Source organism: Acinonyx jubatus, chromosome D3, assembly GCF_027475565.1.
Source record: "Acinonyx jubatus isolate Ajub_Pintada_27869175 chromosome D3, VMU_Ajub_asm_v1.0, whole genome shotgun sequence".
Lineage (NCBI taxonomy): Eukaryota > Metazoa > Chordata > Mammalia > Carnivora > Felidae > Acinonyx > Acinonyx jubatus.
The window spans coordinates 79518252-79662430 of NC_069392.1; the positions used below are offsets into that span (position 1 = coordinate 79518252).

Here is a 144179-nt window from a genome sequence, read left to right on the forward strand (position 1 = left end):
GTTGCAGGAGCCTTTGTTGTCTCCTTTCCACCCCTTCTGCTCTCGTCACCCATGCATCCCACTTACATTCCCGTATTCCTGTCCACGCGTTCCGTGAATTATGACTAATTAACAGAGGGAGAACTGAGCAATCATTTCCCCTCCTTCTCCTCACTTTGACACAAGTCTAAATAAGGCTGTCTTCATTTGAAGGCGACGTAGGTACTCTGACCCCACCCTGTGATAAGATGCATCACTGTGCCCCCGTATATCTACTTTTTTTTTTTTTTTGGCAGTTCCTTTCTAGAAATCAGGGATTCTCCCAGTCATTTTATATGGGACCAAATCTGAAATCTGTGTGTAAATCATTTATGTATTTTAGTAGTAAGTGTCAATTGATCTCTGGTCTTTTTATCTACTCTTAATGGGGGAAAAAAACAAGACACGCAAATTCATAAAGGGGGTAAAACAAAAGTAATCGACATCTGGATTTGGAATGCATTTTCTGATTATGTTCTTCTTCTTCTTATTTTTTTTTTTACCTTCTAAGTATGTTTTATGAAAATTACCTTAAAATGTCTTACTTTTCCAGGGCCCCTGGGTGGCTCAGTCGGTTGAGCGTCCAACTTCGGCTCAGGTCATGATCTCGTGGTCCGTGAGTTCGAGCCCCGCGTCGGGCTCTGTGATGACCACTCAGAGCCTGGAGCCTGTTTCAGATTCTGTGTCTCCCTCTCTCTGCCCCTCCCCCACTCATTCTCTCTCTCTCTCTCTCTCTCTCTCTCTCTCTTTCTCTCTCTCTCTGCCAAAAATAAATAAACTTTAAGGTATCTTTAAAAAACAATGTGTTACTTTTCCTAGGCATACAGTACTGGCCTAGATGTACTCAGCACACACTAGATAAAAGAGACTAAATTAAGACTTGTTAGGTAATATAAATAATCCACTTATCCAAAAATAATCCACAAGGGTAACAGAGAGCTGAACGATGCATGCAATTGCGGTTACACGGATCCAGTGTTGTATCGTTAGATCCTTGACGGAAATGCATCACCACAAGCACAGAGTTTCATCTGGTGTGTAGAATGAGTGAATTCATGACTCACAATGCATTCGGGGGCTGCTCTGGAAATTTGATCTCTCTCTGCATGCTTTTGGCATGACAGGTTGTAGGAAGGTTATTGCTTTTCTCAAGTAGCTGAATCACAGAACACTGGATATTTGTTCCCACAGCCTGCCAGCCGTGGCATCTATGTTGGGGTTATCACTTGGCAACAAGATAAATACCCTGACTGAAGTGTTACACTCCCTAACAGAACTTGTCTCGTGTGCAGACTTTCTCACACTCGTGGCTAGCCCAGGGCAATACCTTAAAATAGGCAAGGTTTGCTTTCTGTTGCCCTGGATGATGACACTGTCCCTTTCTGTGGCTTTGGCTCACTCATTCAAAGGCACCTCGGTCTTTTGCTTCTCTTCCTCACACGGCCTGAAACTCCTTTTCCTGGCCACCTCTCCCCACTCTGTCAAAACGCTTTCTGCAGGAATTTAGAAACATGTATTATTTCTCCTAGAGCCAAGACGAATTTTATTGCTAATTGTAGAAGGAGGTGTTCATTCTCTGACAAAGGTATTTCAAAAAGTATATACCGCACGATGTCTTAGTCAAGGTGGCCCCAAAGTAACACCAAAGAAGTGGCTACTTTCACGTTCATTTGCTCCTGCTTACAGTGACAGCCACTGAAGTTTCTAGGGTGGACCGTGCTATTGAAATACTAGGGCTGATTAATGTTAACGATCTTCGTTGTAAAAACAGTGTTTCAAGATATTTCATGGAAAGTCACTGGTAAGATAAGATTCTTAGATGGAATTTTATGTCAAAATGGGACTTCCCTTTTGGCCTGCGATTGTATCATGCTTTGGATCATTTCAGTGGTGACATTGCTGCTCATGGAGAGATAGTTCCCAGCAACCGGCAAATCACACGGGAAGGGTGACTGTGGAAGCACCAGTGGTTGTTCATTCAAAGTGGAAAAGAGAAAAGAAGTAACATTGCAAGGTGCTGGGCATGAAGAAGTCATTCAGCAAACACCTAGTGAGCACTCTAATTTGAGCCAAGTGCCTATCTCCGTCACTGGGGAAGACGGTCGTGGATATAGAGTCATGGTACTCACCACGTACGGGGAGACAGACACTGAGTGGTGGTTAAGGGCAGCTCCCTCAGTCACAGTTGGACAGGTGTTTCCGAGCAAAAAACACAGTGTCTGTAATCTCCAAAGTAGAACATTAGAACTTTATTAAACAGTTGTTTTCTTATTTTGGATCTTATTTGTCCTTTCTGCATGTTTCACTGTAGTGCTCCCGGGAAGAAAAGATACACCTTGATATAGACACTTTGATCACGTATTTCTGGTTATCAAAGTAATGCACGCCTATTGTGGAAAATGGGGGGAATTGTTTAAAGTAAAAAAAAAAATGACAAACATCTCTAAACTTACTAGAGTCACTTTATATCTTGGCACACTCCCTTCAGGTCCTCTTTCTGCACATATTTTATTTCTATAGTTGAGGTTGTACTGCATGTATAATGTTGTATCCTATTTTCCCCATATGATGATCTCACACATTTTCCTGGAGGATAAGATAAGGAGAAGGTGGGGCCCTTGCTGTTTCCTTATTCCCAACTTCCACAGAAGTGATCTGACATACAGCTGCTGCAAGTACTATTTCAGGTTCGAGAGACTTCACCTTGTTTATTTTATGATGGTAAGAGTCACTGTGTCGTAGCTCTGGTCTTCTAAACCACTTACTGATTGGACTATTTCAGTGGTCTCCTGGTAGGGGTCTCAGCCTTCTGGTTCTCCCTCTTCTAGACTTTTCAGATTCTTTTTCTCCTTCTCCTCCTCCTCCTTCTTCTTCTTCTTCTTCCACTTTTTACAAGCAACTTCCCTTCCCCAGAGTTTACGCGGGATGTCTTTAGATTATATCTCAGCTCAGTCTGATATCAGGTCCCCTCTCCTCTCTCTCCTTCCCCTACAACACCGGCTGCACCAAGCAGATCTCAGACAACTGCTCAACGGTCTTCGCTTCCCACTTCCCAATTCTAGTGCCTTCCCCTTTCAATCTTCATTTTTTTTTCTTTTCTCTTTATTGTTTCCTTGAGGCCCTCACACACATTTATCAATCCTTCAGCCACTCAGTTTGGCTTTTTATCACAAATTGCCTTTTATGCTTCCTCCAGCGGTTTGATGTGTGACCATAGTTTCTGTTTATACTGAGCTCATAAAATTTCTCTAATCTAGGCAGGAAGGCAACTTCCAAATCTGGCCACCAACAATCACTCCATTATACTAGCCAACCCTGTGGAACACTTACTGTGTGAACGATAATACGCTAAGCATCTGACAGACATGATCTCGTTGATTCTTCACAGAAGTCTATGCCATTTAGTAATGCTTAAATAATATAGACTTATTATTTATCATCTCATGTAACAATAACAACAAGAATGAGGACTAGAGGTAGGTCATTTCCAGAATTGACTTGGGAGTGCTCTGGTGTTAAGAGTCTGCTTTGGCATCTCTGCAAACCTCTTGGCCTTCCTGTGTAGCTGATGTATGGCGGGAGCATCTCCTGGCATCATATCCTCCTACAGTCAGGCTCAAAGTCAGGTAGAAGGGGATGGGATAGGATAGGGAAAATCTCTTTGCATGCCTCCCTCTTATCAGGAAGGAAAAATGTGCCTAGACATTCCCCAGCAGATTTCTCCCAAGCCTCACTGACCAGAATGTGGTTATATATCTACCCCCCTTGGCCAACAACTAGTCCCCGAGATAAAGGAATCTCTTGACACCTAAACAAAATCAGGGAGAAGAATAGCAAAAAGGATTGCTTCTGTGTAGGCAATGAACAGTACCAGCATTATTAGGAAATTGAAGCTCAGAGAGGTTGAGAAAGAAATTTGTGCAAGATTATACAACTCATAAGTGGCAGAAAGAAAATTCAAATTAGAGCTTTCTGAGTCTCTCAGGATCCCTATCATTGTTCACCACACTAAAGGGCTTTTCTCGTAAATTTTGACATTTCACTCAGTCAAAAGATATTTTGTAAGTACCGACTTGATGCTCAGCACTGTTCTCGCTGCTAAAGGTGAATCCAGTGTGGAATCTACTGAGGAATAGAAGTTCACTCAAATAAAATGCTTAGAACACATACGATTAGATGGTGAATCAATGAATAATACATTTTCATGTTGTAGCTCTGAGAGGTACAGTTCTGCATAGCATGAGTTCACTGAAGATTGTAGAAATCAAACTGGATTTCATGGAATCTCTGGGATGTGAGTAGAACCTCACAGATGTGGGTCAGTGGGGAGAAGGGAGGAGGCATTCCTGTTGAGAAGAATAACTTGGAAAAGTGTCAACGGCTCCCCCAAAATTTCATTTGATGTAACGGGAACACTTAGGAGTTGAAAGATCATTGTTGAGTGTGGGATTCCAGCTCTTTTTTCATGTGACCTGAGGTCTTCCAGCAATTAAAAAAAAAAAAATCACATAATTTGGCTTTTGGCTGCCAGACACAGATTCTGAAGAACACACCTATCCCATTGTCCCTCTGATAATAACGAGGGGTTTGGGTTAAGGCACCTCCACTCATTATGGCCAGAGACTCAAACGAGCAAGATGAGGTGAGGGTCGATCTGGTTCTGTGAACCACAGCCAAGATAAGCAGCTCACACGGGGCTCAAACCCATAGTCTTGGTTTCATCGACATGCAGGTTGTCAACCCAGCTCCCACGCATGGCCATGGAGCTCCCCATAGCAGCGGAGAAGAGATATGATTTTACTTCCACTCATCCCTTCTTGGGGATTTTCATACGTAACAGGAAAGCAAAGAGGAGAGAAGCCACCTTCACAGTGTGTTGCACTTTTCAAAAAGCTACAGCACTATGAACAGTTTTAGACCCAAATTATCTTTCACTATGTCTTTTATCTGTTTCTGTTCCTCAAATTCCTTTGGCTGTATTGAAACACCTAGTGATTTTCTTCAATCAAGTTTTCAACATCGTGATTCTACAGTTAAAAGTCAATTTCAAGGACACAGTGGATTTTATCTGTATAATAGAAGATAAGATCTGCGTTGGAAAGATGGGCAAATAGAAAGTTCTTTGGGTGTGGCTGGTGACAGGGGATTAGGGTGGAACCAGAATCATTTCGGAAATTACAGTTGGAGAAATTTAAGACAGTTTAAAATAAGCTCCAAGGAGGAAAAATAGTGGTTTTTCTTTTCCTTTCCATGCCCAAGAGTCGCTTGGGGGCTGCTTACACTCGAGAGAGAAAAACGATTGCATTGTCTTTAAATATTGCAAAGACCCACCAGCCTTTCCTGCACAAAGATAAGAGGGACGTTGTAGAATTCGGCACTGTCCTTGGGCGCGTGTGTAGAGGGGGACACTTGAACCTGAGGCTGACAGACTTCAGCTAATTTTAACAGGCATGTGTAGGTATTGCAAAATTCTTAAGTTTCTGAATGACGTCATCCTCTAGAACAAATTTCTTAAAGGGTGCCTTAGCAAACAAGCATTTTTATAATAGTGATGTCTTTCTGAGTAAAATGTTGAATCACTCAAAGGATACAGATTAGAAAGGGAGAGAGAGGGAAAAAAAAAAAGTTCCGTGGGAGGGGCAGAGCTTTATAAAACCAGCCTTCTCCATGTGTGTACTCAGACAGCTCGCTGAGGACTGTTTCCTGTCGGGAGTGCCTCCGGGAATAACCAGGTATCTCACTGATTTTCATGGCCATCTCCATGAAATATGGTTTCATTTCTTCTTCTTTCCTGCTGCTATTACTAATATAATGAAAATTAAAGTGTGGGATGTCTTTAGAAAAAGAGTAAAAATGTAGGGGCATGTCTCTTGGTTAGATTTTTTTAAGTGAAAATATTGTCACTTAAGATTTGAACTAAATTTACATTTAATATTGAACCAAATTGACATTTAATATGGCACTAAATTAAGACTTAGTCTTGAATCTCAGGAGCCAGCAAATGCCTGTGTAGCATTAACCGAACCAAAGTGCACATGCAGGTGATGATGCCAAATTCATCGAACAGGTTAGAATATGGATGTTCTTGACTAAGTAGGGTTTTGGCACTGAATTTGATGGAAAGAGTTAGGTTGATTGACATATGTTCATTTAGGCAAGGAAGGTAAACTATAAATTGTATATAAATATCATAAAAATTTTTTTTAAAAGATGACGGTCTTTATGACGATCAGAAACCAGAAATTAAGCAACCTGGGTTGGGTCAGTTTAACACCAGAGTGTTATCTATTGAAGTTTAGTTTATAATTGGTCAATTTAGTGAAAGAGAAGAATTAGCCAAACTAGTTGTTGGATTGGTGGAAGTAATAGTTTCATAAATAATTTAATACCCATAAGCAGACATTCATTATGAAAGTCACCAAACAACAGGAATTGCTTTTGATTTTGTTGGGAAGGGAATGTGTAAGTTTGGGTGGGAGGTTTCCTGAAAGTTACTGTTTTCTCTTTGTTTTCATTGATGTTTGTGGTCAATTTCTAAGTACTCCCACCCTGTAGTCGCAAAACAAATTGTTTCGCAAGCCACAGCAAACTCAGATCTCACATCCAGTGTCCATGGGAAGAGGGCTGTGATGGTGTGCCTGGGGGCCCCTCCCCACCTCTTGGTTCGTGTGCCGAGTCCCAGTGCACACTTGTCAACGTGTGTTGCAGGAAGTGACACAGATGTCACAGAGCCCAGCCCCACATATGCTCTCCATTTATTCTTCTCCATGATAATATTAAACCTTAATTAGCGGCATGATATTTGGAAGGTAATGAAACTGTAAATTGTGGGAGTTAAGAAATCCCAACAGGTGTTACCTGTTTGGGGCAATTATGCTATTTGATGTCATTCTGTGATGTCAGTTTGACATTGTCTTGGGCAGATTCCCTCCCAAATGTGAGCCGTGGACTTGTCTGAGAGGAAACGCACTCTCCATAAGCCTTGATAGATTCAGAAGGCTAAAAGCTTCTCAAACCCCATTTGAAAAGCACCAGGCTCGCAATCAGAAGACTGAGATTCGTGGCTTCAGAGCTCACTAGCTGGGCAAACTGCATGTTTATCCTTTGGTAACTAGATATTACTAGATTCTTCTGGGCAAGTGATTACATAAATTAAACAAAACAACGCTTCTGAAGGAATTTAGTAACGGCAGTATAGACGTGACATATTACTGTTTTATGTTACATGCGGTTAATTGAACTTTATCTAAAAAATAAAAGCTAGACTTTTTAAAAGAAGCAAATGCATATGGGACAATTTAATTTTGTCCTCATTTACTTTTTTTTTTCTTTATAAAGTCGCCAGAAATCTAACTTGGCATTAAAAGCCTCTCCAATAGTTTGTCTTGACATTTAAACTTACACTTAAGTTTTGTTAGTGTCAAAGTGACCTATTACACAGGAGACTATGAAGATTTCAGTCTAGGAGAAGCCTACAGTTCGTTTTTCTGGCTCTGGGGCCTTATTTACATTTTTCATACGAGGTTAGAGAAATATTTTATTTTTTATGCTAATTCTCAGTTTGTTTCCAAAATATTATTGATATAATTTACAAAAATCATCTGCCCAATAAGCCTAATAAACTTACAGATGGTTTTACATCAGTAGAAGGAAGAGGAAACAAATTTCTGAGTTACCCAAATTAATCTAATCTCAGTGATGAAGCAAGAAAAAACAAAAGTGAGGTTTTTTGTTTTGTTTTTCTCTTTCTTTCTTTCTTCTTTCTTTTTTTAACTTAATACTCCTTCTAGGAGCATAACAGACTCACTACTTTCCTATTTTCATTTCCTCTTTCTAGCATTTCTCAAGCTAGTAACTTGCCCAAACTCTTACACACAACAGTGCAATTCATCACCAGCAGGACAGGCAGTGGGGGGGGGGCATTGGCTCGAGTGGGTTTCTGAAGCAGACCTAGGCTTGAATCCCTGCACCATTGCAAGCACCTTGTGCAAGTTTCTTAACCTCTCTCCGCATCAGGAGGTAACCTATAAGGCAAAGTACCTTTTGCAGATCCTGTGAGGATTGAATGAGAAGAGGTGACAGTTTCAGGGACTACTTTTGCTTAATTTACAACTGTGTCCTGATATAATACAACCGGGTGGTATTCCAAATGAGAAACCTTGAAACAAAATGGCAATACTTTTCTTAAAAAGAAGGGTTCATGACCCAAGTGGTCGCCTAAGACAGCCACGGATGGGGAGGGAAGTGAGTGCTGGCCCTTGTTCGGAAGCCTGCTGAGTGAGCCAAGCCTACAGATGCAGGATGTCCTTCACCTTGGGGCCTACCCTCAGCCCCTCCTCAGCTCCGAGAAGCCATTGTCACAAGAAGATTTCCTGTGGGATCATGAGTGTCAGCGTCATGTGGTAGATTTATATATTTTGGTTAATTATAGGGTGTGTTTTAAGCCACCGTGAGAGCATAATACACAGTCGAGAAATGATCACTGGCCGGTACTAACAGATACCTACACACCTCGGGTGTGTCCATGCATTCCGCTGCACACGGAGACTTGGGTCACGGAAGGTGTGTCTGTCCTTTATCTTCAGGTGGTGATAGGGTGTGTGTGTGTGCGCGTGCGCGCGTGCACGTGCGTGTTTCATGCTCCCAGGATGATCTCTGTGGTTTTGTCTACAATGGTCTTTCCTGCTAGGGGGTGTCGGGAGAAGCAGGTGGCCGTTCCAGCACCCCCATACTGAACTCCCTAGCAGAGGGAGCTGTTTCATAGCTGGCTGCAGATGTAGGTGTGTGTGTGGTGGGGGTCGGGGGGACAGGAGGTAGGAGCTGGTTCATCAGCTGGTGAAAATCAGCAGGTGAAAATACCCACCCTCAAACAATGACTCTAAGCCGCTTCTAGAAGCAGAGAATCTGAAAGAAGATTGACAGTCTCAACCCGGGGCCAAGAATAAGTGTGCATGTGGCACACGTTTGAATGTGTGTGTGTTTGCTTCTGTGCATGCTGTATATTTGTGGACGCAGCTCAGAGCTTGAAAGCATGACCTGGAGGCCACCCCACCTGGCTTCAATGCTTAGTCCTGCCCTTCCCAGGTGAGGGACGCTGGTCACTTCTCTGATGCTCTGGGCAGCAGTTTCTTCCTTTGTAAAACATGAATAGCAATGCCTTCCTCAACGGGGTTCGGCAAGAATTAAATGGTTGGTAAAATGTTTAGGACAGCATCGGTTGTATAGTAAGAATCTAATGGACGCTATTTTTTGTTATTATTGTTATTATTACTGTGTGGAGTATCACTACTCATCATTTAACTGTTCACTACATCTCAGGATCGGCCACCTAATCCCCAGGATCCAATGCAAAAAGAAAATGCAGAACCCCCTGTTTAAAATGACTAAGTTTCATTATTTTATGAGTAAGTCACTCAAGCTGGTGAGAGCAGAGCATCTCACCAAGCACGGAGCCCTTTGTGGCTGCACAGGTCACACGAGCATGACGCCCTCTGGCCTCTACTTCATGTGGTTCCATAAAGGAAGAACAGAGAGGGAGCCCCTGTCCCGTGCAGGGTACACCCTGGACTTCTCTGCTGATATCACCCAAAATATTGAGTCACCTTTTAGAGCTGGTTTTTTTTTCTTCCTCACTTTCCTTCTAGGCTGAAACAATGGAAGACCTTTATGTGGCAAACACGATCTTCGCCCTCAATTTTTTCAAGCATCTGGCAAACACCAGCACCACCCCGAATCTCTTCTTCTCCCCCTGGAGTATCTCATCCACCATGGCCATGGTCTACCTGGGTGCCAGGGGCAACACTGCAGACCAGATGGCCAGGGTAAGTGTTTGTGAAAGCCCCAAACCAGGACTGGGTCATTCCTGAGTGGAATGATAGAATCACAATATCATGGTTCAGAGGTAGCTTGACTCCAACAATCGTCACGCGCCCTTACGACACAAGTGGCCTAGATTCAAATCTGCAGAACCGCTAAACCACAGAAACTCACAACCGTCGAGTTGAGTGCAGAGGGCGCACCAGAGTTTCTGCTCGTGCAAGGCCGGAAACAGTGACAACATCCAGTGTCTTATAACATAATGTTTATACTTTCCAAAGCATCTTGCGTGCTTTATCTCATTTGGCTTTAAGACAAGTGTCATTTTACAGATGGAAGACAAGGCAGTGTGAGCCCAGCAGCTCTCAGGGTCTCCTGCGGTTTCTTCACTCCTAGATCAGGCTCTGGTTTTTGTTTTGTTTTTAAGTTTGTTCATTTGTTTCGCGATGGACAGAGACAGTGCGAGCGGGGGAGGGGCAGGGAGCGAGAGGGAGAGAGAGAGAATCCCGAGCAGACTCCACGCTGTCAGCCCACAGCCCGATGCGGGGCTCGAACTGATGAAACCATGAGACGGTGACCAGAGCTGAAAACGAGATTCGGAGGCTTAACTGACTGAGCCGCCCAAGCGCCCCTAGATCAGGCTCTTTCAATGGCTCTACCACTGTGATGTGTTTGCTCCTCACACAATCAAAGAATCCCTCCAGTGGTTTTAAGAGAGTGTCATGAAGAGTTGGTCACCACACTGCTGGAGAGACAAGGGGAGCGTGTGACGTCACAGGGCCTCGGCCATGTTATCCACCCGGTGGGGTCATGTCAACAAAATGGGGTGTGGCATGATGGCCCCGTTTTCCAAATCGAGGTCCGCAGGGTGTCCAGCAGCATTGTGAGGTATTTACGTCAAGGCCGCTGGCTTTAGTGCTTGGTGAAGGGACATAAGCTCAGTCAGGGGACACTTTCGCTGAGTCAAGGGCCTTGGAAATACATTGAACCCCACACCACGACGCTCCCACGGGATGAATTCGGTACATTTAAAAAGGCACATGTTCCTGAGACGTCCTCGGTCCGTGAGCCAGATACAGTCATCACGCAATTAAGATTCTTTCAGATTCACAGACACACAAACCTTGACATTGTGTGCTTGAAATCCAGGCTCCACTTTCTCACAAGCACGGACTGTGTTTGAGTCACACCAAAGTGCCCCTGGCCACGTTCGCGTTTCCCATGAGAACCGTGGCTGAGTGCAGATGTGTCCTCTGGTGCACAGTGACCCATTTACCTTGGGCCTTGGTTGAGGTGGTTCACAGAAAGAGTGTTAGCCAATCTCACTGCAGGAGGAAAGGAAGAAAAAAAAAACATCACTCCCTGTGTGTTTGGTAGTTTAGCCATCAAGACTTTCAACAAAATTTGGTTGCTCAACTCTGATACCAGCAACATTTGGCAACACCTCTTCCTCTTAATTTTCTTTCCCTTGAAAAAAGAAAAACCGTGAGCTGCATTGCAAACTTTAGAAAACGGCGGGGTCTTAATTAAAAAAAAATTTTTTTTTAATGTCTATGTATTTTTGAGAGACAGAGCACGAGTTGGGGAGGACAGAGAGAGAGAGGGAGACACACACACAAGCTGAAGCAGGCTCCAGGCTCTGAGCTGCCAGCCCAGAGCCCGACGCGGGGCTCAAACTCATGGACCATGAGATCATTACCTGAGCTGGAGTCGGACGCTTAACCGACTGAGCCACCTAGGCGCCCTGGGTCTCAATTTTTTTTAATGAAGAAGGGATCAGAAGCAATATGTTTTGAGGGAAAATGATAAGTGAAGTACTCTACGTTGTTAAAATGGAAAAATAGATTTTGATCCCAAAGGAAAATGAACTTGCTGGTCACTCTGGGCACAGTACAGCTTTTCCCTATTGGGAAAGAGCTTTAAGCTCGTGGATCTATGCAAGGATTTTATGCTGTTTTCCTGTAACTCCGCTGCATGTACGGATTTTAAACTTTAAAGGCAAATTTGGTTAATTCTCTACTAAAAAGAAAAATAGGCTGGTTGGCTTGGAGGAGGAAGAAAGGACTTGGGGGACAGGCCAGGTTGGGTTTGAGCGGTGGCTTTGCCACTCTTTATGAGGTGTGTGAGGAAAGGCATTGAAAGTCCCTGCACCTCAGTTTTCTCATCTACGGTATGAGAATGGAAATACCCAGCCTGCAAGACAGTTGTGCAGATTAGAGATAACATGAAAAGCAGCTGCTGGCAGTCCTTGATCTAACAGCTAATGCTTTATTAGTGCCTTAGCGAGGCACCTTTCTAAGAGCGTTTTATGAATTTGCCCCCATGCTACACAATCCTATGAGGCAGAGGCTATGATCACCATACTCATTTTGCAGATAAGGAAGCAGGGGCAGGAAGAGGCTGCATTGTTGAGAATTGGTGCGGCTGGTAAAGACGATGGTGTTGTAGTGGGAAGAAAGGAAGACATCGAAAGGATCAACTCTGGTAGCACACATCTATGTGAGACCGGCATGCAAGCAAGGAGTGTTTCTTCTAGCTCTTTTTATTTTTTACTTTTTTTGTAATGTTTACTTATTTTTGAGAGAGAGAGCCATAGAGCATGAGTGGGGGAGGAGCAGAGAGAGAGGGAGACACAGAATCGGAAGCAGGCTCTGGGCTCTGAGCTGTCGGCACAGAGCCCGACACGGGGCTCAAACCCATGAACTGTGAGATCATGACCTGAGCTGAAGTTGGAACGCTCTACTGACTGAGCCACCCAGGTGCCTCTCTTCCAGCTCTTCTGTTCAGGATAAGGCCACAGACCCGCCCCGGCTCAGCTGCCTATCTGGGCAGTGTGCCTGCCTCCCTATTTACTCCATGACTCAGCACGGCCCAGGGTCCCCCCTCCCATTTCCCAGTTTCTTCAGGGGCTTTTGCAATGATTCAGGAAGGCTTTGCAGTGTCTCAGGAAGGCTATAGTGCTGCCCAGGAGACTCCTGATTTAAGCATCAACCTCCCTAGGAGGGATGAAAACCAGAAATGCTGTTTCAGGGACAGAGTAGGACCACTTCTCTTCAGAAGGTCAGCTAGGACTTATGGTGTAGAATCTGAGGAGCAGAGAAAGATCCCACAACCCCTGCCACCTTTCCTTCCAACCCAGACACTCACCCCCCGGCTGGATAAGCCTGCCTTTCCTTTGGTAGCCGGGTCCCCACCATCAGTCTGTTTACCAGATGAGTTCCTCCTCACCGTGGGCCCCACAAGGGATGTGCCTCAGGACCAGTGGGACCCAAGGGCTGTTGGAGGCTGGCGGGAGGCCTGGGTACAAGGCCAGCCTGGGGGTGCTGAGACTGGAGAGGCCAGGCTGGGAAGTCGTAATGCTGGGAAGGAGTCTGAGGCAGCTTCATAGAGGGCCAGGCTGCACCTGCCAGCTTCACTGTGATATCTGGATCTGCCACCTACAACATAAAGAGATTCATAGTGTCAACTGACCCCTGTCACCTGCCCCCCACCTGGATGTTCATTTCTATGTGTAATATGGTATGTGCAAGTATTTCAGGTGATACCTGTTAAGATTAGCTGTTTTTATGCTCAAACTGACTTTGTCTTGTAGTTTTTGACAGATTAAAAGTATGTAATACATAAGGCCGTTGAGAAGGGAGGTCACGAATTAACTTTATTACTTTCTTCAAAATACTGGCATTTTTTTTATCAAGGCAACTTATGGGCTGGACGATAATTTAGATGATTTTAGTGAAGAGGTTATAAATCATCTCCATAATAACAAATTGTTGTCAAAATGGCCAGCATATGGATTAATATAAAATAACTCAGGCTGTTTTCTATGAGGGAAATTTCTTGTATATTATGTAAAAATATATATTATTTTTATATTATAATACAATATATATTCTCGTATATTTTGTATAAAGAGTATCTGTGCTCGTTCCCCGACGCAAAGGCAGGGAAACAGACAGGACCACTAAGAGGTACTTGATTGCCCCTGGTTTACAGGTCAAGTAATCTAGCAGGAAAATATACTCATAAATCTATTCCCTCTAATTCCAATTGTAGGTGTTTCAGTTTAACAAAGTTGGAGTCTATGAAGTCCCCGCAGTGACCCCGGAGAAGTTCACGGGCTGTGAACTCAAGCAGCAGATCCAGAAGGTCCCTTATCCTGAGGCTATTTTGCAGGTATCTGACTCACTGGTTCCTAATTTCTTTTGTATTTTATTTCTGGAATCTTCTTGTCTTAAAGTCACAATGTTAGACAAGGAAAGAAACTAGTACAACTTCCCCTGTTCATCGAAAGAAAACTAAGACTCAGAACCCTTAAATAAATATCCTACGGGCACACCGCGAAGCACGGGCAGGGCCGGGGTAGAAGCTATACTTTATGACTTTCAGGCCAAGACTGAGTCTAAATTTGATCACACCCGGAGCTGGGCATGTGTAATTTATTCTGAAACTGTGGTAGCAACTCCTAGAATACACATGCACGGATGCAGAGTTCCAGGTAGGAGAAGGTAAGGAGTGACCAAAACTTGAGGAGTGGGGTAGGTCGTGCCCAGTGATTTTGTGAGAGACCACCGACACTTAGATCTCCCTCCAGACCCCTCTATCTATCATCTGTCCATGTGTGTAATGTGTGTGTGTGTGTGTGTGTGTGTGTGTATCTATTTATCATCTGTCTATCTCAGACTAGTGTCTTTTCTCAGTATTCTATTTCCTTAAACACAAGCTATCCAGCTAACTTATAAGAACTGGGCATAGCTGTGCTCCTATTGAATAAACAACTTCCATAATCACGTTTGTGAGTTAGGCGGGGGAGATACCTCCCATAGCTTCCTTCTTGGGAATGGTACTCCACCTGTCTACTGCCCAAGGAATTACGGGCTAGAGGCAGTGGAGAGACCCCCTTCAATATGGAGACTCAGCCAGGTCTCCCGTGACACCTGGGACAGTCCATCTGCAGGGTTCCGGGCTTGGCTGCTGCAGCGACTAAACCCCGTTGTCTATCATCATGCTTACAAACTCGGGGTTGAAGATCAGAATTCCTCTTTGTTTTCAAGGCTTCCTAAAACCCAGATTTTCCACTGCACAAACTGCCCTTTAATTGTAAAATGGGTACTTTCAGGCATTATATGAACTTTTTCTAGATCCCCTCTAGATTTTAAATTTTAATGTGATAAAATTCCTTAGAGACCTGGAAGTTTAGGAAATCATAAAAGAAGCCTCACTTTCTTTTAGGATGTCGGTCACTTCACGGTTAAGTACAACCTGTAGGCGCAGCAAACTTTGAAACAAGTGAAACATTACCTCATTAGTTTTAATGCACCACATCAAAAGTATTTCCTCAGAGATTCCTCTAAAGCATCAGAAAAAAGTATACCTTAATACAGCATTTTATTGTTGCATTGAAAAAAAAATGCTTAAGAAATAACTTGTTTAGTCATCCTGTGTTATATAAATAGAGTCCCTCTTTTCTGTTTAAGGCACAAGCTGGAGATAAAATCCATTCATCTTTCCATTCGCTCAGCTCTGCAATCAACGCATCCACAGGGGGGTGTTTATTGGAGACTGTCAATAAGCTGTTTGGAGAGAAGTCTGCGAGATTCAAGGAAGTAAGTGAAACCTGTAATTGAAATTGCAGGGCCCCCAACGTGCCATGAGGTCACTTTCAAAGCTGTAGTCTGAGAGAATCTGTAGTCGTGGAGAGAATCAGAGTTCCACGCAAGCTCCCTAAGACTCCTGAACACCCTTGGTCGTGGCAGGCTCCCCTTGTTGGATGACCCCTCCCATGGCTGCAAAAGCCTCGTGTGCAGAATGAGTCCTAAATATAGAGGGACAGTGATTTCCAGAGCTGCTACCACAAGCCCAGCCTTTCCCTCCTACCTAGTGTCTATAATGCACAGTGCAGGAGGGCAAATGAGTGTGGGGAAGAGGGTCAACAGAGCACTTATAATCCACACCATTTCCTCTTCCAGCCCCCAAACCCCCCATCCCCCTCCACCCCTACCCCTACCTACTCAGGCCCCTGAGTCTTGATAGGAGAGCTCGTGATTTACAATTATACTAAGACTTGTTCGGTATATATTCGATGTAACCTTTGGCCCATTTCTTGTTTTAAAGGAATATATACAACTCTCCAATAAATACTACTCTACGGAACCCCAGGCACTTGACTTCCTAGAATGTGCAGAAGAAGCCAGAAAAGAGATTAATTCCTGGGTCAAGACTCAAACCAAAGGTAAAACCAAAGCAATTATTTTCTGTTCTTCTCTTATAAAACTCTGATCTATTTACAAAAAAAAAAAAAAAATCATTCCTATACTTAACCCTAACTCCCTTAAAATTCACCCAATCTTAGTTATTTGGTTAATGTAATATTTTTCTTGTTTAGCTGAGTGGCCTTTTAAGTGAGAAAAATAGTTGAGGTCTAACTAATGGAAGACGTAAATTCGGTACTTAATCTGATTTTGGATGTGACCTTGGGATGGACTGTGACAGCAGACAGACATGTTTTCCAATGTAGGAAATAATCAGAACTGAAATCATTGTGCTCTGTGTCCACTGTGGACAAAAACAAAGAAAAGAGACATGACCCTCCAGTGAGTAACCGGTGTGAGACCATCGGCAGTAGAAAGAGAGGGGCCAGAAAACTATTTTAACTGTTTTTCACCATTCAGAGTGCATCTGCCGTGAAGTTCCTTTGGTCCCTGATAAACCACTTCTGCTGTTGCAGCTCAAGCCCCCAACTCTTTCATAGGCTCCTGCCTCACTTTGTATTCGTCACAAGGACTCAAACGTAATTAAACCTTCCGTCCGTTGTTCCTGAATTCAATCCTTCAGTCAACAATGGTATTTATCCATCACATATTATGTGCCAGGCACTGAACATGCGAAGGAGGATGAAAATGGCAAATGAAACAGAACCCAGACTCTAGTTTAATCCAACAGCCTGTGCTTCACCACTCTTGGCTGTCAAGCTCATTCCTAACCGCCATGCTTACTTTTTATGCATTCCTTAACTTCAGAGTTTAAGTGGCAAACCAAAGTCCTAGCCTTTCCTAGAGGCATCTCCCAGCCACATTCTCAACTCCCCCTCTTCTCCACTCCTTTGGTGCTTTGTCAGCTTCGTGATGCCTGTTAAGGTTTGCCTTGTACAGCCTTGAACTGTTACAGAATGGATTTGATTTTGTTAACTTTGTCATCCCACATAGACCACCATACTTGCGGGGAGGGCCAATATGTCCACCTCTCCTGTGTCCCCGCAAAAATTAGCACAGTCTTTGGCTGATAATGGAAAGCCTTCATTCTTCCAAATTTCCACGTAGAATTATAGGTCTTAAACAAATAATTACTGAATAGCAACATATAGATGGATTTCTAAGAAGAAAAACAGAGATTATTATGAAGGCAGAGCTGTTTTGGTATTTCATAGATTAATGAGCTTTTAGGACTGGAAAGGTCCTTGGAGATAACTTATCCAAATTTACCCCTTTAGGGTTGTAGACTCCAGGCCCCTGAGACATTAATCAACTCATTCAAGATTTCACTATCAGTGAGTGGTGAAGCTGGGGGTTCCTCTTCTTTGATCCCTAGTCTCATTCTGGAATTCTTCATTTGGATGTTTAAAGAGTTTGTTTGGTAACTTAGGCAAAAAATAACTTTTCACGTGACACTTGTGTGTAAAACATTGTTTCCGGCAATAGTTTGGTGTGGCTGGATTTCCCGGCTCCCGTACTGGGAAAAAGCATATGAATTAAGCCCTGTAGAATTTCAAAAATATTTTTGTTTCTCTGAAAATAGTCCATCTACTTCTGTTATTCATTTCTATTGTGGATTTTGAAATCACTCTTCTAAAATAGTGATGAACTGAGGACACACAGGAAGCAGAGAACATGAAGATTAACAGAAATGAAAGTAAAAACTGCAGAATTCAGGAGACATGTGGAAGTTTTGCTTTTTTGGAAGAGCACGAACCGTTTCTCTTCAAGTATTGCCTTCAGTGGCTGTGAATCTAGGAATTACATTGTCACAATGCCAAGCCATCCTTGTATGTTCCAATTACTGAGAACCTTCCTTCCCTGGCACACTCTTGTATTCCCTTCTCTGCATTGCCATGGGACTTTGTAATCTCATAGTTTCTTACACATTGTTTGACAGCTGGTTTTGAATGCCTCTTCCAATATTGTCAGCCCCACCAGGGCAGTATTTCCTTTTCCTCCTCTTGTTTCTGTATGACTCCTAGTGAAGGTCTAGCAGGACTTTAGAAAAAAAAGTTTTTGAATGGATCCATGTATCAGACCCATCAATTGTCTGGACCAGATATAGAAGGAGCACCAAACTTTGAGAGACTTTGAGAAAACAAAGGAGGTGAAAGTCTTTCCAAGTTTGATGGTCATTCTAAATTTCGATGCATTACTCCTCCATTTTCTCTTGGAATTTGCAAACCTTCTGAGAAATGTGGTCTGCTTTATTTATGCTTTGAATAAATTGGGAGAAAAACTTGAGCTTGAAGCCATCACCTCTGCAGAGTTTGACAATTGTAGATGACGAGTTTGATGGTGACTCCGAGGATTTCAAATCATAGTAAGGTCATGCTTCTTGGTCATGAAACCTAACATGTGTCATGTTTTCCATAGGCAAAATCCCAGACTTGTTACCTGAAGGTTCTGTAGACAGGGACACCAAGATGGTCCTGGTGAATGCTGTCTACTTCAAAGGAAAGTGGAAAACTCCGTTTGAGAAGAAATTAAACGGGCTTTATCCTTTCCGTGTGAATGCGGTATGAGACAACAAGATGAATTATGAATTTTCCTGAAATATGTTTTAGGATCTTAGCCAAGACAGAGAAAGAAAAGTTAAAGACCATGCATGAACTGAATGGTCTGCATGAACTGTTTCTCTTCAAGTATTGCCTTCAGTGGCTGTGAATCTAGGACTTATGTTGTCACAATGCCAAGCCATCCTTCGGGCTGATTTTTTTTTTTTTACCCAATTTTATAATAATTTGAGGGAATTCTCTGTTTATTTGTTAATGACCACATTCATTCTGTCATTTATGTCACAAAGTTAAGTGAAGCCTTGGCAGTTTTCAGTAGTAGCCAAGAACGGTGATGCCTGGGGGATATATTGAGTGGACATTTGGAAGCTGGTCACATGACACTGACTTGCTCATCATACATTATGCACATTGGACAGTGGGTTGACTCTTTCAAACTACTGAGTATCACTCAGTAATTTTCTGAGAGGCCATATGAATAGTGGTGGAGACCATGGGCTTTATAATATACAATCGTGGATGTAGATGTAGGCTCCACCGCTAGGGTTCTACTAGTAACCAGCCAAGACCTTATTTATCTTCCATGTGTTCCATTTTTGTGATCAATAACACTTGGCGGTCGTAAGGTTTCAATGAGATTTCAAGGAATTCTTGGCCCACGGCAGGTACTAAAGAAATATTTTAGTGTTATTATAATTATTATTATTGTCCATCTTAAAAATAACTATAAGGGCATACAAATAATTTGTTTTGTTGACTTTTAAGAATATATCTCCTCAACACCTAAGCCGAATCTATTCTCTTTTATGTCTAATTGTAAAACTCTTGACATCTTAATACCAACTTCCTTATTTTACTTTTTAATAATTTTAGACTCAGCGCACACCTGTTCAGATGATGTACCTGCGTGAAGACCTGAACATTGGATACATAGGGGACCTAAAGACTCAGATTCTAGAACTCCCATACACTGGAGATGTTAGCATGTTCCTGTTGCTTCCAGATGAAATTGGGAATATGTCTACTGGCTTGGAGTTGGTAAGCTGTTCCAGCTTGTATCGGTTTAAACCTCTGGAGCTAAACTTACTTTCCCTGATAAACACGTCTGCACCTTAGAAAGTGGTATACAGTTTCTCACAGACACATAAATTGGTTAGTAATAAATGTGCACGTCACAAACTTTCATTCAGAGCATTAAAATACGTCACACAGGCTAACTTCCTGCAAAAATGTTACCAGTGTATTGAATTTTTATATCACCCACAATGTGGTAAAGTTAGTCATTGATTTTTTTTTTAAATGTTTGTTTATTTTTGAGAGAGAGAGAGACAGACAGACAGACAGAGACAGAGCATGAGCCGGAGGTGGGGGGCGGGGGTGGCAGAGAGAGAGGGAGACACAGAATCCCAAGCAGGCTCCAGGCTCTGAGCTGAGCCCAAAGTGTGGCTTGAACTCATGAACCACGAGATCATGACCTGAGCCAAAGTCAGACTCTTAACCAATGAGCCACCCAGGTGCCCTAAAGTCATTGATTTTTAACATTAGACTTTTAAGTTGTTTTCCTTCTTTTGCGAGCACTTACTGACTTTTTTTTTTTAATATGTGGATTTGTAGCTCGAAAGGGAAATAACCTATGATAAATTCATTAAGTGGACCAGCAAAGACACGATGGCCGAAGATGATGTGGAAGTGTACCTACCCCAGTTCAAATTAGAAGAGCGTTATGAGCTCCAGTCCATTCTCAGGAGCATGGGCCTAGAGGATGCCTTCAGCAAGAGCCAGGCCAATTTCTCCGGAATGTCCGAAAGGAATGACCTGTTTCTGTCCAAAGTGTTCCATCAGGCCACTGTGGATGTGAACGAGGAGGGCACTGAGGCAGCCGCTGGCACCGGGGCCACGATGTCAGGGAGAACTGGCCACGGGGGCCCACAGTTTGTGGCGGATCATCCTTTTCTCTTCTTTATCCTGCACAAAATCACTAAGAACATTCTCTTTTTTGGCAGGTTTGTCTCACCCTAAAGTGGAAAAGTTCCGTTTCTGCACAGGATTTTGTAGTATGAACTGTAAGCCTCAGAATTGCTGTTAGTTGCCAAACATTTAGAGACTTTTTCTATCTATTTCTGGTTTTTTTTCCCCCTCTGAACAACTTCTACTACATGCTAATGATAAGTACAGAAATAACTAGACCACTGTCAACCATAACTCTGAAACCCTGTTAACCATTTGGTCTCTAAGTGGAAGGATGTTCCATTTAGTTCTTCCTTACTAGTTTATTTTGTAGCGTTGACTTTTACTGTATTATTTATTATTTTATATAATGGTTTTTGTTATTGTTCACCGCCAGTTGCTGAAGCTGATATAGTTAGAGAAGCAGGTGATCAGTTACTTTTCTACCTAAAAAAATGCATTTGCTCATTTGTATAATGAAGAATGAGTAGTAGTCCTTCCATGCCCTTTATAACAAATACCCAGAAGAAAGCAGTGAACGACAAGAAAATGTATGTTATGTGCATTTCCAGCCTTAATGTATCACATGGTTGTGTCTATAACTTATGTGAAATTGCGAATATATAAAAAATAAACATGTCTCCACACAACCATTTGTTTGTTGTCCTTCCACTAGGTTTTTAGACCATAAGACCATTATACCTCAATTCCCAGGAATCAAGCATCATGTCTCATTTTGGGGGACCAAAAAAACCCACACAATAAAGGAGACAAGGGGAGAATTGATCCTGCAAGGAGCCCCACTGTTGGGAATGGGGTGGGATTGTGTGAAAAATGGTTTTGAGATGCCTTCTCATAGCAGTCAAAGGCACAGTGATTCAGAAGAGTTTGAGGCTTGGTGCTTAGGGGACACTCACATTTAAACTCAAGGATATCAGGAATAAACACCAAGTCCAGTGGTTCAGACATAGAACCAAGGTCAAGGTCATTGAGCTGAGCGTTCAGAGGAGGGGAAATGGGCTGGAGGAGAAATACAAATGGCTTCTTTTAGGGGTGTTTGTTTCAAAATAGCCCTGAAAGCTTTTGAGTCGGTCTTACTCAGAACAGAATGTATTCTAAGTCCTGAGAACTAAGGCAGGTCTAGTTTGGGGAGTCCGAGCTGGTGGCAGAGTCTGGCTGCAGGAGCGTGGCTGGATCCTGGGAATGTTTCCCAGGCAGCCCCCTGCCTGTGTTGGAAGACAGGGACCGATGACCCACTGGAACATGGTGGCTAAACAGGTTACCTCAGGCCCTTGACTGTCCACACCTAAAATCTCAGTGTTGGCACTTACGACTCATCTAACCATGGGCCTGGAATAGTGCTTCTATATACTTTGGTTTTCTTTCCTTGTCAACTAGAAAAAGTAAGGCTTTCCCATAAGGTTGCCATGATGGTTAAATGAATTCATACATCATAAGCAATTAAAAGAATGTAGATGGCATACAGTGTTTAATAAATACTAGTGTTGGTGATCATTACCTTTGTCAGAAATAAAACTGTTACACTGTCAGCTTGTCAGAAGTAGAATCCCAGGGGCGCTTGGCTGGCTCAGTCAGTAGAACGTGTAACTCTTGATTTTGGGGTCGTGAGTTTGAGCCCCATGTTGGGTGTGGAGATTACTTAAATACAGTAAAATAATTTTAGAAATGTAGAATCCCAAAAAATTATAAAAAATTAAGTTTTAAAGGCTTGAACAGTGGTTTACTTCCTCTAAATCAGACATTATTGAAAATTAAGCGTTCTTGGGGCGCCTGAGTGGCTCAGTCGGTTGAGCGTCCGACTTCAGCTCAGGTCACGATCTCGCGGTCCATGAGTTTGAGCCCCGCGTCGGGCTCTGTGCTGATGGCTCAGAGCCTGGAGCCTGCTTCGGATTCTGTGTCTCCCTCTCTCTCTGACCCTCCCCCATTCATGCTCTGTCTCTCTCTGTCTCAAAAAAATAAATAAACGTTTAAAAAAAAAAAGAAAATTAAGGGTTCTTGCCTCTTGCATTCTCTTACACCGAAGTTCATTCTTTTGTGTGCTTCTGATAATTCAGCAAGAAAGCAGTAGTTTTCTGAATCACTGTGTCTTCAGGTTTCACTCTCATTATTAAGTCAGAATATGGACATAAAATTCTAGGTTCAAAGCCCTCTTCAGCACTTTAAGGGTGTGATTTTTATTGTCTTCTAGAACCAGATTTGCTGATGGGAGAGTCGATGTCAAGGTTATTCTTGTTCCTTGTAGTTTTCATCACTTTCTTTCTGTTTCCAACGATGTTCTTGATATTTCATTGCATTGTGAATATTTTAAAAAATTGTTCTCAAAATTTTGTCTTGTTCATCGGCACATTTTTTTTTCCATCTGGAAACCCATGTCTTGTATCAGTTCTGGAAAACTCTTGGCCATTGCTATGGACCGAATGTTTGTGTGCCACCACACCCCCACTTACATATATTAAAACCCTAATTCCTAATGTAATGGTATTTGGAGATGGGGCCTTTGGGAAGTGGTTATGGTTAGATTAGGTCATGAGGGTGGAGTCCCATGATGTAATTGGTGTCCTTATGAGGAGATGAAGGGATCAGAGCTTCCTTTCTCCACCATACGAGGACACAGAGAGTAGACAGCCATCAAGAAGAGAGCCCTTACCAAGAACCCAACCATGTTGTCATCCTGATCTCAGACTTCCAGCCTCCAGAAAGTGGGAAAAGTGAAAAAATATGTTTGTTGTTTAAGCCACCCGGTCTTTATACTATTCTCTTAGAGCAAAGCAAAGGGAATAGTACAGCCATTATCCACTCATTGTTTCTGCCCACTCTATCTGTGCTCTTCCTGGATTCCTATATGAGTAATATTTAGGCTTCTGGGGTGGCTCAGGTGGTTGAGTGTCTGACTTTGGCTCACGTCATGCTCTGACAGGTAGAGAGTTCAAGTCCCACATCAGGCTTGCTGCTGTCAGCACAGAGCCCCTTCAGATCCTCTGTCTCCCTCTCTCTCTGCCCTTCCCCCACTCATGCTGTCTCTCAAAAATAAATAAACATTTAAAAAAAGAAGAATATTGATGCATCTGGAGTTCTTTCTGTTTCAAAATTATTTGGAATATCTAATACATTCATATGGTCTAAATGCCAAATAGCATAAAAATCCCAGAGCAAAAACTATCCCTCTCACTCTTGTTCCCCATTCATATGGTTCCTATTCTCCATCCCTACTAGAAATGTCTGTACATGTCGTCACATATACATAGGGCAGGCCATAAATAACAACAAACAAAATTGGGTTAATAATAGTGTATGGTTAACTAAGGAGACTATTACCTCTTTTTCTCTCCCTTCCCACCCCCAAACAGGCATCAGAATAACGCACAACCATTGTTTTAATGACGGGGAGAGTATACCTATATGAACTTTGAGAGGTAAGTGGGAAAGGGATCTGGAGAGGGGTTAGGGGAAACAAATGAGCAAAACTTAGTCTGTGACTTTTACTGAAGATGAAACAATTTCTTGGCCAGTTTGGCAAAATCCGCATTGATGCATTTAGTGCAACATGAACTACAGCCAGTCTCCACGCTGTGCATTAACGCAGCCCAAGTCACTCCCTGGTGAACCGCTGTCAGTCAAGATAAAGAAGCCCCCTTAATCTCCAGCCTCCATGTGATACTTTCAGCTGAAAATAGTCTGGAGGCACCAGTGGATACTACTATCTGCTCAGCACATGTCAGGCAGGCACCACGGAATTTCCCACTGCAAGTCACATTCTCTAGTGAAGTCCAGAGAAAAACTCAGCGCTGGGTTCCCCACTAACATTCAAATGTTACACGCTGAGCCAGGTTCCCACAAGACATGTGTTCCATGGAGATACAAATGCAAAGTGCATGAAGGATGTTCCAAATCTGTCATAAGTAGAGAGGCTCCTTCTCTCCTTCGATCCCTTTGGAATGTTCCCCCTGTCCTTCCTGCTCTCCATTCCTCTCACCACCTTGCCAAGCACAGGCATACAGCGGTAGAAAATGAAACAACAACTATTGTTTTCCCTGTGGAATAAATACGGAGGAGTGAGGAGACATTCATAGGAAGAAGTAAAAGATAATCAAAAAATGATGAACCAGCATCCAACTCAGTGACTGTGTCTAAAACATGATCCAGTCCCCTTGTCCCTGGGGTGGGAGAATGGACATCCAACGTGTTGGAGTTATGCCCGGGTTCCACACCAACACGCCAAGGGAGAAGAGGACCAATGTTCCTTGGATGCCTCTCACACACGGCACCTTAAAAAAAAAGCAGCTTTGATGATTTAACAGCAAATATTTCGCCCATAATATTTTCTGTTTTACTGCCCATTACCATTCCACTAATTTGGAGTTTTCTATTTAAAAAACTTTTAATTCTTGCAATTTTTTAAATGTTTATTTATTTTTGAGAGAGAGAGAGAGTGAGCGGGGAGGGGCAGGGAGAGAGAGAGGGAGACAGAGCATCTGAAGTGGACTCCATGCTGACAGCAGAGAACCTGATGTGGGGCTCAAACTCATAAACTGTGAGATCATGACCTGAGCTGAAGTCGGATTTTTAATGGACTGAGCCACCCAGGTGCCCCTCTATTTTTTTTTTTTTTTAGTTAAGAAGACTACTGGGGAAAACCACTATAATTGCTGCCAATTGGCAGCCTAGAGAAGAGATTAAGCAAGGAAAGTGTGGGTTACAATTTGTCAGCGTTCAGGTCTCTACATGCGGACAGACGTGGAAAATGTGGCTAATTAAGTAATTCAGGCAAAACCATAATCATCTAGCTCTGTCTTTTTATTTGAGCTCTAGGCCAAGATAAACTTGAAAGGAAGAGTGTCTGGGCTTCTGAGAGTGAATCAGAGGGTGGGGTTAAGAAAAGGGAGGTGCTAGAATTTTTAAAGAAGATTTCTACAGTTATAAGTTACTTAACTCAGCCACAATCGCTTACAGAAGGAGCCACTTGCCAGTTCTGCTCGTGTGGAAGAAAACAAGGTATGGTAAAACTTTCTTTGTTTTAAAGTGTTTATTTATTTTCCCCTTCTTTGCTGAAGTGCCTAGGTAAGTAACAAATGATCAAGAGCTCCCTCAGACAGAAATAATAAGTAAAGAAAGCTTCATCCCCTCAAGAATTCTGTGCGAGTCAGACAGATTTAACCCCAATATGCTTCAAAGTTTGTAGGGGAAAGAGGGCAAAGGGGGAGAGAGAGCATTCATTTAAAAGGAGTTACTGTTTTACCAGGAACGGTGAAACTAAACGGAATCTCCTTTAGTCACATTTCTAGATGGACGACCTCCGTATCCGTCAACCTAGGCAAAGAGAAATAGAGTACTGTTAGAATAATTGCGCCCCAACCCTTCTAACCCTTCTAACCCTTCTAGAAGAGAGGCCTGGCAACATGTATTTGAGGCCACTCATTAATGTATGGAACTAACGGTCTGGCTTTCGTCCCTGATCTCCCAGCCGACATCCCGTCCTGATCACCACATGCTAGGGACTGTTAGCTTCCTTCTCTTCCATGGAGAGTCTAAGCCCCAATCTTCCACTATGCGCTCATCATGAAACACCCCAAACTATTGCTTCCCCTAGAAAATGGCTTTGGGTGAACATAGAAGTGGTGGAGGGACATGTTATCTTCTGGTAGACACAGCCCCACAAAGTAGGCAGTATCATCAGTATCACCGGGAAGGCAAGGAGTGTTGAGTATCCTTTTATGGAAAACAGGGCGAGGATCCTTCCCACACCGTCCTCCTTCACACCATCTTCTCTCCTTTATTCCTCCTCCTGTTCACCTTCTTTCATCACACAATCTCTCCCTTTTACCATTAAAATATTTTTTAATGTTTATTTATTTATTTTGAGAGAGAGAGAGAGAGGCACAGCAGGGGAGGAACAGAGAGAGAGAGAGAGAGAGAGAGAGAGAGACAGAGGGAGAGAGAGAACCCCAAGAAGGCTCAACGCCATCAGCGCAGAGCCTGACGAAGGGCTTGATCCCATGAACTATGAGATCGTGACCTGAGCAGAAATCAAGAGTCAGACGCTGAACCTTCCAGGTGCCCCTTACCATTAAAATCTTAAAGACAATGAGATGACAAAAGCAATGGCATTCAGAGTCCAGAGAATGGGGTTGCAGTGATAGCTTTGCTCTTAGCTGGCTGTGCATACGGGGCAGCACATTGAACCTCTCTGGGCCTTAGTTGCCTAGCAGATAAAACAAGGCAATTGGATTAGAGGGGACTGGGAGGTTCTTTGGGACTGTGGGTATCTATGATGTGATATTTTGATGAATGACACTGTCCTTTTATTATTTTCATAGTTCTCTAGCTTCTTCTCTAAGCCCTTGACAGGTTGAAATTTACATATTTAACATATATAATGTATGTGTTACATTTTTATATATTTATATACATGTAAGCTGATACAGCTATAACTCTTGAAAACTGCAGAAGAATAATTTATTCTGAAAATAGCATAGTAGGATTCCGACCTACACATTTATACTCTTCCCTGAAAAAAATCATTGTCTAACCCTTGTATGGATCAATTATTTCCTGTAAAATATCATCCTAAAATTCTGCCTCCTTCAGAAGGTACTTTCTACTCTTGGGTCAAATTTCATTAATGGATTACCACTTCTACAAGGTTTTTTGTTAAAAAAAAATGGCAGGAATTGTTCTTTTATGTTCTGGCTATACCTCATATATTAATGATGATATTAAGAAGAGAATTAATGAAGCTGAAGATAACTGGATATTAACTTTGCACGAGAAATTAGCTCTTTCCTTAGAGAAAATTATTGTTTTCAGGAATTCGTTGCAAAGAATTAAACTCTAGAATAACTGTAAACCATAGGTAGAAAGACAAAGATCTCAGGCCCAAAGATATTACTCTCTCCTCCCTTCATGGTCAGTACGTTTTGGAAGACTCAAGCATTTTTCATATGAACGTAATTCATGAGATTTGAAGAGATAAAGCTTGATATAGAGGCAGTAAACAGAGCATCATTTGAATGAACACAGCTGTAAAGAGACCAAGGAGGTTATTTCCAAGATGGCAATGGATCTATCAAGAAAAAAATAGACATTGGCAACTTTCGAATTACTGCACCCCCCGGGTGGTGGTTTTTTTCTTTAGTCAAGTAATATTAGCCTAGGATTATCATCTTCAGTAGTAAGCGGAAGCTACAACTGAGGCAGGAGTTAGAGTCTGGAATTAGATGTAAGCCTACGGTTAGGAGGGATTTCAATGGGATCACCATTAATCCAATTCATGATGAAACCAAAACTTTGCCTACACATGCCTCTCCCTTGATTCAGCTGTTTGACCAGAGAGAACTCCTGGCCTTTCTAAAGTTCTGAGGGCTAGGTGATATTAGTGTAAGATGAAGTTCTATACAGTCATTGGCACTACTGGGAATTTCTAGGTCTAGGAATTTGATTTATGTTTCATCACTTAACCAGTTTGAGAAATTATTTGGCTATAAAATGACAACAGATTGAAGTAGTTATTTTTTGATAGAACCCAAGTCTTAAAAGACTTACAATGTCAGTGTAATTCGAGGTGAAATTTAGAGGTTGAATGTAATGTTTAAAAAAATGAGAAAACCTGAGCTCTTTTGTTCAAAAAGACCAGTTTCAGAGACTCTCAAGTGAGTGGGAGTAAAGGCAAAGAGCCTGGAGTTCCTTACTTCTCTAAGAGCATTTCCCACTAAATTGTGCGTGGTTTCAAGTTTAAACGAAGAAAGTATGGTGGCTGGAGGCCAAACAACAAACATTGTAAAGAAGTAATAAACAGGTATTTGTCAGCATCCATTTTGTGTGAAGTCCGGAGCAAGGTGTCATTGGACATACAGAATATTTCACTCTCAAGGAACTTCCTCTGGAGTTGGAAAGTTCTGAACATACGAAGACAGAGCTAGTGGTGTGAGAAATGTCAAGCAAGGGGCAAAAAATGAGGTTGTGGGACATACACTTAGAGCTTCTGAAGAAAAAGAGAAACTTCGAACAGAATTGGATTTTAATAGAGTCAAGGAGGGTCAAGGCATTCCAGGAACTGGGAATGTCACACATAACGGCGTGAATGAGTAAATAGGGTTAAAACGTGTACAAATATGGGCGATAGGTAAGTGATAAAAAGCATAAAGTTTCTTGGAACGATGTAGAGTGATTTCTCATCTACTGCAGAAAGTCAGCAGTCACGTGGTGCATTGAAAAGAAGGACGGGGCTAACAGCGCCAGAGACCTGGTTCCACTACCTCTTTCGTTGTGGTTTTCTTAACACGGAGCCGCCAACTGACAGCATCCTATTGTTCTCTGTTATGCCTTCATGCTAAAATTTGAGCAATTCCCTTAAACTCTCTGGACTTCAGGTTTCTTTTTTTTTTTAAGTTTATTTATTTATTTATTTATTTGTTTGTTTAGAGCATGAGTGGGGAAAGGGGAGAGAGAGAGGGAGAGAGAGAGAATCCCAAGGCTTCCTGCTGTCAGCGTAGAGCCCAACGCGGGGCTTGAACTCACGAACCACAAGATCGTGACCTGACCTTAACCCACTGAGCCACCCAGGTGCCCCTGGACTTCAGTTTTCTAGTATGTAAACGGATAGTGTTGGTGTGGAATTTTCCTACAGTTCATTCAGCTGTCATGAATAGGTACACATACAAGGATGAATGGAAACATATATGTACATAATGGATACAAGTATATGCATTCTATATACTACATAAAATCGAATTCGATAATATTTATTTTTGTCATTGCAAGAAGGGGTGATTAAAGGGAGATATTTTGTCTGCCAACAAATCCTTTTTTCAGAAGTAAAATAAGTGGAGAGGATTAACAAGTTTTCCATCCCTACTTTATTTTTCTTAGGTTTTCCCAATGGACTCTCTAGTGAAATCAATCAACCGATTTGCCCTGGATTTTAGCAAAAAGATAGCTGAATCTGCTGAGGGCAAAAATATTTTCTTTTCTCCTTGGGGCATCTCAACCTCCTTGGCCATGGTGTATTTCGGCACCCAGGGTACCACTGCAGCCCAGATAGCCCAGGTGAGTAGGGGAGACCATCCTCTGTGGCCCTCAAACCAAATGCTTTCTTTGACTCTTACCATCATTTGCCTCCTGAAATCCAAATAGCTTCCAATGTATGGCCATATCCTTCAAAACAAAGGAGACACTTAAACGTTTCCTTAGGCCGTAAAAAGAAGTTTTGGAAAGAGAATCACTTAGGAAACTGCTGCTTGAGAAACCATGTAAGAGCCTGTGTTTTTTAGCAAGATCAGACAGAAACAATAACATTATCAAGTTTGGTTCAACATCAAAACCAATTTAATTTTGATTATTAGTATATTTCAAGAAGTTATGGCTCATACTTCATTTTATTTTATTTTAAAATTTTAGTTCCAGCGAAGTTAACATATGGTATTATATTAGTTTCAGATTCAACAATTCTACACATTACTCACTGCTCATCAAGATGAGCTCTTAATCTCTTTTATTTCACCCATCCCTCCACTCACCTCCCCTCTGGCAGCCACGAGTTTGTTCTCTATAGTTAAGAGAACTGGTTTTTTGTTTTCTTGTTTTGTTTTGTCTTCTTTTTTCTTTGTTCCTTTTTTTGCTGCTTAAATTCTACAGATGAGCAAAATCATATGGTATTTGAATGGCTCATATTTTAAATATTGTCCTCATCTTTCCGATCTCAGAAGGATTTTCTTGAAGACACAAATAGAAAAATCAAGTGAATTCTATTCTTTGTGATTTGTTTGGTTGTGTCTTCATTCAATCCCTCATTGTCTGAATGATCCTAAACAGCTCATTGAGAGCATTAAAATAATGAAACAATATTACCATATAAACTATTGATTTGCTGTAAGCATCTTCAGGCATAGTGTGTGTGTGTGTGTGTGTGTGTGTGTGTGTGTGTGTGTATACCCGTGAGTATAGCCATAGATCGCAAAAATATAATTAAAAATCCATATATGTGTTTATGTGTACAAATGTGTAAACATACAAATATATGTGTGTGTTTTAAAACAAAAAAATATAAAATAGTAAATCCAGCCCTAAATCATGCAATAATCAAAAGGACAAGTGACAGAATTTCCACTCTGTGCCAAATATGGAAAAGGGCACAGCCAATAATCCTGAGTAAAATAGGCAGAATATATATTCTGTCAGTTTCAGCCAAGGATATCATTCTTATTCTTTTGGTTCACGTGATATTGCATAGTTTAAACACAACAACAAAATCCTCGTTCACGACTTGTTGATCATTAGTAATTGTTAAAAGGTTTAACCATTAATGTGATAGGCAATCTTTGGTGGACTCCAATTTGGGTCCATTTCACATAAATATATTATTGTGTGTTTCTCACCCTTGCTTTACTTAAATGTTAGTTAAATATCAACAGCTTCAGTTTGCAATGGAGATGGAATTGTTCATGTACCCCTGTCTGTTACTTTGTGTCAGCATAACCTTTGGTAAACTAGACTTTATTTCTTAGTGTAAGCTGGGTCCAGGATGTGAGAGATGGAATTATCACCTTGTTTTCTACTGTTGCACACTTCAGAAGAAACAACCATGTGCACCTCCTCCTTGTTAACTTCCAAAGGAAATGCTGTGGTGAACACAAAGAGTGTGTCTATAAATGTCAAAGTGGGGGGGTACACAATGAGAACCGAAACACTGAACTAGAATAAACAACTAAAATCCCTCAGTTTTCTAGATAACTAGAGCAATGGTTGCTTTTGCTGAAATTGTCTAAATGATGCTCTCAACAGAACACCTAGTTTTCAAAACAGCCATAGATAAAAAAAAAAATAAAACATGGAATACGAGGGAATGTTACTTCTAAGGGTATTCCCAACATCATCACCAATGTCCTATAAAGAGTATTGGAAGAAAGAGACTAGCTACTTAAACTGGAGTTTCAAATATCTATTTAAAAGTCGCTGATGACTTCATCCATTCGCATTATTTAACTGAAATCAGAGCCCTCCCCTCCCCGGGTTAATTAATTACATGTTCTGTATGGATGGGAATGACTGACTTGTATTTACTGATAAGTATTTCATATGATTACATCTTTGCAAAGTGTGTTCACGTATTGCCTTTTTGTTCAAATGACAGGTGCTTCAATTCAGAGACCAGGACAACAAATCTTGTCCTGAAAGTGAAAAGAAAAGAAAGATGGTATGTCTTATTTTTCATATCTATTTTATGATCAAGGAGAAAACACTTGAAGCATGTGTCTTTTTGTGGCAAATTTCAGCACCCTTTAATAGGTAACTTTTCTTAGGAAAGTAGCTTAGGGGCGCCTGCCTGCGTGGCTCAGTTAGTTAAGCATCTGACTCTTGGTTTTGGCTCAGATCATGATCTCACTCACCGTTCATGGGTTTGAGCCCCACATCAGGCTTCGCGCTGACAGTGCAAAGCCTGCTTTGGATTCTCCGTCTCCCTCTCTTTCTGCCCCTGCCCCACTCATGTTTCTCTCACTCTCTCTCTCTTTCTCAAAAATAAATAAATATTAAAAATTTTTAGATATCAGAAAATTATAGAAAAATTTCCAAAATACAAAAATGTGTACACTTTTTGGAAGGGTCATATCCTTTCCCTTTTTCACCCTCCACCTTTTTCTTCCCTTTCAAAACTGCCCCATATTCAAACTTGTTCTTGCCTTTCCAAACTAAATGTGAAGAAAACAAAGCCCCAAAAACTTTTAAATTCTTGCACTGATAACGTTAAAGAAGACATTTTTTGTCCATCATGCAATCAATTTCAACTTTTGTATGCAGTGCACCAAATCATTTCAGTTCAATACAGGTTGTTCATATGTAGACAGTTTTTGTTGGACATTTTTATTTGACTAATCCCTTTTCTTTTAAAGGAGTTTGGTTTGGGCAAGGTTGAAGAAATACACTCTCACTTCCAGGCACTCATCTCGGAAATCAACAATCCCAGCAATGCTTACACTCTTAAAACAGCCAATGCGATATATGGAGAGCAAACTTACCCATTTCACACCGTAAGTGCAAACATGTTTTAAGCTGATGGGAAAGAAAGAGCCATGCGAGACCAATCAGTAAACTCTTTGTACGTTTCTCTAGAGATCCCAGGGACAAAGTTAACAAATGTGGTCAGTATTTCTGGTAAACAACCATTTGGAGCACCCATAAGTGTCTAATTGTAACAGAAACCAATAATCAGTCTCAAACCAGATCTAGCGATCAGATCTTTACGTCTAGAATAAAGGGGTACACTCGAGGAACAGCCTGTGAACATGAAACGTGGTTTGTCTCATCTCTGGGTTAGCATTTGTTTCACAGGAAGTGGAACAAGTGGAGTAACTCAGGAGGTTTAATCTGCTGAAACAAAAGGAGGTACTCGTCCTGGACGTATGACTGCCGACTGCGGCCTCAAGAGCATAGCTGACTTCGGGATCAGACAAGTCATTTCACAATATGACTTTTGAGACTTTAGGAAACACTCTTAATATAGAATAATACCAACTTCTCTCCTTCTCTGATGGTCAAGACCCCTCAATGCAGACCATGATTTCATCCTTACTTCAGATTCAAAGGCTCCTCAGAGCCCATCTCATAAGAGAGCGGGTGCCCAGTGGGCAAACGGGAAGGAGATCAGATAGGGTAGAGGGATAACAATGTAAGAGATGAAGTACCTTGTGGTACCCAGTAGTTCTATCCCTGACCATAGTCAGTGAATTCTGGGAAGTCCAGGACTTGGGCTTTGTTATTCTTACAAAAGGCATGAAAGCATCCAAACAAGGTCTTAAAGACATTTCTGTTACTGGTAGTCGTGTGCATTCGGGTTTGATCCAGAAGCAGGAGGTATTTGAGTCCGGTGGGCACTGAGAGATGAGAAGGACACAGAGATACAAAATGATACATCTTTTAAAGTGTCCACCAGCCCTGGATGTGCTCACACAGGTTGATCAGAAGCCATGAGTCAAGACAAAGAATGGTGCCTTGTGACTCTTCAATTTTTTTTTTTTTTTACCAGATTATAAATTCTATAGAATTTAGATTTCTGGAAGCTGAGTTAACTCATTTTTTTTTTTTTTTTTTACTGCACATGATTCCTACATAAAGTAATAAAAATAAGAAGTATGACAGCTGTCCTGAGGAATAAATTGGGTTCCCGAGGCAGGTGCTCCCACAAGCAGCAACCCTACATCCCACTTATATGACTGCCATCAGGGTGGACATCAAAGGCTGAAAGGCCAGCTTTCTTCTCTCAGAAAGCCCGCTGAACCTCCGGCCATGCCTACCGATCAATTTCCACGGCAGTGTAGAGTTTTCCTCAGGGGCCCATCACAGGCTCATGGGCACTCAGAGTCCCAGGGGCCAGCTGCCAGACCTTTCAGGCTTCACTTAGGCTCCATCTCTGCTACAGAAAGTCAAGTGCAACCGCGAAAAACTCTTGCTCACTGGGGTCAGTCCTGGGATTCCTAGAATCCTGTCTCTTTTCATTCCAGCCCCATTTCATAGGCATGAATAAATACAGGGCATGGACGCTCCGCAACTGTGGGAGGCAGGCCTCCCTCCCCACCTGGGCTTCTGCTTAGCGAGTCAGTGCCCATCCAGTTTTAGAGAGGAAGTATTTAGTTTTCGACCAAAATGGGAGTATGGAAAGACAGAAAGGGGCAACGAGGTGGGGGTTTGCACCTGTCCATCAGTAGACTTGATTTCTCAGTTTCGGATAAACTCTATAGACGGAGATATTACCTATATCTTCCAGAAATATTTAGAAGACATGAAAACATACTTTGGTGCGGAGCCACAGTCTGTTAACTTTGTGGGAGCTTCTGGACAAATCCGAAAGGAGATCAACTCTTGGGTTGAAAGCCAGACTGAGGGTAAGCTTTCACCAGGGTGCTTGACAGAGCACTTTCTCCAAGCATTGTTGTATTTTTTTTTGAGTTTGCATTGAGTGTAAGTATGTGTATTTCGTAAGTAGAACTGTGGTCACGTTCTAGGTATTCAGAACATGTCTTTCTATTCATGCCCATGATTTTGAGATCCAAGCTTTCTCAATTAGTCTTTTCCAAAACTTAAAAGTCAAGATACCCCCTTTACTAAGTGGACAAGGAATACTTATATCCCAGTAAATCTAAAGAGAAGTCCAGGGGTAAAAAGTAGAAAAATGCAAAAAGGATATTTAGGACACTGCTACATTTGTGATTTCTGAAGAAAAATAGCTAGTAGTTAATAACAAAATTGTGGCCGTAAAAATGTCATGTGATTTTAAGTAATTTTCAAAATAAGGCCATGTGTTAGAGTGAGGGCTAAGCTGCTGTGACAAAGAGACCTGAAATACAGTAGCTTAATGATAGGATAGAAGCTCATTTTTCTTTCACATAATAGTCAAAATGGAAAGAAGCAGTCTGTTCCACGAGGCCATCCGGAGACCCAGACTAGTGGGTCACCTCTGCCATGCTGAAAACATGGCTTTCATATTTACGTCTAAGATGATTCTTATGTTTGTCATTTTATAGTCAGTAGGAAATGGGGAGAAGAAAGCCTCTTTGCTCTTAAGGACATGACCTGAGAGTTTCACACAACAGTTTCACTCATATCCCAAAGTCAGTCACATGGCGTACTTTATGCTTCGGTAACCAACCTGTGCTGATTTGCCTGAGATTTTCCTGGATTTAGCACCTAAAGGTCTCTCAGTCCCAGTCGAACTGGGATAGTTGGCCCCCTAGACTTGCTGTAATAAAGATCTATAAGATGTCATTTTAAAAAATGTCAGCAGAGAGCCTGATGTGGTGCTTGAACTCACAAACTGCATAATCATGATGTGAGCCAGTAGGACGCTTAACCAACTGAGCCACCCAGGTGCCCCTATAAGATGTCGTTTTTATAAACTTTACAAAAAAATTTTTTTAATGTTTATTTATTTTTGAGAGAGAGACAGCATGAGCAGGGGAGGGGCAGAGACAGAGGGAGACACAGAATCCAAAGCAGGCTCCAGGCTCTGAGCCATCAGCACAGAGCCTGACATGGGGCTTGAACTCACAAACCGTGAGATCATGACCTGAGCCAAAGCCAGACACTTAACCGACTGAGCCACCCAGGTGCCCTTAAGTCATTTTTAGATGCGTAGCCGCATGCTCACCTAAAATTTGAGTGTTCTATTTCTTTTTTAATTTTAATTTTAAATACTTTAAGTTTTTATTTAAATCCCAGTTGCCTAACATATAGTGTAATATTAGTTTCAGGTGTAAAATTTAGTGATTCGTCACTTCCATACAACACACGGTGCTCACCACAACAAGTGCTCTCCTTAATCCCCATCACCCATTTAACTCACCCCCCCATCCAACTCCCCTCTGTCACCATCGGTTTGTTCTCTATCGTTAAGAGTCTGTTTCTTGGTTTTCCTCTCTCATCTTTTCCCCTATTATCATTTGTTTCTTAAATTCCACATCTGAGTGAAATCATATGGTATTTGTCTTTCTCTGATCCTTAGTTCACTTAGCATACTCTCTAGCTCTATCCAACCCGTTGCAGACAGCAAGATTTCATTCTTTTTGATGGCTGAGTAATATTCCATTGTGTATATATACCATCACTTCCTTATCCATTCATCAGTTGATGGATATTTGGGCTCTTTCCATAATTTGGCCATTGTTGAGAATGCTGCTATAAACATTGGGGTGTATGTATCCCTTCAAATTATATTTTTCTATTCAAAAATTTACTAGGGTAAATACCCAGTAATGCAACTGCTGGACTGTAGGGAAGTTCTGTTTTTTAACTTTTTGAGGAATCTTCATACTGTTGTCCAGAGTGGCTGCACCAGTTTGCATTCCCACCAGCAGTGCAAGAGGTTCCCCATTCTCCACCTCCTCCCCCAAATCTGTTGTTTCCCGTGTTGTTAATTTTTTAGTCATTCTGACTGGTGTGAAGCGAGACAGGAAACTATTAAAATCCTACAAGCAGTAACCTGTTTGACATTGGATGTGGCAACTTCTTACTAGGTATGTCTCCTGAGGCAAGGGAAACAAATACAAAAATAAACCATTGGGACTTCATCAAAACAAAATACTTCTGCACAGAGAAGGAAACAATCAACAAAACTAAAAGGCAGCCTACGGAATGGGAGAAGATATTTGCAAATGACCTATCTGAGAAAGGGTTAGTATCCAAAATATATAAAGAACTTATCAAACTTACCCAAACAATGAATAATCCAGTTAAATACGGGCAGAAGACGAGAGCAGACATTCTTCCAAAGAAGACCTCCAGATGGCTAACAGACACATGAAAAGATGCTCAACATCACTCATCATCAAGGAAATACAAATGAAAACTACAATGAGATATCACCTCACACCTGTCAGCATGGCTAAAATTAACAACGCAAGCGTTCTATTTCTAAAAGGAAATAGTAGAAAGACTCTCGTAGACAACCTAGCAGTCTTTTACTGTAATCCTTATCTTAGAAATTAGCAAGCTGAGGCTTTAGAGAAATTCATTTGTCCAAGATCACAGAGTTTAAATCTTCAGAGATAAGAGCAAGATAAGATTCCAATCTAAGTCAGTTTCGCTCCAAAGTCTGAACTCATTTCAACAGACCAAGCTGCCTTTTAAATCGATATAACTGTTGACGGTCCATTATATCTCACAAAGAAATGCAAAAGATGTGATTATTAATGAATACGAATAATTAAGCCTTAGCATGGCATCCAAGTGTGTGGAATGTTTAGGCGTACCCCTGGAACTTCGGTGCTCATTATATATACCTGCCAGACATGCCTGCTGAGGGCCCCACATATTTCAAACTCAACAGACCTGAAGTCACACCTCAGAATGGTTTTGCCACACCTCATCTTCCTCATGTGTTCGTTCTCCATCTCAGTGATTGTGTGCGCTGGCATGCACACTCTTGCTCACACCAGAAATCTGACAGATGCTCTCAGCTCTCCCCTTTCCTTTGCCTTCTCTACGTGTTTCTCAGTTCACCTTTCCTTCCAGTTTCTTCCTCCCCTGCTTTTGGCTTTGGTTATCCTTTATCTGTGCTAATACAATAATCTGCCTCTATTCTTGCTTCCCTCAAATCTCATCTCCTGTCAGCCACCCAGATGATGTACCTATAATGTGAATTAGACCAGGGAGATAATGTCACTCTTGACAATACCATCATGGTGCCCCATGACCCACAGGATGAGTTCAAGCTCCCTAAACTGACATAAAAGGCCCAGCAGGCCCCTAGAGCCCTGCTTGTCTCCCCACTTCAACCCTTGTCATTCTCTGACTCAGAATTTGTAGTTCAGGAATTCCAAGTGCCACAGAGTCTCCAGAACTCCCTGTGCTACCTCATGACCCCGTGCATTTGCGTAAGCTCTTCCCTCTATCTGAAACATCCTGCCCTGCCCTGCCACTCCCAGCCCCTCTGTTGGCATGGGATAACCCCTCAGGCTTCCCTCAGGTGTAATATCCTCCAAGAAGCTGCTGGCTCCCAGGCTTGGCTAAGCGTCTTCCTCTTTGTTCGCATCTACTCGGTGCGAAAGTTTACCTTGACAGGCGCCATATTGTTATTGAAGTTAACTGCTGAGGCCTTCCCTTCTAGACTGAAGGACCCAAGTGCAATGATGCTGCCTGATTCGAGGTGAATCACTAACACACGGCAGGCCCACCCATAGCAGTCGTTCAGAACGTTACTGTTTGTTGAACTAAACTGAGGAAGTTGGCAGCCCTGAATTCTCAGTTCCTTTTTCATTGTATTAGTGACTCAAAAGCCATGGTGAGGCAAGAGTGAGCATTTTACTTAACTTACATCTGATTTGGATTCATTCAGAAGTAAGCCTGTTTTTCGAATTCTAGGTCAGCTAGTCTTTACTGAGTACTTGCAGTGTTTCAGTTAGCAGGAGGACCACATGGGATTATATAGGCAAAAGCACTCAATATGACAGAAGTGGGCCTAAGGATAGTCTGGGGCTGAACTAAATCTGAGGTCTCAAATTCCTAACCCAGTGCCTATTATGTGGTCCGGTAGGGAGAGGGGAAGCGGACTCTTCTAAAGAGGAAGAAAGCTGTAATCTTTCTATATTTTCTCTTTACATATTGAACACAAACATCTGCTATTTGAGGGCTATTCAACATCAAATAAGGTAAGGAATTAACCAGCTAGGCAGGAACTTTGTTGAGGCAGAGCTCTGCACATCCGTAAAGAAAAGTTGCTAGAAACTCTGGCATGACTGTGTTCCCTCTGAGCCACCTGAAGGAAGCTTCTTTCCTTCTGCTTTCAAATAGGTCATCTGGGGGCGCCTGGGTGGTGCAGTCGGTTAAGCGTCCGACTTCGGCCAGGTCACGATCTCGCGGTCTGTGAGTTCAAGCCCCGTGTCAGGCTCTGGGCCGATGGCTCAGAGCCTGGAGCCTGTTTCCGATTCTGTGTTTCCCTCTCTCTCTGCCCCTCCCCCGTTCATGCTCTGTCTCTCTCTGTCCCAAAAAAATAAATAAACGTTTTAAAAAAAAAAATCAAATAGGTCATCTTTCAAGTAGTCATATGGACTGCTGGGCCATACACGGCACACACATATCACTGGGACATACGCTGGACACACACATATCACTCAATGATAGTGTTGTTAAATGTTGCAATTGTTTTCTGATTTGTCTTCCCTATAGTCTATAAACTCCTTAAAAGTGGGGGTTGGTAGTCCATGTTTGTCTCCGTGTTTGTAATCTCAAAATCTATCATCTGCTTGGCACATGGGGCACTCTAGTGTCACATTAATAACTCGGTGCCCAGCAGGACTTAACCCTGAAAATCTTCGAAGATTATCCTTCCCAATACCTAAAACTACCAAGGACACGTGCAATGAGCGAGCCAGTAGGTGGACGTTAGTTCTCAAGAGTGTAGGAAAATCCTGGTCAAATTAGGCTCTGTGTGTTACTTTAAAGTTGCATTTAACTACATTTTTTTACATCCTTTGTAAAATAATTATATTGTACATGTTCTAACATGTGGTTAGAGGTTTCAAGAGGCTAGTTTCCTTGAAAGCGTATGAACCCAGGGAACAATGCAATAAAGCTTACATCATCTGGATCTTGGTCAACTTGAGATAAGTCTGTGCAAACCCAATCCTCGATACGTTCCCTATTTGTACCCGCGGCTCTATCACATGATAGAGTAATTGGTTAAAAATGACCCAGAACTTTTAAAATGTAAAGCTTCTGTGCAAAAATGAAGATTTAAAAAAAAAAAAAAGGATGTAGATGGCCTCCCATGCTGAACCATCAAAGACATTTTAAATTAAGTTTAATATGCTGTGTTTCATAAGATAGAAAAACAGATGCTAACGTGTTTCAGAAAGTTTTGACGTTATCATTTAAAATCGAATTCAAATTTAATTGTTAAAACCGAAATGTCTGTTTCATAGGTGAGGGAGATGTTGTTTTGTCTTGTTTTGAAAAGACATGTCCAAGTCATACCCCAGATCTACTGGAATCTCTACAAGTTTTTTAAAAAGCCACACAGGTGCTTCTGATGTGCCCCCTGTGAGGACTGTAGCAGGTGGTGCATGTGGCATAGTTCAGGCTCACGGAGCCCGTTGGCGGTCTGTACCCATCTCTTCCCAATCCCTCTTTCAGTGACTTCACGTTGGTAGCTTGAAATCAATATGGTGAGAATATTGACACTACAGACACGGGCTACAAATTGGGTGTCTCCTTCTCTCCCACCCCTACCTGGAGTCAGTTGACCAGCAAGCCACTCGAAATGGAAGACCAGAGCTCTGGATTTCGTTTCACTGTTGCTTTATTAAATTTCACTCACCTACTATCGTTTTCCAGAACTACTTTTCATTTGTAAAAGTAAAGGGAAACTGAGAAGTTTAGTGGACCTAATTTTAGTTGTTCTTTCATAAACATTTTTAGAAGTTTATTTATTTATTTTGAGGGAGGGGAGCAGGGAGAGAGAGGGAGAGGGAGAGAATCCCAAGCAGGCTCTGCATTGTACAGCACAGAGCCCAGCGCAGGGCTCGAACTCGAGAACTGTTAGATCATGACCTGAGCTCAGATCAAGAGTCAGATGCCTAACTGACTGAGCCACCCAGACGCCCCTAATTTTAGTTATTCTTTACTTTTAAAAGTTTTATTGCAAGTATTACATATAATCCTTATTTTTAAAAAATGCAATTCAGCAATCCCTCTATGTTCTAACCCTACTGTGATGGAAGTGTCCTTACTCATTGCACTAACCTGCAAGCTAACATATTTGCTACCCATTGCTGGCACGCAGGGAGGTATAAAAGGCCAATAGACCAAAAGTCTTCAAACCGGTGGCTCTCAGTCCTCACTATAGGTGAAACTAAATTTACTGAAACTACATCTAATAATGCCTAAGCCCAACTCCAGGTGAATTAATTCAGGTCTCTGGAAGTGAGGCTCAAGCATCAGTATTTCTAAATCCTCAGGTGATTCTAATTCACAGTCAAGGCTAAGAAAAATTGCTGTAAATGAAATAATTCCCTCAATCTTATTGACATTCCCCTTTTCCCAACAAGCCCCATTGCTCATGGCCTTTGAGATTCCAACTCCCTGGATAACACTTGGACTTCCTCAGTAGTCCTCGTGTGTATGTGTGTGTGTGTGTGTGTGTGTGTGTGTGTGTGTGCACATACACACTGTGGCTTCACCTATCAGTCTAATCCATCTGTATTTTCTCTTCAAAACTTCCGGTCCTTCAATAGCATCTTTTCTTAGCTTACAATCCCATTTCAGAATTATTCTTTTGAACAAATCTTTGTTCTAGTAAAACAATATTTTCATTACGTAATCAATCTAAGGCTTAAAAAAGGGAACTGTATACAAATCTTGTACCCTAGTTATCAAATTTGTTTTCCATAGGAGAAAGGATTAGCCATTCTGAACCTATTTTACGTACATTCTAGGATTGAGCAAATAAGTAAATATATTGGGAATAATAAGGTCCAGGTTTCTAGTTGACAGAGAAAGGAATTACAAATAAGGAAAAGCAAAGATGAGCATAAACCCCACAGTGTTGGATTGAAACAGGTGATATCCTGTTTCATATCATATCATATCAATATGACTTCCTCATCTTTAACAGGTAAGAAGAAAGAGAATTATATAGATATGAAAATATTTACAGATGTGTGTATAATATATGTATTTCCTAGCTTTCCCTGCTGAGCAATGACACCCCAGTAGTAATCTGCATAGCTAACATTCACATCTTGATTTCTAAAAGCCATCCTTTCAAAAAAGTAACCAGGGTTCCTAAAAAGCACCAGACAAACCGTAGGATATACTGTGGTACCAGAATGTAGGGAAGTGCTCAAAATATTTGGGAACATGTCAAATGGACATAGGAGCCAAGCTGAGGAAGTTCCCAATAGCCAAATCTGGGAGAGTTTGAGAAACAAAAAAAATAATGATAGTAATAAATTTTAAGACACAGAGTAAAACAAATATGCATGCATCTATAGGGATATAAATTATTGAATACCTAAGTAAAAGAAGGAGATGGGAAAGTTCTTCCTCGTAGTAGAATTCCAATTAATAAATGTAGAAGGAATAGTGGAAATTGAAAATCACCATTTGGCAAAAACTGCAGTAATAATTGTTTCAGTCAAGATCATCAATAAATGCTAAAATCAGTGAGCAAAAGTTTGGTGAATACAGGAAATTTGTATGGTCTCAAAGTATCTCCCCACATGATATTTATTAATCACAAAGGGAAGACGTCATAATTTTACACTGAGAAACCTGTGGAAATCAAATCATCAAGGTTAATATCACTACTAATGGGACATATGAACATCATATATTTCCTGGTATGATTCATTGAGAAAGACACATCACTTCCGTGGTTGTGATGGTTTCCCAGGGCTGCCATAACAAATTACCACACACTGGTTCATTTCAAACAATAGAAGGGTGTTCTCCCGTAACTCTGGAGGCTGCAAGTCCGAAATCAAGGTGTTAGCGGGGTCATGCTTCCTCTAAATGCGTAGGGAAGGCATTGTTCCATGCCTCTCTCTTAGCTTCTGGTGGTTGCTGGCAATCTTTGAAAGTTCCTTGGTTTATGGACACTTCACTCCAATCTCTGCCTCTGTTGGCACATAATTTTTTCTTTATGTCTGTCCCGTGTCTGTGTTTTCACAAAGCCTTGTCCTTTCTTTGTGTCTATGTCCAAATTTTCCTTCTTGTGTGAGAATGTCCGTCATTGGATTGGAGCTATCCTAATCCAGTATGACCTCATTTTAACTTGATTTGATCTGTCAAGACCCTGTTTCCAAATAAGATTGCATTTACAGGCATTGGCTGTTAGGAACTAACGTATCTTTCTCGGTGGAAACAATTGACGAAACATCAGACAAATCTGAACTAGAATTGAGGGACATGCTACCAAACTTTTTTCAAAATGTTAAAGTCATGAAAGACAAAGAATGAATGAGAACTGTCCCAGATTCAAAGGGATTAAGATGAAATGACACTTAAACACAACTTGAGATCTTGGATTGCTTTTTGGTCCAGAAGAAGGACTTTCTTGGAAAAATAGACGAAATTTAAATAGGCTCTGTTAGTAATATTATATCAGTGCTAACATCCCAGTTTCGATCATTGGTGGATATGAGATATTATCACTTAACAGTATCCCATAATTATTATTTTTATAAGTGTGGCATATTGCCAGGATGCAATGATACCATTTGTAATCTGTCCTCTTGCTCTTTTAGGAAAAATTGTGAATCTCCTACCTGATGATGCTGTGAATTCTGCAACCAGAATGGTTCTGGTGAACGCCCTTTACTTTAAAGGAATCTGGGAACATCAATTCTTAGTCCAAAATACCACAGAAAAGCCTTTCAGAATAAACAAGGTAGAAATCTCTTAATAATCAGTATGAGCTTTTACACGGCATTGTGAAGGAGATTCTAGTGTAAATTCACTCTTCTTTCTGACTATGTGTTCCTATAACTCTGCTTCTTACCATGACAGGGATGGCTGAACTAAAAGCTCCCAAATCCATCACACTTGGGATTTCCCCTTTCATTGTTTTTTTTTTCTCTTAAAATAGACTATTCACAGATTTATCACTCAGTCCTTGCTATGGCTATGATAGAGTACATAAGGTAGTTATTATATTTATTTCCCAGGTGGCTAAGTGGCTGGATTCACATGACTGGAGTCATGTCTAAGTCAGAAACCTACCAGAACTGTAACCCCAACTCTTCACTATAAGTTCTGTTCTTGTTCTACCAGAGAAATACTCTCTTCTACCAAACTCTTACACTTCCAAAAGTAAAAGAAATACAAATTTAAAATCGCATCTCTTTCATTGAGTTTTCTCCTAGTGTTAGGATGCATCATGCTTATTTTTGTGATAGGAACCGATGGCAACAAAAAGGGAGACTAATATAAGGTGACAGATCTCATAGAATCCAAGGGCTGGGATGTGGCTGGGCCTTGGAACTTGAGTGGAAACAAGACTCAGTCTCTACCTTTTCAACTCTGTCTCCCATCATTCTTACACCATGCTAAAGTCTAACTTTCTCTTCTTCCCCATCCACAATGGCACAATCTACTCACAACACTGTTTCTGTTTTAGAGACCGTTCTGATAGATCTCATTTTAAATTCCCAGGAAAGGAATTGATTATCCAACATTTGTTTGGAGCTGTTTGGTCCTGGAGTGGCTCATCTCACATAAACAGTGTTGCCAGGGACCTATTGCAGCAATCACGTGGATGTGTACAATAGATGGTTCTTACATAATCAGTGGGATAAAGATGGCGAAGGGACTGAACATGTAATCAAATAGACTAGCCAGAAATGAGCTGGATAGTTACCTGGCTTAGTATATCCACAAGAAATTTTCAGTTGCAAGTGATAAAAATAGCATTCCAAACTAGCTCCGGTGAAATGGGAATTGTATTAGCATTAGTTCGTGTAACTGAGAGGAATTGAGAGGTCCAGGGAGTCTAATACTGAAGATACAATTTATCCACATGACCTGGGAATATAGTTGCCCCTTTGTCAGTCTTCTAGCTTCGAAACCCTGGTAGATAAAGTCTACTGCTAGCTCTAACAGAAGGCTCCCAGGCAAGACTCTATTTTGTGCCATTCATGTGCTCATCCCCGAAACAATCACCGTATCATGAAGTATCCTGAACCAACAGCTCTAGTCATATGGCCACTACATTAGCAGAAGGGTGGGGCTTTGTGATTGCCATTTAGCTCCATATAGAATGGATAAATGACATATTTCCCAATATCTGAATTGCAGGGTTTTGTTTTTGTTTTACCATTGTCTTTACTAAAAATGGACACTTTAAAGAGCATTTTTAGGTTTATAGCAAAATTGAGAGCAAAGTAGTGTTCCCTTACACACACCCCCCCCACTCACATAATTTCTCTTATTATTAGCATTTTGCCTTAGTGTGGTGCATTTGTCACAATTAATGAGCCAATATTGATATCTTTTCATTAACTGAAGTCCATAGTTTACATTTAGGGTTCACTTGGTCTTGTACAGTTCCATGGGTTTTGACTAATGCTTTTTGTCATGGATCTGTCATTACGGAATAGTTTAACTGCCCTAAAAATGCCCTGTACTCCACCTACTCATCCCTCCTCCTAAATATCTGGCAACCACTGATCTTCTTACTGTCTCTACAGGTTTACTTTTTCTGGAGTGTCATATCGTTGGAATTGTATAGTATGTAGCCTTTTCAGACTGGCTTCTTCCACTAAGCGATATGTATTTAAGTTTTCTCCCTGTCTTTCCACGGCTTGATAGATCATTTCACTTTATTGTCGAATGGTATTCCACTGACTGGAGGTATTGCAGTTTGCTTAGCCATTCGCCCTCTGAGGGACATCTTGGTTGCTTTAAGTTTTTGGCAATTATAAATAAAGCTGCTATAAATATTTGTGCACAAGACTTTGTGGACATAAGTTTTTCACTCATACCAGCACACCTGGATCATACGGTAATACTACATTTAGCTTTGTAAGAACCTATCAAAAGAACTGTCTTCTGAAGGGGTTTGCTCTTTGCATTCCCACTGATAGAGAAAGACATTTCATGTTGCTCCACATTCTTGCCAGCAGTTGATATTGTCCGTGTTTTGGACTTTTAGCCATCCTAAAGGGTCTGTAGTGGTGTCTCATTGTTCTAATTTGCAATTACTTAATGACATATGGTTGAGCATCTTTTCAAATACTACGTGTCTTCCTTTGGTGAGGTATCTGTTCATGTCTTTTGCCTATATTGTAAAATTGGGTTGTTTTATCATCGACTTTATAAAAGTTCTTTGTATGTTTTGATACCAGCTCTTTATCAGATATGTGTTTTGCAAATATTTCCTCCTAGTGTATTATCTTTTTATTCTCTTAGTAAATTGCAGTGTTTATGACACTAAACTACTTTCTCAAATGGCTTGCATGTGAACTACACCTTATTCAGTTTCTGAATCATTGATATTTACATAGTTTACATAAGATTATATAGTTTTTTAGGTGTTCAGTAGGATCCATCTTGCTATGATTTACAGAGGTTGCCACAATAGTGTTATAAAAGAAACTTCCACACCACTTATGGATAATGGTTTCCACTGGGACACATATTTCCAGAAAGCAAGGTCTGAATAACTTTATTCAGCATTTTGCAGAGAATCACGTTTTACCAGTATCTCAGACTACTGGGCACGAATTATGATAAAAATAATTTAAAGATTTGGTGGAACACCAATCTTTGCTACTTACTTCCCACAGAGTATAAGCAAACCAGTGCAAATGATGTCCATGAAAACAAAACTCCAAGCTTTTCACATTGAAGAGCCACAAGCCATGGGCCTCCAACTCTACTATAACAGCCGTGACCTTAGCCTGCTCATCCTGCTGCCAGAAGATGTCGAAGGACTGGATCAGGTACAGTTTGTCTGATGTGAAGGTGGTTTCAGTGTTCACTGCTCTGGGGGTAAATATAAGACATAATCTCCTTGTTCTTTGATTCCTGTAGAGGAAGGCAACCAACACATTGGAGCCCTAAGGACTTTACCTTCACAGTGTCATTTAAGCTTTCTAAAAGTCTGTCAGTTTGGTATTACTATCCTCAGAAAGGCTAGGAATCTACAGGCTCTAGCATTGGGTAGCTAAACAAACAGCCACACGAGCAACAGAGTGCCTGTCACAAAGCTGTGTGCATTGATCTATCTTTCAATCAGTCTGGGTCTTTCTTCTCCCTCTGGTAAAGCCCACCTAATAGGAGGCTAATTTTTTTTTAAATTCCTTGCATTGATCTAGCTTTAGATATACATTTTTAAACAAGATACTGACTGCCAAAACTTAAAAAAAATTTTTTTAATCATGTAAATAGTCTTCAGGAGAAATAGTCTGTATCAGGACCACCTTCAAGCATTATTTAAGTTGTTTATCAGCCAAATTTCTATTATGGTGGACAGAACTTTGGTCAGACCATGTTTCTGAGCCATTTGTAAATTTAAATTGAACGTTAGTCTCTTTTGCAATGAGTGGCCGGCCTGGCTTTCTTTGCACAGTGCGTAACTTCTCATGTGTGCCAGATTCTTTATACTTAAAAGTTTCCACAGTCCTGCAAGAAGGTAGAAAAGATTTCCAAATTGTATCATAAAATTTGTGAAGCCAGAGAGGATGGTAAAAATAAGACCAAGTGTGGACACTAAGCCATTAGGCTCACACCCTTGTAAAATAAGCCTTTCCTCCTAAGAGTGCAGGTTCCTGAGCTGAATATGCTGTCAGATTAACAATGTACACCATCTACAAGTATGTAATTGACAGCGATGCTTGGGTGTAGAAAACTCTCAGAGCAGCAAAAGCAAGTGTTCTGAAACAAACATGCTATTTTTTAAAAATGTGGTGCAGTCGGTTAAACATCCAACTCCTGATCTCGGCTCAGGTCACGTTCTCACAGTTTGTGAACTCAAGCCCTGAACTGGGCTCTGTGCTGGCAGGGTAGAGCCTGCTTGGGATTCTCTCTGTCCCTCTCTCTGCTCCTCCTCTGCTTGTATTCTGTCTCTCTAAATAAATAAATAAATAAATAAATAAATAAATAAATAAACACACTTAAAAATTTTTTAAAAAGCACATTTTTTAGATATATTTTATCTTATCTTTATCTTTATCTTATCTCAGATTTTGTTTTCAAAGAACTGTCTCCCATGTTAATGTAACAAATATGTTTTTTTTTGTACCCTGGCACACAATTTCTTCCAAAGTTTATGCTTTTGCGTAGACAGAATCTAAATGAATATTACTACTGCATTTCCATGTGTAGTTGATGTCTTGCATTACTGTTATAGAAGTGCTGCCATTGTTTTAAATGTTTATTTATTTATTTTGAGAGAGAGGGAGAGAGAGGGAGAGAGAGAGAGGGAGAGAGAGGGAGAGAGAGAGAGAGAGAGAGGGAGAGAGAGAGACAGAGAATCCCAAGCAGGATCCATGCTGTCAGTACTGAACCTGATGTGGGGCTCAAGCTCACGAACTGTGAGATCATGACCTGAGCCTAAATCAAGAGACTGATGCTTAACCTACTAAGCCACCCAGGTGACGCAAAAGTACTGCCATTTTGAATCAAAGTCTAGTTCCCCTGTATCCTGAGAACTATTAAGTTGCAAAAGAAAGATTCTGTAGGTCAACAGTGTGAAGCATTTCATTACAGAAATAATTTTCAAAAGTGTGTGCTCTGCTACCCGGGGTAACAGGAGTGATGGTAATTCATCTCTGTTCTATCCCGAGGCCTCGCCCACCCAATATTCCTCCCTCTACTTTGACTCTCTCCTTCTTGTTCCACACCCGCAGCTGGAAAAGGCCATCACCTATGAGAAGCTGAGCGGGTGGACCAGCGCAGACATGATGGAGCTGTGTGATGTGCAGCTGTATCTCCCCAAGTTCACGCTCCAAGAGACCTATGACCTCAAGTTGACCCTGAGCAGTATGGGCATGAGCGACGCCTTTAACCAGGGCAAAGCTGATTTCTCAGGAATGTCTATGGACAGAAACTTATTTCTGTCCAATGTTTTCCACAAATCTTTTGTAGAAATAAATGAACAAGGTACAGAGGCTTCAGCCGGCACTGGGAGTGAGGTGAGTTTTCGAAGCAGACTCCCCTCCATTGAATTTAATGCGAATCACCCATTCGTCTTCTTCATCAGGCACAACAGAACCAATAGCATCCTCTTTTACGGGAGATTCTGCTCCCCCTAAACCATGTATCTCTCTCACCAAATGAGACCATTTTACAGTGTGGAAAGTGCACCAAAAGAGGAAAAAGCACAATTATAATAAAAATCAGCTTATAGCTCGTATCTTTTTCACAGTCAAATGTTAGCCGATAAGCCTTGAAATAATGCATTCTAGTGATTTTTTCATACCTATACAGCCATTTTTACCACTTAACATTTTGTCTTGATGTGACTTTTATTTACATTTCAGAAGTGCTATGTTATTCAATTGAGCGTCTTACCATTTCGGAACTCCTTGGTCACTGTATTATCAGTGTCACTTATGGTTCACATGCCTCATTGAGTGAAGAAAAATCTTCACAAAGGTGATATATGGATAAGCCAGAATTTTCTCAGGAGTGTAATTTTGATAGTTCAGAAACTACCGCTGTAAAATGAAGCTCCCACCCTTTGCAGAGTGTTTAAGAAAAAAATACTTAGGTTGACATTAATGGAAAAGCCAGTGAAATCCAAACGAAATATGGAGATTAGTTCTTAACAATTAATTGCCGTCTTAGTTTGAACAAATGCATAATGATAATGTTAGGTGTTAGTACCGGGGAAAAGGTGTTAGTAGTACACAGAATTCCCTGTATTATCTTTGCAACTTTTCTGTGAATGGAAAAGTGTTCAAAAATAAACATTTCATGAAGAATAATTACCACGTGTAAAAGTGTCGTCATGCTAACATCCCTGCTTTTAACATTTTTACGAAGCAGAACAAATTTCTAATTGATATAATATGTATTGTAAGTTATAAGATGTTCTTTTTTTAAAAAAAATTTTTTTTAACGTTTTATTTATTTTTGAGACAGAGAGAGACAGAGCATGAACAGGGGAGGGTCAGCGAGAGGGAGGCACAGAATCTGAAACAGGCTCCAGGCTCTGAGCTGTCAGCACAGAGCCCGACGCGGGGCTCGAACTCACAGACCGCGGGATCGTGACCTGAGCCGAAGTCAGCCGCTCAACCGACTGAGCCACCCAGGTGCCCCATAAGATGTTCTTAGTCACACTAAATCTTCATAAAATTGGCCATGTTTTTCCAATGTCGTCAAAAGCCGTTCACACAACTGCTTATGGGCAGCCTATTAGCTGTTATTCTTGTTTTAGAGAGTGATTATATACTCCAGGTTTCTTTCTTATATTCATCTAATAAAATGAAAGACTAGAGCTGTCATGAACAGCTCTGTACATTAGTATAAGAAAATGTGTTTTCTGATATAAAATCCTGGTTTAGTATTATAGGATTAAAAAAAAAAAGCCATAGCTCCAAAGACAGGAATTTGTAATATATATGGCATTTTATCATATGTCTATGAAACATTTTGCCTCTATCCATCTCACACTAAGTAGCAGCAAAACAAAGCCTTTGTGTCTGTGTTCTAGTAAATCAAAAGTCCTTAAACATCATAAAGGGAGACCATCATAACACTCCCAGAGACTGACAATCAGAGAATATTGAACACAATGTTTTTCAAACAAACAACAAGGAAAAAAGGATGATACTAGAAACTTCAGATGAGTGACCATGAGATTAGTAGGATAAGTTTTGCAATCACTGTACTATGTTGTGTATTTTTAAAAATTTACTTAATTTTTTAAATGTTTATTTTTGAGAGAGAGATAGAGCAGGTGAAAGTTGGAGGGGGGGGCTGTAGAGAGAGGGGTGGTCAGAGAATGCGAAGCAGGCTCTGTGTTAACAGCAGTGAGCCTGACGCAGGGCTTGAACTCACAAACCATGAGATCATGACCTGAGCCAGAGTCGGTCGCGTAACCGACTGAGCCACGCAGGTGCCCCCATTTTGTGTGTTTTTTAAACATGTTTGAATCTTGGAAAAGTCTAGTTCACTAGATTTGTAAGTCCTGATTGATTAGATTTACAGAAGTTCAAATGTTTGTAAAAGTGTGTTTGTGGGGTGCCTGGGTGGCTCAGTAGGTTAAGTGTCCAACTCTTGATATTGGCTCAGGTCCTGATCTCAAAGTCATATGACTGACTCCTCATGGGGCTCCATGCTGAGTATGGAGGCTGCTTGGGATTCTCTCTTTCCCTCTCTCTCTGCCCCTCCCTGCTCTCTGTCTCTTTCTCAAAATAAATAAATATTCTTAAAAAGTGTGTTTGTGAAACTTTGTAAGTTTATTTTTAAAGGTGTTTTAAAAAAATCTGACAGATTATGTAATCAATCCTTAAACATTAAGAAAAAAAGATTTATTTCCTGTGTAGGTAGTGTGCCTTAATGTTTGAGAAAAAAAATTTTTTTTACTTGATCGACAAAAAATATGTTGCCTGTAAACTTAGGTATAAAGGTAGGGAAAGTTGTTCCCTGCTTCTGAAATTACACCTTGCCAATGAAAATCCCACAAACTTTAAGGAACGACTTCCTCACCAGCAGGGCAGCAGACTAGGAGAGGAAAACTGGAGTTCATGAGTTTCTCAAATGGGAGTGAGCACGTGAGAAAACATCCACAAGGTTTGACTGATCTGTAGAACATTTAGGAGGGGCACATTTGCCATAGAAAACTAGAAAACTAGAAAACCTAGAAAACTAAAGAAATGGGGAAGAAGGCAATATGAAAATAAGGAAAAATGGTGTTATACGAAAAAGGAATGCATTCATAGGACACTGTTTAACTTAGCGATGAATACTATTTAGTTGTGATAAAGTAAACAGGGAAAGTGAGATAGTGTGAGTGGTGTAAGAGGACTGAATCCTCACCCCCTAAATTAGGAAGGCAACAGATATCTAAAATTGTTAGATAAAAATGGTCATATATCCATATTATTTGGAATTATGGAGGCAGATACCAGGAGAAAGAACAAATGACTTGAGAGTGCCTGCTTCTGGGCAGTTGGGAGGGGTGGCTAGGAACTTATTGTCTTTACAAATATCTCCTCCAGTACTGTGCTTTTTCAGCTAAGTGTATGCACATTAATCCGTCAAAAAATTAAGAAACCTTAAGATAAACATAAATAACATAAAATTTCCCCATTGCCCAGAAACAGGTGATGTACAGAATTTCTTTCTTTCTAGTCTGTCTATAGAATTATGCTCACATGTAACGGTATTCCTAATTTACACTTAATATCCCTCCCATGGCAATACTGTTTTTTTCTACAAGATACGTTAGTATCCTACCATGGATGTGATGGAATCTAATCTGTTCTCTGTTGGGCATTTGGAGGTTTTTTCTGTGCGTGAGAAGTCAAAGATGAAGTGGTCATCATTCTGCACAATATTCTACTCCATATCTGTGAGTTTTACTTTCAGTGAAATTCCTTGAAATGCCAGTTTTGATTCAGAAGGTATAAATGTTTTCATGGCAATTTCTTCTTTCTTATTTCACCCATCCTTCTTTTCTTTTCTTTCTTTCTTTTTTAAAAATTCAATTCTAAATTCTAAATCAGTAACTGGTATCCAATTGACAGCATTGCTGATGGAGAGTAAGAAGTCATGCACATATGGGATGCCTGGGTGGCTCAGTTGGTTACGCATCTGACTCTTGATTTTGGCTCAGGTCATGATCTCACGGTTCGTGAGATCGAGCCCTGCTTCGGGCTCTGTGCTGACAATGGGGAGCCTGCTTGGGATTCTCTCTCTCCGTCTCTCTTGGCCTCTCCCTCACACGTGCTCCTTCTCTCTCTCTCTCCCTCTCATAATAAATAAACTTTTTTTTAAAATAAAAAGTCACGCCCATCTTATCTTACCAGCATTGGAAATATATGGTTATTATACTTGCAAATTTTTATGTTTTAAAAAGGCAACCTTCATCTGCTCTCCCCTACTTTTTTCTTTTTGGAAGGCCATCATGTAGCAGTTGATTGAAACAGTGAATTCCAGAGTCACACAGACCTGGAAACCAGGTGGAAACCTTTGTTGCTTGGAGCCGTGTGACTTCAGGGACCAGCACTGAGTTAAGGCTCAATGCTTTGCTCAGACGTTCATCGCACTGACCTCCCAGAGTTGTCCAGATTAAATGAAGTCTTGCGAGAAAAGCTCTAGTTTAGGGTCTAGCACATAGTATGTACTCAAAAATTATTTATTATTTTCTTCGAGGTTAGCCCTTTTTTGTATGATTAGCCATTGCTTTCTTTTTATTTCCTTTTTAATTTAATTTGAGTGTAGTTGGCAAACCGTTACATTAGTTCCAGGTGTACAAGAGCCACTGTTTTTCTTTGCCACAAATTTGTTAATGTCCTTGGCACAGGATTTCTACTAGGGTGTGTTGTCTTTTTTTTTAAATCAGCTTTTCTCTTGAGCTATTTAAGTGACATTTAAAGAGTTTTTAAAATATTTTCTTATTCTCTTATTCACCTTTTAGTTTTATGGCATCCTTTTGACGTGGAAATCAAATACTTTTTGTCACATGTATTGACCTTTTGTGATGACTCATTGTGAATGTGTTACAATCCTCACTGACAATGTAGCAGGATTCTGCAAGGAGGGTGAGGGTCGGAGAGTCGTGACCCCGAGGCTTTTCTTTCCAGGAAGCAACTTTATTCCTGTGGGCATATTCCTGCTGGCATCTTCCTGCGGGCACCCAGGCTCAGTTGGTTTCATACCCAAAGAACTGAGTCCCCCACGGGAGTCCCCCACCGGAGTCCCCCACGGGAGGGGGGGGGCGGTCTGATTAAGTGGTCTCATGTTACAAGGTCGTGAGGGGTGTTTTCAAGCGGCCTTGAGATTTCTTTCCTTAGGGAGGGGACCCTACCACACTAAAATCTCAATTTTGTAAATATTTATAAAAGATATCAGAGCAGACAGGTACTGCTCCCCACGGAGCTCACCTAGTTACCTACCTGGATTTTTCTCTGCATTTACAGACTTTCTGACCAATTGGGCCTTTCGATTCACCTCTTCTCATTTAAACTTAAGGGCTCTCCACAACACAGGGCATTGGTGTGAGGTTAATTAATTATTTGCATTTTTTTAAAAAAAGTCTAGTGTTCCAAATGTGATGACTTTTTCTGTGATAAGTGGCTGTTACTAGTAAAACATCTAGGAAGTATTTTTAAAAAAAAAACACTGCTGATTGACAGCTGCCTTTAGGTAAAGGCATGTTTTATCTATGAATGTGAAATCAACTGCTTTTGAGTGATCATTTTGAGAACATCTATTGGGATGTTTTTCCATTGATATCTGATTTTATTACTAAAATAATGTTAAAACTGTCAAATATGGGCACTTAAAAAAAACTTGCAAATATAATTTGTAAACTTCGTAAAAATCTTCCCAAAAGAAAAGATTTGATGGGCTTCTACCTGTTCACATATTGAAAGTATAATGTTGCAAAATTTTGGTTTGCAAAAGCAAACGCTTTTCAAGAGGATAAACAGATTTTTAACATTTAGACTTCAACCAGGAATCTGCACAGTTAGTATGTGAATGAAAACCAAGTGTCAAGGTTTAGTTAATACAAACAATGATGCCTTTATCTATTTTAATCAACCCATTTCCTGAGAAGCATTTCCTTGTGACAGCTATCAACCCCAATTTAGAAATAAACTGAACTTGGGGTGCCTGGGTGGCTTAGTAGGTTAAGCACTGGATTTCAGCTCAGGTCATGATCTCAATTCCTGGGACTCTGTGCTGACAGCTCAGAGCCTGGAGCCTGCTTCAGATTCTAAATTTTTTTTTTTTTTTTTTTTTTTTTTAGTTTTGGAAATTTTTATGTTGTATAGCGTTTATAATATGTTACTATTTAGCACATTAGCACATATAACTTCATATGGATACCAGAGACGCACGCTCAAAAACTCTCTTGATGGATGTCCTACCGAAAAGGTTTGGAAACCACTGGCTTTAAGAACCTTTAACCTCTGGTCTTGCTTTTAGTCAATTTCCAAGGCGACGTCCCAAATTTGAAACTGCTCTTGAGCGCGCGCGAACACACACACACACCCACCCACCCACCCACCCACCACGAATACTGCGCCAACCAACCCAGGAGAACTAACTGAGCCTCAATCGAGAACGCGTTCTGCAAACACCTTCACCAGCCCCGGCGCCAGCCTCCCCCGCGAGGCCAAGTGCGCTCCGGCCCGGGCACGAGGACCGCGGGGGAGGCTGGGGCTCCTCCCGCGGACAACACGCGGAGCCCTGCAATCCGGGTCGGCTCTGAGTCACCCGCCGGAAGCCTCGCCCGAGATCTCAGCGGCCGGGAAGCGCGCAGCCGGCCAGAGGAGCAGCCGCAGCAGGAGCAGGAACGGCCCAGGTACCGGGGCTGGGAGGCGCGCGGGGCCGCGGTCCCCCCCCCAACCCCGGCGGGGGTCCCCCGACTGGAGCGCGGTGGCGCGGGACCCGGGCGGGGAGGGAGGGAGGCGGGCGGGCAGGAGAAGGGGGAGGAGAGGACGGGGGGGGGGGGCTGCCGGCGCGGCCCGATCGCACCGGACGGCCGCGGGGTCGCCGCGTGGGGTGCTAAGGTGAGCGTCGGCGAGGCGGGCCGTGGCACCAGCGCGGGAGCGCGGCGCGCAGACGCGCCCGGGGTAGGGGGGGGTCCCCGGGGTGGGAGTGACTCCCGTCCGGCTGACGCCACCGCGCCGCGATTTGCCAGCAGGAGCGGGAGGCCGGTGCCCCAAGCCTGGGGTGCTGTTGCGGGAGAAGGCGGGGCGGGAGCCCCTGCGAGGGTGCGTGGGAACCGCCGCAGGGGTGCAGCAGGGACACCCGGGCGCCCGGGGCAGACGGGCCTGGAGTTTCATGGAGCCTGGGGCCAGCTCCGGGGAGGTGCTGGGTCAGCGCCACCTCCCGGGGGAATGCCTGCGGGCTCCGCGGTCCCTCCCGCCTCCTCTCTGCCTCCTCGCTCCTGCCGGGCTTCCCTCCTTCCTTCTTGTTTTCTGGTTTTCTGCCGTAGCCTTTGTCTTTCTTGTTATCTGTTTTTCTTCCATATTCTTTGTCTTTCTTTCTTCCACATCTTTCTTTTTCTATTAAAATTATTTTAAATGTTTATTTAGTTTTGAGAGAGAGAGAGAGAGAGAGAGGCAGAGGAGACAGGGGGAGACACAGTTCGAGTAGGCTCCAGGGCCCCAGCTGTCAGCACAGAGCCCAACTGCGGGCCTGGAACCCAGGGACCTGTGAGATCATGACCTGAGCTGAAGTCTGACGCTCAGCCAACTGAACCACCCAGGCGCCCCCTTTCACCTCTTTCATCTGTTCTTTGGCTGCTTTTCCTCAACTTGAGAAAATGCTTCCTTGCCTGTTTCCACCTCATCTGCAGCCACAGTACTTAATTTAATGGACTCCCCACTTCCCAGGTGCTCCCCAGCTGCCTTCCCACTCCTTGCCTCCCTCCCCCTGTGCTGCCTTCCTGTCCTGTTTCCCCGGCCCCCCCAGTCACACCCTCCCAGGTCTCCCAGGGCATCCCTGACTGTCGTCGTCCTGTCTGACTCCTTTCTCTACCTGCAAACGCTGGCAATTCTTAAAAACTGGGTGAGTTTCTCCTCCTATGCCTTCTCTGTATGTTCTAAGTAATTTCTTCCCATTCGCCTAGAATCTTGGGCAGTCTGAGCGCTGATGGCTCCAATCTCTCGCTCTGGGACGTGTGGCCGTCTTCAGTATGGTGCGTTCCACACATCCGACTCGGGATGGATCACCTTTTTCATTCCATCTGGCTCCTCATACAAATTTCCGATGGTTCATGGTTCACCCTAAGCATAAATTAGCTGCAAGTTTGTTAAAAGATAAACTGAGATGTATTAAAAAGTTACGTTTAGGGGTGCCAGGGTGGCTCAGACGGTTGAAGGTCCCACTCTTGATTTCGGTTCAAGTCGTGATCTCGTGTCCTGTGTTCAAGCCCCATGTCCGGCTCTACGCTGACATTGTGGAACATGCTTGGGATTCTCTCTCCCTCTCTCTCTGCCCCTCCCCTGCTCCAGTATGTGCTTGCACCCACTCTGTCTCTCTCTCTCTCTCTCTCTCTCTCAAAATAAGTAAATAAGCATTTTCTTAAAAAAAAAGTGTATTTGAGCAAGATTAATTTGGATAGGGCAGCATCCAATCTAGCAGGTGGAAAGGAGCTCTGAGGAGCTGTGCAAAAGCAAAGATTTATAAGCAGAAGGGATTGGGAACGAGGAAGTTACACGGGGAAGACATATTGCAAAAGCCCCTTTCCCCTAGGGGATGGCAGGGGTCTGTCAGGTCGATGACCTCGCTGGAGCTGGTCAGGCAGCTCCCGACTGACTGGTTTAAGATTCCGATTCTGGGAGAGCCAGAATGTAATTAGGTTAAGTCTCCGGATCTGGGGCTGAGCATAAGCAACTCCATGTGGGGCCTGTGCTCTTGTTTCTAACCAGCCTGGGCGTAGGCCCTGACCCTTCCTGCTCCCTGTCCCTCTTATGATCAGTCACCCAGCCTGGCAATGCCACCTTCCGCTCTCTGGGGCTCGTGTTTCCTCGTGGTTGGCAGCGGCTGGTCTGCGGCCGGGGTAGGTGGGCAGCTTCCCCAGGCTCAGTGGCAGGCCACTGCAGTTTCCTAAAACCCAGGGCACGCCTGTACGACATTCGTTTAAATACCATACCTGGCTTTTCCAGTGCAAACTTCTTGTCTCAGCACACCCTGCCTGTCACCCAAGACCCCCTCCCTGGGCCCCACGTGCACGAACCATGCACCTGCTGCTGTCTTTCCCCCAGCCAGCCCCACCCCCGGCTGCGGCCTCAGTAGTCACCTCCCGTGTCACGGCCTCACAGAGACCCCTGCCCAGCCCCTTAGAGCCAGCTATGCCGCACCTTCTCCTGAGCTTCTAGAGAGAATTCATTCCACTTCTCCGTGGGCTTCCTTAGCACTTTGTAAAATATCCGGTTTCAGAGCACACAGCTGGCTTGAGACCACACGTTTCTGTGTGTGTGTGTGTGTGTGTGTGTGTGTGTGTGTGTGTCCCTAGGGTGGGAGGTCCCGGTCAGGAATTATGGCATCTACTGCTCGTTCTCCTCTCTAAACCACATAAGGAAAGTTCTGCATAAATGCTGTTTGCCTCAATCCACTTTTGGACGTGTCTGTGGGGAGGTGGAGGGAGCGAGGGGATCACAGGCATTCTGGGTCCCCCGGCGGCGGGGGGGGGGGGGGGGGGGGAGAGCGACGCCTCGTACTTGCTGCCCAATCTGCTACTCTTACTGTGAGCCTTGAGGACAGCCTTTAATTGCCCTGACCCTGGTCATCAAAAACTAGCTTAATGCCGACTTACGTTACAGCCTGGAAATCTTTCCACATTGTTGTGTTTTTATGACACGACACTGAACTCCACGGTGGCACTGGTACCCAGAGGTGTCGTTGCATGTTGCATTGAAATTCAGTCCTTTTCATGTTAATTGGGCAGGTTCCACTTTGGTTGAAGTCCAGCCCTCTCAAAGGCTTAATAGACACCTGAGGTTGGGGCACCGAGAGCCAGCGGGGGAAAGAGTCACTCGGTTCTCCTGTTCCAGCTCCTGCCTCTTCACGCTGTGACCTGGGACCCGCCCCGGAGGTGCTCTTGCGGTGAGTGTGCACCCAGTGAGTCATTGCCGTGGGGCAGACACTGATGGTGAATACTTGCTAGTGACCAGCACCTGCTGGCGTGCAAGTGAAGGAAGAGGAAGCAGGCATTTGCCATTACGTGCAGTTAAAACATAAAGTTGGGATTGCTGTGATATCCCAGTTCACTCCTTTGCCTGTTCAGGCCGGACCACATGCGCACACACACACACACACACACACACACACACCCCCGCACTCACACTCACCAGCCTACACTTATGCTCAGGTAGGATCACATCCACATTCCTGTTTACCAAAGGCTCTCCTCCTTTGGGTCTCTTCGGCGCCACCTTCTTTGGCGGCCCAGTGCTGTGAAGGTCGCCTATCCCTTTGGCTTCTAGCTGTTTATTTTCTGAAAAGTCCTCAAATTTGAGGTGAGGGAATGTGGGGCCGGGAGTGACCTGCAGGGAGGCTGGGCCCTGATCTGTTGTGGGACTCGCCTGCTGCAGACACGTCGGTTTCCCCAAGTCTGCAGCCCTGGGGTTCAAGCTGTGCAGCTGAAGGTTCTGGAGAGGCTTCCAGAGGAAGGAAGCTTTCACTTCTGTCCTCTAATGACCTGTTAAGTATAGCATACTGCCGTGCAAGCTGTGTTATTATTGTATTCACTTGGTTGATGTTTTAAAAATGTCTTTTTTTTTTTTAGTTTGTTTAATTATTTTGAGAGAGAGAGAGAGAGAGAGAGAGAGAGAGAGAGAGAGAATCCCAAGCAGGCTCTGCCTTGTCAGCACAGAGCCTCATGCAGGGTTGGAACTCACAAAATTACGAGATCATGACCTGAGCTGAAATCAAGAGTTGGATGCTTTGGGGCGCCTGGGTGGCACAGTCTGTTAAGCGTCCGACTTCAGCCAGGTCACGATCTCGCGGTCCGTGAGTTCGAGCCCGGCGTCCGGCTCTGGGCTGATGGCTCGGAGCCTGGAGCCTGTTTCCGATTCTGTGTCTCCCTCTCTCTCTGCCCCTCCCCCATTCATGCTCTGTCTCTCTCTGTCCCAAAAATAAATAAAAAACGTTGAAAAAAAAAAAAGAGTTGGATGCCTAACCAACTGAGCTACCCAGGCACCCTGCTAATTCCATTTTTTAAATATTTATTTATTTTTGAGAGAGAGAAAGAGAGAATGAACAGGGGAAGGGCAGACAAAGAGGGAGACACAGAATCCAAAGCAGGCTCCAGGTTCTGAGCAGTCAGCACAGTGCCTGACATGGGGCTCGAACTCATGAACTGTGAGATTATGATCTGAACTGAAGTCGGACACTTAACCGACTGAGCCACCCAGGAGCCCCTTGATAATTCCATTTTTAAAGGAATGCCTTCTAGGGATTGAGAAAGACTGACTGTCTTGGGTTTAAAACAGGAAAGAGGCTTTTAAAAAATACAATAAAACCTTGGTTTGTGAGCATAATTCATTCTGGAAACATGCATGTAATCCAAAGCATTTGTATATCAAAGTGAATTTCCTCAGGAGAAATAACGGAAACTCAGATGATTCATTGCATAACCCAAAAATATTCATATAAAAATTATTATAATGCTGTAATATAATATAAAACCATAAAGAGAATAGAAAATAGAAAGAAAAATGAACAAATTAACCTGCACTTACCTTTGAAAACCTACATGGCTGGTGTGAGGAAAGCAAGAGGAAGGAGGGTTATTGCGTAGGACGACTCTCAATAAACTCTTGCCATTTACTGTATTTAACGTAACTGGCAATAAGGCAGCAGAGGAACGGGTCTGTATCTGCAGGCAGCCTGACCTAGAATGAAGCAAAGCATTCCTAAAGCTTGTATGGAAAAGCAAAGGACTGTCCATAGGTGCTTTGAAGTGACAAAAAATATACTAGTGCCAGTTGTGGGCACCTCCCAACGTTCTGAAAAATCACTGATTTCTGCCAGATGCCATTGCCTGAGCATGGGAGACGATCACCCACAATCCTGCAGAGAGAGAGAGAGAGAGAGAGGAACCATTGGGTCAGTGTGATCATGTGACATTCAGCATCACGTACTACTCGAATTGCAAGACATCACTCATTTATCAAGTTGAAATGTACTGGAAATGTTTGCTCATCTTGCAGAACACTCGCAGAACAAGTTCCTCGCAATCCAAGGTTTTACTGTATTTTTATCTCAACAGCAGGGAAACAATTTACAGTGACCCATTGTTTAAAGTAAATGCTCCAAGGAAAGGGAGAGAGGTCAGGAAGGCAGGAAGGAGTAAGCTGGGATGAAGGTCAAGGCTGGCTTGGTCAGGCTGGACTCCGATTTGGTGCCTCTGACTCAGAGTGTTCACCTAATGACTTGAGATTTAGATTCATATTTTGTTTCCCTGCTTATGGGCTCTGTTGCTGGGTGCTTGCCACGCCCCCCAATTTCAAACCAGATATGGTCCATGGAAAATAGTGTGTCTTTTGGAGTCTTCCTGATTCAAAGTGAATTTTCTGTCTTCCCAGTAGCTCCTGTTTTAGGTCAGATCATCCTAAACCCACCCTTAAAATGTTGTGAAATCCATCCAGTTGATCTGTGTCTTTTTCTCTCTCTCTGCGCCTCCCCCACCACACTCTGTCTCTCTCTGTCTCTCAAAAATAAATAAACATTAAAAAAAAATTTAAAAAAAGGGGGGGCGCCTGGGTGGCTCAGTCGGTTAAGCATCCGACTTCGGCTCAGGTCATGATCTCACAGTTTGTGGGTTTGAGCCCCACATCCGGCTCTGTGCTGACAGCTCAGAACCTGGAGCCTGCTTCGGATTCTGTGTCTCCCTCTCTCTCTGCCCCTCCCTGCTCATGCTCTGTCTCTCTGTCTCTAAAAAATAAATAAATGTAAAAAACTTTTTTTTAAAAATTAAAAAAAAAAGGGGAGCACCTGGGTGGCTCAGTCGGTTGTGTCCGACACGTGAGGTCATGATCTCACGGTCCTTGAGTTCAAGCCCCGCATCGGGCTCTGTGCTGACAGCTCAGAGCCTGGAGCCTCTTCAGATTCTGTGTCTTTCTCTCTGCCCCTCCCCTGCTCACACTCTGTCTCTCTCTGTCTCTCAAAAATAAATAAACGTTAAAAAAAAATAAAAAGAAATCCGTCCAGTTGATTTCACACAACATGGTGACAGAAATGTATTTATTTACAAAGATTTATTTATCTTTATTTTTTAAAATGTATTCTGATGGAGAGAGAGAGAGAGGGAGAGGCAGCGAGAGAGGGAGAGAATCCCAGTAGTGCTCCATGCTGTCAGCGCAAAGCCCTGCACGGGGCTTGAACTCACAAACTGTGAGATCGTGACCTGAGCCGAAATCCAGAGTCAAAGGCTTCACTGACGGAGCCCCCCAGGCTCCTACCAAGACTTATTTATAACAGAACACTGTTTATAGATTATATAGAGAGACCAAACTGAGAGAGAACTTGCAAGCAGTGAGGGGTTTGTGTAATGATGAATTCAGGCTCTGGGTTGAGATCGCAGGTTCCAACCCAGATTCCTTGATGACCGTCTGTGGGATCTGGAAGAGGCTTATGGTCGTCGCCCAGGCTCCCTGTCTCTAGGGTTGGTCAACTGTAGTGACCTCAGGTATTGTTGTGGGGATTAAGAGATTCCCATAAAACGTGAGAACCTGGCACTGAGACGCATTGGCCTTTGTGACACGAAGGGAGGGAGTCGTCAGGTCCCAAAGGGACTCTGAACCCCTGCAGTGGTCCTGTTGCTGAGGGTGGCATTCATCCTTCAGCCCTGCGATTGGCTGCTTTGTGAATAAACCAGGGTATTAGTTTCTTATTAATACTTTAACGCCTTACTCTAAATTTACTGCCTGAACACAGTAAAATTTATTATTTTACAGCTGTAGAGGTCACAAGTCCATAATAGGCCTACAGAAGGGCGCCTGGGTGACTCAGTCGGTTAAGTGTCTGAGTCCTGACTTCGGCTCAGGTCATGATCTCACGGGTTGGTGAGATGGGGCCCGCGTTGGGCTCTTTGCTGACAGCGTGGAGCTTGCTTAGGAGTCTCTCTCCCCTCTGTGCCCCTCCTGGCTTGTGCTTTCACGCTCTAAACAGACAGACAGACAGACGTAAGAAATTACATCAACATAGGTCCACAGAGCTTCATGTTTTCCTGGAGGCTCTAGGGCAGAATTGTTTCCTGGCCTCTTGCAGCTCCTACAGGCTGCCTGCATTCCATGCTCCGTGACCTTGCGTCCTTTCTGGCCTTTGCTTCTCTTGTGACATCTCCTTCTCTGCCTCTCACCTCCTGCCTTCCTCTTGTAAGGGCCCTGTAGTTACACCGAGCCCCCCTGGATAATGCAGGAAATCTCCCCATCTCACGATCCTTGGTTCAGTCCATCACATCTGCAAGGTCCCTAATGCCATGGAAGATGACGAAGGGCTGGGAGATTCCATGTGGATGGCTGTGGGGGTGCGGATATTCTGCTGACCACACCCAGTGGCCTCTGACGGGCGCTCGTGACTAGATGACCTAACAGTGGGCTGGGCTGATGTGTCTCCGTGTTGTGCTTTTTTTGGTACAGACCTTTCCTGATGGATGATCTCTGTGAAGCCAATGGCAGTTTTGCCATCAACTTATTAAAAATGCTGGGTCAAGAGGACAGCTCGCGAAACGTGTTCTGCTCCCCTCTGAGCATCTCGTCTGCCCTGGCCATGGTCTTCATGGGGGCCAAAGGAAACACTGCCACCCAGATGTCCCAGGTATGCCTGCCTGTTGCAAAGGAAGAGCGGCGGGCTGCTTCTTTGCTTCCTGATGCTTTCTTCATACCTCACCGCAGCGGATGACCGCCAGTGTGGCTGGTCGGTGGCGAGGGGCACCGTGGTGAGGGAAAGAGAGCAGACATGGGCAGAAATGGGAATTATTTAAGACCCACCGTCTACCCTTAGCGTTTACATGAGAAATCAAGTCATTATGTCATTTGCACTGGATAGGGGCATCAATATGTTACAGCAAACTTTGATAAGTAGGATAAGCTATAATTCTGTCCCCCAAGAAGTCCGAGGATTTCAACTTTGTTATATTTTAAATTTTTTCTAATGTTTTGTATCAGATTGAATTGTAGCCGTGTGAATCAACTTTCTGTTACATGGGTTCTTTCTAAAAGTGTATGATTGTGCGTGCACAAGTGCAAGATGAAAGTAACACAAACATGGACGTCTACCTCCGGAATTACTTAGAGGGAATATAGAATCTGATTGGTCTGAACTGGGTTCTGTGGGATCTGAGCTGCAAACCAAGTAGTGGCAAACACTTGAGGGGAATAGTCTTTAACCTCTTTGTACCTTAAGTTTCTTCGACAACCTTGTGAGTGTCCCAGAACATTGCCAATGCACACCGCTTTCCCATTAATAGCAGGGTGCGCGGGCGCCCTCTGGAAGTGCTCACTGGAGGAGGGGGGCTTTGGACCCAGGCCCTTGGGAGACAGAGGAACGACTTGACTTGGAAATCACAGTCTGGTCTGGAGAACTTCTGTGAAGTTGCTGATGAAGTATTTTCTGTTGATTTCTGCTCATTCTTGTATTCCCTGGGTTGTGCTGGATTCATTCCAGCTATCTATTTGTTCTGTTCTGATTCCCTCCTGAGTTATCATACCTGCCTTTCTTATTTATTTTTTTTATTAAAAAAAATCTTCTTTAATGTTTGTTTATTTTTGAGAGAGAGAGACAGAGCGTGAGCAGGGGAGGTGCAGAGAGAGAGGGAGACACAGAATCCGAAGCAGGCTCCAGGCTCTGGGCTGTCAGCATAGAATCCAACATGGGGCTCGAATTCACGAACCTTGAGATCATGACCGGAGCCAAAGTCGGAGGGTTAACCAGCTGAGCCCCCCAGGCCCCCATCACACCCACGTTTCTAAGTGGAGAAGTCTACCAGGGCAGTGGTTCACACCTAGGGGTGATTTTGCCTTCCAGGGGATGTTCACCACTGTCTGGGCAGCTTGGTTGTCCTAAATGAGAGGTGCTACTGACATCTAGTGGGTAGAGGCCAGAAATGCTGCAAAATACCTGACACAGAGCAGCAACCAAGTATCTGGCCCCAATAGTCAGTAGTGACCAGGTGAAAAAGGACTGTGTGAGGATTAAATCAAACTCCTTTCAAGATAGGATCCTTTGTGATTTTCAGTGCAGGCATTTATGTGGAGATTGCTCTTTGGGGGACCAAGATGGCGGCAGTGCTACAAGTTTGTGCCCTTGTTTTCTCTTACCAGGCTCTTTGTTTGAACGGAAGTGGAGATATTCACCAAGGTTTCCAGGCACTTCTCACGGAGGTGAACAAATCTGGCACTCAGTACGTGCTCAGAACTGCCAACAGACTGTTTGGAGAGAAGACGTGTGACTTCTTTCCAGTAAGTTGTACTTGCACATCGAAGTTAAAGAAATTGAAAATAAAATAGAAACTACGAAAGAACAGAGATAAAGTATAATTCTCTTGTCTTGTAAATGTGCTCAGAATTGTACTTCTGTAATTGTAATTTTGAATTTTATGTTTGCCTCTGAACTATGTCCTTTTTAAAGTTATTTTTGATAGATTCCTTCCGGATGTCAAACTCAGTATGTCCGTCCTCCTGCATCCAGACCTGCTTCTCCCCATTGACTCCTCTCGTCAGTGACCACACTGTCTTGTGTGCCTACACACCTATCCCCAGTCTCACCCCTGGTTGTTAGGCTGTCCCCTGGTCTCTCAAGGCCTCTTACATTTGTCCCCTCTTCTGAATCGCCACCACCACTGCCTGGGTGCGGACTCTCACTGTATCTTCTGCACCATTATTTTAATTCTTCCCTATGGAACTCTCCAAGTCCTGCCGGGTTCTTCCACATTCCTGACAGAGTAGTCTTTCTAAAATGAAAATTGGCTCATAAAACAGGTTTTTAAATCCGTGTGGTGCCTATTTTCTGAAGCATATAATTCCCAAGTTCCTTAGTCCAGTAAAAGCCTGCCATAATGCGGTAAGTGAGGTCCAAAAAATTATTCCACACACCATGCAGATTGACGCTACCTCAGATTAATGAAGTGATCTAGGCAAACCTGGCCATCTTACTGGCTGGCAGTTCTACAGATTCTTCTGTGAGACTCAGATACCTCCCTGCCCTGGCTGCTGTTGGGTGCTACCCCATGGAAGTTGCCTGCTCTGGACTTGAGTATCATTGGAGAGAATTCTGGGTCTTCTAGGACAAGCACCGATGATCCCAGGAATCCCCTAGTTGGTGTTCATTGTTGAATGTTGGCCTGATCTTTGCGTATTGTCGTTGGGGAATACTGGGGACACAGGGAGCCGCCTTCCCCTTTCCTCAGTTGCTTGGCTTCTCTTTCTCTCTACGTTTTCTTTCTTCTGTAGAAGCTAAAATATTTGAGAACAGGAGATGGGCGGAGGATGGGAGCCAATTGCAGGCACATTATATCTGAAACCAAGTTTTTGTGAGGTGAGTTATCTTTGGGTTTTCATGTACTGGGTACAGGCTCTTCCTGACCTTACCTTACATTTCAAGGCTCAGCCCTTGGCACTGTTGTCCCTAATCCCCACCTCCCTACCCCCACAGCCCCACGGTGATCTAGACCTGACATCTAGACCATTCCAGTCCGGGAGGACCCAAAGATTTCAGGATGATATGGTTCCACCATGGAGCCTCCCAGTCATTCACAAATTTCAGACATTGTGGTTGGTGCTGGTGATACGAAAACGAGCAAAAGAAAGTTAGAGTGCCTGGCAGACAGACAGATGATCAAACAGGAAGTCAGTGTGGAGCTGGAGTGTCCGACTGGGATTCTCATGGCTGTTCTGTGCATGCCTGCCGCCATCCATGTTCTCGAAGCGTTTGTAACCGTCTGTGTGTGGATGTGGTTTCTCCCAAGTGACTGTGAGCCGCCTCAGGTCCGATGTCTTGTCTTTCCCCTGATGTCCGTCAGCTGGCACAGGGTGAGGCACGGAGCCGGTGGTCCACACATTTTTGTCAGCTGCGTGAACGAGTCTTAAGATGCAGGACGGCCCGTGCAGGAATTTATGCTGGAAATATGCTAAGAGGAAAAAATGCGTTCACACTCGTGGGCACTTTGCTGAACAGGGTGAACGTGGTGTCCTGTGTTTGCAGGCCTTTAGGGAGTCCTGCGCGAAGTTCTACCAGGCACAACTGGAGGAGTTGTCCTTCGCAGAGGACACCGAAGAATGCAGGAGACACATAAACGACTGGGTGACAGAAAAGACCGAAGGTGAGAGATTTTCACCGCAGTGCACCTGGCATTTTGCAGGAAAGAGAGCGAGATTGGCGGGGTTGTGGCCTCCATCGTGTTGCCCCGCCTCTCCCTCCCCCTGGGGGCCCTGCAACCAGTGACCTTCTTGTGTGTGTTTGCCAGATTTCCAGGCCAGCAATGCAATTCTGATAGTTTTCTTGGGTTTATGAGATCACGAAGTGGTGGTTGCTAAAAAATACGTGAACCTAGTGTAAGGATCTCAGACCTTCTCCCCGCTGGACTGTGCTGGAAAATTTCCGAAAATTGCTTCCTCCTTGGGGCCCCGTTAATCTTCCTTCTGGGGAGGGGGAGACCCTTGCCTTGCCCTGAGGGTAGAGTGACATTCAGTGTAGGTGGCAGCTGAGATAGGGCAACGTTTCACGTGATCTCCCTGTGGTAGTGAGCATAGCTCGTTTTTCTGCATTCCTCCCCTCCCTGGCTGATGTGGCTGTGGCTGAGTTTGCTTTCAGAGCGCGACCTTTTCTCACTTTACTGCAGACTCTGGAGGTGCAGTCCCCACGGAGCCCACAGAGCTCTGAGTACAGAGCTCAGTCTTTCTGGTGTGTGTCCAGTGCATGTGAGGCGGCAGCCATGATTACACTGAAAGCCAATGAAATAATGACCGTCGGAAGGGCAGAGCGTTTCACATTTTCCTACGTTGTATGTGCAGTGGTCTCTTGCTCTCCAGTTGATCCAGCAGTAATGGGTCACGAGGGGAAGCTGGAAGGTTCTCCATACACTACTCTCCCTACACCACTCACTTCCTCTTCGTCACATTGACCATCAATATGTTTCCCCCAAATACCAGAGCCAGAGGGGGCATTGGGGTTCACTTTGTCCCCGGTCTCATTGGATAACTCAGTTTGGGCCCCTGTATTGCACCCCTTAATTCCTTTACCCCATGCATGCCTTCAGGAAGACTGCTTTCACCCATTTTCAGGGGTCTGTATTCCTTCATCCTTTGGAAGCTTCTCCCCACCTAAATGAGATTTGAAGGTTGGCATAGAGCAGTGATTCTCAGAATCAGCCCCTGGGTACCATCTGCCAAGGGCTGAAGATACTTGGGTTGTTACAGTTGGATTAATGCTATCTGGCTTAACATCCTACAATGCACAGGACACTCCCCACCACAAAGAATTATCTGGCTTTACATGCTAGTAGCGGCATGGTTGAAAAATTATGGCGCCATGGCTGGGAAGCTTACCGTTAGACTCAGGGCTCTTGGGTTATTTTCTCAGCTCAGCCACTTGCCACCTATGGGTCTTTGGCACAAATGTCAGGCAAATGCTCTGGCCTGAATTTCTCTATCTAATAATGTGAGGGTAAAACGATAGTCGACCTGCCTGTTTCAAGATTGTTGTTTAAGGACGAGCAATACCCTGTGTATGTGCACAGCACTGCAGTGCATCGCCCTGTTCCTCAGGTGGCCAGGAAGACAGGATTCCAGCCTGACTGTCAACCAAGCCAGGCTTCGTATGTCAAGAGGATTGTGGGAAACAATGTTTATTCCCCTCCCCTCTCCCCGAAATAGCAATCAAGTTCTCTTGTATTCTTTGCAGGTAAGATTTCAGAGATACTGGGTCCTGGGACAGTTGACCCACTGACGAAGCTGGTTCTCGTGAATGCCATCTATTTCAAAGGAAAGTGGAATGAGCAATTTGACAGAAAGCACACAAGGGGAATGCCCTTTAAAACCAACCAGGTAGGGAAATATATTTTCAGGTGTACTACGACTTAAAATAATACGCTGGGAAAGATTGTGATTGAATGGAAAAAAATAATGTATTTCATACTATATTTCTGAATGAATTTCATGCCCCCTTGTATCTTTTATTGGACAGGGAAAGAGAAAAGCTGAAATCATTTTTATATTGACAGTTTTGTGTTTGCCTCCTTTGTCAGACTGATTCTTCTGTCTTGGGTCATATTAATTTGGATTGAAAGAAAATTTCTTCTGACCCTTGGAGTTATGTTTGTATTGGACCGTCACCGTCTCTATTTACATAGACACCTTCTTGCAATATCAGTGAGAACTATGCCTGTGTGTTGCCTTATAATCAGAGCCATACAATTCTGAACACAAGAAAAAAAAAATGTTAGCAGATGTTCAGGCTGATTTTGTCTTTATTATTTTTTGGACCTTCTTAAAAAGAAAAATTGTATATGTTTACGGTGTGTGAGATGATTTTGATACATGCATTATAGTGAAAAAAGTGCCACAGTCAAGCTAAGTAACATACACTTTCCTCACATGGTTACCGTATTATTTTTGTGATGAGAGCACCTGAAATCTACTCTCTTAGCAAATTTCCAGCATTCCCTACAGTATTATTAACTGCAGCCATCATGCTGCATATCAGATCTTCAGACTGAAAGCCTAACTTAAAAAATTTTTTTGGCCGTATTCCCTTTTGAGCCTGATAATGTCTGGCTGTCAGGAGCAATTAGCTGAAAATTTGACGTGCATCAACTTGGTGATAGCACATTGCACACAGATTTGAAAGTCTGGAATACATTTGATGCGAGCTTTAGAAGAGGTGGACACTGAAAATCTTGTCAAGGTCCCTCTCCAAGAAAACCAAAGCCATAAAGCCAATTATATAAGTGAGCAACTTTCCAGAATAAAAATATAACTCTCTGTGGCCTCTACATCTTTTCCAACCACATCCTTCAACCCCCAAACCTGAATATTAGTTAATCCTCCCCTTAACTTGGATAAATAATTCTTAATTATAAGGTCACTGGGAGTGCTCCTCTAATGCATCTTCCCAGAAGAGAAAAACACGGCTTCTTCCAAAAATAACGTAGGGTTTTATGTTTCTCTCTCTCTATTTGCCAATTTTATCCTCTCTCGCCTGGTAATATTTGACCTGCTGGGACAATAGCGTGTTGTATTCAATACTAATATGTAATAAAGAAGATCTTCCATCTATCAGCATAATGCACAGAAATCATAATCCTGTTATACGTACCTAGGGGTTCTGCAAATTAGATTTCCCTTATTTTGGTAAGCTGTGCTCCTTTTTTTCAGTAGTCTGATTTAAATTTCCTATTTTCATTAGGAGAAAAAGACCGTGCAGATGATGTTTAAGCAAGCTAAATTTAGAATGGGCTATGTGGACGAGGTGCCCATGCAGGTCCTGGAGCTGCCCTACGCGGGGAAGGAGATGTGCCTGGTCGTTCTGCTGCCAGATGACAACACCGATCTCGCCGTGGTAAGGAAGCCCTTGCCAGTGGGCCTGAGGGTCCATGCAGGCAGCCGGTGCTCATGTCTTTATGTCCGTCGACCAGATAGCATTTGAGGAATTTCCAGTGTAGGGTTATGAGGAGTGGCCGAACATCATCTCAGGTCTTGGGTTGACATGTGTTGGCATTTCTGTTGAGTATCTACCTAGGAATGGAATGGTTGGTGAGGACACATTCTGATGAAGAGAGAGTTCCAGAAGAGCCCTGTTCTGTATTCTGAAGGGAGGGGCTGGTTGAGGTCTCAATAATGTTTTTTTAATTTTTTAAATTAATGTTTTTTATTAGAGGGAGAGAGAGTGCAAGCAGGGGAGAGGGGCAGAGGGAGAGAGAGAGAATCTCGAGCAGACTCTGGGCTTAGCGCAGAGCCCAGAGTGGAGCTCGATACCACAGCCCTGGGATCACGACCTGAGCCGAAACCACGAGTCGGATGCTCAACTGACTGAGCCACCCAGGTGCCCCAGAGGTCCCAATAATTACTGAACAAAAGGACTAGAAAAGGAGGAGGATTGATCTGGGCAGTGTTTCTCAAACATTAATGTGCATAGGAATCTCCTGGGGATCTTGCTAAAATGCAGATTTTGACTCGGGGGGGTATGGCCTGAGATCTTGCATTTCTAACAAGATTCCTGATGTCCCCAGTGCTGCTGGTCAAGGACTGCACTTTGAGTAGCAAGCGTCTCAAGGACAGGCGAAGAATTTCCCTTGGCCGGGAGGAGAGGGACGTCTTCCCATGAGAGCAAAGGAACACAGTTCATGATGGGAGAAAGTCAATTTGTAAGGAGGTGCGGGACCAGTCGTGAGCGTGTTATCTAGCTCTCCGGGGTTGGGGAAAGGCTTCCTTTCTAACACTTGCTGATTCCCGTGGCGTCCGTCACGGATGAGATCTGTCGTGGCCGCGTAAGAAGAAAATTAGGAGAGTCTGGGAAACAGAGCTGATGTCCAAACAGCCATCACTGGAGAGGGGCACTCACCTTCACCAGGTGGTGAAGAGAAGGGGGACAAGCTCTGCCCACCTCCACTGCCAGGCCCACGTGGAGATGCCAGGGCCCAGCCCCGCTGCACACACAGCCAGGGACCAACACCACAGAGGAAACCCTGCAGCCAGCCAGTCTCGTTCTCTTCTCCTCTGTTTCTTTTTTCATCGTGGACAAACAGAATGAGTGGTGAGGCTGGAGGTTTGGAAACGAACGCCAGGGCAGGCAAGAAGACAAACACGAATGCCAGAAGCAACGGTCTTGTTGAATTCTCTGTTTCTGCACTCCCCTTCCCCAGAAGCCACGTCTCCCTTCCTGTTCAGATCGTCCCCGGTTTCCCCCTCTTTGACCCGTCAGAGTTCCGACCCAAGCTCTGTCTCTTTTTTGTCCGACCGTCTCTCTCGTTCACAGTAGTGTGCATCGCACGAGTACAATCGATTGGTCATGAGAGCTTTCTAAACGAAAAAATATTTGAAGTGAGTTTAGTACGGATGGTTAAAAAAACCCCACACACCTCCCCTGTTTCAAGTGTTTCTTTTTTTGTTTTAGCTGTTTTCCTCTTATATCCATAGAACAGGGAAAAAGATGAGCATTTGAGGGGAAATCTTGGTGTGTTTACAAGAGGAAGATGTCTGTCGATTGTCTTGGGCCAGAACTCATGGCATCGGGGAGGGGAACTGAGTGGGGACATGGGCACCAGGCTGTTGTGTTTACATTTGAAGATTTGACTCCTCATTATTTCAGGTGGAAGAAACACTTACATACGAGAAGTTCAGAGCCTGGACAAATCCAGAAAAGATGACTGAGGAAAAAGTTCAGGTTTTCCTTCCCCGATTGAAGCTGGCGGAGAGTTACGACTTGGAGTCTTTTCTTCGAGGTTTAGGTATGACCGATGCGTTTGAGGAAGCCAAGGCAGACTTTTCGGGAATGTCAGCAAAGAAGAATGTGCCTGTGTCCAAGGTCGCGCACAAGTGCTTCGTAGAGGTCAATGAGGAGGGCACAGAGGCGGCCGCGGCCACGGCCGTGGTCAGGAATGCCCGGTGCTGCAGAATCGAACCAAGATTTTGTGCAGACCACCCTTTCCTTTTCTTCATCATGCACCACGGCACCAACAGCATCTTGTTCTGTGGCCGCTTCTCTTCTCCGTAAGGAGGGGCGGTTCCCGTGTGCACACTTCTTCCCTTCTCCCCACCTGGCTTTAACACAGATTCCTTGTGACCCAATTGGTACGGTGCTTTGAATGCCAAAATAAAGTGCGTGCACCCGGGAAGTGTGTGAAGGTTCTTACCGAATATTCCCCAGTCACTGGGAAAACTGAGGCGTCAGGTGTGTGACATTTGGGGCTGAGAAGGCCATGCTTATTCTGGAGGGTTCGGGGAGCTCCTCTTCCTCAGTGACTCTGCCCACATCTGCTTATCGGAGGATGGCCCGCTCCTCTCAGTCTGCTCTCGCTGTTTGTGGGTGTTAAGGGTTCCCAAACCAGCCCTCCGTACGCTTTCCTGTCCTTCATGAAGTGACCTCGAAGCTCTGCCCACCTTCGCTGCCGGGCCCACGTGGAGATGCCAGGGTCCAGCCCCGCTGCACACACAGCCAGGGACCAACACCACAGAGGAAACCCTGCAGCCAGCCAGTCTCAGATAAGCAGCCGAGATGAAGTGTCTCTCCCCCAACGTCGCACGGACCTCCCTGTGTATCTCACGTCTCACACAGTCCCTCACGAAGGCAACACCTTCAGATCTTCTTGCCATAACCCTTCAGGCCTGAGCTCGGAGGCAGAGCTCTGACTGTGCCGTGTGGTCCTCTCCGTTCTGAAGCACCGTCCCCGCTTCTCCCTGCCCCACAGGGACCTTCGCAGGAAGCACCTGCCAGGAGCAGAGTCCCTCTAGTTCATCACATCTGCTCACATGTGTCTCCAGCCCATCTAGCTTACAAACGGGCCTCCCTACAGTATTCTTTTGACTCAAAAAATTAATTTGTATTATGGTAGCAATTTGGAAGCTGTTGAAAAGTCCCAAAGAAAACTGGAGTCACCCATAATCACCACTGTTAAATCAGCACTGTAAAATCACGATGAGTGACATATATCCTTCCCTATTCTGTGTATGCAAATGCAAATTTAGAAACGTCTTAGCACAAGTTAATCATCTACTTTGGTAGCTGTTCCTACCCTTACTTGGTGTAAACTTTCCTCAAGATAATTATGTCATCAATTTCATGGGTCCTATTCTAAGACTCAATTTTCTTCTATTGGATCTGCTTTTAGACAATTTAGATAACTGAAATGATTTATGTTGTATACCGTACTCTTATGTGAACATACTAAATATTTGCTCACATCCTTCATATTTTAGAAGAAATGTTCCTAAAAAGTACTGTCAAGATAAAAGTTGGGCACATTTTGAGACTTCTTCCAACTTAGTCTCCAGAATGCCGTAAGGATTTATAACCCTCCGTTCATTACCATTTACACTACCACTAGCTGTGGATGGCCATTTTCGCTTCCTTTTTTTTTAATGATTGGTTATTCCTGACTTCTGTTTTGGATTCACAGTTCACAGTTACTGTAATATGAACCATCCATATTATAGTTCTTACTTGATGATTTATCAAGCTAGAATACGTTCTCTGTTAGGTCACATTCATTTTAGGGGCCATACTTTCCAAAGAAGACTCGGTCGAAAGTTAATCCACGGGACTAGAAGGCCTGCATCTTTTAGTTTTAATCTAATTTCCACCTCTAATTTAAAAGAATCTGCAACCTTTATTGAGGTACAATTTACACAGAATAAACTTTAAATATTTACAATGTACAGGTTGATAAGTTTTGACACATGTAGGTGCCCATGAAACCAAACCAATGAACAAATGGCCAGGTACCAGGCCAGGGGAGGCCTGTCGGGCAGTCCTCTAAGGTCTCTACACTGACAGTCCCTATGACTGGGCCAGGAGGTGACTTAGAGACACTCGCCAACTTTTACCCAGACCTCCTTGCTTTCCAAATAAAGCGGAGTAGGGGTCAGGTTGATATCCTTCTTCTGTCCCCTCTGGGGACAGAAGCAGGATGTCAAGGTCAGTGGCCTCAAATCTCTGGGCAGGGGTTAGCTTGGGAGTTCTCTCTAGTAAAGTGGAAATGTTCTATACAGCTGATGTTCCATATGGCTGAAACCCGGTCCAGATGGGGTCTCAAAACTGCAAAGGTCCTTGGAGGGCCCCTCTGTGTCCCAAGCATAACACCCAGGAACTAACATGAAAAGTGATGATGAGAACAGGATCCACTCCATAGAGTTGTTGAGAGAACTTACTGGGCATGTAAAGAGGTCGGAACCATGCCTGGCATAGTATTCTGGACACAGCATATAATTGGTGACTCATTATTAGACAAGTCTCACTTGCATTTTTATGCATCTAAAAAGCAATAATTAGAAATGTAGTTAATTTTGCACTAAAAAATATAGTGTTCTCAGTAATAATAATTAATTCGAGATAAGTAAGGCTGTTACAATGAAAATTAAGAAATGCTAGAGAGGGGCGCCTGGGTGGCTCAGTCAGTTGAGCATCTGACTTTGGCTCGGGTCATGATATTGCCGTCGGTGAGCTAGAGCCCCGTGTTGGGTTCTGTGCTGACAGCTTAGAGCCTGGAGCCTGCTTCCCTCTCTCTCTGTCCCTCCCATGCTCATGCTCGCTCTTCTCTCTCTCTCTCTCTCTTTCTCTCTCTCTCAAAAATAAATCAATATTTTAAAAAATGCTATAGAAAGTCATTAGAGATGACCAAAAGAAATGGAGAGATTTCATACCATGAATAGAAAGACCTTGGGTTGAAAAGTCATCAGTTTTCCCTCACTTGTCCTGTAGATGTAATGTGATTCTAATCCAAATTCCAGCAATGTTTCCTTGGAACTTGACGAGTACATTGAAAGATTTATATGAATAAGCAAAGGGCCAAAAATACCCAGCACCCTCCTGCAGAAAAAGATCAAGTGGCAGAGCACCGCTGTACCACATATTGTAGCTTATGATAAAGTTTTAGTAATTCGGTGTGGTGTTTACACAGGGATAGACAAACAGATTAATGGTACAGAATAGAGCTCGAAAGCATAGTCATATATGAAAATGGAAATGGGATAGAACTGGCATTAGAGGGCAATAGGGAAATGCCAACCCAAGATAATGTGCTGGGACAACTTCCTTATATAAAAGAAAACAAAATTAATTACTGAGTGATTAAATACCAAAATATGAAAACCAAATTTTGTAAGCTTTTCAAGAAAATATAGCAGAGTATTTTATGACTCTCAGGAAGGGATAGATTTCTTAAACAATATACAAAAGCAATAATTAAGACAAACAACTGACAAAATCAGCTACCTTAAAACATGTACTTTAGGGGCACCGGGGTGGTTCAATCGGTTAAGCATCTGACTCTTGATCTAAATTGAGGTCTTGATCTCACGGTCGTGGGTTCAAGCCCCTCACTGGGTTCCACCAGGTGTGAAGCCTACTTAAAAAAATGTACTTTAAAATACATCGTAAAAATTATAAAAACATAGGCTCAAACCAGGAGATGATAGTGTAACACATTTAAAAGATATGAAAAGCGAAATATCCAAAAACAAAATACTTTCATGAAAGAATCTAAGAAAATGGTAAGCCAAAGGAAAAATGGGTAAAGACTTGAAGAGCTACGGTCACAAAGGAGAAAACAGAAAAGGTCAATAAACATATGAAAAGATGCTCAATGTCATTAATGAAAGAAAGCAAATTAAAATAGGAATTAGAGGTCAGAGGGAGGTGGGGCCATGGAGGAAAGGCAGAGAGATGTAATGTTTTTGGCTTTTGAAGATGGAGGAAAGGGGACGGAGCCAAAGTATGTAGATGGAGAAGCTGAAGAAGACAGGGAAATGGATTCTGTCCTAGAGCCTCCAGAGAGGAGCATAGCCCCACGGGTACCCTGGTTCTAGCCCACTGAGACCTACCTGCCTTGGACTTCCGACCAGCGGAACTGTGACATAGTGAATTCGTGTTTCAGATTTTGCAGTTTGTAATAATTTATCACAGTATCAGCAAGAAATCAATGAAGTATTCAATACTGTTGCTTTTCTTTTGCAAATGACAGAAACACATTTCTGTCTAACTTAAGAAAAAAGTAATTTATTATCCCGTATCAAGCTTAGAAAAGTACTTGAGGAATAACTAGGACCGTGGACTCAATTGGCTTAGGCTCACTCCCCATCTTTGGCTTTGTTGTTTCTCTTAAGTGTCAGCTTCCTTTTCTTTCCCCACGGAACTCGAGGTGGATATCCACCCCTCTAACCATCGATCATCGTCTTGGATTGGCCATTTTGTAACTTACTTACCCTAGAACGAACAACAAGGCCAAAGGGGCTAGGATGTACTGACATCCTGCCTCCCTGGGAAACCATAGGGATGAACCAGAGAAAAGTTTTTATAATATGAAGCTTGGAATATCATCAAGTGTACCACTTGATCTGTATCCTACTCAACCTGTTTTGCCCTTAATTGAGCTTCCATCCATCAGTCAAAGATAAACACAACCAGAAAAGATTAACTAAAAAGAACATTGATCCAGTTATTTAAAAGCATTTGGACCAGGATGCCTGGGTGGCTCAGTCAGTTAAGGATCCAACTTCCACTCTGGTCATGATCTTACAGTTCGTGGATTTGAGCCCCGCGTCGGGCTCTGTGCTGACAGCTCAGAGCCTGGAACCTGCTTCTGATTCCGTGTCTCCTTCTCTCTCTGACCCTCCCCTGCTTACTCTCTGTATCTGTCTCTCTCAAAAATAAATAAACATTAAAAAATTAGAAAAAAAATTAAAGCATTTGGACCAACAACATTATCACGAGCAAAGTTCACCTACCGTATTGGTTTTCTGTTGCTGCCTTGACAGATGACCACAGATTCAGAGGCTCACGCAACGTGGATTTGTTATTTCGCAGTTTGGTAGATCAGTAGACTTGACTTGTCTGCCCCAGTCTTACCAGGTTAAAGTCAGAGTGCCGGCAGGACTACCCATCTCCTTTCTGGGGCTCCAAAGTAGAATACACTTCAGGGACATTCAGGTTACTGAGCACAACACTGAGCTCTTTGTGGAACCAAGTTCGTGTTTCCTTGTTAGCGGTCAGTGGGACATTTCCCAGCTTCTTGGCCTCCTCCTTCTTCCATTTTCCAAGCCAGCAATGGCAGTCTAGTCCATCTTATGCTTTTGTAGGGGAGGAAATCTTTACCTCTACCCGTCTTGGGTTTTCACCGAGACCCTTTAACACGAAGACAAATTAGCAAGAGGAAAACAGTTTACTACTGCATGCATTTGTATAGACTATGATCAGATATCCCACTCCTAGTTCACCACTAGAGCAGCTATATGTTTGAGAGACATGTGAAATAATGCTCATAGCAATATTGTTCCTCATGGCAAGAAAAAATGTTGAAAAAAAAAAACCTGTAGGAAAAATGCTGACTGATTAAAATGAATAAATTCTGTTGTAGGCATTTAGCAGAATCAGGGTCATAACCTTGCTGAGCTCTGGGGCGCTATTCACATTGTTAGCACCTTTCATATAGATCATCATGGAGTGGTATCTTCTGGAAGTTGTACAAATTTGTATGGAATACCACATATTGGGGAAAGTGAATTAATCCTAGCTATCAGCATAAAACATAATGTAGAACAAAAATAGCAAGAGTCAATTACATTTGCACCAAGTTAAACAGTAAGCAGACTGATCATTATGCTGTGAAGGATGTATACATGTAGTAAAGCTATAAGAAAAATACAGGAATTATTAATGCAAAATACAAGCTACTATTAAATCCAGGCCAACAGGAAGCTTCAGAGTTATTCATGATAGTTTCTTAAGCTGGGTAGTGGATATTTGATGTTTATTAAATTTACTATTAATTTTTAAAAATATACATTTAAATATACCCATTGGTATATCCATTGTGTTATATGCCTGATACATTTCACAATAAAAAGAAATTTGACACAAGAATGGAGAAATCATGGTATAGTATGGTGTGATAAGAACTACAATAAGCTGAGAAAAATAAGACCAAATACTGTTAAATTTAATAATCGCACTAAATGTAACTTCCCTATTAAAAGACAAAAATATTTTCAATGTGCCTCTTTCACTACTGGACAAATGAACATGGAAAAAACAGTAAAAACTCAGTGAAAAAGCTCAATATTACACCATACTTCACACTAAGACCCATTTTTGTACATCTTTATGTTGACTATAGTTGCCATTAATTTTTGAAGATCATATTATCATTTGGCGCTAAAAATTGTGAATGCCAAAAATTATTAAGCCAGAATAGTGATGTGAAATTTGATCTTAGAGAAGCAAATCCTTAGGTTTAGAGGAAAGGGTAAAATTCCCTATTCTGTTGCAAAGCACCAGCCATGATTTATAGAACCTGAGAAGAAGCTATGCTATAGGATTACCCATCACTCACCAGCATCAAAGCTTGCAGAAAGGGTGCCAGCAGTTTGCAAAAAAATTCCTAGAGACACTAGTGCTCTGTCTGCTCACATGTCTGGTAATGCCCACATACCACATTTCCTGATGGCACAATAAATAATACTTGGACAAAAAAAACCCACAAAAAACATGAACATCTATGATTTTCAGCCCCATAACTATTGAGACAGTTTCTGAACTGGTTTCAAGGTTATTTTGAAATTTATTTTGCAAATATTTAATTTTACATATGAAAAAGAATAAAATATAATAAAACATACATCTAAGTACAGCTAAAAGAACTCTTTACATATTTATAAAATAAAAATTCAAGTGAAATAAAGTATTGTCTCATAATGCGATTGGCACAGCCTTTATTTCCTTGGCGATACGTGAAATAATAATGTTTTAGAGCCGAGATCATTTTAGAATTGACAAAATGTGGTACAATTGATTTGATTATTTCTTCCTTTCCTATCTTACTGGCTAGAGTGTATGAGCATCTACAGCCGAGCCCTCTGAATTGATCACGGACAGCTCAACTTTTCCATTCTTAAATCCAGAGAGATTTCCTGAGTATTTTCTCTTAGTCATTCTCTTAATTTTTTTTTTGGGGGGGGGAATTATGTTTTAAATTTCATAAGCATACTTTCTTGCCTTTTGATAATTTCTTTTTTGTATCAGTCTGTGTGTGGGTGTGTGTGTTTGTGAGCGTGTGAGTTAGCTAAGAATACTAATTGGAATTTTTAATGTTCTTGCTTAAATTGTTTCCTCCAGGTCAACTCTTCTGAGTATCAGTATCGTTCTTTGGAGAGTAAACCAATGATATTCTTCAAAGCTCCTTGTAAGGCTTGCCCATTCCTGTCTAGTAATGAAGAGTTTCGATTATTGGTGTAGGCAACTCACTTACATCATCTCTACTATTGTGTATGGGTATAGGTAACTCTATCTCAATAGGCCTCCCTTCCAAAAGCATGCTTAATTGAGATGCCTCATGTTTTCTGGAAAAGCAAGTCAACCTGCGTCTGTGCTAGAGGGCGTACAGGCAGAGAAGCTTGGCATGGTTGCCCCGTTAACCCCCAACTCTACCCTCCTGCCTCCTACCTTAATTCTCTCTCAAATCTCAGACGAAGATGAATTCTGCTCTTGGACTCTAGTATCCATACTAAAATCCTCTTCTCTCTCAGGCCGGATTTTAAACATTTCTTTACAAAAAAGTTCACACTATTAGTGATTCTCCAGAGGACAGTTCTAGATTGCCGATCACCCTGTAGCAGGAAGGTGGGAGAGAGGGAGCCAGCGGGAACCACCTCTCTCCTTCAGTATCTGCTGCCTCAGAATACTGGGTCTGTCTGGGCAAGTCTGTGCTCAAGGAGCACGGTACAGAGTGGATCAAAGACAGTGAGACCAATACTAAGCCCTGGCGTCTGGTGACCTTGACCTTCAGCCCAGATCAGGGACGCCTCAATAACTGGGCAACGATGGATTGGATTTGCAGCCAGAAGACTTCAGAGATTGGCTGTGTGCTTGGCGAGGAAGCAGTTGCTAGCAATTCGGACGCCACTAACTAGTTGCACGACCTTGAGCAAGTTATTTAGAGGCCTTTGGGTTCAGAGTCTCCTCCTTGGTAACGAGAAAGGGTTTGCCCAGAAGATCCCTAAGTATCTCCCAGCTCTCGCGCTGTCTAATAAACGCGCAGCACGAGACTATTTGGGGCCGTAAGCTTTAGTTTCTTCGTTGAGATTTTTCATTACTTTGTAAGCTTTTGTTATTTCAAAGATGACTTTTCGTGGTTAGAAATCTAAGTTGGCTCTGGTGTGCTTGTTATTTCGACACCTTTTTCATTTCAGCTAAAGACTTTGATGACAGTTTCCAGTGAGAGCATGGCAAAATAAAATCATGTTTTCTGTTCTAACATTTGTTTCATCTTTATCTTTTGTCAGCGGAAATATTGCTATTTGTCATTTCGACATTTTCCAGTGACACGTCTCTCCTCATTTGGGGCCTTTGAAGTTTCTCTCGACAGAATGAAGGCCTTTGCTAACAGTCCTCCGGGGCTGCTGCTCCTGACAGAGAAGGAGGTTCTGGCAAGCCTGCTCACGTGCTAATCAAGGTCTCTGGGCAGTCTCCTCTTCCCCATAAATAGAGCAGCGTTCAATTAGAGGACCAGGATTTGGAGGAGAAAAACCGCCTGGGGCTCGGGGGCTGCTGTTGCTTTAGTGCTGCTGTTCGGAAGTAAGCTTTATTTATATTCAACAGATCCGACGTGTATCTTCCCCGATAGAGGCCTGGGGGTCCCGGGCCTGGAGGCAGAAGGGACAGCTGACCCGGTTACCCCTTCCCGAGCGGCACAGTTGGCCAGTGGAGCGTGGTGGGGGGGAGAGGCCTTGCCGACTCCGTGGGTCACAGAGCCTTCCGGGAGGTGCATAAGGAAAGCATTCTAACTGCCTCCACTTAGGTCATTGCCCCCAGATCCTGAATCGGGGCAAGCGTGTTGTCTGAGAAATAGGTTTGAAATCAGGATTGTTCTAGAAAACCCAGAACCTCTGATACTTCTGCTCTGAAGGGGAGATTGAAGGAAGGATCATGTTCTTACCTGTAGGTAGATAGCGGAGAGAAATACTATGGGTGATGAGCGCAAGAAATAAACAAATTTTGTTATTGGTAAGGGTGACAAGTGTTTAAGAAGGGATTTATTGGGCAATCACAGAGATTCAGTATTTGAATGGGGAGCGATTTTAGGAATACTCAAAACCCAACCCCCCCCCCCCCCCCTATGGAATCTGAGACCGGAGAGTTTGGATGCCTTGCCCAGCACCCAGCATATTGCCTTACACATTAGAGCAGTTTATTAAACAGTTTTGGGTTAAGTGGGGACAGCCCCTCAATTCTGGGTGCGGAAGAATGGGAAGGCAGAGAGCTACAGGAGAGTCTCTGGCGCTTGCAGCCCCCCCTTTCCCATGGCCCGTTCTGAGTCTTGCTCTAGGACTTGAGACTTTCGCCTTTAGAAAAAGCAAGAGAGAGCTATTTCGGCGCCTCCTTCCCCACGTATAGAACATCATCCGCCAACGCACAACAGGAGAAAGCTGGGCACCGTCCCTGGTTTCCACCTCTCTGGTTACCCACCCTGGTTACCCCCATAGTCAATCAATTAAACGCCCCGCCCATGCACGGCTGCCACGCCCCCAACCCTTCCCTGGTTCCTCTGCTCCAGGCTTATTATCCACTGCCTCCTGAGTCTAGTCCTTACACTGTTATTAGGGTCATGATTTATGCAAGCAAATACATTCATACCGTTCCCCACTTTTCAGTGCCTTCGTGATAAAATCCGACCTTGTTCAAGTGATGTGGCCTTTTATGGTCTGTCCCCTCACTACCTCTTGATGCTCTTTGCTTCCCATTCCCTTTCACTTGCACATCACAGTTCGACTATAGTGGAGCCCGTCGTTTGATTTATATTCCTTGCTGCTTCACGTGTTCGCATTGTGGCTATTGGTCAAACCCGCCCAGGTGTTTCTGCTCGGCTTCTTGCCATCACCTACCCTCCCAGGGAGCACTTTGCAACCTGGAGGAGTTTGCAGGGGGTCCCCTGGTAAAGGTACTGAGAGGAGCTCGTCTATCTAACAGTGATAACGGATCCTTCTGTAACCAGTCTCCCCTCATACCAATAAGTTTAGTTATCCCCATTTTAGAGATGAGAAAAAACCTCGCTGAGAGATTTTAAATAATGGGCTGCAAATCATATGCCTAATAGGCAGCAAAGAAGGATTTGACATTACTCAATTAACCTTCCCATCAGTATCTCTCATCATTAGGGGCAGCAGCTACCTCTGCAGAATGCACAACACCTGTCTCGTCCTTGTTTCCAAAACGACAAACAGAACTAATTATTATGCTCATTTAATCATGGTTGTCCATATGGAATTTTTTTATTTGACTCTGAGTCTGGGCTGGAGACAAATTTTCAATATAGAAGCAATGGTTGTAATTATAGTTGAAAAACTCCAACCATTTCAGAGCCAAATTACAGACGAAGTTGGTCACTGACAACCATTTTCTCAGGTAATTTCAGATGTTTAAAAAACAGTCTAAAAACATTTCCCAAATGGCACCACTTGGTGTCGCTATTTGTATGTAGTTGACTGAACTGCCGTTTCTTTCTGAATTGTAGACAAATGACAGCTTGTTTACTTTAAAGAAGTACTTTGGGGCTAAACTGGAAGAGATCTATCAGAATTCAGCTTAAATTCTTCATTTTTAATTTTACTTTTCAAAACTTAATATCAAGCGACTTTGGGTGCATTTCAGTAGACAAATTCCAACGAACGAGTCTCGTATTAAAAATAAAAAGCCTCATCTTGGTGCACTAAACAGAAATAACGGCACCAGAAGGAAACCCTTAAAATACTGTCAAGGGGAAATCAATGCAAGGTGAATGGAATTTTTAGAATTGATTTCTTACAACTAGTAATTTGATTATTAGTGCCAGTTTAGTTTTGTTGTGCTGGAGATGCCGTAAGTACTTGGGTCCATTGAAATGGGTTAAGACAAATAATATCGATTGGATATTTGTGGCGTGAAGACATTGTGTTAAATGATTTATGAAGTCTATAAAGTATAGAAAGTCTCATCATCTTCATCATTACAACCATTCAAATTTTTTACTTTCGTGTAACGCTCTGCAGCTTACAAGTCACTTTATCTTAACGATGCCCATGAGGCAGAGGGCAAATGTCAGGGAAACCATTAGAAATAGAGGAAAGACGGGGAAGCATCTACAAGTTACACATAAAAAATATATCAGAGTTTATTAGGCACATCTTGATATTTGACTATGTATTTTCCACAGTACTTGCTAAGATCATTCGATTTCTTCATGGCTTAAAAAAAAAATTAAAAACAAAGTCAAAGAGCGAATGAATGACCATGTTCAGTTTTTCAGTTCTAAAGATGATAACCTTCACTGAGGATCATATCCTGGCTGGGTGAAGAATCAAGGTCAGCCACGGTGCGTGAGTGCCCACTCCCACATGACTATCAAATCTTTATGTTACACAGATTGAGCCTTGGGGTTTAGACCCATATATCAAACTGCCTATTGGAAATTATTTCTTAGACATCCACAGTTATCCAAACTGCACATATTTCAATGTAAAGCCGTTTCCATCCCTGTATCTACTGCACCCCACCCAGCACTCACCTGATTTCCCTTGTGTGATTCCAATCTCACCAAATGGCACCAACCTTCCAACCATGTTCTCCAAGCTGGAAAACCCAGAAGTCACCCTAGACCTCCTCTTTCTTTTGCCTCCCACATCCTGTCACTCAGGCCTCCCTGCCTCCTAGTCCTGTGAACACTGATGTCTCTCATAATCTGTCTTCATCTCTCCACGTTCAAGTTCTCACCATCTCTCTCTCTCTCTCTCAGAAGAGGGCTACTCACCCAGCTTCTCCCCTCCTCTCCGCTTCAGATTGTTGCCAGAACCAGTCAAGAAAATCTAATCAAGTGAAACCCCTGTTCCGATTTTCTAGTAGCTAACCCTTAACTAGAGAATGAAATCCTTTTTTCCATGTCATGTGAGCACAGGACTCCCTTAAGGTTTACGCTATAGCAACACTGAGCTACCCAGCAGGTGTTCGATCAATTTTGGTCGAATTAATAAAGAATAACTGACAGCGCGATTTGATGGCCAATGGACTCGCACCCCAACCTGCCAGTTGGCACATCACTATTAAAACTTTCTTCTTTGGGTCGTGGAGTTTTTCTTGGGTTCAAAAATCCTCAAAAATGATTGATTAAATCAATGTGTGAGTGCATGTGAAAAGATTTGGGAGTGTCAAGATGTGATTTCTTTCTTTTTTTTTTTTTTTTAGTTTATACGTACATTTTTTGGTGAGCCAGTGGTGTTTTGCGGTGCAGAGATGAGTCCTGTGGCTCGAGTATGGGGCGTTGCCGGAGGATGCTGCGGGTCTCCTTGACTTTCTTCACTGGCCATTGCTGGGAAGAAACCTGCTCAAGGAATTCTGACTGCCACAGCCGGCTAACGTTGGGCAAGTTATTCTACTTCGGTTTCTCCTAAGCCAAGTTAAAAGAGCAACATTAACCTACCCCCCACAGGCATGTTAATAAGTACATTTCCCCCCAAAGTGCAATGTACGAGTTTTCATTAGTCATAGGGCTACAATAATAGTTAATTGTCCCTAGTTCTCCTTGTTATTTACTGCTCGTTCAAGCAAAAGACGTTCCTGAAGGGATCAAGGGGGGAGAAGTTGTAAAATATGCTGATGTACCAAATAAGTTGCCAAGATCATAAAAAAATGTAATCAAGACTACAGAAGACCTTCTGATTTCCATCCCAGCGAACGATTAGAGATTCTATTGCAAACTCATTTTCTTATCTCTTATCTCCAAGTCAGCTCCTCTGCCAAGGACTTAAGGACTCAATTTATCATCTCCTTTAACAGGTACCTTGGCTGCCAGTGTCTTGGCTCTGGATCTACCCAACTGATTCATGGAAAAATTGATCCTGACTCAGAATATTTGTGCTCTTGGTTTTAAATGCAAATGCCTAAGTGCTGAAGTAATAGACACTATAACCCTTATACTACGTATATGCAACTTTCACTTCAATCTCCTCTTCTGAAAGACAAATACTGCCTTTGGAATCAACCATGTGTATCATACCACAACATATCCTTCCCTTCTCTCTCCGCCCATCAGGACTTGCAAAGGAAAGAGTAAGACAGAGAAAACTTTCAGAAGTGTCTCTAGAACATCAAAAAGCAAAGTGGCTTACCAAGGTTTATATCGTAGTGGACTGACTCAATCTTTCCAATATACCCCTTAGTCAGTTGACAAAACAACTACAATGACTGATTCTACACCATAAAGAGAAGCAAATCAGTAATTATACTGAGTTTCTCAATAGAGATGAATCATCATGGCATTAGAAATACTAGAAAGTCCAGAAATAGGCCACTAAAAAGGCTTCCATATTCTTCCTTTTAAAAGTATAAACCAGCTAACCATTGCCTGTATCCAGTCCAGGGGAAGACTAGACTGGACACATGCCTCCCAAGCATCTAGTCTGGAACTTTCCCTTTGTAGCTCAGTAATCTCTCCCTTAAAATATGGCTCCCTCTCTCAATGTTTTATTTCTCAGATTTACGGCCACCTCAACCATCTTTCGGCTCTTTTCCTCTGTTGCAAATTAATTGAAAATCATCGTGATGCAGAATCATTAATGTGTGAACCTTTAGATGTTAGGGTAATAGAAGTAGTGATTTTCCAAATGAGAACACTGAGACTTGAAAGGGTTTGCCCAAGATGCCTAGTTAATGCCACAAATAGCTATGAGACTCAATCAAGAAAAACAAAATCAGGTTTGAAAGCACAAGTTCATCTATATTTGGAAAATAATATTCATTCCAACTTTGATTCAAAATAAAATACTGGTCTATTACATTTATGTGTTGAACCATATGAATGGACATTTTTGTAGGTTGAAGATTCTATAGTATGTGTATTCTACCCTGATGTGTGATTATCAGAGAGCATGATTCCTTCCTCACAGTTGAACATTTATAAATATGTTATTATATATAGCTTATGTAATTTATTTATTTATTTTACATTGATTTATTTTTGAGAGACAGAGAGAGACAGAGCACGAGTGGGGGAGGGGCAGAGAGAAGGAGACACAGAATCCAAAGCAGGCTTCAGGCTCCAAGCTGTCAGCACGGAGCCTGATGCAGGGCTCGAACCCACAAACCGTGAGATCATGATCTAAGCCGAAGTCGGACGCCCAACCAACTGAGCCACCCAGGCGCCCCTATAGCTTATTTATTTATCACCTATTCACTCAACCCACATTAGACATCTTTGACTTTTCTTCCTGCTCCATGTTTAATCAGTCACAACCTATCAATTTTAGCTCTTTGTTATTTCTGCAATGCCTTCTCCTTCTCTCCATTCCTAACATTTTTTTCCTTAGATCAAAGGGTGGCAAAGATGTTTGGTCAGTACCTGATGGTAAATATTTTCAGTTTTGGGGGACGAACAGTCTCTGTCATGATATCCAGCCCTGACATTGTCGTGCTGAAGCAGACATAAGCAATATGTAAGTGAATGTGGTTGTGTTCCAGTAAAACTTTATGAACATTTTGCTCTGATATTTCATCTGGGTTACTGCAACAATTCTAATTTAAATCCTTAGTCCAGTCCTTAATACTGCTAATCTGATCATGCCATAGCCTGCTTAAAACCCTGAACACCTGCTTTCACCCACTGGGAAAAGTCCAGATTCTGTTGCATGCTGTATAAGACCATTCAAGATTTGGTTTCTATAAACTTTCCCAGTCTCATCTCTCCTTACATTCAGGGCTACACTATTCAGTTTATCTCAACTGGACTGTGTGCAGCTTCAGAAATCTTCAGTGAATGTCTCCTCCAGGTCTTTGATGTGTTGTTTATTCTGGGTGGGTTATGCTCCTTCCTCAAAACCTCTTACTTCTCTAAATTTCATGTATACATTAATTCTTATCTTTGATATCACTTCCTCCAGGAAATCTTCCTTGACCCAAAACTGGAATAAGTGTGCCTCCCAAGGACACCCATTAAAAAAATTCAGGGCACCTGTGTGGCTCTGTTGGTTAAGCATCCGACTTCTCTCTCTGCTATCATCACAGAGCCCGCTTCGGATCCTCTGTCTCCCTCTCTCTCTGCCCCTCCCCTGCTCTCTCTCTCTCTCTCTCTCAAAAATCAATTAATTATTTTTTTTAAATTAGATCCATTGTTGCATTGTGTTGCAATATCACTCTCCCCCTTGGGAAGGTAGAGGGCAGAGAACTGTTTATCACGCTATCCTTGAACCTGTTATAGTAGCACAGTATTGAGAGGCACGATAAATGTTTGTTAAATGGGTCCATGTACATGTTCATACTTTGGGGACGGGTACAAATATGATCTAGCCAGAATGTGGGGATCGTAACAGATGCATATGGCACATAAAAATTTATGAATAACTTTAGCACATGTTATCTTATGTAACTGATCTTCTCACCGTGTTAAGTAGGTCTTGCAAAAAATCATCTCTATTTTGCAACTGGGGTTTGTTTCGTTTTGTTTTATGGAGAGAGTCTACTTTGCATTGTTTGGAGATGGGAAGAAAGTTACTATTAGTCTTGAACCTCACAAGGATGTGATTTAAAACTGTGTTTATCAGTCCGGACCATCTGTGTCTAATGTTCTGGTTAAGTATGTGGACATAAGCTACATGTCTACATCAACGACATGAAGGTCATCCCCCCAAACCTGCCACAGTCTGACTCCTCTGAAGGCTGGGCCCTGCTTGGAGGCAGTCAGGTCTCGGTGCAGCCATTGCCTTTGCTGGTAACCGCATGGTGAGGAGAGGACAGCTCCCAGTAGGCCCTCGCCTGGTTCTAGTGAATAATTCATTAGGATTGCCACTGGCTGGGGAACATCCTTCTTTCACTGATTACTTGCTTTTATCCACCCATTTATCTTCATTAAAGACTTTGTTTCCTCTCAAATACTTGTCTCCAATTTTCTCATTTAAAGCTATTTTTTCCCCTGGCTTTGAGGTTTTTAGATTCACTCTCTTTCCACCCATACCAACGCTAACCACAAATTCCCAATGCAATGAACGTTTAAATCGGAAAATTGCTCTCAGTGTTGAGACATAACCAAATTTCACAATGTTCAGTCTTGACATCTTGAGTATAGGGCATAGACTGGTCAACTATTGCGACCCCTCCCTAGAGACTTCTTTTATGTGAAGATTAATGATCAGTTTCCTTCACCAATGACATTTCATTTTACATAGCTGAACTTCTGAGTAAGTCAATTAAAAGTCATTTGGCAGGTGAATGTTTGATTTCTCACATTCCAAAATTATTTTAAAAAATACATATTCAATAGTCACTGTCAATTTCATTCTCCCCCCTCTGTATTTCAGTAGTATTGAGGGGAAAAGATTAAAGTTTGTTTTGTTTTGTGTTTTCTTTTTCAGGATTTCATGATTGTTATGATTCTGGTGCCAACATCTTTTTGTCATGCGCTGTATTCTATGATTTTACTGGTGATTAATATGATTAGTGGAAAAATTACCACCCGTTAATTTCTGAGCTCATTCATTTTCATCTTTTTCTGAAGATGGGTACCATGTTGCCAGTATCCAATCCATTAGAAGAGTTTTGAAAAATCATTGTAAGTTAATTAAGTTTCTTGACTAATTTCCTTAATAGCCTAGGGCATTTGTCATTCAGACCTATTGCTTAATATATGTCCATGTTTTCCACCATTTTTTCACTTACTCTTTGAAAATAGCAATTTTTACAAAGTCTGCATTAGTTCCTAATTGTTCAAATTTATCTTCTTCATTATACCTGCTAAAGACCTATTTTAAAATGAGTTCATTTTCCCTGCTATTTTAGAGTTGTTTTTGTATCTTATATCCTTTGTTTATTGCAGGAATTAAGTTATTCCAGTATATTTTGCCTTTCGTTTTGGGAACAGCTAAAAAAAATACTTTATGTGTATTTGGCATAACATATAATAACTAAAAGTAACTCACCTAGCTTTTGTTTTAAATATATCTTACTACCAATCAAACCAAGACGGTTTACTCTAGCTTCCATACTAGATGATTTTCTTACCACCCATCTAGAAAATGTGGTCCTGAGTAATGATGTTTTAATGCTTTGAAAGTACTTAGGCAAACAGAAAGAACAAACAAACAAATGCAAAGTACTCACAATTTTTTTTTTTGTCTTCATGGAAAGTTTTTGGTCTTTGGTGTTTTAAAATTTTTTCATCTGCGTCTTTGTCTCTATTTTACTTTTTTTATTTTAAACGTTTATTTACTTAAAATTAAAAAAAAATATTTATTATTTTTGGGAGATGGAGTCATATGGGGGAAGGGCAGAGAGACAGAGACACAGAATCCGAAGCAGGCTCCAGTCTCTGAGCTGTCAGCACAGAGCCCAACGTGGGGCTCGAATCCACAAGCCATGGGATCATGACCTGAGCTGAAGTCAGACGCTTTACCTACAGAGCCACCCAGGAGGTTTATTTACTTACTTTTGAGAGAGAAAGTGCTTGCAAGTGGGGGAAGTGCAGAGAGAGACAGGGAGAGAGAATCCTAAGTAGGCTCTACTGTTTTCTGTGCAGAGCCCCACAGCAGGGCCCCAACCCACAAACCACCCAGGCGCCCCTGTCTCTATTTTAATATTTGCATCCAGAATGCATTCTAATATGAAAAAAAGAGAATATTTTGAATTTGATAGATACCTTGCAAAATACCTTCTCTTATAGTTTGTACATTGTAGGGGTGCAAGGTCTGAATACCTAAATCCATCAAATAATTGTCTCCAGAAAACCCTATTAAGTCTTGGTGTGTAATCAATGAGGTTTATAATAGTGCTAAAAATGATAATTTTTTTCCTTTGTTATTTTTACGTTGCATCGACCATGAATGAGGAGGCTGGGGCCAGTCTCCATCCTGCAATTTCAAGCCTGGGTGGAAGGCTCTGCATTCCTGCACAAGACTCCTTCCATCTTGGGGTCCCAGATTCACTTTCCTTGTTGCTACAAGTCAAAGGTAGGTCTTACTCAGTGCTTTTGCCAGAACACCCAGGACCCCTTGATTTCTATTTGTATGGGCTATTTCCAGCACACACCTGTCCTTTTTGCCCATCCGGCCTCCCCCACCCTCCAACTTGCACCTTGTTCCTCTCTTCTCACTCCCATACATCTCCCGGTGCGGGCTCCTGCCTTTCCATCTGGAGGACCAGATTCTGCTTCCCTCACAGCTTCTCTGAGAATTGTCAGTTTCACTAAAAACAAACAAACAAACAAAGCCCCAAACTAAAAACAAAACAAATGAACACACACGAAATACGTCTCCTCATAGAACACCACGCAGGACATACCCGAGCCTCTCCTGTGTGTTGGACCCGTTGTGTTTTCTCCTGCAGGCTGTGCGCTCATCGCCCCTAGCCGGGGATGAGGACACTTGAAGCCCTCACTGTCTTCTCATTCACTCGACAGCCGCTCAACTTTTTGCTGTGATTTAAACACATACCCTTCCCCCCTTTTCCATGGTCCCAGAATCACCTTTGACCCATTTCTCCAATGCAATTCTTTAGGATGGCACAGTCTCAAGGACACCTTTAGTCATAGAATCCTGAGGGCACACGGGATGTCCAGAGTGAGGCCATCTGAATGGAGCGTATGTTTCTGTGCCCCTGGGTGTCTCTTGTTTGCTCTTGTATTTCTGTCACTTCTACAGAGAAGCAGAAATTACTGGGTAGGGAGCGATGGCCAGCTCCCCTCACCGATTTCCTTGACAACTCTCAGTTCTCTGTCACTGATTTCCTGGGTCTGTGGCCAGCCCTATGCTGTTTTCTCTCCCTTCTCCTCATACTTTCGAGTGGTCTGCAGTTCCTCAGGGTCGGCCAATCTGTGATGGTCCCACTGCTGCTGAGGGCTGGTTATTGCCTGGTTGTCAGATCCATGTTCTCCATTTACTTCCCAAACGTGGAATGAGGAATCCTGGGTGAAACTTTATAGTCATTTATGCTATATCAGAAGCATTTCATCTGGGAGCTCAGAAAACCTTGGTGTGGAGGCAGTGACTCCCACTGCCCCCATTCTAGGGCATGTAGGTTTTGCTATTCTGATCCAAGTTGGTTGTTAGTGGGGTTTGACCCTTTGGGTGTCTGTTTATCATACAGAATCAGAGCAATTCATGGCAAGCCCAGTCCTTTCCTGACAGTGGGGAAGGACTGTGTGGTCTGGGAAAGTTTGAATACTTATTTTATTGTAAATAGCATGCCTAGGGTGGCATGCAGGGATATGTTTTTTTATTGCTATTAATATCTTAGAGTGGTTGGCAGATGTGTTATTTCCATAGATACCACAGGGTGGAAAGTGGGTTAGGTACTTTCATGCGCATCCTGGATGTCAATGCTGTTCTAAAATAGGAATGCACTATTGGTGATGAAGCACAAAGTACCACCAGATGCAGAGGCTAATGTTAGTGGAAACCAGTGTATAGTGTGGTAGAGAGCTGACTCCTTATAGAAAATAATATCCTGCTCTGGCGGTTATAAGAAGAACTTGAATTAGTTCTAAGACAATTGCCTTGGAAAAATATATATGTCAGGCTAGAATGAGAATGTGTGGTAGTGTATGGGGAGGGGGCATTGGAAAAGGTATTGTTTTTGCTGCCCAGAACCTCTCAGCCTCCCTCCATTCACAGTCACCCCACCATGTGCCTAGAGAATTCCAGTCTTTTCAGTGATCAGTGAGAGGAACCAGAACCGACCTCTTGAACCAAGTAAAGTCCCTTTCTCCCCCACTCCCTAGGTCTCTCTCTCTCTCTCTTTCTCTGTGTCTCTTGGTGTATGTGTGTGTGTGTGTGTGTGTGTGTGTGTGTGTGTATCTTAAAAGAGGGTTATCTCTAGACACAATATGAGTCTCGTGGTCAAATTCTATCTAATCCAGGCGTCCTGGCAACTTGGGTGTGCCTCAAACAATGACTATGTGTACACCAAGGGGATCAAGATTCCGGCATGTTTTGTCATGGGAAGCTCATGCCGATGTTGGCATGCAGTGACAATATTTGAGCATCAATGTGAGGAAAAAAGACCATTCTCTCCTTCTGACATCTAGAGAAACTGTTCCCAAGCCAGAGGTTGCAGGGTGGCTTTCTGTCCCTCTAGGGCTGGAAACTGCCAGCCCCATGTGTCGGTGACAGCTGTAATTGGGGAACACATGATCCTCTGGCAATGGGCATGTGTTCATTTTCTCTGCTTGGAGGACCATCAGTCAGATCGACTCACTGGATTTGAGGGAACCCAAGGAAGGTGCTAACGGTGTAGGAAAGAAAGAAAGACATGTTATAAGGTGGGAGTTGGAGTTCAGAAAAATTTAATCAGAGTAGTAAATGGGTGGGCACTGTATTGTACTGCTCAAGACATATCAGTGACTAAATCACTAAAACAAACTTTTCCCTGGATATTTTTCTTCTTGTGTTGTGCTTGCCAGAGAAATCAGATTATGCTAGGAAGTAACCCATGAGGTTTTTATTTCAACATCTTGTACTAACAAGTTCACCTACCTTCACACTGCACCTGTCTTACCAAAATCTTTATTAATGTAGATTATCAAATGAAGTAGTATCAGTCAGGTTTCTTTTACTCACTAATGACAGAATGCAGAAACTGGCAAAAAGGAAAATCATAGTTTCAATCATTGTTTGATCTAGGCTTTCAATTGACTTCATCAGAATAGACTTTTTCTCCATTTCTGGGCTCTGACTTCTCTTGAGTAGCCTTCATTCTCTGATTTCTCATGGTGGCTCCCAACATTTCTAGGCTTATACATTTTCAGATTAAAATTTGTAGATGTGAGAACAGAATTCTTTTCCAATAGTCTCAGAACAAGCCTGGTGTGGCCAATGGATCGTGACTGGATCACATTGCTGTGCCCACATTGTCTGTTCTGATGGGCTGGATGTGAGTCACATGTCCACCATAGCATTAAAAATGGGTTGAAATGGGGGAGATGTGGTTTCCCACAGAAAATTCAGAATAGTAGAGGAATGATTTCCACCCATCCCTCTACTGTTTAGATTGGGCAGAGTAAATGGTGGTATAATGAAAAGTGGGAGCTACTTTCCAGCTCTTTCCAGGATTCAGCTCTTTCCAGCCCTTCCCTGCCAATCTTATGTGTTCTTCACTCAGTCATGATGAGACTGGAGCCTACCTTCTTGATTCTATGTCATGACCGCACATAGGTTTGATGGGGAGGATCCAAGAAAAATAATTTTACAAATGTATTAAAATGAAAAACAAAAAACATAAACAAAATGAACTGCAGCAGGGGAAGTCAGAAGGTGAAGTTAAAATCCAGGATCTGGGGCATCTGCCTGGAGGCCAGTAGCTCTGGTAATGTTGCTCCCCAGCCTTGTTTGCTCTGCCCCAGGCTAGGAGCAAGGAATTCATTTGAAAACTTTTCAGACTCAGCACATCTGTCTGCCTGAGGGCCCCATGTCCTGGGGAAGCAACTTTGACAGGCTCTTTTTACCTTTCTTGCTAACAGGAGCAGGGCTGCAGCATGAGGGAGCCATCAGCTTGGTGCCTCAGGAGGGGTTCCGTCATTGTGACTTTTAACCCCCTGTGAGGCAGCCTTGATGGTAGCATTTTATTCCACTGTTCATTTAAAATTGAGATGCATTCATGAGCTGGCATCTGGACCCCATAGAAATGAAGATTTATTTTTCATGTGACTGTCTTTAGTGATTACACATGAAAGGAACACCAGGAAGAGTGTGAGGAAGGGAGGAGGCCGGGCTTCTCTTTCTCCTGCACCCCTCCCGAGCGTTAGAAAACAAGCTGAGTGCCAGGGGCTGCCTTGCAGACTGGTTTCTGTCCTGACTTAGTGAGGAGATGCTAAGCCTGGGGGACTCTGTGGACTACAGGGAGGAGCAGAGATCTGGGGAACAGGCAACCCATACTGACTTGCTCAATGACGTTGAATGGAGCCTGCATTTTATATATATATATATATATATATATATATATATGTATATATATATATATATATATATATATATATATATATATATATATCTCCAAGTGAAACCTTGGTTTGTGAGTATAATTAATTCTAGAAACATGCTTGTAATCGAAAGCACTCATATATCAAAGCACATTTCAAGAACCATTGGCTCACTTTGATCATGAGCCATTCGGTGTCAAGACGTTGCTTGTTTATCAAGTTAAAATTTATTAGAAATGTATAGAAACATATGTATGTATGTATGTTTGTGTGTGTATATATATATATATAGAGAGAGAGAGAGACAGAGACAGAGACAGAGAGAGACAGAGAGAAAGAGTTTGACTAAGTGATTGCTAAAGTGCTACCTAGCTCTGAAAACTTATGGGTTCTTCTTCAGCTGGATCTTGACGTTATCTTCATCATAATCTTCATTGCTACGTCCTGGGCATCGTATTCAACATTTACACACATGGTGCCAATGTATCCCGACTCCAACCTTTCCAGGTTGATGTTATTAGCATCATTTCACAGATGAGGATACTACATCCCAGAGAAGTTACACATCTTGCTCCGGATTACTTAGCTATGAAGAGGCAGAGCCAGGAAATGGAGCCAAGATCCCTTTGATTCTGAAATCCATGGTGCCTACTCAGAGGAAGGCAATTTCTCTGCCAATGATGGATTCATGTTTTTAAATTAATGCATTAATTTATGATAATTTTCCAGTCAGATCTATCTAAAATCAAATACAGATCATTATATTTTTGAACCTGAGACAATTGGCTCCCTTAACAATATCTATTAGCATATCTGTAAGAGGAGAATAATGATACTATTTGTACCATAATTGGTGAGGCAAGTTGAGTTGAAGTAAGAAGAATGTGGAAACTCGCTGAGCATTGTTGATACTAACTGGTTTATAGGCCTTTTCTCCCTTCTTTATTAAACAAGGGTAAGATCCTAAGAAAGAAGACATCACTTTGCTATTGTTGCACTGAGCACATTTCAGTTGGGTTTCGATTAATCCTTTGTTGGGATTTCTGAACGAAAATACTTAAGACTAATAACAAGTTCAGTCTGAAATCATATATGACCTAGACATGGCTCTCAAATCAATGGTAAAGAATCTTCTGAGAGATTATATGTATTCACTGAAAGCCCTAAGGCACGACTAGAATGTGTGGGAGGAAGCCAGAGATATCAGCTCAATAAAAGAAACAACTCACCGACAATTTAAGCTGTTTAAAGAATGAACAACAGTCTCAGAAGGTAGTGAATCTTCTATCATCCTAGGTTTTCAGGTGCACAGGGAAGAAAGAAGTCCTTTGTTGCACAGGGTTACACTTGAAGACTTTTAATAACTCTCTTGGTGCTAAGACACTATGCTTCAGAGATCCTATGAATCTGCTAAGACTTAATGGTGGCATGGAGGAGCCAAAAACCTCAGGATGCATTTTTTTACATACTACTCATTCATTTAGTTTGTGTGTGTGTGTGTGTGTGTGTGTGTGTGTGCATGTGTGTGTGTGTGTGTCTACTAGGCCCTAGCCTAAGCAGTACTAGGGATATAAGTAAGATATATTCCTTCCTCACGATGAGCTAATAGTCTGACAAGGGAGGACACATGTAAAATAGAAAAGGCAATAAAATTTGACCGATGTTATGTTGGAAGACTCTATATGCACACATGCAGGTAATTCGTGCTTTCTGTTTTGGTTTAATAGCTTGATTTCTTTGTTATTTGGCCTACTCTTTGGTTTTGAACATTCTAATTCAGGCACTAGCTTTTCCTGGGCCAGTTCTGGATATCAGGTCTGTAAATAGCAATCAAGGAGAAAGGACACTCCTCACTGCCACCCAACAGGAAACTGACTTCCCCTAGTAAGTCTACCTGTAGATACTATTTGAGATTTAGTAGTGTAGGTGGGGTTGGAATAATGAGAAAGGGTGGGCTTTTTCTGGGATAGGAGATAAAATGGAGAAAAGAGAACCAAACAATAGTCAACAATAGTAGGGACTCACTGGTCCATGTGTACTTTTAGGTTATTTTATTTCCAAGGGTAGAAAAGTATCTACTGGCTGTAGAATGATACAGCTTTGGGGATGCAAACCACAATTCTTAAGTCACTACTTTCAGTGTAACACACAAAAGAATCTAGAATGAGCTACCATTATATAACCTGAGAAGGTTGCTGTCATGACCTTCCAATGTGATTGGTAGAAGAGGCTTTAGATAAGCTTTATTCCTTTATTCCTTCAACTTTTTTGGAAACGGTTTTGTTTTTCTATTTTGAGAAAGTCAAGAGAGGGGATTTATTCTTGTTTTTCCAGCACCCACTGCCCACGGGGCAAGATCAAAGCCCATGGCTTCGTTACAGAAAGCTGCAAAGTCTACCCCAACTTCTTGTCATTCTTACCCTTATATACCAGTCAGGTCCTCACTGACAGGCTCACTGTCCCTTGGACATTCTACTTGTTTTCATAAATCCAAGCCTTGTCCATGCTTTTCCTTCCACCTAGAACACCCTTCCCAATCTTGTCATTGGCTCATTGGTGAAGGTTTCAGAAGAAATTACATTTTTTTAATCTTTCCTCATGCTTCCAGGCACAAGTATCCACTGTTATATTTTCTGTGCTCCCACAATTCTATCCCTTTTTTTGTTTTGGCCTTTACCATGCTGTATTGAAATATATTTTACATTATTTCTGGCTTTCTTTTTTGATTATAATCTTCTGGAGAACTGGGACTGTAACATTAATTTCTAAATATCCATAATCTATTATAATGCTTTAGAATGGATATTCAACAGATGTATGAAAAATGAACAAGGTAAATCAGATATACCTGGGAACTAAGTGAAATCTTCTCTGTACTCTCAAAATTCCTATTTATTTCCTGTCACAGAAGGCACCCTAGAGTGGATTTATTACTCTGTTGTGGAAAGAATGTTAGTCTAAGAACCAAGATACTTGAACATACTGCCATCCCTGTCAGCTACTTGTTGAGCAAACTTGACAAAAAAACTCTTGGTTTCCTCAATCCGTAGAGTCAGTGTCAAAAGAGACAGTCTTAAAAGTCCCTACCAACTAAAAATGATATAATTCTGTAAAGCAGCCAATGGCCCAATGATAATGTTTTTTTAAAATTTTCTTAACGTTTATTTATTTTTGAGACAGAGAGAGACAGAGGATGAATGGGGGAGGGGCAGAGAGAGAGGGAGACACAGAATCGGAAGCAGGCTCCAGGCTCTGAGCCGTCAGCCCAGAGCCCGATGCGGGGCTCGAATTCACGGACCGTGAGATCGTGACCTGAGCCGAAGTTGGACGCTCAAACGACTGAGCCACCCAGGCGCCCCTGATAATGTTAAATCAATACTATTAGGTGTTGTTATAGAGCCACAGGTATAGTAGTCACGGAGCCGTAAAGCCTAGATCTGAATTCTGAATCTTGAGCCAAATGCTTGTGTGACACTGGATACATCGCATACTGTCTAAGTTTTAGGTTGGTCATCTGAAAACTGGGAATGAGATGAGAAGTTTGCTTTGGGACTGTGATGAGCAGACAATAATGTAATTCATTTGAAAATGAATTTTAAATTTGGCTATTAATTATTTACCGTACTTAGTTGTTAATTATGTCATGGCAGCTAAGATCAAGCCACCCTCATCTCTTGACTGACCTACCTCAGTAAACTCCTGACCATCCTCCCTGCTTCCAGGATAGAAACTTTAAAAATTATATCTGATCACATGATTCCCTTGCTTCGAACCCTCCAATGGCTTCCATTTTAAACTTAGAATGAGATCCTAACTCTTTGTGTGGTCTACAGAAACTCTTCTGTTCTGACTCCTGCCTCCTTCTTCAATGTCTTCCCTGACCATTCTTATTCCTGTGCTCTAGGCCACTGACCTACTGGCCCCCTAATAACACATCCTGCCTTGGGCCTTTCTCCTTTCTCTCCCCTTGGTTAGGTTCTGTCATCATTCTGGTCTCTGTACAAATATTAAATACTAGGAAGGTAGTTCCTGCCCAAAACATACCTCTTTTTACCTGGAAGAACTCTGTATCTCTTTACCCCTAAGACTTACAGATGTTTAGTGACTTGTCCAAAATTACTGAAACAGTAGAAATTAGAATGCCCTCCAAATAAAAAGAAAATTGATATGAGAAAAATCTCTCTCCTTCCAATAAAAAAATTAAAACCTAGAGGTTCTCTGTGTGTGTGTGTGTTTTAAGATTAGATTCAGATAGATTAACACTATTCTATTTCTTTAATGTATGAAGGGCCCACTTCCAGGTTTGCTGAGTGAAAATTTACTAATGCAGCTGCCACTGGGGTCACCAATTGTCATTACATATGGGTGGTGGAGCTTTGCATTTCACACTATGTTTCATATTCTGCAAACCATGGGACACAGACTCGATTAATACCTCAAACGTAAACTTAATATGAAAATTGGGACTGCGTTTTCTAACTGGCATGCCCAAACAAACAAACAAACAAACAAAATGTATTTTGTAGTCACCAGATTTTACCAGCTGGCACAATTTTAATGTTAGAATGTTTCAAAGATGAATGGGAGGGAAAATGCTTGACAAACACATTTCACTAATGGCAATCTATCTGTGGATAGGTAAATAGACATGAATTAACTGCTTTAAAATGATTATGGGAGATGCTTAAATGGGCTACACCAGGCATAAATCAATATCCACTGTTACAATCTTTTGCATGGTGATTAGAGTTAAAAGACAGTAAAAATACTTTTAGTGGGTGGCTGGAGGTTAAGTAAGGAGCAAATGACAGTATGTTGCCAGGTCATCTGTCCCAGTTTCATGTGTACAGTTGAAGGTCTTACTTGGTATTCAGACTGACTTTAAAAATGTTTTTGTGTTTGTAATTGCAAAAATAATTGGTATAAAATATAGAAAAGACAAGCAAAAAAATAGTAAAATAAAATCACCACCAGAGGTCACCATTACAAATATATACAGTACAACCTTGGATTGCGAGGAACTTGTTCTGCGAGTGTTCCGCAAGATGAGCAAATATGTCCAGTAAATTTCAACTTGATAAGTGATTGATGTCTTACAATTCAAGTAGTACGTGATGTGGAATGTCACATGATCACAACTAGCCAATGGTTCTTCTCTCTCTGTCTCTCTCTCTGGATTGTGGGTGATCATCTCCCATTCTCGAATGCTTGGTCTCAGGCTGTGGTGTTTAGCAGAAATCAGTGACTTTTCGGAACGTTGGGAGGTGCCCACAACTGGCACTAGTATATTTTTTGTCACTTCAAAGCACCTATGGACTGTCCTTTGTATTTCTGTACAAGAGGAAGCTTAGGAATGCTTTGCTTCATTCTAGGTTGGGCCGCCTGCAGATACAGACCCTTTCCTCTGCTGCCTTGTTGCCAGTTACATTCAATACAGTATATGACAAGAGTTTGTTAATACTGTACTGTAGTTAACATTCATGTGAATGTAGACAATGGCCCCCATGCAGAAAAAGGTTGAAAAAAAAGAGATAAGAAGAAGGAGATGATTACAGTGGAAGTTATGGAAATCGAGAAATACAAATGAGTTTTGCGAGTGGCTGAAATTGCAAGATTTTATAAGAAGTCTACATCTGTATCTCGTCTGTAGAGAAGAAGGAGGAAAAAAAGGCAGAGGAATCCCTCACTTCAAATGAGATTAGAGAGATGTGTAAAACGTGGGAAACAGTGCAAACTTTTGTAAAAAAGCACCACCCAAATAAGACTGTAGCAGTGCAAGCGACGAATCTGTTTAACGACAATGCAATGTCACATTTCTGCAAAATTCTCTAAAGAAGGCAAAAGCAATGTCATTGGATAGGTTCCATGTTAAAGGTGCAGAAAAAGAAGAAGATTCCGTTGAGCCAATAGATAGCAGTGATTCCATTAGTGATAGTGAACGGTGTCCTACACAATAACCCTTCTCTCTCTTGCCTCCCTTACACCAGCCACAAAGGTTGCAAAGGTACGTGCAGGTTAATTTGTTTGTTTTTCTTCATATTTTGTATTTTCCTTATTATTTTATTATATTACAGTACTGTAATAATTTTTATATCAATATTTTTTGGTTATGGAACTAATCATCTGAGTTTCCATCATTTCTTTTTTTTTTTAAGTATTTTTAATGTTTATTTTTGAGACAGAGAAAGAGAGAGAGAGAGAGACAGAGTACGAGTGGGGGAGGGGCAGAGAGAGAGGGAGACACAGAGTCTGAAGCAGGCCCCAGTCTCTGAGCGGTCAGCACAGACCCTGACGCAGGGCTCGAACTCAAAAACTGTGAGATCATGACCTGAGCTGAAGTTGGACGCTCAACCGACTGAGCCACCCAGGCGCCCCTCCATTATTTCTAATAGGAAAAATTGCTTTGGTATGTTTCTGGAATGAATTATTTTTGCAAACCAAAGTTTGACTGTATATATGTTTCCCGTGGTTTAAATTCAGGGACTCCAGTGCACATGGGATCTGAGCTCCAGCTATAGGATGAGATTAATCTTCTGAAAATAGCAATCTTTTGCCTTATTTCTAAAGCACTGAAAGCCTCTCAAGGTTTATTTACTCAATATGCCTTTGAAATTAGGAAACTCTGAGTGCCATCCATTGTGTAGCTGAAGGGGATGAGAATATAGTTGGTGTGATACGAAAATGGACAACGGTGCGATGAATGGCAGAGTGAATAGTCTGGGTTGTTTCCCCTTCAGAGGACAGGTGTTACCTCCACATGCAAAGGTTTCTCTTTTCAGAGTCCTTCGGGTTCTATTACAACGATGAATATGTCAGAAAGCCATAAAGATAAAGGGTATTTTCTTTATATGTTGCAAAATAAAGAAAATATCTGTACCTTCAAAGTAATAGCTATATCCTTAAATTTTCTGATAGTCATATTCCCCTAATTGTTGACTATTTCTGGTGAAATAGTATCAGTTAACTTTGAGTTTTCTAACTCTTGCTCATTACTGTGATGATGCCCTGGGGGTTAGAAGGATATACAACTTTTAAAAGTTGCCCTTAAAAGGAATGGATTTCAGGGGCATCTGGGTGGCTCAGTTGGTTAAGCGTCTGGTTCTTGAGTTTGGCTCAAGGTCATGGTCTCATGGTTTAGGAGATCAAGCCCCGCATTGGGCTCTGGGCTCACAGCATGGAACCTGCTTGGGATTCTCTCTCTCAGTCTCTCTGCTCCTCCCCCACTCTCATTCTCTCTTTCTCTCTCTCTAAAAATAAATAAACATTTTTTTAAAAAGTGGCTTTTATACAAACCAGAGAAAAAAGAGTGGGTTTTGAAATTGTTGGCCTCAACAGTTTCCAGGCATTAAAGTCTGTGGTGGTTTTGTTCGAGTGAGTAGAGGTCTTTTGGCATTGTTTGGCTACTTTGCTTGGAAACTATGATCAAAAGTGGGCACTTGTGAGGCATTTAGAAAAGAGCATTTTTGGGGGCGCCTGGGTGGCTCAGTCGGTTAAGCGGCCGACTTCGGCTCAGGTCATGATCTCGCGGTCAGTGAGTTCAAGCCCTGCATCGGGCTCTGTGCTGACAGCTCAGAGCCTGGAGCCTGTTTCAGATTCTGTGTCTCCCTCTCTCTGACCCTCCCGCATTCGTGCTCTGTCTCTGTCTCAAAAATAAATAAAGATTAAAAAAAATTAAAAAAAAAGAAAAGAGCATTTTTCAGAATGTCTGACAATTTGATGTATGAGTCTACTGACAATCATCCAAGAGATCATCATCATTATCATGTACAGGAGCTATAGCAAGTACCAGCACGGCACTGGTTAATCAGCATGGTGGGAGATGCCATAAGAACCACAGGAGGATGTTGATCTGTTCTCTCAAATAACCTAGAGGGCATTATGGTTACTTCACTACATCTACAAAACACAAAGCAATATTAGCACACTTAGGGCTTCTTATAATCTTTTTCTTAATTAACTAAATTTTCAAATATGCCACTTACTTTTTATCAATAAATCTAGAATGTTTTATAATCCAGGAGAGTTCAAGAATGAAACACCGGGGCTTTAATCTTAGCCTCTACATACTATATGATATTTTCAGCCTGTTTCTCGAGAGCTTTAAAAAGTGATCGTGAGGTGTGAGTATATTAAACTCGGCTTATTTTCAAAAGTTCAAGCTTTAATTTCTTCTTGAAAGTCTCTTAAATAGCAAGGAAATTTTAGTTGAATCCAAACACAGACTCTTTATAAACTTATTACTGTCTATAAAATTGTGAATGCCAGTGGTGAAGAAATTGAATAAAGACAAATAAATAAAACTAAAAAGGAAGAGATATAATTATTCTTTCTCTTCCCACAGAAGTAACGGGCCCCTAAGAAATTCAGTCAATAAACATTTAATGAATAACTACTTGAAAAAATCACTTTAGAAATTGTTAGAGGAACAACAATAAATAACATAAAGCCATTGTCAACAAGACAGCCATTTAAAGTCCTCATACATATATACACATCACAGCTATTAATTATTTACTTGTAATCCTCTTACTGAGTATCCTCTTTTCTAAAGTGAGACGAGCACTGGGGAACCAGCAATCACAATAACGATAATACTAATAAAGATGGTAACTACCATCCATTGAGAGCATTTAATGGGCCAGGCACTGACCAAGCTTTTTCCATTTTTGTTCCGGTACCATTTTACAGTTAAAGAACAGAGGATTGGAGAAATTACGTCTCTAATACAAGTATTCAGAGCTGTTTAAGAGCAGGCAGCTAAATTCTGATCTGTTTGGCTCAAAAGATGTTCTACTGTGTCCCACTACTCCTCATGCAAAGACGTAGAAGCCAAATCTGCTTTCCTTCAAAGGTAACAGGTCATAAGGGGGATGCAGATACGTAAAGAGTTACAAAACAGAGTAGTCATTGCTGTGATCACGTATATCTGTAATAAAATAGGCATTAGGGAGAAGGGAGCTTCTGTCTCTTGTGGCCCATTCACAGAAGAGATGATAGTGTCATTTTGAGTTGGGGTGTGAGTAAGAGTTCACCGCACAAAGATAAGGAGGTATGCAAGTAAAGAGAATAAAAAAAAAGCAAAGTGTCATTGCATGAGGGGAAGTCCACATGATTTAGCGAGTCCTTTCATGGAATGAATTTGCAGAATTGACCTGAATTGTAGCCGAGAGCATAAAGAGGATCACATATGCATGCTAAGGAGTTTGCACTGTATTCTGTATGCAGTAGGGAGAAATTAAAGCTGAATTTTGACCCAATTAAGTTTGTCTTATTAAAACAATCACCTTAGATGCTATGTAGACAATGGATAAGAACAGGGAGAGCAGTTGTGATATTCCGAGCAATAAACGATGATCGACTCAACTACGACAGTCATGTGCAGTAGCAATGGGACAGGATGGAAGGATGGTCAGTAGGCTGAATCCAAAGAGACCTACTGAAAATATGTGTATGGGGGCATGTGTGTGTCCCATGGTTCTGGCCTGAGCGAGTGAGAAGAGTGTGGCACCACTATGTTTGGAAACATTGGTATTGGAGGAAACTTAGGGGTGTGTAGGTATTGTAAGGTAAATTTTAAACTTGCTGGATTTGGGGTGCTATGGTACTTGTGGATTCGTAAGTCCAGTAATGATCAGAAATCCATGGAGACCTGCAGATGAGAAAAAAAAAATTATGGCATTAGAAGCAATAGAGGTAGTAACTCAGTCTCTGGCAGCAGAGTGAGTGAATACTAAGAGGAGTAAATGTCATGAGTAGACCCCAACTTTTAAGAGTCATGTAAAGTTGGGGTGCCTGGGTGGCTCAGTCAGTTAAGTGTCTGACTTCAGCTCAGGTCATGATCTCATGGTTTGTGAGTTTGAGCCTCGTGTCGGGCTCTGTGCTGACAGCTCGGAGTCTGGAGCCTGCTTCAGATTCTGTGTCTCTGTCTCTCTCTGTCCCTCCCCCGTTCGTGTTCTCTCTCTTTCTCTCTGTCTTAAAAATAATACATAAACATTAAAAATAGTCACAATAAAAGATGGAGCTAAAAGAAGTTTATGTAAAATAAATTGGCAAGAGGTGAGAAAGCTGAATGTACCATTGCCTCTAAAAATGTTTCACTCTACATTTTAGTTGACATCATCAAAATTTCAACTATTCAACTTTAAAAATTACAAAATTTGGGGGTGCCTGGGTAGCTCAGTTGGTTAAGCCTCCATCCAGCTTTGGCTCAGGTCATGATCTCCTGGTTTGTGAGTTCGAGCCCCACATCAGGCTCTGTGCTGACAGCTCAGAGCTTGGAGCCTGCTTCAGATTCTGTCTCCATCTCTCTGCCCCTTCCCTGCTTGTGCTCTGTCTCTCAAATATAAAATAAAATATAAAAAAAAAAAAGACAGGCCTTGCAGTTAGGTTGGGTGCAGGGTGTAGATAGCTGTTCACAGTTTGGAGGCAGGTTGATTTGCAGGGAGGTATGAAGGCTTAGAAGGCTCTGAAGGTTTGAAATAGCCATGTGGGGAAGGGGCAAGCAGTGATAGGTGACAGGAGAGGCTTCCTGTGTGGGGCACCTGGGTGGCTCAGTCAGTTAAGTGTACAACTTCAGCTTAGGTCATGATCTCATAGTCTGTGAGTTCAAGCTCCGCATTGGGCTCTGTGCTGACAGCTCAGAGCCTGGAGCCTGCTTCGGACTCTGTCTCCTTCTCTGACTCTCCCCCACGTGTGCTCTGTTTCTCTCTGTCTCTCAAAAATAAACAAATGTAAAAAAAAATTTGTAAAGAAAAGTCTTCCTGTGGGGTTTTGAGGACCCAGCTAAATCTGAGATAACTAACTTGAAATGTTATCAATCTGTACCCTTGTGACGTTCCTCCCTCCAGCACTGCTCAAGGAATTCAATATAAAGAGTGAAAATGCACCTTGCGAGACAATAGGTGTGGACTGTTGGCAAGATGTGTGTGGTAGTTCAGGTGCAGAGGGAGCTGAGGATGTTGTACAGAAAAGTCTTGCTAGATAAACCACGGGGTCTAAGCTGGACATGGAAGTATGTTGGGAGAGGACTGTCCATGATGTGGCATTTCTGGAACTCTTCTGAGCAAAGGATGTTGAGAACCCTGCTCAAGGATTTTGCATATTAAGATAGCTTTGGGGAAGATACAGGCAGTGATTCCCCACAGAGACACAGAGAACTTTCTCTCTGGGGATGCCTCTGTCCCCTCACTAGCGGTGTTACAGGGAATAAAGCTAAGGTCTCTCATAGGGAGGGGAAGAGTGGCAGGTTTGCCTGTGGGCCCTGTATGAGATCGAGGTGTTCTTATCTGGAGTTCCTTGAGTGTGACACCAGTCTGTTATGTGTGCAGGCTCACCTGGGTTGCCTCTGCATTGCCCCCGTGGGGCTTGGCGTGCCAGGGGGACCAGTGTAAACACGAAGCCCAGGTCTTCTGTGCCATGGCTAATAAACTCTAAATTTATTTGGACTCCATGTATGGCTCCCAGCCTCATTCATGGATGTGTGACAGGTCACCCTACCATCTCCAACAGTCGCTAATGCTGCAGAATTGCTGATTGATTGACAAAGTGAAGCCAGGAGAAGAGAGGCCACTTACAGGGTAGATCTGAACAGAAAAGGGGACCTTGGTGGGTGGGAGGCTCACGTGTGAGTGCAAGGCAGGAAGCAGTAAGCTCCTGGAAGTTATTAAAAAATAAAAAGGTAGTGGGGTGCCTGCGTGGCTCAGCTGGTTGAGCATCTGACTCTTGATTTCCTTCCAGGCCGTGATCCCAGCATCATGGGATGGAACCCCGCACTGGGCTCTGTGATGAGCATGGACCCTGCTTGGGATTCTCTCTCTCTCTGTCTCTCTCAGTCTCTGTCTCTCTTTCTCTCTCCCCCCTGCCCCTCTCCCCCACTCATGCTCTCTCTTTCTCTAAAATAAAAATAAAAAAAATTTTTAATAAAAAAGGTAGTATCATATGGAAGGATTTGGAGAGGAGGTGATAGCTACACTGTCTTACATGATTTCAATGATTTTTCTAAGTGCTTGATGATTAAAACGATGGGTGTTAGGGGTTCCTCGGTGGTTCAGTCAGTTACGCATCTCACTCTTGGTTTTGACTCAGGTCATGATCTCCCGATTTTGTGAGTTCCAACCCTGCATTGGGCTCTGTGCTGACAGTGCAGAGCCTGCTTGGGATTCTCTCTCTCCCCTCTATCTGCCCCTCCCTATTCATGCTGTCTATAGTGCTCTCAAAAATAAATAAGTAAATTTTTTTTTAAAAGTTATAAAATGATGGGTGCAAATAGGGTGGGTGTGCAAAGAGTAGAAGTGAATGAAGCCAGGCACCAGCTTGGTGAAGAAGAGCACTGGGCATGAATTATGGGTTCAGTGAAGCTCCAGGATTTACTTATTTGGGGAAGGAAGAACATAATTTAATGCTCATCCCATACCCTCACCTTTCTCTGCAAAGAATAGCAGAGTAGGTGACTGCGCTTTGTTTCAACATCCTTTTCATGATTGATTGTCTTCTGCCCAGATGTTGACTCTGTCCAGCTGGACTCTTCACTCCATGCGGGTGTGAGTCCTCTGACATCAGAAGTCCACCCATATGGTGTAAGACCACGAAAGGTGAGTTCTAGGATGGGCTTTGATTTTTCACCTTTGTGTGCTGTCCTCTGCGCCCAGGGCTCCCCCCTTGGAAAGATAATCATCATCTGCTGTAATCACGTAGACTTCTTGGCTTCTCTGCTTTCTCTGCTTTCTCTGCTACCAGAAAGTGACGGTAGACATCCTGCCCCGCCCCCCCTCCGGTGAAAACAAAAGGGGGAAGCAAAACAATATGGCGCTAATGTTTTTGTGAAATTTGGGGTTGTATTAAATGTGCTTTTTGAGAGCCACTAACTACGTCAGTTTCTGGCATGCAAACACTTAAGGAAGTTAAAGGGATTTACTGTAAAGACTGATCTGTAGGGTAGAGAGCACTGCATCTGAGTTGGGCCTCATTAAGAAAAATAAACCCTGACTGAAACAGCTATTTAGGAATTGGGATCTTTGTAGGGACAGAGACATAGCCCTAGGGGGAACGTTTGCAAAGAAGCCTGGAAGCCAAAGAATGTTCAATGATTTCAAGAGTTGCTTTAATAAGACAAAAAGTTTTCAGTGCATTTTTTCAGTGTAGCATGTGTGTAACAGAATTTTTTCTTTTTTCTTTCTTTTTTCAAATTTGTTTTTGAGAGAGAGAATGTGAGCAGGGGAAGGGCAGAGAGAAAGGGAGAGAGAAAATCCCAAGCAGGCTCTGCACTGTCAGTGCAGAGACCGATGTAGGGCTCAGTCTCACAAATAGCGAGATCATGACCTGAGTCGATATCAAGGGTTGGATACTTAACCGACTGAGCCACCCAGGCGCCCCTAGAATTTTTTTCTTTTTATTTTTCTGTCAAGAATACTGTCCTTTCTTCAAAATCGTGGTATTTTGTCTACTTTTCTAATTAGAGAAGCCAACTAGGTGGTTTGAGAATTCTTACTGCTTATTGATTTCTTATTGCTTATATGAATGTTAAATATAACATTTCAATTTTATTTTTTAATTAAAAAATTTTTTTTATGTTTATTTATTTCTGAGAGAGAGACAGAGTGTGTGCAGCAGAGGGGCAGAGAGAGAGGGAGACACAGAATCTGAAGCAGGCTCCAGGCTCTGAGCTGTCAGCACAGAACCTGATGCAGGGCTTGAATTCACAAACTGAGATCATGACCTGAGCCGAAGTCAGACGGTCAACCGACTGAGCCACTCAGGCGCCCCTAACATTTCAATTTTAACTAGGATACATATTTTCCTGAAATACGTGCTTTTTAAAAGAATTGACTTTGCGTTTATTACATTTACTGTAGTGTAATTCTTCTTTTCATTTTATTCATCTTCTGGAAATGTCATTAGTGGTAAAAACTAAAAAGGCAAATGAAGATATCTGAGGAAACAGGGATGCCCTTGCTTTTCCTCTGGATAAATTATACAACAAGGTTACTCTCCCAATTAGATAGTGTCTTGGGAGATAACCAGTCACTTTCTAAATACAAGTACATTTGAATTTTAAAATGTAAACTTTATAAAAGGTGATGCATTTTCAATCACCAGGCTAAGTATAAAGTGTAGGAGGAGGATGTGGGTGTGGGGAATATGATAATACAGGTCAAGAGACTTTCCTTTCAATTTCCTTTCAATTAACTACAAACATATACAAACATATTTACATGCATATGGACATATGTAAAGATTTGCATAACCCTTTTAAAATATTTTCATTTGGTTGTTTCATTGTTGAGTCCTTGTTTGAATTTATTTCCTTCAGGGTTCTCCTGCTAACTTTTGACTACAATGACTCCATTAATATTAACATTTTGGAGGGAGGGATGGGATTCAGCGGGAGAATCTTATGAGTTTTGTCATTCCTAGGTGAGATGAAAAGGTCTAGGATTGGAAATATCTAAATATTTTAACCTCTGATTTCTCCTGAAAGATACATACTTTTCATGGGCATCTAATGAAGTGAACACAAATTTGAAAAATCCAGTGACGAATATAGAAACATAATGTTAATATATATTTGTGTATTTAATCTAAATGCAAATTGTAAACAAGGTCCTTAACTTTTCAATTCAAAAACCTTTCTCCAGCTGCTTTTGTAACTTTAATGAAGATATTAAACTACTTTGTACACTTGCAAAACTAGTTTGTTTGTTTTTTTAATGTCATTTCCGGGAGTATTTACATTTTTCAGCAATATAAATCATAGTCTCCATTTAGCCTGACACTGTTGGTTCAGGAATATGGAATACAGTATTAGTTTCTGTAAGAATGAATTGACTTTACTCTGAAATAAGGCTTTCTCAGTATCAGCCCTACAGAAATATATTGGTTACAGCTAAAATGTATGGTTATGCTTACCCTAGAACATACAGACATTATAAAACTGTATATTGGTTTCGGTAACAATGTATTCTTTCCAACGGATTCATGTGGCTTTCAGCAAGAATGTATTGATTTCATTAAAATGTGCTCCTTGAGATAAACAAAAATTCAGTTAAAAATGCATTGGTTTCTGTTAAAGTTCATTGACTGAAGTGAAGAACGTTACACTGTTATTGGGTAGCCTCAGGGTTTGGTAAGTATTGAATAGGGAAGCATACATAAGTAATAATAAAGGCTGGGGAAAACAAAGATATTATAAACTGTATAAAGATGTAAATATTCAACATGCGCTATTAGATTGAATTTTCTCACAGGCAACAAGAATTGGCTCAGGTACTTTTCACAAAGTCCCTTCAACCTCAGTATATTCTGAATTCATAGGAACTCAAGTAAATTAATGCACAGAAACTCTGGTTTTCCCTCTGTTTAACTTACTCCCCAGGAGGATATTAGGCCCATTGGATGCTCTTCAAGTCACATATTGTCGGAAAATTTCCACTTAAAAAGCAGGATAGTCTTTCAATGAGTTAATGCATTTTTTCCCCCAACAAGACTGAAAATATTTGCAGAGAATAGATCACTGTCTGGGAAAATCCAGTTGATTTTGCTTAATCCCACATTTCATCTTCAGACTTCTGGAAAAGGAAGAGAGGGGACAGGTAGATACAGTTAAACACATTCCTTATTTTGGTTTCTGAACAAAGGAGAACCTAAGATTCCTTGGGGTGAATTATATTTCAACAGTGTTAATTACAAATCTGTCTAGCTTTCATACGAATAGAATGCAGGTAGGTGCATTTTATTTGAGGAAATATGTTTTTCTTTATTAACGTTTTATACTACCTGAACCTTATGAGGCTAGAGCAGAAAACCTAAAAACATAAGCAAAAATAGAAATTAATTTAAATCACTTAATATTTTATCATTTGTTAAAAAAATCACTGTTTATCTTTGGTATCTGTTTTTAATAGGACTTTTGTGCTGCATAATTATTCAATATATTTATCTCTTTTAAAACCAGATATTATATCTTATGACTTTGTCCTAAACTGCTTTTCAATGTATGTATAGGAAGCTGCAAAAAACGTAAATGTATCTCTAAACGAACTATCATATAGCTAGCATCTGGCCGAGAGAACCTTAACGATCCCCACAGCTGGACTAAACTTAAGGCAAGTTTCTTCCTGACCTCCCTTTTCTTAGAGCATTTACTTTCCAAAACTTGTAAGTTCTTTCTCTGCTCCTTTGAGATGGAAATCGTCTACAACCCAAGAATTTCAATTCAGGAAGAACCCAAGAACCATCCTCTGAAATGTAATTCTCAGGAAAGACAGAGCCCCTTTCTCCCAGTCTCAGAGATAGGAGCCTAATTTCTGTAAATCTCAGTTAGCAAACACAGATGGTCTAGTCACATTGACTAACCTTCCACTAATATCCCCCAGTACTCTTTCAGGCAAGATCCTCCTGCCTTTTGTTTCAGTGGAATGGAAGTCAATCTCTGCGCCACATTGCATTAGTCTTGAGTAAAGTCTTCTTTGCCTGTGGGAACTCCATCCAGTGAAATTTTCCTTAGACACATCCATGCATGCACCATTCACATTAGGAATTACAACATTGACTACCTCGAGCCTCTGTGTGCCCTTTCCTATCCAAATCCCCACCCCCTTCTCATCAAAGATAACCACTATCTAGACTTTCCTACTAACCGATCCTCGCTTTCCTTGTAACCTTTTCTTTATGTCTTTACCACCTAAGTGTGCATTCCTAAGCACCACTTCAATCTGATCTAGCCTTGAAATGCATTTAAATGGAAACAAAAAACAAATAGTATTTGAGATGTCTCCTCTTGCCCACTGCCGTGTTTGAGATCAATCCACACTGCTGCATGTAGCCGTGATGTCTTAATTTTAGTTATTGTGAAGTGTTCCATTGGATGAATATGCCACCATTTATTTAGCCGCAAGACTGATAGACATTTGGGCTGTTTCCTCTTGTGGTCATTACAAATAATGCTATGGACACTCCTGTATATGAATACTGTAGCACGTGTGCACTCATTTCTTTAGGATACCTACCTAGGAGTGGAATTGGAAGTCACAAGGACTTTGTATCTTCAATACAAAAGAAATGTGTGTGTGTATATATATATATATATATATATATATATATATACACACACACACACACACACACACACACACATATACATATATATACTCTCTTTTCTTTTCTCCCTCCCTCCCTCCTTTCCTTCCTTCCTTCTTTCCTTCCTTCCTTCCTTCCTTCCTTCCTTCCTTCCTTCCTTCCTTCTTTTTCTTTCTTTTTAAACTTGTATTATAGTCATTTATAATTGTAGTATGTGCAGTTTTTTTCTTTGTTCCCGTGATCCATTGAGCTTAGTGAATCTGCATAGTGGCCATCCATCAGGTTTGAAAAATTTTGTTCATTTTCCGTTCAAATATTCTTTCTGAAATTCTTTTTTTTTTTGTAATTCTAATTACATTAATCTTAGTACTTTTCATTGTATTGTCATGGTCTCTTAAATTAATGCTTCTTTATTTCTCAAAATTTTGTTTCTTTTTGGCTTTATTCTAGATTTTTTTCCTGGTGTTTATTCCGTTTGCTAACTTCTTTTTCTTTAACTGTTCCTAAGAGGTACACTCTCAAACGCACCCATTGAGTTCTTAGTATCATTTCTTTTTTTACTTTTAGAATTTCTATTTGTTGTTTCCAAATCAGTTTTGCTCTTTTAGAAACCCTGTTCCAGTTCTCTGCCAAAATATTTAAACTTGTTTTTTATCTCCTTGAACATAGTAAGCCTAGTTATATAAAGCTAGTGCTTAATTATCAGGGAGGCTTGCTTGTTTGGTACTTTCTGGTTCCCCTTCTCCCGCTTAGCCTACTTGTGTTTGATTATGAGCTACACATTTTATTTGCAAATTTGCTTGTAGAAGTAACTGGAGACCTAAGAGAGCAGACACACATCTTGACCAAGAGACTTCATTTCCGTTCCTCTTGGCTTTCCACATGGCTTCTCCTCATGGTCTACAGTGGGCCTTTTCTCTGCATGCGGATGATATTACCCCAGTGCAAACAACCGAAGGTGAGGGACATTGAGCCAGACCGAAGACGTGTCCCTGTCTACAATCTAGTTTCAGAAGTCCTATGGCATCACTGAGGTTATACTCCAATGGAGCAGATTTAAAGGGAGGAACATAGTCCTATGCTATCGCTGGAAAGAACAAGTAGCATGAGATAAATATATTGGGGCTGCCTGTTTAGAAAATACATTGTGCCACGAAAGTAAGCCCTGTTATATACCTTACATTTTACATTTTATAAATAAAATTTTAATTTTAAGTCAGGTTAAGTTTATTTATTTATTTTGAGAGAGAGAGCATGTGAGTGAGAGCAGAAAAGGGGCAGAAAGAGAGAGAGAGAGAGATTGGGAGAGAGAGAATCCCAAGCAGGCTCCACACTGTCAGCCCCCGATGAGGCTCGAAATCACGAACTGTGAGATCGTGACATTAGCCGAAAATTAAGCATCGGTCGCTTAACTGACTGAGCCACCCAGGCACCCCTATATTCATTATGTTGATGGTAGTCACCCTTTTGTGGTGTATGCGTATGTCCAAATTTGTCAGATTAGATACTCTACCTGTCTGCGATTTATTGTCAGTTATTCTCCAACAAAGGTGGTAAGATGTTTTTAAAAAGAAAGTCATAATATTGAAATGATAAATCCCAAATTAACAGCACCTTCTGCAGTTTAACTATAGGCTCGTAGATACAGTGGAAGGATTAGTTGCCTTTCTTATTATTTTAAATACACACTAGATATACACTAGATGCAGTGAGTGCATATGTGTTTTATGAAGATTTTCTTTAACATTATATTAATATACTTCAACTTTTGCCCACTTTTACTGAACTCCCCTTTCCACAAGTCACTGGTTTAGTTTTTGTATTTTTCAGTGACTTGTGGTCACCACTATAGCTTCTGGAAATTAACTCTTTTTTAAGAAAGTAATTTATTGTACAAAGGCATAATTCCCTTGTTTAATACAGAACACTTAATTGCATTTTATTCCTACTATGTACGAGGGACTTGAAAATCTTCTGGTAAGAGAGAAAAGCTGGCAGATACAATATGGAAGTAATGAAATAGTAAAATTCGATCATTAACCAATGGAATTAAGCATTTATGGGAGCCACCAAGGAGCAAAATTTTGCCTTAGCTAATACTTTTGGAGGTGAATACTTTGTGCTCTAAGACTTTATGGTTTTTTTTTTTAATTCTTAAAAAAAGTTTTTTAATGATTATTTATTTTGGAGAGAGAGAGACAGAGACAGAGACAGAGCACAAGCAGGGGAGGGGCAGAGAGAGAGACACACATACAGAATCTGAAGCAGGTTCCAGGTTCTGAACTATCAGCACAGAGCCTGACATAGGGCTCGAACTCAAGAACTGTGTGAGATCATGACCTGAGCCAAAGTCAGACGCTCAACCGACAGCCACACAGGCGACCCTGTTCTCTAAGCCTTTAAAATTTAATTGGAAACCAATTTATTTTTCACCAATGAGTTTTTTGGTCATGCCAATAATTCATATTTATATCCAATTTTATTTATCACTAGCCTGCAAAAGGAAGTGTGAACAAATCCAAACGTTCCTTGCCCCTTACGCACACTTTGGTAAATTTCAGTGATATTCTGGTTCCAGGCAGACCAGTTGCACGCCTACTGTTCTCTGCTCTGTGGTTACAAATGTCAAGAGATCAGAGATTTTGCTCCTGGTCATTGCAGAGCTGAAAAGCTTTCTGTTGTTATGGAAATATTTTCACTTCTGAGTCACAGGACAAGTACTTCTGTTTTGCTGAGATTATGACAATACCCTACGTGAAACCGATCCCTCTGTTCGCTCACTCTGCCTGTGAACACTTCGTGAGCTATGTAGTCTGGGATGCGGTTCAGTAACTCGTCCGTGTATGTGTGAAAAGGAGGACATTCTGTCACTTAGGTGGTGAGTCAGGGAGATTCCGTTACTCAACGTACAATAGCAGCTGAAGAGTTCTTTGCAAGCCCCTCAACCTTCACATCCCCAAAGACATCCTCTTGGTGCCCAGGAGCTGCAGGGGGAAGGTGTCCCTGGTAAAAGAGCGTCAGTGATCACCAGAAAGGGCAGTTGGAACTTAATGGGAGTTCAAGCCGCCTGTTTGATAACCACCTACACTTGCTATTGCTTATACGGTGAACTATCGACTGGGATGAATGTTTCCATGAAAGGCCATTCTTATAAAATTTCGTCAGAATTTAAACCCTTCTGAGGCTGACCCAGTGCCTTTCACTGCTTTGTCTTGGGCTCTTGACAGTTAATTACAGGACGCCTGACTGTTGAACCATGTGCCTCACCGACCCGTTCAAATCCTCCAACAAAATAAATTTAGCTTCACTTCATCTAAATTAAAAGGTGGAAGCTTACATCAAGAAGCCGGACCTTGCCCTCTGCTTTGAAAAATGAATCACACTTTGAGACATTATTTTTTCCCTCCAGTACTCAGTTGCTGAAATAGTGAGAAAGAAAGAGAAAACACTCAAATGGAAAGGAAATCATGCACTAATTATCGGATGCGCTGTTCTGAGGTTCCAGTTGCAAGAAAACTGCACCGCCAGTATTTCTGATGGGAGATGGACTGACTTTGAGATTGGTCAGGTGTTCGCATCGGTAATTTGCACTGGGTGTTTTTGATATCACAGCGCTAGAGAGATGAGAGGCAGCCAAAACAATAAGCAGGCACCGCTGTGCTTTTCAGGTGCTCAACTCTCCCCGGCAGCCTAATTACAGGCTATGCAGGAAGGATTCCTTTTGAAGGTAATGTGAGTGCTGTATCCAGAAGATGTTAATGAAAGGGATTTGAGAAATCTGTTTCAAGGATGTCTTACTTATGAGGTCTTGTCTTTCGGGGGAAAAGAGAACAAACATTTATTATTGAGGACCTACTATCTGCCAGCCTTTGGGTTGGTGTTTTCCATTTGAGACCCCGGTTCCTCCAGTCCTCTGACTGTGAGTGAGTAGATGAGATCACCTTGTTGGAGAAGGGGAAGTTGGACAGCCTTTTGAATTTCATGTACTTACACACAGGCCATCCTCAAGGTTTCTTCCCCTCTATAATCCTTGTAGGGCTGTTCCCTGAGCTCTCAGAGATAAGAACTACACTAAGCATATCTAAGGAAACGATTTTGGTCTTTTCTCACCATACCATTTACCATCAACCAAATGTTCGTGTCCTCCCCAAATTCATGCAAAACATAACAAAGAAATCATTCTGCAAATGTTAGAGAGAGGGACAGAGACAGAGAGAGAGACAGAGACAAAGACAGAGGGAATGTCTCATTGTATAATCAGGCAACACATATTTGGTAAACCTTTCAAAATTTGCATTCTAATATTTTATACATTTTTTTTAAATTTTTATTTAAAAAAAAATTTTTTTAACGTTTATTTATTTTTGAGACAGAGAGAGACAGAGCATGAACGGGGGAGGGTCAGAGAGAGGGAGACACAGAATCCGAAACAGGCTCCAGGCTCTGAGCTGTCAGCACAGAGCCCGACGCGGGGCTCGAACTCACGGACCGCGAGATCGTGACCTGAGCCGAAGTCGGCCGTCTAACTGACTGAGCCACCCAGGCGCCCCTTTATACATTTTTTTATACTTCATCGAGAAACAATCGTTTCGTTATCAAATTTGATTAAGCATCCCCCTCCTCCACCACGATAGTCAGACTCGTTGAGGACAGATCCTGAACTGTAGCTTGGCAGAAAAGTATATATTTTTTTCTTCTTGCTGATTATTTTGTTAGCCGTTATATATGTAACTGCAAGAATTTGTCATTCTCATAGTATCTATACTTTTAGATATTTTTCTCCCAGAGGATTCTGCCAAGATATTCGTAGAAGAAAACAGACCTATAAAGATTTGAAAACTCATTGACAAATGTTTTCCCTTATGGTCTAAGGCCTAAATCTCAGTACTAACAATAATCATGTTTAAAGGATAAAGTGATCTTCTCTTGTAAAACCAATATCCCTCATTTAATGGACATGACTTCCCTCTGTCCTTGATATATGTAATTCCTTTTCATTTTGGGGAGCCTCTAATGGTGATTCATCTTCCCTAAGAATGACTGAAAATAACTGGAACAAAAAAAATCATGTTAAACACTGGTGAAAAATAAATACCCCCAAATTACTCAAAAATAATATTTTAAGTAAAATATTTTTATTATTTCTGAAAAAAAGTAGGGTATTCCAAGAAGGCTTATTTGAAACAGATTATTTATCATGACTAAAATCCATTTAATTTAATTCAGCATATATTGCTTGAACAGTCACAATATGGAAGACACAAATGAATTTATATAAAAACAAAATAGAACAAATTGCTCAAACTTCTGAAGAAATATCTGAGCTTAAGGATGACTTCTTATTTATCTCTGCATTGGGAGAAAATTCTGTAGTCTCCTATAGCAATTAGTATCATAGAAGGTAAGCATTCAAAAGACAAACCTACTTTAGGAATGAAAACTAGATTAGGAGTTAGTTTTGGCACAAGTGCTTAATTAAGGTCTTGCTTTTTGTTTCTTTGCCTCTGTAGACCAACTTGATATGGATATGAAGACATTATTGTTTTTGCTAAAATGTGATGTTATATTTAAGGAACCATTTAAGAACCACATAATTCGAAGTTATGAATTAAAAATTCAAGCACTGCACGAATACTCCTCACTCATTCCTCACCCATGCTTCAAACCACATGGCCTGAATTTAGAAGTTAGAGACCGCTCAATCCCTTGTTTTCCATTCAAATTTCCTGTTCCTATTTTTTCTGGCCAAATGCAGAAGGTGAGTTCACGGCACATTATCATTATTTACCCAGTAAAATCCCCTCAATTATCGATTGAGGTGCAATACCTTATTCATTCCATTTTCTCACCACTACCCATTTTCATTCTCCTTTTCCAACATAAGCAACTATTCTAATGTCTTTGGGTTCACATGCGCTTTTGAAAAAGTATATTATTTTTTGAGTTCATGCATTTTGAACATATATAAAAGCTATTGGGTCCTATAACAAATTCTGGTGGTGGTGTTGTTTTTTAATATCGTTCCCCTGCATTATGTTTATAAGATCCATCTGTGTTGCTAACTGAGCACCTGGGTGTTGTCCCTTTCTTCTCTCTAGTACTCCTGACAGGTAAACCGTCAATCTTTATCCACTTTCTAGCAACAAACAAACCCAGTCTTGCTTCCAACTCTACACTTCCTCAAATAATGCTGCAATAAATATCCTTATCCATGTCACGTTAGGAGTCTGTGTGAAAAATTCACTGGGATATAAACCCAGGAGTGACTGGCTGGATCACACGGCAGGCTGGTATAAAATTTACCCGAATGTACCAGATGCTCTCCATAGGGGCCACTGCAGTTTACAATCCCACCAGTAGTGCTCATAGGTCCCTATCTCCACAATCTCATCATTTATCTGGCTTTCCAGTTTTTGCTAATCTAATAGATGCTAATCCCTCTCTCTCTCTCTCTCTCTTTAATTTGCACATTTCTGATTTCTAATAAGTTTGGGCATCTTTTCGTATATTCATATCCTTAACTTTTGGGTTTCCTATTCATATACCCTTTGCCTACTTTTCTATTGTGGTTGCTCCCCATTTTCCTGTCAATTAAGAATGGTTACATGGTGTTTTCTAAATATTATTTCCTTGTTTGTTTAAGGCATGCAAGTTCCTTCTTCCATTCTTTTTTTCATCTGTTAGGTCTGTCCATGTTATATGTCTTTGAATAAAAATCTTTAGTTCTGATACTACTAAACTTATTATGTATATAGCTTACAACTTTTGTTTTGAAATTTTAAGACGTCTTCCTTTATAAATATATTTCTGATTACTTTATTTGCACCCTATATTTCTATTAACTTTAAAGAGTTTTTTTTTTTTTTTTTTTTGGTCTCTTGAATTGATTGTTAATCCATCTTGAATTTGTTGTGGTTTGTTGTAAGATAGGGATCCAGTTTTTTTTTTCTTTTAAGATAGGTTCGTTTTCAAATATGTTCTTCTGAGGCATCTGGGTGGTTCAGTTGGTTAATCATCTGACTTCGGCTCAGGTCATGATCTCATGGCTCATGAGTTTGAGCCCCGTGTCAGGCTCTGTGCTGAGAGCTCAGAGCCTGGAGCCTGCTTTGGATTCTGTGTCTTTGTCTCTCTCCGCCCCTCCCCTGCTCATGCTCTGTCTTTCTAAAAAATAAATACTAAAAAAATCAAATGTGTTCTTTAAAAAAAAATTTTTTAAATGTTTATTTATTTTTATTTTATTTATTTATTTTTTTAATTTTTTTTTTAATGTCGTATTTATTTTTGAGACAGAGAGAGACAGAGCATGAGCAGGGGAGTGGCAGAGAGAGAGGGAGACACAGAATCTGAAACAGGCTCCAGGCTCTGAGCCATCAGCCCAGAGCCCGACGCAGGGCTCGAACTCCCGGACCGTGAGATCGTGACCTGGCTGAAGTCGGACGCTTAACCGACTGCGCCACCCAGGCGCCCCAAATGTTTATTTATTTTTGAAAGAGAGAGAGAGAGAGAAACAGAGCTGTCAGCACAGAGTCTGACATGGCCTCGAACTCACAAACCGTGAGATCATGACCTGAGCCGAAGTTGGACGCTGAACCAACTGAGCCACCCAGGTGCCCCTCAAATGTGTTCTTTTAAGTAACTCCTACGTTCCCCAGTGATTTGTGGAAAGTTTCGTCAGAATTGTGTGCCAGGACATATAAATGAGTGTGTTTCTGAGCTCCTTAGTCTGTTTTAGTTTCTATCCCATACAGTTTTCACCATGATGGCTTTGTCCTATGTCAGTCCTGGGCAATATTTAACTCCACTTTCACTCTTCCTTTCCCACGTGGAAACTTTTGAGGACATTATAGATTTTACACTAAGTTTGCAAATTCCTCAAAAGACACAAAAACCCCAACTACAAATTTGACTGGAATCTGTAGTAGTTTCCTATGGCTGACGTAACAAACTACCTCAAATTTGTAGCTTAAAACAACACAAATTTATCCTATTACAGCTCTGTAGGTTAGAAATCAGAGATGATCTTACTTGACTGAAGTCAAAGCATCAGTAAGGTTGCATTTTCTCCTGGAGAGTTTAGAGGAGAATCTGTTTCCTTGCCTTTCCTAGCTTTTATTTTTTTATTTTTTTTATTTTTATTTTTTTTGCCTTTCCTAGCTTTTAGAGGACACCCATAGTCCTTAGCTCTGGGCCCTATTTCTCCATCTTTAGAGCCAGCAGCATATCATGTCTCGGACCCTGCTTCCTTTGTCACATTTCCCTCTGACTACAGCTGGGAGAGATCCTCCCTGTTTGAGGACTCATGTGATTACATCAGCCTACTTGGCTAATCTGGGGTAATCTCCCCATCTCAGAGATAATAACCTTCATCATATTTGCAAATCCTTTTGCCTCATAGGGTGACATATTGGCAGAGTCTGAGGGTCAGGATGCAGACATCTTTGGGGGGTCATTCTTCTACCTACCACAGAATTGCATTGCACTTACAGATAACTTTGGGGAAAAGTTAAGGAAGTCTACATTTCTCTTTTTTACAGAGATCAGCCGCTATGTCCTGTGTTAGAGTTCCCCCCAAGGAAGTGCTGCATGCTCTTGGTTAATTCCTGGGTTTTCTATAATGTTTGTCACTCTAGTATATGGTGTCTTATTTTTAGCCTCATCCTCTAATTGGTTATTGCTAGTGTAAAAAAGTGCTATTATTCTTGTAATTGATTCAGTCTCTGACAGGCTTGTTCAAGTCTCTTATTAATTCTAGTAGTTTTCTTATGGGTTCCTTCAAACTTTTCTATCTTCCCCAATGTTCTGAGATCAGACGAGATCGGGTGCATTCAGGGTGGTATGGCCGTAGACTATCTTCCCCAATGTTCTAAATCAGGGGCCAGTCAACCGCGGCTTTAGTGTCAAAGCCTGGCTGCCACTTTTTTTGTAAATAAAGCTTTATTGGAACACAACCACATCCATTTGTTTCCATATCATCTATAGCTGCTTTCTCTCTACAATGACAGGGTTGAGTAGTTGTGACAAAGACTGTAACCGGTCCACAAAGTCTAAAGTATTTATCGTTTTCCCCTTTCCAGAAAAAGTTTGCCAAGCCTGCTGTAAGTCTCTTTCTTGTTCCTTCTCGTAGGAGGGGTTTGTGTCTTTTATGGAGTGTTCAAAAGTAGCCAGAGACCCAAAATATTTACCTCTGTGTAAAATCCATTCATTCTCATAGTGCATCCTGCAATCTCATACATTCAAGTCCATAAGGTTAATGCGTCTCTTGTTAAATTTGTGACTGCTTCCAGGTTGTAAAATGTAATTTTGAAGCATAGGGCCACCGTTAGCAATGTGGGGAGACTTGAAAGAGTTCATTGGTAAGACGAGATCACCAGATATTTAGGTGTTGGGGGAGCCTACAGGTTGGATCCCACCAAAATGGAAAATTGAACACTCCAAACTTAATAACTTTGCCGTGTCAAATAGGGCTGCCTGGCCCTCTGATGTAGAGCAACTCAATTTGTATCATGGAGCTGTCCTGTGTAGAAAGAGGGATAATAATGGTAAGACAGGTACAAGAGAGGCACTGCTCAGAAGAGCTTGAAGCATGCTTTATATGCTTCCTGAAGTGATCTCAAATTGAAGGACACTCTTCCTGCACTGCTAAACGTGGCATACTTGGAAATCATAAATGAATTTTTAATAAAGAACTGTGTTAGTTGTTAAAAAAAAAGAAAACAGAGACCTTAGAAGAAAGGACCTATGGGACAAGCACTTAGAAAAAATTGTTCATTCATTTTAGCTTGGCATTTAAAGTCCTCTATAATTTGCCCATACATTAGTCGTTCCTGAGTGGGGCTGCACATCAGAATCACCCAGGGTGCTTTAAAAACTACAGATTCCTTGAGCTCTGATTCTAAACCTACCGAATCAGGATCTCTGGGGGTATTATCCTAGAGTCTTTATTTTTAAACAGCTTGCCAATAGATTCTTATGTGTCTAGCCCAGCACTGTTCTAAAATACCTCTTCACATTTGCTGTCTTGCTACCCATTACGATTCCCCATATATCTTTTTTTTTAGAAAAATTGATTTGCCCTTCCCTTCGCAGGCTTTCTTCCCCCCGTCATCATGCATCCCCTTAAAATTCCCTCAGCCGTGTCCGTCTACCCAAATACTCTCAGCCTTTCCAGCCCAGCTGATGGATCACAAATCTTCCGTGATTGTCCAGGTAGAAGTGACCTTTCCCTTCTTGGAGTTCCAGGGACGACTTGTTCTGCGATTTTCAGGGAGTTACACAAACTCTTGGTCTCCCCTCCTTGAAGGCGGATGACCCCATGATGAAACAACTTCGTATCTGTCATAGTTCGCAGCAGTGACTTGATGCAGGGGTAGATCTTCAAAAGATGTTTGTTCAATGAATGATAATTAATTAAAGAACTGTGGCCATCCCGAAGACTACTCTGTTACTAAGAACAATAAAGACGAAAAGGGCTCAGATATATCAGAAACCGCAATCTTTGCTTCTTTTGTTTTAGGGGATAATTTACAGGAAAAGATGTCTATGTTCATTAATAAATTTCCACTTGTTAAGTCACTTCCTCTTTCTCTGTAAAGAGCTACTTGTACGAGATTTTACTAAATGAGTGAAAAGTATGGACTCATAGCAGGTCAGGTAGAGGGGCTGACCTTGAATCTCTGCTTGGGACCGTGTGCCCTGCCAGCGGCATTCCTTATAAATATGTCTCAGCCACACGGGTCCTCAGACTCAGTGTCAGAGGTATATGGAGGCTGTGAAAAGTTCTGTATTACAGAAGTGGTATTAAATGCAGAAATTTAGGTGAAAAGAACTGGTAGGTGCAAAAAAGAAACACATGATTAAAAACACCTAAACACACACTTTATGTTGCTGCGTTTGGAATACTTACAAACTGGGTGCTTGTCCTCTCGTACCTAGCAAGGCTGTGAAGTGTGGTGGCAGGAGGAAGTTTTGACCTGTGAGGAGACACAATACTTAATTACACGGAAGTCCTAAAGGACTGCTCATCCACAAATGGTCGAATCCAAATGCGAGCCGTGTGCTGACGGAGCTGACATTCGCTATTGACTTTTCCCCCTTTTTAGAGTGTGAGGAATTTGGACCAACCGCAAGGTTAGAGGGAACAGTCCCTACAAGACTGCTCTCGCTTCTGACACTAATTGTAGGTGTGACAGGGTTCCCAGGCCGCCCTCTGTGTTGATAATTCTCTAGAAGGACTCGGAAAACTCACTGAAAGCTGTTATACTCATGGTTACAGGTTTTGTTTGTTTTTACTTTTTTTTTTTTTTTTACACAAAATGATGTCGATTAAAGTCAGCCAAGGGAAGAGGCATGGAGGGCAGAGTCCAGGAGGGGTACGAATGTGGAGTTCTGGTCGTTCTACCCAAGGGGTCCTGCATGGCATAACCTCCTCCTGGCAGTGATGTGTGACAACACAGGCTGAGTATTGCCAACCAGGGAAGATCATCTGTGCCTTTCATTAGCAGGGTTTTATTTGGGGTCAATCGCATACTGCCTGGATGGTCACAGTTTAGTCTCCAGCTGTCCTGGAGGTCCAGCTAATGACTTTAGCCATCAGCTCCTTTGGAGGTTGGAACTGATACGGCGTGGCCAGAGCCCCATCCTAAATCACAACCTTAGACACTCCCATCGGGAAGGACATCCCCAGGGCTGGGAGATTGCTCCCAGCAGTCAAGAGTAGAACCCAGACCTCTCTTCCGGTCAGGTTAATTCTTCACTCCACACGACGCATCAGGCTGATCCTCTCTATCTTGCTTTTCGCTCCTCCAAGGGCTTCATCATTTCTTGATAGAACTTGATTCCTTGGAAAGAGACCTATTTTCAAAGTAACATTTGGCAGAGGTTAGGAAGCAATGGTCCCTGTCCGGCAGGAAGAGAAAGGGTATGGACACATAAGTAGAGCTCAGTATGCTTCTGGCATGTGTATGTTCTTTAATCTTTGCAACAGTTTTAAAGGAAGATGTTATTTGCTTTATTTATAGGATAAAAGAACAAAGCTTCAAAGTGATCCTAAAGACAGTAAAGGAGCCAGAATTTGAAGCTGGGGTTTGCTGACTCCCAAAGGCATGTTTTTTCTCACTCCGCCTGACCTGGACTGGGACCGTTGTTTCTGTCCTTCACTGGGGGCAGAAGTTTCTCTTTCTGAGGGTGATGTGCGGGGATAAGGGGCTGGGTCAGCCTGAAGGTGAATGTGAAAAACTGCATTTTCCTCTCTGACTTCCCAGCCTGTCTTCAGTGAAGAACCAGCCTTGTGGGAGCCCACGGGGAAAACCTTCTGTCTGTGATTTTGTGCTCATAATTTTCATTTCCTGGAGAAAAATTTAAAACAAAGAATTATTAAAACGTACCAACTGCCTGCATATTTTTATCCTTTGCAACAGTGCAGTAGTCCTTTACAAGGAGCTATTTCCGATTTTATAGATAAGCAAGTTGAGGCTCACAGGAGCAGAGAGCTGAGGTGGGGGTGGGGGGGGAAGGTTCTGGAATCCAGCTCCCCCTGCTCTGTCATGTCCCAGCTGCTTCGTGGAATAAGGGTTATATAGTCACCAGAAGTAAACTCTCACACCTCTATGGAGAGGCACAGATACTGTTCCAGTGTTGTGTATTCCCAATATTTTCTAGAAACCGCCCCTGCATGAGGTGAAGCCCCATCCACTGTGTTTCAGTCTCCACCAGGAGATACCCTTTTCTGCAGCCTTGGAATTGGTTAAACATGTGGGGGGAGGACCGAGGCAGGGCCAAAGTATTCTTGGGTCCAAACCGTTCTTTCACTTAGCCTTCCATGGGGCCAGCACCTCTGCGACCTTCATGAATTTGCAATTAACTTTGGGATTTAATGCCTTCTTAGAACACAGTTTTAAGTTCAGGGAAAATGAAGGGAAAACATGACTTTGAGCCTCCTAAGAGTTGTACATAAAGCCGTCAATCCTCCCAGGTTTTAGGGCTCAGAGCCCAGAGAGGGTCTGCTGCATCAGTCTGAAGGCTGGCTATCTGTGAGTCAGCCAGCTCAAGTCAGTGTCATCCTATAAATCACCCATAACCCCTAGAAGAGGTAAAAGCAGCCAAATGCTATATTTAGTAGATCTAGACTTGTAATTAAATGACAAGAGAATCAGGAGACAAGGTGACTAGGGAGAATATGACTCAGCAGGGCACATGCTTTCTACTTTGGGACCGTCACACATTGTTATTTGGGGAGGAAAAAATTGATTTGAATTAATATAAGGTCCCCAACATTGGTTTCCTTAGGGATCAAGATATATTTATTTTCGGTAATGGGCATAAGATCAATGATGCAATGTATTTTGTCAGAAAACAAACATAGAGAGAAGCTCCTTGAAGCAGGCAAAAAAGAATTTTCTGAAAAGATGGCTTTCTTTCTTGCATGAATTTGAAAATAGTATCTACTGAATGATTTCATTGACCTTGAGACATTTTAGTGAAGCCACCATTTTGATTTTTGAGAGCTTCTCATGGGTGTGGAAACTTTATTTTACAGATGCCTCAAACTTTTATATGCTATAACTTATGTTACTATTTTATGCTGAATTCCATTAGGTGAGATGTACTTTGGATTAATATAGTTCATATCATACTTTCTCATACACTAAGATACAAATATGTGGTTTTTATTAACTCTGGTCTTTACTAACTAAAGTCATTTAAAATAGGGGCGCCTGGGTGGCGCAGTCGGTTAAGCGTCCGACTTCAGCCAGGTCACAATCTCGCGGTCCGTGAGTTCGAGCCCCGCGTCAGGCTCTGGGCTGATGGCTCAGAGCCTGGAGCCTGTTTCCGATTCTGTGTCTCCCTCTCTCTCTCTGCCCTTCCCCCGTTCATGCTCTGTCTCTCTCTGTCCCAAAAATAAATAAACGTTGAAAAAAAAATTTAAAATATTTTGTATACTACAAATATGTAATAACCCTTAATAAAGCTTCTCATATTAGTGATATCTTCATAATAAATACCCTCTTGGAAACCAAGTGTGGGAAAGAGAGTTTAGATTTAGATTTCCCTTGTAGGGAAAAATTTGTGCTTCAATGGAACAACATGCATGTTTGGAGCACATTCTGGGTCATCTGACTCTCATTCGGGGTGGGTGGGGGCTCTGGGTCTTTATTTCTCCTCGAGTGTGTTTTATAACTATGAAGGTTGTAACTGATCGCAATGCAAAATAAATTTTGCCTATAGACATGAAAAAATATTCCATCTGGTGGTTCAAGTGACTTCCCTCCCCCACTACATGGAAAAAGTCCATGTTTACTCCCAATTCGTAAATTCGTTTTAACCGTCCTTTACTACATATAAATTTGTGCTTCCTTTGTTGCTCTTCTGAACTGGTTGTAACAACTTACTGGTGTCCTCATTAACGATGAACTAAATACAGTCGTTAACATGTGTTCATTTTAAATCTATATGAGGATTGTGATTTCACCCTATTTTTGAAAAATTATCCTTTTTAATTTCACCCAAATGTGATGCTTAAATTCATCTCTTTAAAAAAAATTTTTTTTAATATTTATTTATTTTTGAGACAGAGAAAGACAGAGCATGAACGGGGGAGGGTCAGAGAGAGGGAGACACAGCATCTGAAGCAGGCTCCAGGCTCTGAGCTGTCAGCACAGAGCCCAACGTGGGGCTTGAACTCACGGACTGTGAGATCATGACCTGAGCCGAAGTCAGATGCTTAACCAACTGAGCCACCCAGGTGCCCCTCAAATTCATCTCTTGAAGAAGTCAGACTGGCCTCTTCTTTTCCTCACTGAATATTGAGTCATATTCATTGTTGTTTCTGTTGTAATATCCTTTGGTATGGCTGCTGTTTAATCTGTCATTTTACTACCTAAATGTTCACAGGTGTATGTTTTGTTTTCTCACTCCAAATGTCAGCTCTTTGATGGTTAATGCTTCTCTATATCCCCTGCAGTGCTTAACATAATATGTTGCAAAAAGTATGTGATCAGCTTGGTAACTACTAGTTGAATAAATAATAATGTTGAGTTTTCTGTTTCGTCTGTTCTCTGTACTTTCTCTGTGGTCCTTGGCAACGTTACAAGACTTGTAGCTCCATATCACAAATTGCAAATACCTTAGGAGTCCCATGCTCCAAGTATGAAAACAGCAACTGGGTTATTTCCCAATGGCTTTTAATTTTAGTTTGTCATTGTTTTTCATGTTATTTTTATATGACAGCAGAACTCAGTGAAAAAAAAAATAACCCAAATCTATCCCAGGTTATGAATAGACTTCAGTCTTTTCCGATGACTGCCTTATGATCTTAAATTATCTGGAGGAATCTTAGCTCTGAAGCATCCGGCACCCAAGGTTTGAATGTCTGGAAGTCTCCATCCCAAGGATGAATGTGGAGAATCAACACTCTCCTGAGAAGTGAAGCAGTGGTATATGCCTTCTAGAAACCTAAATGGAATGATGGGTTGTGTATATTTAGCATTTAATAGAATATTTTAATATGCATGTGCATATTTGGTCTTTAAAGCAACTGAATTAAAGACAAGTACACCATTTCTCTATTTTATAGCTGACTAAACTGAGGCTTTATCAAATTCAGTGACCAGACATTTGAAACTAGGCCACTGGCACCCTAACTCATTCTCATTCCACTAAACCAAGCTACTTTCCTTATCTTGGGAGGGTCTAGCCTTAAGAGCTTCATTTCATGACATAGCCTTTCCACGATGCTATGGATTCATCTACACTATATCTAAATTTTAATTTTACCCAGAGTGTTTCCTGGAAAATTGTAAAGATACAAAGATAACTGTTAGCTGAAACATGTTTATTTTTCTTGTTTTTTAAATGTGTATTTATTTTAAAAGAGACAAAACAGACAGAGACAGAGACAGAGAGAGAGAAAGAATCCCAAGCAGGCTCCATGCTATCAGAGTGGAGCCCAGCGTGGGGCTTGATCCCACGAATCCTGAGATCTTGACCTGGGCCAAAATCAAGAGTCAGATGCTCAAATGACTGAGCCACCAGGTACCTATGTTTGTTTTTCTTTTTCAACGTGAATGGGGCCCAGGTTAACCTCAGATATTGAGTTCCCCTCCATTTCGCTTTTCTCAGACTCAAGAACGCAGCCATATGATGACACTTTCACGTTGAGCAACTCCCTCAGGTGACTTGCTTTCCAAGGTCTGTCCTGGTCACTGCTGGTGCAATGATGGGAAATCCTGGATGTGTAGGAATGTGGCGGGTCTAAGATTGGTCTTGGATAGTCCTTCCCCACTTTGTCGCATATTAGAATCCAGACCTTCAGGATCAGAATCACCAGGGATGGGGTTGGGGAAGTGATTTTTAGGTTTCCAAGGTGATTTTGCTGCCCACTTTTTGGAAAACACTAATCTAGGAAATTTAATTCAGGAAGGATCTAAGGGCTTGGGAAGCAAATTGCACAGAAGCCAGAGAAGTGTAAGAGGTTGATGGGTGGAGGCACTGTTGTCCCAGAAGTCACTGCTCTGACATTAATGTCTTTGACTCTATCCTTGTATCTCCTCTGAGGTGACTGTGGGGAGCAGGAGTAGAAAGTGGCCCGAGACCATTCTCCATAACTCCCTAGAAGCATTTGTTCTTGTATGAATCCACAGAGAATTTTGAATCACCTGTATAGCACCAAGTTCATGGAACCCTAGAATTAAGTATTTGAAGGGGCCTGTAAGATTTTGTGTTTGTAGCTAAAATACTAATTATAAAAATAATGAAAATAAATTCTTACTTAGAAGTGTACTTGAGTAAAACAAATATTTAATAAAACATTTAGCAAGAATGTACTGAAACTATCATGTTGTCCTGTGAGACAAGTAACTGGAGATCAGACCTGCGTTCAGGAAGAAAGTGGAGTGCACGAAATTCTTTGATGGATTCTGATGACAGAGTAAACCCCAAAGTCCCTGCCACTCACCCAAAGGTGCTTCATGGTGGGGCTCTGATACCTCTCTGATCTTGCCCTTCTCATCTCCCTTCCTTGAGGACACTCTCCTCCTCCTCCTCTGTCTCCTTGCTTCTTCCCTTTGACAACCATGTGGCTTCCTTCCTTGCATCTTTCAGGTCTGGATCAATACTGATTTCAGAAACCTCCCAATCATCTTAAGTACAGTATCACCCCCTATCATCTTTACTTTGCTTTATTTTTTCTTCAGAGCATTTAACCTCTACCACTGTCCACACTCTGACTTCATGTTATGTATCTGTTTGTTTATTGGTTTTGACTCTTTTATGCAAATGCACCATAGGGAAGGCTCTTTGATTTTTCCACTGCTGTGCTAGTATCTGGCCCATCCTAACCGTTCAATTTGTATGTGTTACATGAATGAATGAATGGATTCTCATTAACCTATTCTACAAATCCAATGAGATCCCAATAAAAAACCCAAGGGATTTTAAAATCTTGATCAAATGATTAAAAATTCATACATATTAAAATTTAGAATATCCATACTTTTTGTAATTGAACGAATATTCAGAGATATCTATACAAGGATTATCATCACAAAATTATTCATAGAGCAGAAAGCAGACAATAGTTTTAGGTCCATTGATTAAAGCCAGTTTGTACAATTTGTGGTTCATCAAATTAAAGGATTATCTCAACAGAGACATTGCAATAAGTGGAAGATGGTATCAAACAGAATATGTAATAGATTATTTAAAGTGTATGCTATGTGTATTTATATACATATATACACATAACATATCTATAAGAATACATATGAGGATATTAACAGTAATTATTTATTATTGCTGGAAGGACACTCTTGACTTATTTTAACCCCTTTCCTTTCCTACAATAACACCTAATTATTTTTAAAATAAAAAATATTTTATTTTGAAAAAGAAAAACTATCAAGTCCAATTCCTTTACTGTGCAGATGACAAAATTAGTCTCAACATGCACATTGTGGGTTTGTATGTGTGTGTGTGTGTGTGTGTGTGTCAGTATTGAAGGCAGGGATAAAGAAGTTCATCCAGTATAATCCATCTGGAAAAGAGGAGCAGGTTTGGTTTAACTGAAAAGCTGAGAGATGTTTTATTTTTCCTGAACCAAATAGCTGTTTTATGAACCTCAAGCTTAGATGTCACATTGCCTTGTGGCAAGACACTTGATTCAGATGTAGATATACTCTGCTAATAGGATGTATCTATCTCAGAATACTAATGCAGAGAAATGAACTCACACAAAGAATCTCTTTAGATAGATCGCAGAGAATCTTCTTGCTCATTTCAACCCCAATCAAACCTATATTAAAATATTAATGTAAGGATTAAACTATACAAGTACCAGGTCAGACTGGAAGGACATTAAAGGAAAGAGAACCAGATGACTATTGAGTCCTCAGGCATCAGGTTGCAAGGTCAGGGTGTGAGATCTTAAGAGACAGCTACTTGCATAAACCAACAGTCATAAGGAAAAAAATATTTCTCAAAGAGAACAAGTTACCTAGGTTTATTTGCTGCCAAGAAAATATTCATTTATTGTTTAATTTAAGTGGTCCTTGCACAACAAACTTGTTTGAATTTCATTGCTGAATATTTTTAAAGTGAATCATATACATGTTAGGTTAAAAGAATTTGACCTAAGTATTACTTGAATACTTGAATACCTTAAGTATTCAAGAAAAAAAATTTATTCTTCCAAATATTTATTTAAATTCTAGTTAGTTAACCTATAGTGTAATATTGGTTTCCGGACTAAAGTTTAGTGATTTATCACTTATGTACAACACCCAGTGCTCATCCCAACAAGCACCCTCCTTAATGCCCATCACCCATCTAGCCCATCCCCCACCCACACCCCTCCAGCAACCCTCAGTTTGTTCTCTATAGTTAAGAGTCTTTTACGGTTTGCATCCCTCTCTTTCCACCCCCGCCCCTTCTCCTATGTTCATCTGTTTTGTTTCTTAAATTCCACACGTGAGTGAAATCATATGGTATGTGTCTTTCTTTGTTTCATTTAGCATAAAACACTCTAGTTCATCCATCCAATCTTGCAAATGGAAGATTTCATTCTTTATGGCTGAGTGATATTCCTTTGCACACACACATATATATACCACATCTTCTTTACCCATTCATCTGTTGATGACACTTGGGCTTTTGCCATAATTTGACTATTGTTGATAATGTTGCTATAAACATCAGAATGCATGTACCCCTTCAAGTTAGTATTTTTGTATCCTTTGAGTAAATACCTAGTAGTGAAATTGCCGGATTATAGGGTAGTTCCATTTTTAACTTTTTGAAGAACCTCCATACTGTTTTCCAGAGTGGCTGCACCAGTTTGCATTCACACCAACAGTTCAAGAGGGTTTCCCTTTCTCCACATCCTCAACAACATCTGTTATTTCCTGTGTTGTTAATTTTAGCCATTCTGATAGGTGTGAGGTGGTATCTCATCGTGGTTTTGATTTGTATTCCCCTGATGACGAATGACGTTGAGGATCTTTTCATATGTCTGTTAGGTCTCCAGCCATCTGGAGGTCTTCTTTGGAAAAATATCTATTCGTGTCTTCTGCCCATTTCTTAACTGGATTACTTGTTTTTGGGGTGTTGAGTTTGGTAAGTTCTTTATAGAATTTGGATACTAACCCTTTATCAAATATGTCATTTGCAAATACCTGGGAAGTTAAATTTTGACAAGTCTAAGTTGTGAAAATATTATGTGAGTTTGTGGGGTCAGTTTTAAGAAACATCTGAGGCCACAGCTGGAGAAATGTGCCCTCTGTGGGTAGACATGACCCCATCGGACAGATGGCTTGGGGAGCCTATTCTTTGGGGAAATTAAGGGAAAAGGCAGTATGCACACAGTGATGGATAAAAGAAAAGGGGGGGAAGGCTACTTTATTTCTCTGTGCTGAGGTCTTGAGGAGGATATGTCTCAGCAAACACAGAACACGGATTCCATGAAGTGTAAGTAGGGATCCTCACCACTGGTAGCTCATGATTGCTGCAGTGGGAATCCTGGATTCCCTCCTCCATCCCTGCTTGCATTTCCAGTGATGTCCCCTCTTCCCCACATGGACTGTCTATTCTTGTTTCTTTACAGCTTTATTCTGTTTCATTAGTTTTTCAGCAGTTTTAGAGCTTCCCATTCCCTTTCTTTATGCTGGTTATTTACATTTATTTTCCACTTCTACTTTAGTTAACCCCATCTGTTCATTTTTTTTTTTTTTAGGCTTTTTGCTTCTTCTTTTAAAATTCTTCTTCTTTTTAAGTTCTTGGTTTTAACACATTTGCGCAAAAATGCATCTATTTTAATTCCATATAAAAATTTACAACTTCCTAAGCCATGTTTGATTCAATTCTTAAAGTTGAACTTGCTAATATCATTGGAGTTTTCATTGTTTGCATGTTCCTTTCACTCCATTTCATTTTACCTTGTCCTTACATTTTGCCTTTAATCCTTTAGCCATCTACACGCCCCTGGTCACTATAACTTAATTTTTTTTCCTCACTCTCTCTATGGGGTTTGGAGAGAGTCTGTTCAGAGTAGCTGTTTTGTTTTCTTTTTGGTTTTTGGTTTCTTTCTTTCTTTCTTTCTTTCTTTCTTTCTTCTTTCTTCCTTTCGGGATAGTTATAAGCTTGCTTGATGGCAATCTTAACTTGTTAGGCCTCTGGAACTGCCGGGAGTGTCCACCTAAGAGGAAGAGAGGCCCATTTTCTTAGATGTGGACGTTATTTCCGGGCAAGTTCCAATAGGGAGGAGGCCTGGGCTGGGTTTTCTCTCATCTCCAAGGACAAGCACGTCTAGGGCTGGTCAGAGCCCCTGAAGCTCCAGGATCGACATTCAGGTTGTTAATGGAAATACCCAAATGATACACACCCACTCCCTAGATGTCTTGTGTTCCCTAAGAAAGTTTTCTCACCATTAAGGGAATTCCCTATTTTTCCTAATCTATTGAACAACATCTCACATACAGATAATGTTTCAAGAAAGGCAATACCTACATTTGAATAGCTGAGTAATCTTACTTGTCTTTTTTTCTTCTATGTATGGCATAATATATCAACTTCACTGTAACCTTCTTAGAATAAAGGCAATAATGCTTTCTCTCTTTCGTACTCCCATAGTATCCATTTCATTAACTGAGACACAGTGGACATGTAGAGTGTTGTTGACCTCTTTTCTTTAGGGCTCCGTAGTTTTGGATATTTTATATATCATTCAAGTAGGAAATTGGCATTATTTGAACAGGGTCTTGCATGATGTATCACTTAACATTTGTTCAATAATACACAACCAGAAACCCTCAGGGATACACTCTAATAAACCTTCCTCTCATGTATCTGCTGGGTTCGTCCCATCCAGGCTGGGTTTGCCTCAGGGGCTGTGCTGCTTTTGGCTGGGCTCACGTGGCCATCTGAGGTTGGCTGTGTCTGGGTGATCTAGGCAGGACCTGGCTGATGAGATCTAGCTTCCTCATGTGCCGGAAGCCAGCCTTCTCATGCTGCTGGTGGGTACACAAGAGAGTAAGTCCCCTCCTCCCCCGCCCCGCCCCCACACAAAGCTCTTTTCAAACCTCTACCTACTTCACTTCTGGTAACATCGTATGTTGGTCAAGGCAAGTCCATGGCTGAACGCAAAATCAAGAATCATGGCAGGTCACTCTGACCCTGATGGGGGTGAACTACACAGTTGTAGAAAAAAAAGTGCTGACGTAAGAGGTATGAAGAATTAAGATCCAATGATGCCATCTACCACACATGGTGTTGGCTGCTATCGACTAGTTGCCTGGAGAAAACTGTCGATATGTGTATTTCAGGGAGGGATGACACTGGTCATGTTGTGCCTTCTAATATTCTGCCACCAACAATGACTTCACTGACCCCTGCTCAGATTGACTTCTGATGCTTCCCCGATTAATAAAGCCTCTGTCTTGTCTTTGTTCACACTATTGACTCATTAATCCAGACACCTAGCTATTGCCCTCCTATTCACATCTACCTATTTGATTCTCATTTATCCTTATGCATTTTGCAGGGCACAGTTCAAGACCCATTTTCCCCATGAAGTCCTCCTTCTGCTTCATACTAAAACATTCCTACCAGTTTTCTAAGCTCTCACTGCCCCTTTCTCCCGCCTAACACTTAATTATAATCTAGATGCTATTTGTTCTGATCTTTACGCATGTGTAATTAGTAACTGTCCAGACAGAATGCAGGCTCCTTGAAGAAGTGGGAAAAATTATAGCTTCGATGACTGGAAACTTGAGTCCTGGTGTTGACTCTGTCATTAACTAGTTAGGGAAGCTGTTTTAGTCTGTGTCTGTGCATTACCATTTTTAAGCTGTGGGGGCTAGAGTAGAGGGTACCTACTAGAAGGCACTCCACTCTATAACTTAGGTTTCTTTTCAGTTTACCATAGCATCTCATTTAGTACTCTGTCAAGTACAGGGTATGTTTTTAACATATGATTTTTATTGATTGATAGATTATTTTATTTTATTTAAAAAAATTTAATGTTTATTTTTGAGAGAGACAGAGAGAAAGAGAGAGAGAGACAGAAGAGAAGAAGGGCAGAGAGAGAGGGGGACACAGAATCTGAAGCAGGCTCCAGGCTCTGAGCTGTTAGCACAGAGCCTGAGGCAGGACTCAAACTCACAAACTGCAAGATTGTGACCTGAGCCGAAGTTGAACGCTTAACCGACTGAACCACCCAGGCGCCCCTGATGAATTGATTATTTTATAAGCATAATGAGGTATGTGAGGGTCTCCCCAAACAAACCCTAAACTTATACTGTGTGAAAATGTAGAATTGGATCAACCAAGTGTAGTAAAAAAAGTTACAGTGGAAAAATGAGCTGGCCCAGAAATGTTGGAGTTAGTTCAATGATCTTTTATCAGTAATAATCACTTAAAGTCATGATAAACTTAGTCATCCTTCTTAAGGCCAAATTTTCATCCACTAAATTATTGTCTTTAAATATAATCAATGGATTCAGTATCTTAAGTTGGTGAAAAATGGATATCCTAGATCAATATATAGGTCAGATCCCACCCGACTGTGGCGGAGGGCATTATAAAATCATGGAGAAAAGAGAGCAGATGATGGGATAATATAGATGGGGAAACTATCACAATTTTCAGAAAGGAAAAAAAAAAAGAGATTCTTTTAGTAGTCATAGCTTTGGCAATTTGTAAGGTCACTTGTAGAGGTGACAATGATTTCTCATTTGGCATTTGATTCAATAAAGCTACCCATCAAGGTAGAGAAAGTTTACACTCTACTGCCTGTCCGCTATTGAGAGTGTAGATCTTTCTCCCAACCATACACTTTGCAAGCTAAATGGTATCATTCATGTCAAGTAAGATTGGTGGGGCTGGTTTCAGCATGGGAGAGTCTTATCCCAAACTGTGCTTGCTTGGAATTTCTCCTTGCTCTCTTAGCAGGCTACACACTATTTTTGATTATTTAGGTCCCTGTGATGTGTGCAGCACACAAGAGGTGACTTCTTATCTAAGTGCAGAAGCTGCCTGATAAACAGCAGGGATGAAAAATTTATAGGGAAGCAGTATGGAAAGTGGCATTTCATACTTCTTTCCATGTAAAATGTTGCATGAATTCCAAATAGGCTAAACGGTTTGGTAGGAAACAGAAATCTAAAATTGCTGGCGAGGGAAAGGAAAGAGAGGGCTCTATAATGTAGTAATTATGGGATTACTCAAGAAGGATTCTGATTCAAATATTGCTCTCCATTGATTCATTATGAAAACAAATTACAGCTTCTCAAATCGATATTAAGAAATAATTATTATATACATGGAAATAGCATCAATACGGCAAATAGGCTTAGATTTCCTTCCACTCAATTTCGGTCAATTTACAGTAAATGAATCCTGAAAAACTGCATTTTTCATTTTCTAATCATGCAGTAAGCCCTCCGTTAAAGGAGAGCCCCAAAATGGGGTTTGATATATTATTATGCATCATATTGCATAGTTAACATTAGTCCACTTAATCAGAAAATCTAATCAAATTGGGTCTCTGATTTCAGATCATCAAGCCATTACTAACTCTTTATTACTGAAGTTGGTTGGTAAGATTAAGCTGAAACTGTAGAAGCTCAAACTCTTAAAAGTAAGATGGCCCTTTCTATTCCATTTGATAATTAATGTTCAGGAAGTTGTTAGTTTTGGAAAGCAAAAAAGTTAGTTATTTTATTAAATTCTTGAATTATTACTTAATCTGGGTTGTGGTAATGTATCCTTTTTCGAAGAACTAGAGTCCTCAAAGAAATCTGTTAAACTTCCTTATATATGAAATATTATAAGGAACACGGGGGGATAGAAAAAAATTAAGCTGTTGCTTTTATCTTTAAGAACCCATCATTCAGTCTGGAGGAGAGGAGGGCAAGAATGAACGTTTCCGAGAATGGGAGATAATGAAACGGGTTACTGCTCGGGTGGTAGATTTGGAGAGAAAAGATCCACCTGGCCTGGAACCGTCGTAGAAGGTTTCGTAAGTGACCAGAAAGTTTGTCGCTTATTTTTCAACCCTTCCCTCTCCCTTCTGGACAAATAACTTTCCTGCCCCCGTCTCCTCATCTGCACTGCCAGCAGCCTGCACTAGGGAGGTGTCTTTCTACAAGATAGCCTTGCATTCAGCCAGTGTTGAAGGTGAAAGACGCCGTCAGGAAAACAGAGCCTATACCGGCTGCATCGAGAGAGGCTCCTTAATAGGGAGAACTAGCTGAAAGAGTCTTGGGAAGGCTCAACAGATATAAAGGGGTGTTAGTGTTTATTGGATACAGCATTTCAGCGTTCCAAGATGAAGAGGGTTCTGGAGATGGATGGTAGGGATGGTTGTTACAATATGACTGTACTTAATATCACTGAACTGTTCACTTCAAAAGAGTTAAGATAGTAAATTTTAGGCTCTGTGTATCTTACCACAATAAGAAAAAAAAGAACTGGAGAAAAAAGGGGGACAAGAACTCAACCCAGAAGTTGGCATCGACAGAGAGTGGACCGGCCATAGGGCTAGAGGGACAAAGGAGAAGATAGCATTGCCAGGGCTAAGGGGACAGGCTGCCGGTGGTGAGTGAGTGAGGGCCACGGGGGAAGCCGGTTGTCCAAGCAGACTGAGGAAGATCACTTGATCCGGTCAGGAGTAAGGGAAGGGCAGGGAACGGTCTTCCAGAGCAGACAGGAACAAACCCCACACAGGGAAGGGTCCTTCAGAGAGCAATTAGCAGGGGATAAAGCACGGTAGAAATAAGCAGGGCACCTGGGGGGCAAAATGAAGCTGTCCATGTTGGAAGGGACACGGAAACGTGTGTATTTGGGAGAACAGAGACAAATGTTTCAATCGATAAGGGGAGGCCAAGTTGAGGGGATCTCTTAACGCTTAGGTGGAAGCGTCTTTACAGAACCTCACTAAATGTTTGCAAGCAGAAAGCATTGAGTGCGCTCTTTGGTAGCACAGACCAAAAGCATGACTCCAGACGCATTAGAGGTCCGTTGGGAGGTCGGTTGGAACAGTTTCCAAGCCACAGACTCGGACGCTACAGATCAAACAATAGGAGGTTGTGATGTCACCTCTCCCGAACTCATTCCTCTGCTGAGGCACTGACCGCCCCACGTGACAGCCTTGGAGGGAGGTGTTACTGTCCTCCATCAGGAAACCGAGGTTTAGAGAGGTCAGGTCACTTTCAAGGTGGCCCGCGTGGAAGGTGACGGAGCCAGGAGTTGACTGAGGCCATGAGACACCGGAGCCCACGTGCTGACCCGGGCTCTCGTGCTGGGCTCCAGATTCCGCACACTCAGCCCTCCGGTGGCTATATTTGGAGATCTCTGACGACAGATGGCACAGTCATCAGTAGCGTGGTCCGATGATTAGTCACTCCACAATCAATACGTGATTTTTAATTTTAATTTCCGAATGACTTTTTCTCCCTGTGCTTTCTTTCTTTGTCCAAGTAGCGAACATCTGCTCTGGGACTGGCATTTATCTAAATTCAATCGCTTTCCTTTCCACACAAAACCACTTCCTGTGCACTGACGTCTGAAAGAGAAAACGATTTCGTTCTCGAGGAGCGATCTCTGCCCTCAGGAAACTTGAATATGTTTGAAAAGCAAAAATTGCCTTAGGAAATTGCCATCAGTTTCAGCTCCTTTGTCGTGTCTTCACAGGTTTTGTTTTCATCAAGAGCTTTTTCCAGTTTCTAGGGTTTTTTTGGCCCGCATCAATTGCATGGTGGCTCTGTGATATTTTTCCTCTGCCGCATGGTGGTGGTTTGGAAAACGTTGATGGGTTATTCGATTCTTCAAATTAAGCACGGTAGGTTTTTTCTCCTTTTCCTGGCCTTGGAGGCCTCTAGAATCCTATAAGACATGAGACGTGGTCAGTGCGTGGGTGGATCTCACCAAGGACCCAAGTGGGTTCTCTCAGTTGTTATGCTGCAAGCAAGACTTGTTCTCTCTACTTAAAAAGGGAAAGTCACTTAGAAATATCGTAAGAAATGAGAAACTGTTCAGAATCTTATTTTTATTAGGGCCGTACTTGGGGTGATTTTTGAATTGGCCGTAGGGAAAAAGTAAACAGCTACAGCTCTCAACCATTCCTTCTAAACAAAATCTTCTTTAGGACAGAGAAGATGTCTCCAAGCACAGTTGGTATATTATTACCCATACAGTAGGTAATTAATGGTAGTATTTTAAATGCCTGTGGAGGGCAGCCTGAGAGGCGTAGGTGCTTCTAGAAACAGATTTTGCATATCTACTGAATGGCATGATAGCTAGTTTCTGAAAATATTAGTCTTAGAGGAATCATTCTATCCATACTTTACTCTTTGTAATTACGCCTGAAACTTCTCCAGTGACGAGGTTTCTTTTAATTTGTAAGTATCTAGAGATCATGAACCAGGCTATGTTATTTATTATGAAAAGTTCTCAACTTCACCACACGAATAGACTTGATGTGCTCGTTCATTTACTTAGCTTGTCTGGTTGGCAGGCATCAGCTTTGTCCTTGACTCTATGGACGTGCTTGGAGTGTAGGGGCAGGGAGAAATGACTCATCAGTATATGTTTCGTGAACTTCTGCTTTGGGCATGACAGTTTTAGATAACGGGTGTGGGGGAGGGGCTTAAAGATAAAGCCTACATTGACCTTGCTCAGGGCAACCACCTGGTCTAGGTCTGAGGCGATTCCTGGGCCTTCTGGTTTCAAATCTGGAGAGGTCCTGGGGAAACCAGGAGGAGCTGATCACCCTACTCACCCTCAAAGAACTTGCAATACAGTTGTTGAGAGAAGCGCCCATAAAAAGTGAGAAATAAAGGTAAAGTGCTCTCGGGAGGAGGGAGAAGTGATTTCCAGCAGAAAGGAGTTGGGGCCAGGTGAGTGCAAATCCCTTGATGTACCTGGAGCTGGGGGAGAAAAAAATGAAACGAATGGCATTTTGGTAAAGATGGCCAAAATGATACAAAACAAAGGGAGGCAATGTGGCTCGTTGTTCCTGAAAACTAGGGAAGACAGCCCATCACTCAGGAGAACTTGCAAAGCATCTCTGCTGGATAGAGCGCAACCGGAGCCAGATTGAGGGAACACTGAAGGCTGGCTCGGTGCCCCCTTCTGGGAAGATGGTGCCAACCTGGGAATTAAGGAGAGCAAATCCTACAGAACTCGAGGGATATTCCTTAATTTGGAGGCGTGACGGTAGGCTGGGGGCAGACAGAGAACGCACTGCCCTCAGAGTCACTTCTGCTGCTGGGAATTAAGGAGCCATCCAAGGCAGTCCCCATTAGCATCCAGGGCTTCCTTCCAGTATGGCTCCACCAATAGCATGGGGTAAGGCTCTCCTCCAGACGGCGGCCTCCGCCTCATAAAGCAGAACTACCTGGACGAGAGCAGCCTCCTAATGAGAAGCCTGGATCCCCGGGCCGGTGGTGGAGTCGAGGAGGAGAAGAGCATCAGATACAGATGGCTGAGTCCGGACCTCACCGAGCTGGCCTTGTTTGCCCACGGTTCTGGTTTGCTCCTCGTTTCTTTTAGGCTGCTGGCTTCACTAAACCGGTAAAGCAAACGTAAGTAAAAACAAACAAAATCTTTTGAGCTTAAAATCTGAGAGAAGATTAGACCCGTAAGCAGATGGACAGTGAGGAGACACAGGAGGATCCTCCCGTCTATTTAGGTGCAAACAGGAGGCTAGGAGAGATCTCTCCTCTCTCAAGGATGCACAGATAGAAAACAGCCAACAGGAGGCCTGTGAAAAGATTTTACAGCTCAAAATAAGGAGAGGGACAAGGTACTCAATATCCAGGGAAAGAGCTGGTTTTGAAAAGATTTACTACAGGAAATAAATTATATTTGGGCAATACCTGTTTTATGATGTCCGTAAACGATAAGACAAGAGGGGCTTTTATATAAGGAGTGAAAGATGACAGAAATCACACAGGCTGAAGTAAAACAAGCTATCTGAAAGTCAAAGAAAAGGAAAGGAAAATAATTCGAGAAAATCAAAGATGCGACGGTGGAATTTAAAACTGTTTTAGAACCCATAAAAGAACACAGCCAACACTGCAGAACTTCTAATTAGTAGATGGGAAACACACACGAGGAGCCGAATTAAATAAACTGAAATAGAGAAAGAAAAATGACGAGACAAACATGGAGGAGAGGAGTCTGGAGTTCCAGTACCCACGAATTTGATGTTTCTGAACCTGAGACTAACACAAATACAATTACTTAAACACACAAAATCATTTTCGAGCTGAAGAAAGGCCCAAACCTTCCTATAAAACCAGCTCAGTGAGAACCTGGGGGAAGTTATGAAACATGGAAAAATGTTATTGAAGAGATCAACATCTAAATTTTTTCTCCATAAACATTTGGAATTTCAACAATTCCAATTTCTCATTCCAAAAGGAGAAGAACACTAAAATACTGACAGAGTTCTTCTTCTTCTTCTTTTTTTTAATGTTTGTTTATTTAGTTTGAGAGAGAGCCTGAACGTGAGTGGCTGAGGGGCAGAGAGAGAGAGAGAGAGAGGGAGACAGAGAATCCCAAGCAGGCTGTCAGTGCAGAGCCTGACGTGGGGCTCCAACTCACGAACTGTGAGATCATGACCGGAGTCGAAATCAAGAGATAGGCCCTTAACCTACTGAGCCACCCAGGTGCTCCTAGAAATCCTTTTTAGTTGTTTTTTTAATTAGTAATTGGGAATATTTATTTAAAATAAGTAACTTCAACATCACTTATAATGGTGGAAGCAGGGAATAATCTATGTACCTTTATGCTATTATATAAAGAAATTATGGCCTATACTTACCATAGAATACTATGCAGTCATGAAAGATATATTTTCAAATACTCTAATACCTAAATTAACGTGTTGTGAGTTAAACTCATCTTGTACACTTTAAAATTTTTCTATGAGTTATTTTATTTGTGTAATATAAAATTATATTATTTTTATAAAAACCAAAGAGTTTGCCCCACGAGTGGTGATTGAGGAACACAGTATTTGCAGCTTAGACTGACTAGTTAAGACAACAAATGCTGATTTTTTTTTTTTTTTTCAGAAATACCACTTGTAATTTTGGAGAAAAAAAATCTTAAAACTTACAGTTCCAGGTCAAAGTTAAGCACAAGCTGTATTTTATATTACATCAGATTTGTTCGTTCTTAGGATGAGCTGCAAGAGCTTTAAAATGTAAAGAGAATATATGAAGAATTATGTCGCATGGTCAGAAGAGGGAGCTTTTAGATTGCAAAAAAAAGTGCACCAAATCCAAGCACTCTATTATCAGAAGTGTAATATGATTTCAAGTTCACATGTTGGATACTAATGAAAAAGTGTGTCACCATAGAAATATTTCTTTATAACTTTATTTTTTTTTAACGTTTATTCATTTTTGAGACAGAGAGAGACAGAGCATGACGGGGGAGGGGCAGACAGAGAAGGAGACACAGAATCGGAAGCAGGCTCCAGGCTCTGAGCCGTCAGCCCAGAGCCCGACGCGGGGCTCGAACTCAGGGACCGCAAGATCGTGATCTGAGCTGAAGTCGGACGCTTAACCGACTGAGCCACCCAGGCACCCCTCTTTATGATAACTTTAAAAAAATCTGTCTTATTTGATGATTTTGTGAAACATTAAACTTAACTTCATTCTTAATCCAGAGAATTTCATTTCACTCTAATGTCTGTCTGTCCTCCGACTTGGCACATTTGACCTTTGTAAGTGTTGCTGAGAAACAAAAACCTGGCTAATTGAAGCGTGTACTTGTCTGCTTTATCTTTTTCTCTTTTGCATGTAGTGGGATTGGTAAGTGAGCCAGGGAACAAGATGGTGGAAAGCAAGAAGTCATGAACACCTAACTACTGAATAATTTGCCATCTTTTATCTGCAACTTAATGAAGATGCACGGGCAACGTTCTTATTCAAAATAGTTCATTAAATATAAAAGTTGAAGGTAAATCAGTCTAATTGAAGGCTTTTTCTATGTCAACAATCAGAGTTCAAAACTAGTGTTCCTGTTCCCAGCACCTGTGTGAGCTCTATAAATTCAACCATGCTTGGAGTTTCTATGGTAAACTACCACACAGTGAGAACTAGGAGTGAGTTCTGTTTTATCATAAAAACCATGATAATGTGAGGTATTAACTAGAATGCTGGGTGCGGCACAATGAGGATAATTCTTTTTTTTTATGAGTGTCAGTTGAGCTCAAGTTCTGCATTCAATTGTTGGTTCTACATCTGGAGAGAGAAGGAGAAAATTTGAAGTGAGTTCACACATATCGTCAGTAGTGTTCAAATTCGGGGGGGAAATATGACAAAATACAACAAACAGGATTATTGTTTCTTAGGTTAGTTATCTTACAGGGAGAATTTGAAATGGTTATTCAACACTGTTCATGTATATGAAGGTTGATCATACCCAGAGGGGAAGACCAGATGCTTTCCATCCTATGAGTGAAAAAAGACAGTAAAATGTGAATTTCAGTGAATTCTGCAAAAACAATAAAAGCGAGTAACGGGAGTTTAAGTATCTCCTGCTCTGCGGTGTGGATCGGTGCTCAGCTGGCATGAAGCCTGGACCTGAACAACCTTAACCGTGTCCTCTTATTTGCATACAACTGGTTTAGATTAGCCTGAGAGTTTTTTCTGAATTTATGCATGCCACTGATTTAATTTGACACAATTGTTTGGTAGGGTCTAGGCACTAAGTCCAGTGACAAGGACAGTTGAAGCTTCCTGCACCATAAAGAAGGAGGAAAAGACTATGGAGAAAGAAGGAATCTTGGCATCCAATGTGTAGAGGGAAAGTTGGGTGTGTGGGCAGAGGAGGGCTGTGATTCAAATCGGTGAGAAGAAAAGATATTCTGTCTCTTTTTTTTTTATTAATGTCTATTTATTTTTAAGAGAGAGACAGAGCATGAGTGGAGGAGGGGCAGAGGGAGGGAGACACAGAATCCGGAGCAGGCTCCAGGCTCCGAGCTGTCACCATAGAGCCCGACGCGGGGCTCGAACCCACAAACCGTGAGATCACACCTGAGCAGAAGTCTGAACTTAACCGACTGAACCACCCAGGTGCCCCAAGATATTATTTCTTTAGTGCACTCTTTACCTTCTCCTTCTTATCACTAAGCAGTCATGTACTTTTTCCAAAAGATGAAAACTTCCTAAGAAGAGGAGTGAAGAATTCTATTTTATATCCAATATGCCTGGGGACATTGTTTTTTTTTTTTTACTTTTTTGCTTGTACATTTTCACGGCTATGTGTTCCCTGAGCATGGCCACATTTCACATATGTGTGGTCTCTAACTGTGTGACATTAAAAGTTTATTTAAAAGCACCATTTATGAAGCCCTGACCTCATGCCAAACTTTGGGTGAAGTGTGCTGGATGCAAAGATATATGAGACACAGCCTGAGAGGTGCACACCCTGGTAGGCGAGTCAAACACATCAACACGTTTACATACTTTGATGGTAAGATGCGGAGAGCCCGGGAGGTGGGATTAAGCACCGGTAGAGAAGAGAGAGAAGAGTGGCCTGTGGTTACAGAGTTGACCTCTCCAGAAAACACGTCTTTCTGTGTTTTCTCTCCAGAAAACACGTCTTTGGCTAGCTCATCACCTGAAGTCATTTGATCTACCTTTCCTTTTTCTTGTCATAGGATTTCAGAGAGGATTTAACTTGTAACCGGAAGAACTCTGTACCCAAAGTCAAAAGCAGCAATCTTTGGTTTTATTAGATCCCGGGATCCTCCTTTGCAATCGCAATTGATTGATTTTGTAGTCTCCATCCTTCCAGGTTGTTAGTGGGACTCTTGAATACTTTGATACGTTCTTGACAAAACCTGTCAAATAGCATAAAACATGTGTTCTGTGGCTCCTTGTTAACTTACATGCCACATTTCCCAACACAAGTAAGTTCAAAGTTATGCAAAGTTGCAGGACATTCTATGTTGCTCTAGGTGTTGAAGTAAGAGAACGCTTAGCTGCAGTTTCACACTCAGAATTAGTCATGGTGTCTATTTATCATGCAACCCTGCTTTGACATAGAACATATAGTTTTAAAGGAAGACTTGGGGTGCCAGGGTGGCTCAGTTGATTGAGAGCCTGGCTTTGATCTCAGCTCAGGTCTTGGGTTGTGAGTTCAAGCCCCACATTGGGCTCCGTGCTGGGTGTGAAGCTTACCTAAAATAAATAAGTAAATAAAGCTGGGGTGCCTGGGTGGCTCAGTCGCTTAAGCATCTGACTTCGGCTTAGGTCATGATCTCACAGTTTGTGGGTTCGAGCCCCACATTGGTCTCTGTGCTGACAGCTCGGAGTTTGGAGCCTGCTTCAGATTCTGTCTCTCTCTTTCTCTCTCTCTCTCTGCCCCTCCCCTACTCTCACTCTGTCTCTTTCTCCCTCACAAATAAACATTAAAAATAAATAAATAAATAAATAAATAAATAAATAAATAAAGGAAGGAAGGAAGGAAGGAAGACTTAATATCTATTCTTATGAGATAACTGACTTGCTAACTCTAAGTTTTAGTTTTTAAGGTTTTTCTTTACTTTTTTTTAATGGGGGGACAGTTATGAGGATTCTCTGGCTTTATGAAGGTAAAGCAATGAGCTTATTCTATGTGATTCTTCAACAGACACAATGCTACTCAAGTGTGGTATTTGTTCCATTTAATTAAATACACAGAATAAAGCAGAGCTCTGCTATCTAGGAAACTTCACGGAAGTGTCGACAAATGTCACAGGAGGGCAGATGTTCATCCTGCAAGACTTCAGGACTGACTCCCGGGGCC

General features: G+C 41.8%; 3 protein-coding genes across 7 annotated transcripts; all 3 read left to right on the top strand.

Annotated features, from left to right (window-relative positions):
- The first annotated feature begins 5601 nt into the window (after nucleotides 1-5601).
- Nucleotides 5602-21198, top strand: SERPINB2 (serpin family B member 2). Its single transcript, XM_015083453.3, has 8 exons — nucleotides 5602-5750; nucleotides 9663-9839; nucleotides 13888-14007; nucleotides 15309-15437; nucleotides 15946-16063; nucleotides 18462-18604; nucleotides 19475-19639; nucleotides 20216-21198. Exons 2-8 carry the CDS (start codon nucleotides 9672-9674, stop codon nucleotides 20618-20620), a joined length of 1248 nt encoding a protein of 415 aa, XP_014938939.1. The 5' UTR covers nucleotides 5602-5750; nucleotides 9663-9671; the 3' UTR covers nucleotides 20621-21198.
- Nucleotides 21199-25406: 4208 nt separating this feature from the next.
- Nucleotides 25407-49479, top strand: SERPINB10 (serpin family B member 10). The gene is made up of 8 exons (XM_015083447.3): nucleotides 25407-25561; nucleotides 29435-29611; nucleotides 31695-31757; nucleotides 32452-32589; nucleotides 34323-34440; nucleotides 43297-43439; nucleotides 46336-46491; nucleotides 48400-49479. The coding sequence occupies exons 2-8, from the start codon at nucleotides 29444-29446 to the stop codon at nucleotides 48802-48804; spliced, it is 1191 nt and encodes a 396-aa protein (XP_014938933.2). The 5' UTR covers nucleotides 25407-25561; nucleotides 29435-29443; the 3' UTR covers nucleotides 48805-49479.
- Nucleotides 49480-54736: 5257 nt separating this feature from the next.
- Nucleotides 54737-88902, top strand: LOC106985003 (serpin B8). 5 transcript variants are annotated; one of them, XM_053205825.1, is made up of 8 exons: nucleotides 54737-55031; nucleotides 58125-58282; nucleotides 62821-62998; nucleotides 64504-64641; nucleotides 66383-66500; nucleotides 68081-68223; nucleotides 69584-69736; nucleotides 88258-88902. In XM_053205825.1, the coding sequence occupies exons 3-8, from the start codon at nucleotides 62831-62833 to the stop codon at nucleotides 88363-88365; spliced, it is 828 nt and encodes a 275-aa protein (XP_053061800.1). In that variant the 5' UTR covers nucleotides 54737-55031; nucleotides 58125-58282; nucleotides 62821-62830; the 3' UTR covers nucleotides 88366-88902. The 5 variants fall into 5 exon arrangements, with proteins under 5 accessions (XP_053061800.1, XP_026924939.1, XP_026924940.1 ...); XM_027069138.2 differs by lacking the exon at nucleotides 88258-88902 and adding an exon at nucleotides 71486-75830 and having other exon boundaries at nucleotides 54741-55031; XM_027069139.2 differs by lacking the exon at nucleotides 88258-88902 and adding an exon at nucleotides 71486-75830 and having other exon boundaries at nucleotides 54741-55031; nucleotides 58231-58282.
- Nucleotides 88903-144179: the final 55277 nt, after the last annotated feature.

Bases quoted from the DNA above. Each gene is read 5' to 3' on its own strand.
- SERPINB2 (XM_015083453.3), top strand. From the start codon at position 9,672: ATGGAAGACCTTTATGTGGCAAACACGATCTTCGCCCTCAATTTTTTC. The intron at 15,438-15,945 runs GTAAGTGAAACC...CTTGTTTTAAAG, and splicing joins AGTCTGCGAGATTCAAGGAA to GAATATATACAACTCTCCAA. The intron at 19,640-20,215 runs GTAAGCTGTTCC...GTGGATTTGTAG, and splicing joins TGTCTACTGGCTTGGAGTTG to CTCGAAAGGGAAATAACCTA.
- SERPINB10 (XM_015083447.3), top strand. From the start codon at position 29,444: ATGGACTCTCTAGTGAAATCAATCAACCGATTTGCCCTGGATTTTAGC. The intron at 32,590-34,322 runs GTAAGTGCAAAC...TATATCTTCCAG, and splicing joins AAACTTACCCATTTCACACC to AAATATTTAGAAGACATGAA. The intron at 43,440-46,335 runs GTAGAAATCTCT...TACTTCCCACAG, and splicing joins AGCCTTTCAGAATAAACAAG to AGTATAAGCAAACCAGTGCA.
- LOC106985003 (XM_027069138.2), top strand. From the start codon at position 62,831: ATGGATGATCTCTGTGAAGCCAATGGCAGTTTTGCCATCAACTTATTA. The intron at 66,501-68,080 runs GTGAGAGATTTT...TATTCTTTGCAG, and splicing joins GGTGACAGAAAAGACCGAAG to GTAAGATTTCAGAGATACTG. The intron at 68,224-69,583 runs GTAGGGAAATAT...TATTTTCATTAG, and splicing joins TGCCCTTTAAAACCAACCAG to GAGAAAAAGACCGTGCAGAT.